The following is a 144,179-nucleotide window of genomic DNA, read 5'->3' as shown; positions in this document are numbered from 1 at the left end:
CCCTGGGACACCACAACATAACAATGCAATGTAAAGAAGAAATCAAAGAATCATAGATTGTTCTAGGGCATTGATAATCTAGAATAATGTTGCACAAATCTACTAGATATAATTGTGAGCATAACTATGTACACTTTGAATAGGGCATAATTAAAGAAGGGAACCAAGAAAACTCCTTACGAGCTATAATTTGAGCATTCACCTTCAGTAAGTTACTTTGAAATGTTTGGAAGAAAGTGTTACATCAAACAAGATGAATATCAAGGGAAGTTTGTGTTAGAATGGGGTTGTCATTGTACCAAAAGATCGATCTGTCAATGCATGATACAACCAATAGTCCTATAGAACTACAAGAGTTGGTTAAAGTCATGCCGTGAATCCTATGAGGGACACTACCCCACTACCAAAAATCCCCTCCAACATCAATCATCATGGCCTATGAGATTAAAACCTATGACCAACCTCTAATACCGATTATTTGAATGAGATTGTCATTGCACTAAAAGATTGGATCTGTCAATGCTTGATATGACCAATAGTCTTATAGAACCATAGGAGGTGGTTAAGCCATGACACAAATCCTATGAGGGACATTGGCCCACTGCCAAGAGTTTGAGCTAAAGAGTAATGAAGCTATCTTTTTAAGATACTCAATGAAGAGAAAAGTGTACTAGTGTTTGAACTTCTAGACAAATAAAATTATGGAATCTACCAATGTTAAGGTATATAAGTTAGAATGATGAAGAAATCCATAAGGAACTGGAAGACTACAAACAATTTGAATACATTCTAATAAATGACAAGTAGTGGAAGTGGTACTGGTGGAAGAAGATGTTGTACTAGCATAGGTAGAAGTATGGGAAGGAGAACCTATGCTATCTAAGTATATAAGAAGATGCCACTCAATTGATCAAATAATTGGCGATAAAGATGTTGAAGTGATGAATAAATTAAAAGTGAGAGAGACAACATATCTTCTCTCACACATGGATCCCAAAGCTACAAGGGAAGCACTCAAGGATGAAGACTAGAGAAAGGCCATGGAAGAAGAAATTGACCAAATAATAAATAATGACACATGAACCTTGGTAACCCAACCAAAAGACAAGAATTTCATTGGCACAAAATGGGTGTTAAGGAACAAAATGAATGAGAATGGAAATGTAGTAAAAAACAAGTCCATACTTATTTGAAAATAATATGCATAAGAAGAAGGCATATACTATGGAGAAACCTTTTCATTGGTAGACAAACTAGAAGGAGTCAAGATACTTCTAGCCTTCACGATGTACACAAACTTCAAGGTATAACAAATGGATGTGAAATTCACATTTGTAAATGGAATTCTAGAGGAAGTTGCACATTGAACAACTAAAAAGATTTGAAAATGAAGAAGGAAATAATCAAGTGTACAAGCTGAAGAAATCCCTGAATGGATTGAAATGGGCACCCAGAGCATGGTATGAGAGACTACATTCATACTTGATATAAATTGGTTTTGCAAGAACAAGGGAAAACAACAACATATATATGAATAAGGAAACATGAGTTGGATTGTTGATTGCTGAGATATTTCTAGATGACATTACCTTTAGAGGAGATGATAAAATGTGTACTGGATTTGCTAAAGCAATGAAGAAAGAATTTGAAATGTCCATTATCATTAAAATAAAGTTTTTTTATTAGACTCAAAGTATCCCAACTAAAAGGAGAAACCTTCATAGGAAAAACCAAGTATGTGAGGGATATTTTGAATACATTTAGTATAGAAGAAGTCAAACTAACAGACACCTCAATGGTGACTGATTATAAGTTGTCAAAAGAAGATCAAAACCCTAAAATGAATGAAACTTTTTACCAATCTATGATTGGTAAGTTACAATATTTTGTGCATAGTAGACTGGATATTATACAACAATGGGTATAGTGGATAGTTTCTCAGCCAACCCAAAGGAATCATGCATGGTAGTTTTGAAAAGGCTCTTTAGATTTCTAAAGGGTACTGAAGAATATGTCTTATGGTATCCATCAAAGGAAACTTTGAGCCTAGTATCTTTACTAATGTTGATTGGGTAGGGAACATAGATGACAGAAAGAGCATGATCGGTGGAACATTCTTTCTTGGAGAAGATTGGTTGCATATGCTAGAAACAAGTAAAATTGCATATCACAATAAATAGTAGAAGTAGAGTATGTATCTATAGCAATGAAGTAAACTCAAGTTTTTTGGATCAAACAAGTTCTTGAAGGAATTCAAGAGAAGATGAAGGAATCTATGGTTATCAACTATGATAACATTAGTGTGATAAACATATTAAAGAACTTGATCATGCACTTGAAGACAAAGCACATATCAATAAAATATTATTTTCTAAGAGAGAAAGTACAATAGGAAGAGGTAAGGTTGGAGTATGTACCAACCAAAGAAAAATTTGCTAACGTATTTACAAAACCTCTTCAGAAGAATACTTTTGAGTATTTGAAACATAAGTTAGGGGTACTACCCCTATCAAGCCTAAAATAAAGCAACAAGGTAGACATCAATCCATGAATCACAAATGACAAAATTACAAGTATAGATTGATGAGCAATGTGGACTACTCCATGGAGAGAACAATCACAGAGACATATAACACATTTGGAAATATTGTCAAAGAGGGAGATGTTGAGATGAAAAAAAATGGGGGAGAAATTGAGAAGTTAAGAAGCTAAAAGGGGAAGATAAACTAAAGGAAGATGATATGAAGTCATGGAGACGTGAAGTCAAAGGGAGAAGTTAACCAAACAAGGAATATGCCTAAAGGAAAGCATAACCCAATGAACCCATAGAGGTGGCCTCATATCAACCAAATCATGGGGATGCATCATCTCAAGAGGAGATGTTGAGTAAAGATGACAAGAAGAAGGTAAAATCATGATACTATCCACTAAAGCATGAAGTAGTGATAAAAGGATGATTGAGTGGGATCAAAGTGTTTGATGTTGCCATCAATGCTAAAGGGGGAGATTGCCGACATAATTGACTAAAATCATTAGGATTGACTAGTGGAGTGACCAATGCACTTCGTTATGACTTAGTTGTCATTGACGTCAAGGTGAAGAAGGAGTGATGACAGATATGAAGCCAGGACCGATGAGGCACATTTAGCACATAAGTGCAACTCTATTTCACAAAGGTGACAAGAGAAAGGAGAAGGACAAGCCCAACATAGGTGATGTTAATGAATGACCACTTAGATGGAGTCGTGCTAAGTGAGTAAGAATATTAAGGAATATGCCAAGCATGTGGGCAAGATTGTGTGACCAATAAACATGCATAATGGTTAGTCCAAGTCAACAAGAGGAAGCACGTAGAAAGATACATGTGACTACCATGTCATGAAGTAGGTAGAATTGCATTTACCATTGAATTTAATGGTGATGGTGTTGTTACATCGAGGGTAGAAAAGATAATTCAAATTTGAATTCTTTCTAGTAGGGAAAGTCATCATGGTCATAGAACATCCACGACTTTTGTATGTATATGCTACATCTGACAAGAACTACACATGCTAGTAACAAGAGGACAAGTTATATGTAGGCTTGAGAATTCAAATTTTGACTTTGAAGCTTAGGGTTTCAAAGTAAAGCATGCAATGACTAGATACAAGAACATTGCTTCAAAGAAAAAATTTAGATTGCTATGAGAATAGAAAAATAGCTACATAGTTGAGCTAAGTGTAATCTCAAAGTGAGAAGTGTGATATTGAGAAGTCATAAAAAAGGTGTGAAGAATAGTATGTTGTGGAGAAACTAGTGTGCTTAATGAACACAAGTGAGGAAGCATGCAAGAGCTAGCACAACTAAGCATGTAAGCAATCATGTATGAGTTGTAGTGCTAAGGGAGAGTAGAGCAAAGGGTTGGACAATATTGTTGGTAAATGTATAATGTAGTCAACGGGTAGAGTAGTATCCGAATGAGCACGTGACACTTTAGTCACCCCTTCAGAAAGGCATATGTACACATACGAGATGGACTTTGGAATCATCCTGGATCATTATAGTCATTGTAATTGGATTGTAATCAGCAAGTGCATACATGAATAAAGTACCTATTCTGCATTGAGTCATATTATACATATGCTAAAATTCTTACCTTGTACGGTAAACATTTGGGGCCATTGCCAGACGTACCTAGAATGAAGGAATGATATGAAGATTAATGCCAAATTTGCCAAAAAAGGATCAGAACAAGGTAAAAGATAAAAATGAACTAAGTACAGCAAAATAAATTTTAATTTTAACACAGCAAGAAGAGCGCAGATAGAGACTTCAGCAGATTACCGAGGGGCACTGAAGGGATGAAGAGGCATAGACGGAGGGAGTGCACTCACCTAGTAGGCTGAGGAGTGTTGAGGAATTGCTGGAAGAAACTCGACAACACTTGAGTTTGGTGGAGGAAATAAGGGAAGAATTCCTTAACCTGTATACACCGAGGGGAGAGTTTTCGAACGAAAGGGAAACAACTCGCACGGCTCAGAGTGTCGAGGGAGCATGAGCGTGGAGTGATCTCTTCATTCTTGATACACCGGATGAATGGATACATGCAAAGAATATAACAACATCACTTGAAGATTTTTCACCAGACAACGTAGTTGTTGGAAACAAGACTGTTATCCAGAACAGTGTGAAAGTCCAGAAAAGCGTGGGAGCATAGAACAACACAGAAGTCCAGAACAACACAAGAATATAGAACAACGCGAGAGTCTAGAATAGTGCATGAGCTTAGAACAACATAGGTACACAAGTACCTTAGAATCAAAGGAAAGTAATGATGGCAAGCCCTAAAGCAAAGTCACCCAAGTTTCACAGTGATGGTTCAGTAGACCTTATCAAACATTGTAAAACATCTGAAACCATATGAATGGAAAATGGTGTGACGGATGAGTATGATTGGGTAAGACAATTTCTAGCAACCCTACAGGGTGTGGCGATAGATTGGTTTTCTGACACCAGTCCTCAGAAACTTAATACATGGGAGAATGTTAAAAAAGAATTTATAGTAGAATTTAGATTGCTCCAAAATGATAATGGAATAATGGTAGAAATATACATCACCAAACAAGGAAAGAATGAGACAGTCTAAACCTATGCCAGGCAACTAAAAAAATTAATTGAAAATATGGAGAGTCAACCAGTGGATGGGTTGAAAAAATGGTGGTTCATGGAGGGGCTATGGTCGGCTCTTAAAAAGAAAATGAAGATTGTACCACCAGCGTCATACACCGATGCATATACTTGTGCCATGGATTTGGAAAGAGAATAGAAGACGAGTAATAAGAAAAAGCATAAATCCTCTGATTTAGATGATTCATCCTCGAAAAGTAGCAGTAGCGATGATGAATCGAACAAGAAGGTGAAGGCACTATAGAAAGACATGCTTCAAATGATGAAAGAATTCAAAAATTTGAAAAAAAAATGGATATAGTAAAAGGAGAGCTGTGGTGCACAGAAGAATCAGTTTTGTGACCTCTGCCAGGTGGCGGGGCATTCCTTAAAAGAGTGCCCATTTAACTTGAAAGTAAAGGGACACTAGTAGGTGTTACTCATGCAGGAAGCATCGAACAATAGCAATAACATGGGTAATGATGCAACTTCAAGTGGATATTGAAATAATAATAGACACGAAAGGGGTGGAAACAATAGCAATAACAATGGAGGTCGGAGTAGAATACAATATGATGTGAGTGGATGGCTAATGATATAGTGCTGGGCATGTAATCTTTGGGGTCACTTTGTGAGGGACTATACTACGAAGGAGATGTCATAGCTACTATGTAGATGGTGTGGTCTAGGGGACCATGAAGATTCAAAATGTCCAAAGAAAGGCATAAATTTATTAAGTATTGAAACATGTGAGGAGAATGTGTTGGCGATTGCATGGGAGCAGGTGAGGAAACCAAAATATTCGAATGCGAAAGAAGAAAAGGAGAGGTTACAAAAAGCCTGAACAGAGATAGAGAAGAAAATGAAAGTGGAGAAGTCACAAGTAAAAGACACTGCTGAAACTCCGAAAAGAAACTTGACAGAACAAAACATGGTGAAACAGATAATGCAAATGGAAGTGCCAATTAAATTAAATGATCTTCTTCTCACCATGCCACAGTTGTGTACAACTATTATAAATATGAAAACATCCCCGAGAGTGATGGAGGAAGCAAAGGATAGTAAGGAAACAACCACGACATCATCAACAGACCTGATGTTACTAGCACTTACGACAGGTAGACACCCAACAGTGGTGGAGATGGGCATTATGGGTACGGTGCTAATAGATACAATAGTAGATGGAGGATCAGGAGTGAACGTGTTGTTGGAAGATATTTGAAAAAAACTTGGAAAACCAACACTATGGCCACCCACCTTTCAGTTACTTACAGCAGATCAAAATGAGATAAAACCCTTGGGAACATTGACGACACAGTCGGTAACAATTGGGACACAACCATTTTTACTGAATTTCGTGGTCATCCCACTAAAGAGAAGAGGGTACGACGGCTTCCTAGGATGGGGGTGGTTGGTGCAAGCTAAGGTAAAGTATGATTGGAAAAGGAACACCCTGTCCATGGAGAAAGGAGGTAGGAGATTTATAATTGATTTGCATACGTAGATGGTAGGAGAAGAAGCAGCATCATCGGACTCAAAAGGTGAAGGTGAGAATGACGACGAAGGGAAAAAAAGGATGGAACCGGATGATGAAGGGGTGCTAAGATTAGAAGGAGGGTCAACCAATGACGATCTAGATTTAGTAAACGGATTGCTACACTGGAAAATGGAAGATTATGAGCTCTTTTTGAGCTGCAACATTTTGAGTGTGGTGGAAGGAAAAGAAGGCCATGAGTTTTCGAAAGAGTACAGTGAATTGAAGGAGGGAGAAGTGTAGGTGGATGAAACACCTACCCATACGTTTAGTAAAGATAAACCAATAAAGTATGAAGAGCCGACAGTGAAAATAATGAACTTGGGTGATGAGGAGAACCCGAAGAACATTCTTGTAGGAGATGGTTGGAACCCAGTATTGAAGGCGGTAGCATTCATAATATTCATGGAGTACAAAGATGTTTTTTCTTGGATGTATAAGGACTTAAAAGGAGTACCACCAGAACTATGTGTCCATTGGATACCATTAATTGAAGGTGCAGTACTAGTGCAGAAGTAACCATACCGAATGAACAAAAACTATGCAGTGTGCGTCACGAAAGAGATTGACAGGATGCTGGAGGCTGGTATCATCTTTAAAGTGCAGAAAAGTGAATGGGTATCACCGATCATGATATCCTTGAAAAAGGATACGAAACAAATAAGAATATGTGTGGATTTTTTATGCCTAAATGTCATAAAAATTAAAGACCTGTTCCCAATACCGTTTACAGATAGCATTTTGGAGGAAGTGATAGGGCATGAAATTTACTCATTCATGGATGGATTCTTAGGGTATAATCAGATATCCATTGCTGAGGAGGATAAATTAAAAATGACATTCATCATCGAGGATGGAGTATATGCATACAACAAGATGTTGTTCGAATTATGTAATGCTCCGGCGACCTTCCAAAGGATTATCTTGTATATATTTGATAAGATGTCTGTTGGAAATTTTAAGGCATTTTTAGATGATTGGTCAATTTTTAGCACAGAAGACAAACACATAACAATGTTAGGAGAGTGTATGGAGAGGTTTAGGCAAGCAAGATTAGCATTGAACCCAAAAAAGTGTAGGTTCATGGTGCCACAGGGGAAGCTGCTTGGGCATGTAGTTTGTAAAGAGGGATTGAAGACAGATCCAGACAAGGTCTGCATAATCTTAGAGATGCCACCCTCAACAGATGTGTCGGAAGTGAAGTCATTTTTGGGGCACATCGGGTATTAACGAAGGTTTATTAAAAACTATGCAAAATTCACTTATCCGCTGGACAAACTCACCTACAAGGGTGAACCTTATAGATGGGAGACTGAGCAAAATGAAGCCTTTGAGGAATTGAAGACAAGGTTGGCTACAGCCCCGATTTTGGCTTATCTGAATTGGGATAAAGAATTTCATGTTCATGTAGATGCCTCAAATTATGCCGTTGGAGCAACACTGGTGCAAACTGGTGACCATGGGTTGGACCATCCAATGTACTTTGCAAGTAGATTATTTTCAAAGGCGGAGAGAAATTATAGCACCATAGAGCGAGAGGTGTTGGGAATGGTATATGTAGTACAGAAGTTTAGACACTACTTGTTGGCTACTCCATTTGTGTTCTACGTATATCATCAGGCATTACTATACTTGGTCAATAAGCCAATTATTCAAGAAAGAATAAGCTGATGGTTGTTATTATTATAGGAGTTCACATTTAAGATTGTGGTATGACCAGGGAAGAGTTATGTGAGTGCAGATCACCTATCGAGAATAAAATCGAGGGAGCCACCTAAAAGAGTTAATGATGATTTTTTAGATGCACAACTTTTTCATGTTACAGTACTACCAGCCTGATACACATGCATTAGAGAATATCTATCGACGGGGCAGTTTCCAAGTGACATACCACTGAATGACAGACAAAAATTGGTGCTAAGGAGCCAGACATTTCAGTTAATTAATGGACTATTGTATAAAATGGGACCGGATCAAATTCTAAGGCGGTGTGTCCTCGAGGGGGAAATTTTGAAAGTATTGAAGGAAGCACATGAAGGCCCAGTGGGAGGACACATGGGGCTGGATAATACTGTGTGAAAGATACTTTTGGCAGGGCTATGGTGGCCGACTATATACAACGACGCCAGGGAGTGGTTCGTTGCATGTGATACATGCCGACAGGCCAGGAAACCATTGAAGAGAGATTTTATGCCTATGAATCCCTCACACGAATAGGAACTTTTTGAGAGGTGGGGACTGGATTTTATTAGACCACTAAAGGTGAGTAAAACAAGGTATCGATACATCATGGTAGCGACATAGTACTTAACTAAATGGGTGGAGGCACGCGCATTACCAGACAATTCTACAGTCAGCACAACAAATTTTTTATATGAACAAACTATTACAAGCCTGTACTACCCAAGGGCTAACAAACAGGTATAAAAAACGAACAAAATTCTAGTGGGAGTGATTTATAAATCTTGTGCAATTGAGGGAGAAGACTAGGAAGAGAAGTTAGCATATGCTCTATGGGCATACCATACCAAGTTTAAGGATAGCGATTGAGAATAAACTAGGCGATATGGAGAGCTTACAGGAGAGATTGTACAATCTGAACAAACTCGATGAGCGATGGTTGCAGGCGTAGTGGGCCATCAAAGTTACACAAGTAAGGAGGAAGGCGTGGCACAACAAGCACCTAAAATTGAACAACTTTCAACCCAGTCAATTGGTACTGAAGTATAATGGACGAAATGAAATAAGGCCTGGAAAATTTAAAGTCAAATGGGTTGGACCATACAAGATACGAGAAGTTGGATATAACAGAGCAATTAAATTGTGGATACTAGACGAAAAAGAAATACCAAAGGCCGTAAATGGATCAAAGTTGAAAATATATAGGGAAAGGAAGGATCCTTCGTGGGCAAATAATTGAACGAAGAAAAGATGTCTGTAAATAATGTATATATGTATAATATTAAAGTCGAATATAGTTTTAAAATGTCAAGTAAAAAGTGGTAGTTGTAAAAGTATGAAGTGATAAAATGAAGCATAAAGTAAATGTATAAGAGGCAAATTTTAAATATTAAAGTAATCGGGAGCAGAAGTCTGTTGTACGACCTTAGTAGAGACTATATAGAAGAGAAGCAAAATTAATAAAGTAAGTCATACAATGAGAAAAAGCTTGGAGAAAAAGGTCGTACGGCCTTGAAAAGAAAAGTGGAAGCAGTTGGATGACTGTACGACTCCCCTAGATAGTCGTACAACCCAAAAAAAAGACTTGTGTTGAAAAGGAATAAAATATTAAATATGAAGAAAAGCATGAGTTTTACATGACCATACGACCCCTAGATGACCATATGACCTTGAGGCTTGGTGTTCTATACAAAAGATAGATACAAGACAATGTCGTATGATAGATAGATGATCATACAGTGGAATAGTGAAGGAGAAAAATTACAAAGGAAGATCGTACAACCCCAAGGAAAGTCGAAACACAGGTGAATCATTAATGATCATACGACCTTTGGGCATAATGAAAATAAAAAGAAACATACGGACATAAGAAAGGAATACCATACGATGATAAAGCAATTGAAGGAGAGATTCTATAGGGTTCATTCATCAATGTTGAGACATCAAACACCATTTGTTTGAGCTAGTATGGGGGTGAACAATCACCAAGCACAGAACCTTCATACTTATTAAGAATGGAAGTAATTGCACAAACCCTTATACTTATACAAAGTGGAGTTAATAATCAAATGCATCAGGAGTTGGACAAAGTGATAAGGAAGACATATTGATAGTCCCAAGTTATTGAGGCCGCATGATAGAGAAACACTCAAGCTCGTATGACTATGAACCATCTCAGACCGTACGGACGGCTGGAGAAAATTAAAATAAATACTGCAAGTAAAAATTGTACATAGGAAAGGATTGAAGTAGATGAAAATGTGAAAGGGCGAACAACATAAGGGTTGGGAAGCATTGAAGCATTATCAAGAGAGGTAAAAAGAAATTCTTAAGAGCCATACTGCGTAACTTTATAGAAGTCGTACCATTAAAAGGAATAAGTTGTACTTTTCAAATTAAGAAAGTTGTATAGTACAAAAACTAGGACAAGAAAGGAAATTGCAAAAAATTGTACGAGAGGTAACTGCCATAACGGTTGTGACTTATTCACAAAACGACAAAAGAATGACAGTTATGCAGTCAGCAGGAAAGAGGGCTTGGAAGAGAAAATTAGACGAAGACACTGCCATGAACAAAAATGCGAAGACACTACCATCTGAAATTCATGTAGCAAGAGGGGCTTATGCAAGGTCTAGTAGCGCAGGTGCAAGTAAGAAGAAAGCAAAGCAAACAAAGCAGCCAAGAGAACTTCCTACAGTACAAAGTATCACATTCGAAGGGTTAAATGGTGTAGAGTGCCAGAAATGGTGGCAGGAGACTCTAGACAACCACTAGGTGAAGGCTAGTATCCGAAGAGCATAGGTTGAATGGATAGTGCAAATGCTAGTATTTTGCATCAAAGACTACGAAGGGTTTTTGTGCATTATGATTGAAACATATGATAGGTTCTCCAGAAGTAGTACATTCAAATATCTTGGTTGTGAATTAACAGTATCATTCAAATTGGCTAATTTTACACGGGTATTTGGCATACCTAGTCATCCTCAGGGTGGGAGAAAAATAGAAAGCAAACCGAAAAAGTTGAGCTGTGAAGTGAAGCTGAAGTTGATACAGCTTGTGTGCGGAGACTTGCCACAGGTAGAACAGGAGACTCTTTCAGACACATCCAAAGGTAGAAGGCTAAAGAAATCTAATATCTAGGAGGGGCATTGGCGTTGTTTGATGGACATAGTTAAAAGTTGTCTCACAGGTTCGAGCCGCACTTCAAATATCTCTTTTCCACACGTAGCCATGATGAATGGAATCTTGCACGACAAAATTTATGATTGGGTAGCATTATTGGCCAAGCGAATGTCAAAATTTATGATATTACAACACAAAATGTTCTATATGCCACATTATGCTATTGGTCTATTTTTGGATGCAACGATGTGGATGATCCCGAATGATGCACTGGAGGAAAAATTGGGACCACTTGCGCCTGGCGAACAACCTATAATGCAGTGGAAGCACTTGGATATTCTCAACACCAAAACTGTAGGACAGAAGTGACCAAGGCTAGATGGTGGTGACAAAGATAGCAGCAGAGAGGAGACATCTTCAGAGGAGAATGGGTCTAAGGGGGAAGAGGAGAATGACGAAGAGGTAGAAGTGATCACAGCTATGCCCTTGAGATTTCCATGGCCTGTGCTTTCGACTACGACACACTTGGTTTCTGTAGGTATATATGGTATCCCAGTATTTGGACAGTTCAGACAGTTAGTGGTGATGACGCTAGTTTTAGCTATGATGCAGCCCACTGTAGAGACACGAGTTGTAGCGGAGTCACATCTAGCACCAACATGTATGCCTAAAATGTGGGCACACTTCTATGAATCATTATATTCAAAATTTCTCAAAAATGAGGTCTCAAATGGTGACTCATAGCTCTCTATTTATGGGGTGCAAGGGTTTGTAATAGAGGCCCTCAGTCTGACCTAGTTTGTGCCCATGCAAGTACACCACAAAACAAGAGATTCAATGATCTAATATGCATGCAAATGGAAATGAAAAACTAATCTAAATGATAACAATGCAAAACAATGCAAGAAATGAAATCTAATCTATGAAAAAAAATAACAATGTAGATCTAATCTATGAAAGCAAGATCTAATCTATCAATGCAAGATCTAAGCTAACATGAAAATCAAAGTATGGATCATGATGATAGAAGCCATGCATGCAACAGAGAATGAGACAAGAAGATAGAAGTTCTCCACAAAAGCTTTAATATTCAAAACTCCTTCTTCAAAAATCACTCTCCAAACCTGCAACATAACAATAGCATAATAATGGGTGTCTCCAAAATGAGGAGAGGACTCTCCCTTATAAAGAAAATTGGACGATCTAGATTGAGAGGAAAAAGATTTAATCAAGGGTGGAGAAATAATGATCCATGTGAACTAAAGATCCCCCAATGAGAAAAGTGGAGTGGTTGAGAAGAAAGTGGAGAAAGGATGAAGATAAGTCTCATATTAAGTGTAGATAAAAGATTTATTTAATTTTTTATTTGTTTTAACTCCTTTTTCATCAAAAAGAGATTTAAGTGGGATATTTTATTTAATTAAAAGGGAGCAAGTTCTTTTAATTAAATAGGAAATATTTAATCAAATTAAAAGAGGAGTTTTTCTTTTAATTAATTAAATGTAGATGAATTATTTAATTAAAAGAGAGGTTTTCTTTTAATTAAATGGAGACTTATTTTATTTAATTAAAAGAGAGCAAGTTCTTTTAATTAAATAGGAAATATTTAATTAAATTAAAAGAGAGGTTTTTCTCTTAATTAATTAAATGTGGATGAACTATTTAATTAAAAGAGAGGTTTTCTTTTAATTAAATGGAGACTTATTTTATTTAATTAAAAGAGAGCAAGTTCTTTTAATTAAATAGAAAATATTTAATTAAATTAAAAGAGAGGTTTTTCTCTTAATTAATTAAATGTGGATGAACTATTTAATTAAAAGAGAGGTTTTCTTTTAATTAAACGGGGACTTATTTTATTTAATTAAAAGAGAGCAAGTTCTTTTAATTAAATAGGAAATATTTAATTAAATTAAAAGAGAGGTTTTTCTATTAATTAATTAAATGTGAATAAACTATTTAATTAAAAGAGAGGTTTTCTTTTAATTAAACGGGGACTTATTTTATTTAATTAAAAGAGAGCAAGTTTTTTTAATTAAATAAGGCTTAGGATAAAATGATCAACCTTAGAAATAAAACAAATTGAATTTGATCAAAGAAATTGATTTGAATTGATTTAATAAAATATTACACACCATTGATTTAGGAAATTTGATAAATTGATAAATTGAATAATGGGGGCCCATAGTCTAGGCAACCATTTCAGGGTGCATAGATTTGCCCCTCTTTGACTAATGTGTGATCGATTTGGGAACACATGTAGTCAAAGAAAGAAATTGAAGTGTGAGGTTGATTTGGGATCACAAAATAACCCAAATGTGTGGTCGAATCAGGAACACAACAGGACAAAGAATACAAATAAATTTTGACTTGAAAAAGTCAAGGATAAAATTGATAAAATTGAATCAAAGATTGAATTTGATAATTACTGCCCCCTCGTGATCGAAATTGAAATGAGATAGAGGAGAAACAACAAATTGCTAAATTTGATCAAATCAAAAAAAAGATAAGGTTCTTGATGTAAGATGAAAGATATAAGATTCATAGAACCAAGGTAGATCATCAAGCATGAAATATTATGCCCCAAAGGTGATTTAGAAGAAAAGAAGTGGCGAAAAAGAAAATGGAAGATAGAAGTTTGGAAAATATGGAAAGAAACAGAAAGTAGAAAAGAAAATGCCCCAAAATCAATCAACTATTTAAGATAGAAATTTTGATTGAGATCACGAAAGAAGATAAGGAAATGAAGATCAAAATGTGACCATAGTTGATTAAAAGTCCACAATAAAGATGAAGGGAGAACCCTCTCAAACTCATAATGCAGCCTAAAAATGCAAACTAACATGAAGTCTAATTATGCAAGCTACATGAAAATGCAAAGGTGTACTTGCAAAAAAGCAACTGTAACATAGGATTTTTGTGTTCATCATTCATTAAAGAATGTAAAAGAATTTATTTTCATCTTTGGGCCATTATTAACGGACATTGAAAATCACACAATCATCACTAGTCACAAGTGCAACTATGAAGATGAAAATGTAATTTATATCGGATTGGAATGTGGAAAGATTCTAACATAAGCATCAAAGACATAAAGGTCAAGATGACTTCGATGTTAGCTTACCCAATTTATTGTAGCAAAACCATGCTCGCATCAAGACATAGATGCCAAGATGGCTGTGCAAAAACAATCAAGGATGATGCCTCAAATCTCCTAAGCATTTCAAGGGGACAACAAGAGACACTCTAGAGTTTCAAGACCACACCCACAAGCAAAAAACAAATAAAAATATGTCCCATGCCCCAAGTCCTCTAGCGATGCATCATGGAGAGACTTATCAAAAAAGGACACTCAACAAAAATCAATAATAGTCAACACACAAAGAAAAAATCATGACATAAGTCAAGCATTAAGTGTTGCGTTTAAAATTTAAGTGTGTTAACTGATACTGAGTTTGGAGGATAGGGATCAAATGCTTGCAGGAAGAGAAGATCACATGATGATATTGGGTAAGACCAAACCAATAAGTGTTGAAAAACACTCGATGTCAAAGGTGGTATTGAAAAATACAATTGGTGTGGTATTGAAAAACACCGTTTGCGAGGTGTCCTAAAGACTAACACATCCAAGAGACCAAAGCTAACATAGTTATGCCCCCTAGACAAAGACCAATTTCAAACCAAGGCAACAAGGACAAAGCATGATGGAGAAAGGCTAAGTGTCGAGGACATGTGCTAAGAAATAGGGGTGCAAAGGCCTCAAGTAGCGCCTGTTTCCAGGTTTTCACCACTTGGGTTCTTTTTTTACTTTTTTTTTTCTTTGTTCTTTTTTTTCCAGGACTTTTTATAATTTTTTTGTATTTTTTGCTACCAAGGCACCTGTTGCCAGGTTTTCACAAAGGCACTTTTTCTTTTTCTTTTTTAATTTTTTGAATTTTTTTTTTTGTATTTTTGGAATATTTAATTTTTTAATTTTTTTTTTAGGACATTTTTCTATTTTTAGAATTTTCACAATATATCATTTTTATGAATTTTTGGAATATATCATTTTTTTGTATTTTTTGAAATATATCATTTTTTTGTATTTTTTCAAGATCAATAAATATGTACAAATAATATACAATGCCCCCAATCAAAAACAAGGACCAATCTCTCAAGCATGATCACATCGTGCAGTCTCAATGTTTAGCAAGGTAGAGGACATGATGGAGCAACAAGCTGATGGATATAATGGATAAGCAAAGAGTGTATGAAGCAAGTGAAAGTGATCTTAAAGGACTGACTCCTCAAGAGTACTCAAGTTAGGGAAAAAATTTCATGTAAAGCACATTTGGACAAGAAATGAAAGACGATCATAGGATAATTCATGAAAGCATAATGTAAAAGTGAGAAAGATGTAATCTAAAGGACTAGATATGTCAAGAGGCTTCATAGCATCATATTTTACTCTTTTTTATTAGATCAAGACCAAAGGGGTAAATGGGAAAAGGGTAGCGAAAGACTAGAATGAATGGAGGGAAATAGATGTGAAGGCTAAAAATGAAAGAAATGAAAACAATATAATCATAAGATAGCTCACAAGATAGCCCAATGCCTGTGTATAGGTCAACATTGTCAAGATCAAAGAGAGAAGGTAGAATGGATGAAGATGTAGAAGAACTACGCATGATGCCTGATTGCCAGATTTTCATCATGGTACTTATCCAAGGTGCCACAAGGAAGTGGTTTTCACCATAGGATGAATTTATTTCTGTTTACTTTTGCTACCAAGGTGCCCGATTACCAGGTTTTCACCAAGGCACATTTTTAATTTTTTTCAATTTTTTTTCTTTCTTTTTTTCTATTTTTTATTTTTATTTTATTTTTATTTTTTTTAAAAAGTTTCAATATTTTGGAAGAAGTCAAGCTTTTGAGATAATGCTCCTTGAATGTTTAAACCATGATATACAAAGGAATTCAAATGATATGCTCAAAGATGCTAATAGGGAAAGGAATATGGAAGACAAAAATGGAGGATATGGCTTTATGCAAAGCGAGTGAGATTGGAAGATGGAAATGAAGACAAGATCAACGTCAACACACACCTTGAAGGATGGCAAGAGGATGGAGAAAAAATGAATGAAGGAATAAGTGAAGGAATATATTGAGTGAATAGAAGAGGTTTTGGTTTAGGCACATGGAATGGAAGAATTCTTTTGGAAGAAATTGAAGTGCAATTCTTTGAAAGCTTGAATGTCAACTTCAATTGTTCAATATTAGACTCTCTCAAGAGAGACTTTGGAATCCATATAGCCATAGGCTTCTTTTCATTTATTTTTGATGATTTAGAGATAATACCTTTAATGATGGATTTTGGAACCCATACTTGTCTTATAATTTTTTTTCTTAGATATCTCTTTTGACTTTATGCCCCCATGTCGATTAGATGAGACATGGTGGTCTACCTTTTTATATGGCTTCTTGAATTGCTTCTTTTTCTTGTATTGAACATTCAAGTTACTACCAAAAGAATTGGAACTTGTGGAAGAAGAAGAATGTATGACTAGTTTAGGTGAGTGGGTGGATGAAAAGGATTCAAAGATATGCATCTACGTTGATCTTGAGGAAAGATAGGAGAGGGAGGGATGTAAAGACCCAAAATGGATAAAGAACTAGGAGAATTGGGAGGAGAAAGTGAAGGGACATAAGGACCCAAGATGGAAGGAAGATATGAAGCATTTAGTATTGGTGGGGGAGGTCCAAGGATGGATGTAGAAGATGCAAAAGGGTAATCAACAAATTTATCAACATCTATATGACAATCAAAGACATCAACATCTTTAGAGTGATCATTAGAATTTTCAATAGGAACATGAACATCATTAATAGGAGCAACTTCTTTGATAGGAGCACTTGAAGCTTGAAAAGACTTAGGAAGAGTAGAAAGTGGAAGGGAACATGGAGTGGTAGAACAAGAAGATGGAACACTTTCATCTTGACAAAGATCTTTGGATAACATAAGTGTAGAGTTTTTCTCTTGATTTTCAATAGGCTCATTATTGGAATTAAAAATACTATTTTTAATAACCTTAATGGAAGTATCATCTTTGGAAGGCGCAACTATATTAAGGTCATTTGGATTGTCAATAAGCTCAACAGTGTAAGTAGTAGCTTGATCTTGCTTAGGAGAAGACTTAAGACATGGTGGAATGAATGAGAAAGGGTGTAAGGGATCAAAAGAACCATGAAATGGACCAGAGACATTGTGAAAATAATTGGATGACATAGGAGGTTCTTCATCTTGATCTTTTTTTATATTCTTTTCTTTATCATTTTTTAGAGTCCTCTTGACATGGAGCCACTCCTAAGGAGAAGGAAGCATGTTGGAATTGTATGGAAGACTTTGGAGGAGATGATGAAGGGCTAGCTGAAGTAGGCATTATAGCACATGAAGGCTTAGGCTCTTTAGGTTTAGCATTATCAAAAGTATTTGCAGCCAAGTAAAGGTTAGCTTGAGTTTCTTTAAGAGGTAGCCCTTGAGGATAACTATAAGGAACTGAATGAAAATCATAAGGATCTTTGTTGGATGAAGGATTGATAGAAGATTTGAGAGACTTAGAATCTTTAAGGGATGTATGGATAGTGGAGGAAGTAGAAGATGGAAGGGGAGCATCAGAAGACAAAGGCTCAACATTAACATGATCTTGCTCAAGAGTGTAATCTTTATTTTTAGCATGAGGTTTCTTAGAAGAGGAACTCTTATCCCATTGATGTTGTATTTCAGCACAAAAAAATGCTTTCTCTTCATCAAAAAATGTAGATTTATCATTTAGGTATTGTTCACAAAATTTATCAATATTGTTTTCAAGATTTGATTCATGTGGATTCCCATTAATATTTCTCTGTGACTCATCCATTTTAAGCACAAGCATAGGACTAGGAGGACTTTTAGGAACTGTAGGAATGTAATAATCATCATCATCATAATCATTGTCACTATAGGCATTGTAGATAGGCATATCACAAGACTTTTCATGTTGTTCATTATCATATGTCTCAATAAGAGGAATAAGACTCTTGGTAGAAGTAGAGGAAGAATGATATCGTGAGGAAGAGGTAGGTGAAGACCTACATGAATGATATTTAGAAGAATCATGGTAATACTTGGAATATGAAGAATGTGAATGATATTTAGAAGAATCATCATAAGATTTAGAAGATGAAGAATGTGAACAATATTTAAAAGAATAATGATAAGACTTAGAAAATGAAGAATGTGAATTATATTTAGAAGAATCCTGATAAGCCTTAGAAGATGAAGAATGTGAAGGATATTTAGAAGAATCAGGATAAGACTTAGAAGATGAAGAATTTGAATGATATTTAGAAGAATCATGATAAGACTTAGAAGATGAAGAATTTGAATGATATTTAGAAGAATCATGATAAGACTTGGAAGATAAGGAATATTTGGAAGAAGGATATTGTGATTTAATCTTGCACATGGTCCTAGCAAAGGTGTCTGATTTATCCATTTTTTAAAGCATTTTTGCCACAATGTTAACATCCATGTCTCTATTGGAGCGAAAGCAATTTTCAAATTCAGCAAGAAGGTCAAGATCATCTTCTCTCAAGTGAGGGTCCATAACAAGATATTCAAGATCCATGGTTCTAGAAGAAGAAGAAGAATAAAGCATGAAAGAAGAGAAATGATGAATAGAAGAAAGTAGAATATATGATAATAGGAGGAAAAGAATCAAGAAGACTTGAAGAAGAGGAAGAATGGAGATGACAGATTAGAAAGACATGGAAGATGAAGAAGAAAGAAGACCAAGAGTCATTTTGAGAAATTTGATACTATTTGAATTCATTTGAATGTTGAGCAACATGTAATAGCACTTGTAACCAATATGAAAGAAAAGCTACTAGTTGATAAGATAACCCTAAGAAACATTGGTACCAAACTAGGATAGAAAAAGCACTAACTTGTCCAAAAGAGATGTGATAAGATAGAATTTTGCAATAGGCATAAACCAACACTACCATAGAGGTGCTCACAACTTTGGGTGAATACCCTAGCACATATGGACCAAGAGGACGATTTACCCAAATTATAAATAATTAAAATTGATTTTTTATGAAAATGAATGGACAAGAGATTACTAAGACTCTCCAAGTGTAATATCAAAGGATCGAAGTGTATATCTTTCTCAACAAGGATGGTTTCTAACTCACCAACTCCAAACAAGGTCTCTTATGAAATCAATGACTACTAATTCAAGAGGTCAAAGCACAATAACCTAAGGTGCAAAAAGGCTTCTAACAATGGGGTAAGTAGTCTAATCCAAATAGGATCAACCTAGGGAGACTAGAAATAATGGGATAACAAAGTTATTCGATCGTAAAGTCTCAGCTCAAGAACTCAGATTTTGTTCATTTTAAATATCCAACTAGATGTATCAATAGATTCTCTATCATGAACCAAGTACACAAGATAGCAATCAATGATTTCAAGCAAACAGTCTTCAAACAATGAGCAAGGGGCAAAGCAGCCTTGCGCATGGACAAGTATAGTGACTTAGTATTTCTACTCCTTAAAGGTTCTACTTGTGTATGTTCTTGACAATGTTTTAGCAAGCACTTAGAACACAACAACACCTTATCAAGTTGTCTACAAGGATATACGTGGCTTTCTAAAAGGAGCCCTCGATATACGCAAGGTATGTGAGGCCCAAATTTGTAGATGAGAAGAATCTGAAATCACACAGCAAGGGGGAGACGGTAACCCAAATCTCCTCCACTTCTCAAAGGTATAAAGTTCTTTGAGGCTTAGCCAAGAGTGATATCAAACTCAATTCCCAAGAGAGGTGTCTTTAGATTCACCTCTCGATATATATACTCCGCCGGAACACAGGAGTTGAGGTCGTCCCAAGAGGTGATGAAATCCCCAAGCAGGCCTCCTAGAAATAAAAACTAAGTAATTCACTATCAAAAGTATTTAGAGCACTAAAGGTGGAACACTTAACTCTTCAAGTAAATGTAAAGTGAGTCCAAAAGTGGAACATTTAACCCTTTAAGATAATGTGAAGCGAGTCCAAAAGTGGAACATTTAACCCTTCAAGAGAATGTGAAGCGAGTCCAAAAGTGGAACATTTAACCCTTCACACAAACTCAAAGTGAGTTCAAAAGTGGAACATTTAACTCTTCACACCAACTCAAAGTGAGTCCAAAAGTGGAACATTTAACTCTTCACACCAATTCAAAGTGAGTCCACACCTTAGAAAACAAGTAAGTTCCAAAAAGCACAAAAGGGTTGCCTAGTGGAGCAATTAATGCTTCTTTCCTATAGACCCCTCCCCCTTAATGTGGCGCTAATCTTGCAACCATGGGGCAGAAATGAGGGGTCGGCGGATTAGCGAGTCCAATAACCCAAAATAAAAATCTAGATCAATCACAAGTAATCTAAGACTACTAATCAATACTACTCACAAATGAAAAAGGGTTGACCAATGGAATATTTAACTTTTCAAGTAAACATAGAGTGAGTCCACAAAGTGGTGCATTCAACTCCCTATGTAAACAAGGAATGAATCCATGCCCTCAATCACTTAATGAGATATTTGATATTGGAACCAAGAATTACTTAAGATTTAAACACAAGCATTCACTTACACAAACTTGTATGAAAGCAAATCTATGTTCATTCGTTTTCCATTAAGATCATCAATTGAAATGTGTTTTATGAAAGCATGTAAAACACTCAAGCCAAACACATGAGAGGTTTAATTTTAATTCAAAATTTAAATATTTTAGAGTTCAAACAAAATACCTGATAATCCTTGCAACACGTCTTTCTTTTGTTGTACCTTTTGTTTACACTTGATCGCTCGCTCGCAACGAACAAAGCAACAAACAACATAAGCAAACACAAGATATGCAATATATGTCCAACTCATGCAAAACTAGGGTTAGATCTAAAAATCTAATTTTTAAGAGTGATAATATTTAGCAAGTAACCCAAATGAAAGCTCACATCATGCATTGATTCATTGTAAAAATTAAATGCAAGCTATTCATTAAATGCCATTTTTTTCAATTGATTTTTGACCTAGTCATAAAGATTGGATCTACATGATATGAATTCGGATCCAAAACTCAAAATAAAAAAAAGTAACCCCTACCAAAAATCAGAGAGCTTTCCAAAAATGCAAAAAATTTGAAAAGATCTTTCAATTTGTGCTCTAGGGAGTCATTTTGTCAAAATAGACCAGTTTTTGCAAATCGAATTATTGACCCCTAATATGACCTCTAAAATCAAAACACAAAGAACCAACTTTGTTTAAAATTTTGAGATCTTTCCAAAATTGTAATTTTTTCTAAAAAATATGTTAATTTACTCCCAAAGATAATTTTTCGTGAAAAATCATAAAATATCGAAAATATTTCAGAAAAATCTAAAAATTGGACTGAAACTTCTTTGATGCATCAAAACCTTACGAAAAAAAAATTCAGATCAAAATACCTAGCCGGTTGAAAGATATGATCAAATCTTTCAAATATAGGGTTTCTTTGAGTCTCGAATTATTGACCCCTGATATGACCTCTAAAATTGAAACACAAAGAACCGACTTTGTTTAAAATTCAGAGAGGTTTCCAAAACAATAAATTTTTTTGAAAAATATGCTAATTTACTCCCAAAAATGATTTTTTATGAAAAATCAAAGAAAAATCATAAAAAATTGAAAATATTTCAGAAAAATCTAAAAATTGGACTGAAGCTTCCCTGATACATTAGAACCCTGCAAAAAAAAGAAGAAGATTAAAATACCTAGCCATTTGAAAGATATGATCAAATCTTTTAAATCTAGAATTTTTTTTTTCTTGAGTCTACAAACAGATTTGCATAAAATCCAGCAAGCAAAGGTGGGTTGCCCTACGGTGGGTGCCAAAAATGTATGCCTAAAATGTGGGCACACTTCTATGAGTCATTATATTCAAGATTTCTCAAAAATGAGGTCTCGAATGGTGACTCATAGCTCCCTATTCATGGGGTGCAGGGGTTTGTAATGGAGGCCCTCCGTCTGACCTAGTTTATGCCCATGCAAGTACACCACAAAACAAGAGATTCAATGATCTAATATGCATGCAAATGGAAATAAAGAACTAATCTAAATGATAAAAATGCAAAACAATGCAAGAAATAAAATCTAATCTATGAAAAGAAATAACAATGTAGATCTAATCTATGAAAGCAAGATCTAATCTATCAATGCAAGATCTAAGCTAACATGAAAATCAAAGTATGGATCATGATGATGGAAGCCGTGCATGCAAGAGAGAATGAGACAAGAAGATAGAAGTTCTCCACAAAAGCTTTAATATTCAAAACTCCTTCTTCAAAAATCACTCTCCAAACCTACAACATAACAATAGCATAATAATGGGTGTCTTCAAAATGAGGAGAGGACTCTCCTTTATAAAGAAAATTGGACGATCTAGATTGAGAGGAAAAAGATTTAATCAAGGGTGGAGAAATAATGATCCATGTGAACTAAAGATCCACCAATGAAAAAAGTGGAGTGGTTGAGAAGAAAGTGGCGAAAGGATGAAGATAAGTCCCATATTAAGTGTAGATAAAAGATTTATTTAATTTTTTATTTGTTTTAACTCATTTTTCATCAAAAAGAGATTTAAGTGGGATATTTTATTTAATTAAAAGGGAGCAAGTTCTTTTAATTAAATAGGAAATATTTAATCAAATTAAAAAATGGGTTTTGCTCTTAATTAATTAAATGTAGATGAATTATTTAATTAAAAGAGAGGTTTTCTTTTAATTAAATGGAGACTTATTTTATTTAATTAAAAGAGAGCAAGTTCTTTTAATTAAATATGAAATATTTAATTAAATTAAAAAAGAGGTTTTTCTCTTAATTAATTAAATGTGGATGAACTATTTAATTAAAAGAGAGGTTTTCTTTTAATTAAACGGGGACTTATTTTATTTAATTAAAAGAGAGCAAGTTCTTTTAATTAAATAGGAAATATTTAATTTAATTAAAAGAGAGGTTTTTCTCTTAATTAATTAAATGTGGATGAACTATTTAATTAAAAGAGAGGTTTTCTTTTAATTAAACGGGGACTTATTTTATTTAATTAAAAGAGAGCAAGTTTTTTTAATTAAATAGGAAATATTTAATTAAATTAAAAGAGAGGTTTTTCTCTTAATTAATTAAATGTGAATAAACTATTTAATTAAAAGAGAGGTTTTCTTTTAATTAAACGAGGACTTATTTTATTTAATTAAAAGAGAGCAAGTTCTTTTAATTAAATAAGGCTTATGATAAAATGATCAACCTTAGAAATAAAACAAATTGAATTTGATCAAGGAAATTGATTTGAATTGATTTAATAAAATATTACACACCATTGATTTAGGAAATTTGATAAATTGATAAATTGAATAATGGGGGCCCATAGTCTAGGTGACCATTTTAGGTTGCATACATGACGAAGATAGTAGCTCCGAAGGCACTGATGGAGCTAGCTCGTGAGACTCTACCAGATACAGGAGAGGTTGTGGTACCTGACATGGAGATGGAGACAGACATAGAGATAGGGGTGTTGGAGGTACTCATAGGCGAGGACTTAGGGGCATCAGGTGTCCGACTGGATGTAGTAGGATCTGATGCGGTGGTCACAGTAGACACGACACCATTGGCATCACCTAAGCAGGATAGCGAGAGAGAGGACCGAACCCAGAGGGTGAGTGCTTTTCTGAGTACAAAGTTCCACTGAACTTTGGCACCTCGAGTGACATACTTGTCGACACCCGCGTGGGAAGCAATTTCGAAGAACCCACTATAGGAGGTTGCATAGGCACAGAATGAGGGAGTACCACATAGCGTTGTTGAGCATATGGCGAATGCAGTGGAGAAGGTTATGGGTACACAATAAGAACACCCACTAGTGCAGGAGACAACGATGACGGAGGTAATTTTTCTTGATGATGTCGTAGCTCTAGCATCTTAGGCTCACCAAGTTTTAGATTCGGTAAAGACGCAGGCATTGGAGTCAGTGGAGAAGGAGCTGAAGGGAGTCATATCCTTCATACAGACGAGATGTCTAGCTGCCTTTACAGTTTTTTTTGAGGAGAAGGGATGGCCTGATGTGGAGACCATGAAGATGCGACAGGACTGGTCCATGACGAGGGAACCTAAAATGGAGAGTCAGATTGAGATATTGATTCAAGAGATAGCAAAGTTACATAAGGAGACATACTATGCTCTTGGGAGGAGTCAGGCAGATCAGGTAGCAGCTGAGAGAGCTCAGGAGGAGTTAGCTAACAGGTTAGCTTCAAAAAGGGCAGCTTGGGAATCTGAGAAGGTGGCCTGGCAATCTGAGAGGACAACCTTGTTAGCGAAAAAATAACAGTTAGCAACAAAAAAAGAAAAGATGGCAGCAGAGAAGGAGAAGGAATCGGGAGAGGTCAGAGAGATGATGCAGTCAACCCTAGAGCTCCAATTGGAAGTGGAAGTAGAGCTGAAGATCAGAAAAGAACAGGTCAGACACAGACAATCACTACGCCAGGGACGCATCACTCTATCTAGTACTTATGCATTGGTGTATTTTGTTAGTGAAATTTTGTTAATGAATTTTCTTGTATTGTCATCCAGAGATGACTTTTCTTTTGGGGGGGATGATGTTGTCGGTAAATGTATAATGTAGCCGACGGGTAGAGTAGTATCCGAATGGGCATGTGACGCTTTAGTCACCCCTTTGAAAAGGTATTTATACATGTCCGAGATGGACTTTAGAATCATCATGGATCATTATAGTCATTGTAATCGAATTGTAATCAACAAGTGCATACATGAATAAAGTACCTATTCTACATTGAGTCGTGTCATACATGTGTTAAACTTCTTACCTTGTACGGTAAATAAACAAATCCAAGGAGCATCAAAGAGATCTATACTCAAGAATTTGAAGCTTAGGGTTTCAAAGTAAAGCATGTAATGACTATAGACAAGAACATTGCTTCAAGGAAAAATTTTAGACTGCAGAGAGAATAGAAAGAGAGCTACATAGTTGAGCTAAGTGTAATCTCAACGTGAGAAGTGTGATATTGAGAGGTCACGAAAAAAGTGTGAAGAACAATATGTCATGGAGAAACTAGTATGCTCAATGAACACAAGTGAGGAAGCATGCAAGAGCTAGCACAACCAAGCATGTAAGTGATCATGTCTGAGTTGTGGAGCCAAGGGATAGTAGAGAAAAGGGTTAGACAAATCCAAGGAGCATCAAAGAAATCTATATTCAAGATAAGTGAAGTAGCTATTTAGATTAGATCATTTTCTCTATTGTTTTCTAATCACTACAATAATAGATCCCCATTGAGGGTGTACCCTAACAGGTTCTTTGTATTAAATCCCCTAATAGGGTGGCACATTAGTTTGTGTTGTGAAGTCCTTTAACCAAGTCTCTCTTAACTAGTCAAGACTTTGACAAATCTTACCTAAATCCCTTAACAAGGTGCTACCTAGAAGTTTCTTTGTAATATCTAAAAGAGATAAGCTCTTGACTAGGTGCACTTTAGGAGAGCGTAAGCTTTGTGATGATTGACTCACACACTGTGGTTTTTACCCTAGCTTAGTTTCCATGAGATAATTTTTGTGTTATGCATTTCTATGAATGTCTTTATTGTTTATTCTTAATCTCAACTAAACTTAAGTTAATAAATAACACTAACTTGTAGACCAACATAAAGTTAGACATGTAAGAAAAGTTAAGGTTATCTAGATTATACCAATTCAGCCCCCCTCTTAGTATACTTACTTGTGTGTGTAGCAAAAGAAATATCACCAAAGGTGGAAGGGGTAATATTATCTAATAATATAGAGGTTTTAAATATTCAATTTGTAGATGATACACTTATAATGTTCAAACTACTTGAAGACGACATGACTAAACTTATGAAGAAATTGGTCTTATTATGCCTAACTTCAAGTAGAAAAGTATCTCTATCTAAGTCCATCATCCTTGGATGGGATGTATCTCCTCCAATATGGTGTAGTAAGTCCTCCATTAAATGAGGGGCCCTAATCATGTGGTTAGAAATCTAGGAATCCCCCTTGATATTAGTCCCAATCTATAAACTATGTAGGACTGGGTAAGAAACAAATTTGAAAAGAAACTCAATAAGTGGAGCAATATATTCTTATCCTTGGTTAGGAGAATTCAGATATGTCAAAAGGCACTATCCTCCTAATCTATATACTACTCCTCACCCTAGTTATTTAACCATAGTCAATTCAACTTCTTGCAAAACATTATTCATGCCTTTTTGTGGTATGATAGAAAGGACAATAAAAAGAGGCATTCTATGTGCTGGGATTGGTGCACATGAAGTAGAGAACTAGGGGGTTTGGGTTTAAACGACTTGAGAACTCAAGGATTTGTTGTAGCAACAAAATGGATTTTGAAAGCAAGTCAAGGGGAGGATTCCTAGAAGATCTTAATCATGGATAATATTTTGAGGTTTTCCCCATTCATGCCAAATCTTGGAAAGGACTAAGGCTGGTTGGTCTAATTTCATTGAAGGTAGACATCAAATTTGAAGCCTCTAGTGTCTTTAAAGTCATTTAGAAGAGTTGAAATGCAATAAAACAAATTGTCAATGACAATAATATTTTGGAGGAAGATGAGAGCATATGTATTTATAGATCCATTTGATGAAATCTATACCATTCTAGAAAAATAATTGGTGTTGTGTTTGCTAAAAACTGGACAGTGATGGGCATCCAAAATTCATAAGATGTCTTCCACAATAATGAACTAATGAGCTGACAAGAGATTGGTTCTAAATTTCAAATGCTTGCCACTCATTGGAGAACTTATTCATTGCTGAAAGAAACATGTCACAAGCTTGCTCTCCCTAAACCATGCTATGAATCATAAGCCTATGTTGTAGTATTAAGGTGGCTCAAACAACTCTCCAAACTCAAATGGTAGCCCCCTATTCTCGTATCAATCTTGATGACATTATGGTAGAAGATGACTTTGATGAAGCCTGGAATGAACCACTTAACTAAATATTATCTCTAATGAGTAATTGTAATGCAAACTATATGTATTTTGGGATAACTTTTATATATATTGTGTGGTCAAAGCTCAATGAGCTAAAACAATGGCAAACTCCTTTTTTTGCTTAATTGATATTTAATACAAAAAAAACTTCAAGGAATTACAAAATACTTCAAGAAAAAGAAGTTTGTGTCTAGAATCTGGACTTGGAGGGTAGCAAATATAGTTTAGAAAAGGAAAATGGTACTAGATTATTTTTGTTAGGAATTCAAACTCACATGTTTTATTTGTTTATATTATTTTGAAAAAAATTGACTTTATTGAATGCAAGTGAGAAATGTAAATAAGCTTTATATTATAATTTTTTTTATTAAACTTATTTAGTTTTTCTTTTTGAAATAGATAAATAAATAATTATGCAGTTATTTTTAGGTTGTTTTGAGTCACTTATCTTAATGCAGTCTATGTATACTAAATGATACTCTTTGTAAAAGATTGTAGAATTTTCGCAAAGGAAGAACATAAATGATTTTGGATTTGTAAAAATCTGCAAAAGAATGATATACAATTTTGGATGTGCATGCATAGTGTCTTTCTCAAAGTCATTGTCATTGATAATGATCTTTGTTTATTGATGTTCTAACTTGTGAAAGCATTAGTCATTTAAGAATTGCAATGCATTCTTTTGGATTTCTTACTATTTTGTGATGAACATTTTTGCATACAAGAAGTTTACTTGTGATTGAGCTTAATTCAAGAAATCAACAATTCTATTATTTCTTTTAGGTTACATCTTTATAAAATTTGAAGTAGAAAATCTATTTACTAGCATTATGTATATACATAATGATAATAATTTTAATCATACATAAATATGTATCTGTACACATATGCCAATACACATATATATAGAATTATATTTAAACATATGTTTTTGTAATATTTTGCTAGCATTTATATATTTATTAATTTCTACTTTCTAGTGGGTTGGTCCATGGTTTTGCTTTTTAACTTTTAATTCTCTCATTTGCTAGATTTGTATTTTAAATTTTTATACATTTGCTTGTTCATTTATGTACTTATTATTGTTGCGCATGTATTCTCATTTATTGTCTTAGTGTTTAGTTTGTGTTTTTGAGTTTTTTTGATCTAGATTTTTTTTTTTTAATTGTCTATCCCTTTGTTTATTTTTATTGTATATTTATTTTGCTATTCATTTGCTTGTCTTATTTATCACACACACACACAAAAATATGTTTTTATATTTTCTAGATTGTATTCATTTTCTTTTCTTTTTGTTCACTCAAAAAAAGAACAACAATCCAAAAGAGGAACTACAGTGAAAAATTAGAAATTGTACATTTGAAGTACAATGACAAGACATGGAAACTATTACAATTTGAAATTATAAATGGGTTTGGGTTTGAGCTTATGTGTGGATGTATACGGATTTGCTTACACATATATAGTTTTTTCTTTGCTTGGTATTGGTTTGGTTTTCTCTTTTTGGACTTTATTCCTTTTTAGGTCTCAATCTACTATCTTCTTTCTTTATAGAGTTGATGTTAAAAAAAATTACTCAATGGAATTCAACAAATAAATTAGTATAAATTGCATAAATCTCATAATGAAATTAGTAATGGATCATTGACTCAAGCACTAGATAGTTAAATAGTGATACAGTAATACATATATGATAGTCTTGAAAGATATAAAGTATCTAATTGACATAAACCTAATCATATAATGCACTAGAATTAAACATCCAAACCTACTAAGCCATAATATTATAGAAGAAAATTAAAAATGTAAAACTTAAAAGTTGGATCAAGGGGACCCATATTTATTCAATTTATTAAACATATAAATCGTATTTGTTCATATTTATTATTTTTGAAAGTATCCTCTGAGAGCCCATATATAAATTATTCCCGTTAATTCCATATCATTGTTGGAGTCTCCAGGTAAGAATGGCTTTGTATAATGCTTTCTGTGTTTTTTCGTTGAACGCTCTGTTGATTTTTAGTGGTTTTTATTATTTTGGGTAGTGTCCGGTGGAGCTTGACATCTTGTGCTGCTGATAAATATAACTAACTCATTAAATGCATCCGTTTTTGTCAAGAAATATGATGAATTGTATTGGTGGGTGTTTTGAATTTTCGGTGCAGGGATTTTTACGTTTATGCACTTATTTTGATTGGTCTTCCAATGGTATATGAGATTTCTCTTTTCTAAAGCTCTGAGGATTCAACTTTAGTTTAAGCTATTCTTTTCCTGGAACACACCTCTCTCTTTTGCATATACTTCATTTTATCTGCTCAACTTAGATTAAACTTGATTTTCTTTTTTTATTGAAAACAAATTAACCAGGGTTGCCCCAAAATTTTATGGAAATTCGATTATCTCATAATAACCTCAATGTATTCTTAGGCTTGTAATTTCAAAACCCACAAACAGAGTAAGGGTACATTGGTATGTGACTGGTTTTTATTATTCTTTTTTGTCAACATTCAAAAATTAAAGGATTGAATTTATTTTAAACACGCATAAATAGTCGGTGAATCTTTTCATTTCAAATACTGCAAAGTATGAATATTTTTGTCCATATTTCTCCTAAATAGATTGGCCACAATCATAAGAACTGCTGATTTAATTTAAGAGAATACTGCATATATGCCTTAGCTCCATATTGATTTGCTTGGAACTTCCATTCAGAGCCTCCCTTGTCCAAAGCAGCCTGCATCACCTTATTAACAAAGAGATCATGACAAGCATATCCTGGACATGAACCATTGTCCAGTGGACATAATTATTGTATTTTAATAGTTGATATAGATAGAATCTTTTGAAAAGGTCAGCCATCAAGTTTTTCCCCTATTTTCAATATCTGTTTGGAACTTTTGTTCAGAGACTCCCTTGTCAAAAACAACCTGCATTACCTCATTAATACAAAGATCATTACCACCATATCCCGGACTGGAACAATGGACTGCTAGACATAACTGTTTTCTTTTTAATATTTAATAGAGATGATAGAATTTTTGGAACTTACATTCAGAGACTTCCTTGTCCAAAGCAGCCTGTAGTGCCTCACTAACACAGAGATCATGAAAAGCATAGTCTGGACTTGAACCTCGGTCCACCAGACATGACTATTGAATTTTGACATTTGACAGAGATGATAGAATTTTTGGAAAAGGATAGCGATCACGTTTTCCTCTATTCTCCATATTACAATTGCCTTTGACAATTTAGTGGGATACTGGTGTCATTAGATGTCAAGAAGAATAGCAGATCTTTCATTGGGATAAGTTTTATGATAGTCGATACAATTCTCAAAATTTTAGTGGAACTCAGGTCAATCTGTTTTCACATATTATTGATCTTTGCATGGACTTGTTATGGCAGCTCTTAGGACAGAAGTTGTTGCATGATCAACAAGAAGAGACTGTCCAATGGAGACTGGAGGCAATTCTCTTTCATCAGGATCAGATGGGACTAAGAGGAGAGTAACATACTTTTATGACCCAGATGTGGGAAACTATTATTATGGACAAGGTCATGCTATGAAGCCTCATCGCATACGATTGACACATACTCTACTTGTTGAATATGGGTTGCACAAGGAAATGGAAGTTGTTAAGCCTTATCCTGCAAGAGATAGAGATCTCTGTCAGTTCCATGCAGATGATTACGTAGAATTTTTGAAAGGGATAACTCCAGAGACAATGCAGGACCAAACCAAAGCATTGCAACGGTTTAATGTTGGAGAGGACTGTCCAGTTTTTAATGGGCTGTATCAATACTGCCAAACATATGCTGGTGGCTCTATTGGGTGTGCCATCAAGCTCAATTACAAACAATGTGACATTGCAATTAATTGGGCTGGAGGTCTTCATCATGCAAAAAAGTGTGAGGCGTCTGGATTTTGCTATGTAAACGACATTGTTCTGTCCATTCTGGAGCTACTGAAATATCACAAGGTGTGTTTCCAAATGTTTTCAGTAACTGCATTGTTTTCTTTTTCTTTATATAGTCAAAGTAGCCCAGAATTTCCTTTTTGTTAATTTTATTTTTCTGTTTTGCAAATGTCTTATTAGTTATTGTGAGGTGATGTTTTTTCTTTGCAAGCATGATTACATCTATTGACCCTGACTAGTTTTTTGTAATTAGGTAGTCATGTCTCGCTACTTCTGCATTCAATTTTTCAATTATTCTAGTGCTGCTAACTTATATAAACTAGTTTTAAAATTGAAATTTATAAAACAGCTGCATGTTATAAATTGGATGAGAGACACTAATGCTGGAATACAGATTTGTACTGAGATTGATTACGAGAGGATAATTACAACTGAAATTCTCCATAAATCATAAATTTCATTCAGTTAGTATATTCAAATTTTGTGCAGCTTGAGATTTGAACACAGTATCTTACATTTTGTTTAGAAGTTATATACCATACAGCAGAAACACATTTCTGGAATGATTATCTTTGTGTTTCCCAGTAGAGTCCACTTTTTTCCAATTAGGACTTCTTTTTCCCCTTATATAAGTTGTTGGATCAAAATCATTCTAGTACTTGAGAGATAACTTGCACCCATTTAAGTGTTTTGAGATGGGCCATGAAATGTCCAGATACAATCAATGAGCCTCTGAAAGTACTTGTTTTTACTTTTAAACCCTATGTTATGCATAAAAAGAATCACTTATATCTGGAAGCTATATTCTGATGATTTCTAAATTTATTTCCTTTCATGCTTATGCTCACATTCCACAGGATCTAAAATGAACCCCAGATTAATAAAGTGCTCTTTTTATTTTTGTAAAATTTTCTTAATGATTATTATTTTGATGCTCCCTACAAAAATAATGTTTTGAATAACATGATAAAAATAAATAAATATGGTGTTTGCAAGAGCAAGTTTAAAATATTTTACAGCATTATTTCAACAATTACAGAAAGTGCTTAATAGGACTGCATAGCTAGAATGTCTAGAAACTTTCAGGGAGCGCTAGGACAATTTCGACATAGAAAGGTAGAAGAGTTTTATTTTAATGTTTAGATTGAAATAAAAAATTTAAATCCTAAATAAATTGAATTTTACTTCTTACTTCTCAACCTTGTCAGTTGATGGTAATTGGTAGATGGAACAAGACCAAAAATACAATGAATCACATTATTGCATATGAACATTCTACTCATGAGTGATGAGACTATAAGTTGAGCCACTAATTTGAAGTAATTAGAATAATACCATATATGTGGGTCAATGTAGAACTATGCTATAGACTATGTGGTAAATAAGAAAAAAGTTAAGAGTTTTTTAAAATTTCCAAAATAGAATGGAGTATACTTAATGAATGGATGAGATATACATGGCTATTGCATGGGACACCTGGCTGATGGCCTATGTTTTTGTGACTGCAAAAAATGCTTCAAGGTTAAAAATGATGAAGGGCAATGTAATTATTACACTCATAATATTCTTATAATGAAATATACCCATGTGCACCCCAACTAATCCTCGGAGATCCACATCTTCCTTTTCAAATTCTATAGCAACCTGACGTTGAACATACCAAGGTATGTTGATTTTCTTTGCTTAAGCTACAAGTGATATGAACTCTGATCAACTTTCTGCCCTATTTGAGTTGATTTTGTTTTTCTTGATGATGAATGAAGATACGTGAGAATCAATTACAGTTAGCTTCAAAGAAACTTGGACTTTGTGAGAAAGAAATGTTATAATAAGCTATCTATGTTCTATGGTTTTTGTTACTATACACCTTTCTCTGTCCAGTGGGTTACTATGTGCTAAACTTGCCATTTTTAGTTGTGTTGGAATTGTAGAAAGGACTATAGGGTTCTGCAAAATGAAGAAACTTTTTCTTTAACTTCATCTTTCCCTCCTCAATGCATATCTGATCAATAGCATCACAAAAAGATCAAATTACATTATTGCCATCAATAGAATCCACTCTTTAAAGCCTTTCAAAAAATCTTTTCGGACTCAATGCTGCCTTGTGCAAGAGAATGCTCATAGGATTGCACATATGTTGAATGATGACATTGAATACACTCCTCATGGGATTGTTGATGAGACATCTCTTACAAATCCTCAGTTATTCTAACTTCTAACATCTTAAAAAATATTTTAAAGATTTCTCAAAGTGTAGAAGCCTTTCTGCTTGCATGATGGATAGTCTAGGCTATACGAGTAAATGTGTGTGATTACACGTCTACAATTTTCTCTCCAATTATCATCAAGAATGAAGCCTTTACCTTACTCCTGTTGTAGGCTCGGATATACATAGCCTGCATACCTTGAATATGCCTTCTTAAGGAGTTCCATTTCTATCACGAAACCTTTTTTTCACTAATATGAATGGTGGTTGCATATAGCGATAAACATCTACACATTCCTCTATACATACAATCTACAAAGCATTGATTTTTGGTTTATAAACTTAAGTTATCATTCTGAACATTGCTGCTTCTAAATTGTGAGCTTCACTCTTAGTCCAGGTGGCATAATATAAACCATGTTAGCACATTAATAAGAAATTTAGGATGAGTGAACAATCCTCTTGGTGTAAGTAGTTATTATGCACAAGCATTGCATTTGTGAAGCTTTATAATTCGGTATAAGCAGTGGTATTGAAGATGAAAATAGTAGAGCTTGTGTTTGCATAAATTTCATTTCATAGAGGTTGTATAAGATAATGTGCTCCTTAAGGATATTGGATTCATATTAATTTATTGGTGTAGTTTGTACACTTTGTGGGCCTGATGGTACTGGCTTTTAGGGTTTTTTATGCTTTGTAGAATTGTTTTTGCTTTGATTTTGAAATAATTTATTGAAATTTTCTCTTTGGTGCAGTTTATTAAACTACGCATCTTGCCGTATTCTAAAATAAGCATCTTCTTGTTGTCTGCTGTGTTTTACCTTCAATTTATTTAGATTCCCAGTTATGATTGGTTGTAATACTAATTTTAAAGTTTCTTCTAATAGTTGACACAGGATAATGATATTTGCCTTCTACCTTTTCAGTGTTGTTAAAAGGGACTGCATCTGAATACTTTTGTTTTGATTCTTTCATTATATTTTCAGACATTTCAAAATCATTCCCTTCATAGATTTACTTGCTTATTACATTATTATAATATTATTTTGTTGTCAGCGTGTTCTGTATGTTGATATTGACATTCACCATGGTGATGGAGTCGAGGAGGCTTTTTACACAACTGATAGGGTCATGACTGTTTCTTTTCACAAATATGGAGACTATTTCCCTGGTTCAGGTGATATTCGAGATGTTGGATATGGGAAAGGAAAGTATTATGCTGTAAATGTCCCCTTGAATGATGGAATTGATGATGAAAGTTTTCAGTCTCTATTTAAACCCATTGTTCAACGAGTGATGACAGTCTATGATCCTGAGGCAGTTGTACTTCAGTGTGGAGCTGATTCCTTGGCTGGGGACAGACTAGGCCGTTTTAATCTTTCTGTAAAAGGCCATGCAGAGTGTGTGCGATATATGAGGTCATTCAATGTGCCACTTTTGCTCTTGGGTGGTGGTGGATACACAATCCGAAATGTTGCTCGATGCTGGTGCTATGAGGTATTTATCTGTAATCTATGGGTTTTTAAGTTTCAAATGCTTGGACTTCAATTCTTTAATTTAATCAGTTTTTTCTCCCAAATGTCCAGACAGGAGTTGCAGTTGGAAAAGAGATTGATGAAAAAATGCCCCAGAATAAATATTATGAGTATTTTGGACCAGATTTTAGTATTAATGTGGCTCCAAGTAATATGGAAAACAAAAACTCAAAACAGACGTTGGATAAAATTAGGTTGATAAGAATTTCTCTCTTTCCAGTGTTGTCATATCTAGCACAAATTCTGTAGAACTTATTGGGCTTTGAAATATGAAATTTTAATTTATTTTATAAGCCCATCCATCAATTAAGGCCAATGTGTTTGATATACCTTAAAGGAAATATCAGTTAATGTTTTTAATTGACAGGTCCAAAGCTCTTGAGAATATTAATAAAATGCCATGTGCCCCAAGTGTACAATTTCAAGAGCGGCCTCCAAATACAGATTTTCCTGAGCAGGTACATCTATATATGCTTCTTTGGAAGTTTCTTCTTATGTGAGCGAGGATATGTTTAATGAAATTTATACATTGTTCGGTTATCGTTTTGAGAAATTGACAGGAAGAAGAAGATTATGATGCAAGCAGTAGAAGTCGTAAGTGGGATGGTTTAAGTTATAATTCCATCTCAGAGAATGGTGAACCAAAGCATCAGAATCATCATGTGGAGTAAACTGCATTCATTTAGTATGTGTAAAATATTCCAAGGTAATCACAGTTTTCTGCTGTTGAAATTGTAAAACAACAGTTGACTTGTGCCTGTATGACATTATATCTCATTTGCATATTTAAGAATTCTTTTAAAATGTTTACTGCTGGAAGCCTCAGCATAGAGACATATTCTTCTCTAGGAATACATATCTAGAGAACGTCCTGTCCCTGTCTTTATATAGGCACTAGAAAACTAAAAAGTGTTTATTGTTTTGCATGCAAGAAAGATGCTGCTTCTATCGATATCAAGAGAATGGCTGAAATTATTGTAGACTTACGTGTAATCATGCTCATCAGTTATCAAATTTGTTTTGTACATGTATTTCAAGTTTTCTTCCTTTTATTTCAAACAAGCTGATGGTTATATTTATCTATTTAATTTCACAAAGTTATTTTTAAGAGAAAATTGCCTCAGCATATGGTTCTTGGATTTGATATTCAGTGCCATATGTAATTAGAATAAAAAACTCATTTCAATGCTACTTGTAATAACCCCAACTGGTTATAACTTCATCAAACATCAAATTCTTCTCTAATTCAGTTGTTTGACATTTCGTCAAACACTTTGCAAGCAAGCTCTAATACCAATGTAATAACTCTAACTAGTTATAACTTTGTCAAACACCAATTTCTTCTCTAATTCAGTTGTTTGACATTTCGTCAAACACTTTGCAAGCAAGCTCTGATACCATTGTAATATCTCTTGGCAATTCGAACCTCAACTTGTTGATTTGTAGGTCAAGGAAAATTGTCAAACACTTCCAATACGATCTCTATGCTTGCTGTTTCTAAGTTTCAGACTGATTATGCTTGCTTGAAATGATATCAAAGGGAATCTAAAATCCTGTAATTGATTACTACCATATCTAAGAAAAGAACTAAATGCATATGCAATTCTCTTTTGGCTTTTCAAATGCATATAGATGAATTCTAAATGAAAAATGTGCACTTAGAGCCAATTGGTATTTTGTCAAATAGTTGGCATGCATACTATTATGTCAATCATGGAAGATATAAATATGCACATTACATCAAATATATTGACCTACAACTTATCACTCCTTTAATGAGATATTTTCTAATTCAATGCTTAACATAATATTCCAAGGCTCTTGGCTTTGCAACCCCCAAAAAAATTGAGTAGAAGTGACATTATAAATCTGATATAAAATGTGCATCTATAGCTACTTATGACAGCCACCTTTACAATGCCAAATGACCAATTTAAATGATGCCAATTGATTGTAGAACTTGATATAGAAATCGCCTAATGAAGGAGATTAAATTACAATCATAATCAAGCCAAGTACTATAGCGCGGGTACTGTTCATGACATTGTAGCAGCCAGCAATAAATGTGTTCTCCAATTTAAGCACATATAGAACTCCAGAATGAAGCTCTCTTGAATGCCAAATTCAGTGGATATTTCACCACTTCAAATGGTTGCAACACTGAAGAATTGACGCTCTCCAATGGCTAATTGAAATCAGAAACCCTTAGTTTCTTCTCCCAAGTTTATATCAAATGTAATTGACAATAATTGGATGGCTAATAATGAAGCTCTCACCTCTATTTATTCTTTTCCTTCACCTTTCTAGAAGGAAATAAAATATTATTTAATTACTCTCTTTAGAAGCTTCCCCCTTTTCAATACAATAATTTAATTGTCCTTCTAGAAAATGCACTCTCTAGAAGCTTCCCCTTATCTAATACAACAATTATTTGTGCTTCTAGATAATTAAATTTATTAAATATAAAGTCACCTTTAGATTTATTTATTTATTAACTTCAATTTAATTTTTTTCTCCTTATTTCTCCACTTAGCCTTTGAAGAATGAAAAGCTAAGAACTCCATTGAGGGCCCAAGAGATGGGGAACGTTATAGTCCGCCCTCCTTGAAATTGCTTGCCCTCAAGTAATTTAGCAACACAATGAACTCCAACCTCCACTTAGATCCCAAATGAAGTAGTATGTGACACCCATGTTAACATTGAACCAACTGCATACCACTAACATCCTCAGGACCAACAACATAAATTGCAGTATATCACTCAAAACCTGTGCTAATGATGTAGGAGTTAGAATATCACTGAAAGAAAATCCCACAAGAAATATCTTCAACCTGGTCCCAACCCATACAATATATATTGGACTGGAATCTTGATCAACAATCCCTTGAAGAGACGTAGCTACAGGAGAATCATATACACTCATGCCAATTGTATCAACAATAGGTGTAGCCACGTCAAAATTTGTGGAAACAGAAACATTACCAACTGCTGCAACACAGAACTGAATCTTTACAGATGGTGAAAGTTGAGCCCTACTCCACTCAAGTGAGTGATCAACATCAACCTCAACCAACGGATTGTCATAAGACAATGTTGCATCCATGTCGAACATAGGACTGTCTATGAAGTGAACATCAACACTTTGTTGATCGATAGTATAACATGATTCTGTCACTATATCACTCACCTCATCAACAATAACAAGTGTACTATCATCAGAGCACACATCTACAACCGCTTGCATACTGCTAAACTCCTTGTTGGATGGCTCAACTGACACCGAAGTGGCTGCTGATATGACAGCATCCTCGCATGCTCCTACTCCCACTATCACTACATCGCCATCAAATACGTGATCCGAGAAACTCATGCCAACAACTACATCATCTGACTTAACCTGACATGAATTATCATCACATTTCACTCTTTGCAAAAATGATATCATGCTCTGCTCAAATATCAGATTTAGAATCAGTTGGGTCATTCGTTTGTGATTTTGATTCATCTCATTCTCTAGCACATTCAATTGTTTCACAATACCCTGTATCACAGAATCTCCATCCCTTAATGGAGAAGTACGCCCTCTGCGGGTATAATGAGTACCAAACCTTCTGTCACCATCCATAATGCTGAAAACCAAGTCCTCTACCTGTGAGTCAAAAGAAAAGTGATGAGCACTCCTCATAGTGTAATGTTGATAAAAACTCCCAATCTCATCTTCATCAAACTGTGAATCAGAAGATGGCTGCACTCTCTTAACTCCAAACTATTGGTTGGGCAGGATCTTGGGCAACCCTCTCAAAAAACTCAACCACCAAATCCCTATTGGGAAGCATTGTAACCATAGTCTCTACAATCTTCCTCACCAATCGTCGTATAGCACGAGAGCCCCGAATTAGAGTACCCTCAGATATACTATATGAAACCTCTCGCAAATCCGAGCTCTCAAGCAAATACTACATGAATGACTCAGTACAGTAGAAATTATATGTGGAAGCATCAATCTGCTCCCTTGCAATCCACAACTGATCCCTCTGAAAATGTGACAATGCCAACTGTTCAATGCTACTGACTGTATGAAAAGAAGAAATAGATTCACTTCCAATAGAAGGAAGCAAATCACCTTGAGAGCCTGTCTCCACTAATGCTCTCACCTCCTTTGTACATACTACACTCATATCCTGGACGAATGTGTTCGCCACATCATCACGTCCCTCATCCTCAACCGTAGAAGAAAACTCACCACCAACCAGAATATGTAACTGAACAGGGTATAGGGTTGGTGTCGACTATACACATTCTAACTCCATGGTGACCTTATCCAACAGTGACTGTGACTCCTGGAGAGCCAATTGAATACACTGAAGAGAGTCTACAGTCACCTCAAGCTCCTCCTCCCCTTTCCCTAGCAACATCTCATAGCAAGTGCTACCCCACTTCAGAAGGTAATCCCTATCAGCAACTAGCTGAGAGTAACTATGCTTCAAGATCCTAACAGCCTCTCGAAGCGCTTGAACCTCTGCTAAAGAAAGAGTACTATCACCATGCTTATCAAACATAGGAGCACCCCAACTAGATGTAGCTAACATCTGACGGATAGTATCATAATGCTCAAGAGCTAAAGAAATGTTACTATCACTCATCTTCAGCTGATAAGTCGCATGATGCCTCCGTAATCCCTAACTCCTATGCAAGCTCTCTATCTCACTGCATTGATATAGGAAACTGAATAAGAACTCTCCACCACAAGGTCGCTCATACAGGTGCTATCTTTCTCGCACAATTCTGCATCTGACATACAATTGCCATGTACCTCAACCAACTCCTTATTCGAAGAAATGGAAGTCCTTGCCGTATCAATCTCCTCGCATGTCTCAACTTCCACCTCAATAGTAAGATCCTGTAAGCATTGATCTTGGGACTCATCCGAAACCTCCTTGGAGTCGTCATCCAATATTTGACAAGGGGTGTCGTACCTAGTACATCGCATAGCATTATCAAATGGATCATCAGATGTTTCGATACTATTTGCATCGACATCTCCTGACAAAGCCTCAATTGTGGACTCCTAACTCTGAACACATGACTCAGCCCCAAGCTGCAAATCAATAATACTAGAGCATAAACCCACATCTACTGACTCTGCTGGAACACCTACATCACAACTGAGTGACTCTATACATGCCTTTGTTCCACCTGAGGAAGCAACTGCCTCTTGCACTGTAGCAATACCATGGGATCTCACATACAAATCTCCAGGAATAATCCTATCCTCGAGAGAGCCGAACGTATTAGTGGTAACAACTGCATCAATTGTCTTTGCACTAATTGTAACAACAACTCTAGGAGCCTTAACTTGCTGAAGCTCGGTGCCGCTAAGTCCATTGTCAACACTACAGATAGGACTAGCAGGTGTTGTACTAAATATAGGTACATCTGCATCAGGGACTCCTGTCAGAGAAAACTCAAGCTTCCTTCCCTACAACCTCGATGTCGGCCTTCTAAAGGTGGAAACCATATACCTCGCCGCCCTTTCAATTGTCTTTGGATCCGACAAGCTCTCCGTCAATCTCTGTTGATGAAGCTTAAGTCTCTCCATACTCTCTTGCAAAGCATTCGTCTTCGCGCTAACTTCATCATTACTCCACTGACTTCTAGAACTGCCAGTCCTCCTATGTCTATCCATGACTAGAAAATGCTAGAGTGCTGGTCACTCCAAATGCAACAACAAATCTGACAATAATATAAATTTCCTACCCCATAGGATGGCAGGAAACTGCTCTGATACCAATGTAATAACCCCAACTGGTTATAACTTCATCAAACATCAAATTCTTCTCTAATTCAGTTGTTTGACATTTCGTCAAACACTTTGCAAGTAAACTCTTATACCAATGTAATAACCCAAACCAGCTATAACTTTGTCAAACATAAATTTCTTCTCTAATTCAGTTGTTTGACATTTCGTCAAACACTTTGCAAGCAAGCTCTGATACCACTGTAATATCCCTTTTCAATTTGAATCTCAAGTTGTTGATTTGTAGGTCAAGGACAATTGTCAAACACTTCCAATATGATCTCTATGCTGCTTGTTTTTTGAGTTCCAAACTGATTATGATTACTTGAAATGATATCAAAGGGAATCTAAAAGCCTGTAATTGATTACTACCATATCTAAGAAAAACACTAAATGCATATGCAACTCTTTTTAGGCTTTTCAAATGCATATAGATGAATTCTAAATTAAAAATGTGCACCTACAACCAATTGGTGTTTTGTCAAACACTTGGCATACGTACTATTATGTCAATCATGGAAGATATAAATATGCACATTACATCAAATATATAGACCTACAACTTATCACTCCTTTAGTGAGATATTTTCTAATTCAATGCTTAACATAATATTCCAAGGCTCTTGGCTTTGCAACCCCCCAAAAAACTGAGTAGAAGTGACATTATAAATCTAATATAAAAAGTGCATCTACAGCTACTTATGACAGCCACTTTTACAATGCCAAATGACCAATTTAAATGATACAAATTGATTGTAGAACATGATATACAAACCACCCAATGAAGGAGATGAAATTGCAATCATAATCAAGCCAAGTATTGTAGTGCGAGTACTGTTCATGACACTGTTCACGTCACTATTCACAGCATTGTAGTAGATAGCAATAAATGTATTCTCCAATTTAAGCACAAATAGAATTCCAGAGTGAAGCTCTCCTAAATGCCAAATTTAGTGGATATTTCACCACCTCAAACAGGGATTTTTTTAGTGGCGATTAGTCGCCAATTGGCGAATGTCTCGATCGGGCTATAGAAATTGGCGAAAAAAAACACCGAATGCTAGTTGACCGGTTTGCCCAGATTTTATAAAATACTCATATAGTGGTCGGAATGTTCGCCACTATTATTACGTAATTTCAGTTTGGTAGTTGGGTTCTTCGCCCATATTTCTCTTTAATGTTTACTCTTATTCACCACAGAATTAATTGAGTGTCTCTTTTGACGATCATCATTCGCCAAATTCCCATTTTCCTATGTGAAATTTTTATTTGTCCTAGGACCCAATTCACCATGCATCACACACAATGGGGTCCCAAATTCCCGCCCTATTCGCCCACTTGATTACTTGAAATTACGCGGGCTTTGCCAAATATTAGTTCTTATCATATGTAACGGTCGGCCCATTCACCAAAATGAAAACGGTTTATTTGTAGTTGTCTATTTAAGACATGAGTTTCATTATTGAAACATGTCGAAAGAAGGAGCCTTCTTCATAGTATTGCGATCAGTAGAGAACCGGAACGACTACGACTACGAGTCCATAGTATTTTATTGCAGCCTTAATTTGATGGAGATGTCACAGTCAAATTTAAATAGGAAGAGGAGTAGGACTAATGAAGGTGGAGATGTCCAAGAGAGGCCAACGAAATGCAAAAATATATCTTCATACTTTGGCGGGGGTAGACGCAACAGTGTTGGTCAAAGTAAGGAAGGTACATCATCAGAGGAGCCTGTACAATCTCAACCTACATAGGAGTCCATTCAACAAATTGGAGAGCCTAATAAATTTGGTGACAGAGTTGCAGATTCTGATATCTCTAATGAAGATGACCTTGAAGAAGAATATCCAGTAAAAATTAGTTATGTAGCATTGCCTATAGTTGTTTAAGATCTATAAATATCAATAATGGAAGTTGTCACTCGTGGAGTTCTAATTCCTTTTTATGTGTATGGGTTACTTGATGCATATGTGTAGCATTACTAATACTCTCAACTATTACATTGTGCGTTACAAAACTCTGCTTTGTGTGCAAGAGGATATCTATTTGGCACAAGTCTTTCTTGTGTGTTATTGCTTTGCATCTTTTTTTTACCTTTCTCTAGAAACACAAATTAGGTATAGGTAGAATAGATACAGGTTTGTCCCACATTTGTGAGGCTTTCCATATTGTTGGTGTTGCATAGAACATTTGCCTTGAATGGATAGTTAAACTTATCAATACTTTCTAGCATGCTTAGTGGGACCTGAATCCACAGTTGATCAAGTCTACTAAGTTCTTGATCTTTCCTAGTTCACATATTTCCTTAAATATTTGATAACTTTGTTTGAGACAACCTAGACAACAATGACCCCTAGAAACCAATGACCCCTAGAACTTTTACAAGATTTGCAACACAATCTAATTCACATATCCTAGTGCATTCCCTTGTCTTGATGCCAAGAAAAATAACATGAACTGTGTTACAAATACATTCTTAAACAATACTATTTTCCTAGGGTTTAATAGTTTGTCTTTACGAGTTTTAGGTCATTGATTTGAGATAATCTTTGCAACACAAGATATTAGCTAATTATCATCACAATTTGTTTTAGAATTTTGTTGGATCAACTTTAACATAAATCTCAAACACAATCAATACACAACAATATATCCAAATTTTAGAAGATCACTAGTTAAATTTTTTGATATAATTATGAGATTTGAACAAGATACAATGTTGCACAATTTCATCGTGGCACAGTCTCTCTTATTAGGGGTTGCCAGAGTGTCTGAAGTGATTGGTGCCAACAACTATGTTATTTTGCACCTTCACCTCTAATGCTCATTAGTCTTGTCCTTGCAACTTGCCTAGTGCTGGCTAGTTGGTTGATCAAGGGGCTCTGATCCGAATTATGATTCTGGATTACAACACCTGGTGTGAAACCTGCGGTATTGTTAATTCTAATGCAAATAGCACAATTTCAGTACAACAGATTATGCAAGCCAAAAGTAGTTCATTTCATTCAAAATTCAATTTTATACAATGTTTGATGAATCTGAAGGGCCACCAACATCCCTTCGAAAAGAAATGAACAAATCACATAATGTTTATTACATAATAAAATATTAAAACTATGAAAACTATTTCAAATTTTATGTCTACTTGTAGAAGTCATAACTTTCAGCACAGCTCAAAAATGTACGCTGCTTACACCGTTGGAAAGATAATCAAATTGTCTATCTCCAAATTTCAAGAGAAATGACTCTTGGGAGCTTTCAGGGCCCAGAAATGCTCCCAAGGCCTCCGAAAATACATAATACTAAAGTATAAAAAATACTGGTAAAATAGATTTCAGTGTTTTCCCATTTTTGCTTTTATCGGCCCCCTCTGGATCATCATAGACCATGTTCTGATCATTCCTCCCCCCTTTAGAGGCAATGGGCCCCATTGCATGCACGCACTGCTGTAGGTGTGGAAAAAGAATCTAATTTTTTTCACGTGTAAGCCACTTCCCTTGATGAGCAAACTGACCTGCTTTCACCACACGATACAAGTAAATAGTCTGGTTCTTCAAGTTCTTCATAGACTTCTCTACAACTTGATCAGTTTGGAGTGGATTAGCCACTTCTAGGTTTAATTCTAGATGGTTGATCTCCTCAGCAACACTTGCAATGTCTAGTAATGGAGGAAAATAAGGCTTCAACAGTTCAACATTGAAAATTGGGTGAATACCCAAGAATGGTGGCAAATTAAGTTCAAATGCATTTTCACCAACTTGTTTGATAAACTTGTATGAACCATAATCAAGGGGACGAAGCTTTCTGTGAGATCCTTGCAATCTCTCCTTCTAAAAATGCAACCATACCTTATCCCTAATCTGTAATTTATAAGGAGTTCGATGCTCATTATGCCTTTGTTTATACTTCTTAGTGGTATGCTCCAAAATCTCATGAACCTGTTGTTGCAAATGGTGAATTCTATCAGTGAACTTCATTGCTCTTTCCTTCTGTTTATCCATGCATGGGGTCAAATCAAGCTGCATAGCTGGGATAGAAATATTTATTGGTGCCAATGGCTGATATCCAAGACAAACTTCAAAGGAGCTATGACCAGTTGAACTGTGAATTGCCCTATTGTAGCTATGTTGTACATCAGGAAGACTTTCATCCCATGTACGAGGATGTTTTGTTGTGATGAACATGGTGGTATGGGAATTATATACCATTCTTTTCTCTTCCCAAGATGAATCATTAATAACACAAATGTGCTAGTTTGGGAAATCAATCTTCTACATTGTTTTGCACTAATCAAAGATGTAGAGTGAGCAGGAGTTACCTCTGGTATTCAAACTTTTGTTCATTCAATTTGATTATCACATTTCTTGGTCTAGATTCATACACCCCATGGCATTGATACATGTATGGTTGTCCCAATAAAATATCACATACATCAAGAGGAGCTACATCACAGATCACCTCATCCTTGAATGGTTTTATGGAATATGAAATACGACATTGCTAATTTACTTGAATGTCTCGCCCTTGGCTTCATCCCATAGAATATGGTTGTGGGTGTCGTGTTGTCTTCAGATTTAGTCTTTTTACAGTCTCAATAGATATCAAATTCTTTTGACTACCACTATCAACAATAAAATATAAAGCTTTTCCTCCTGCCCACATTTGTGAATGAAATAGTCTCTCCTCATCATCCCTAGGAAATACCTTTGCAGTGACCACTGTGGCATATGGGTCAGCCTCAATGATTTGTTCATCTTCCTTATGTTTTCCAAAATCCATCACCTCATGTTCAGTGGTTTCTTCACGGGTTTCCATCATTAGATTCTTTATAGTTTTGCAATCTTTGGTGTTATGGGAGGGACTTTTGTGGACTTCACGCCACATACCTAATTCATGGCCTATTTTCTTCACACCCCATATCTTCTTTGCTGGTGAATTTGGAAATGGCTCCTTTTCTATTTGTTTCCTTGTAGGTTTATTACCTTCACCTTTCCATTTTTTGTTCATTTGGTTTTCCTTTCTCGCTTTTTGTTTGAACTTGTCCTCAATTTTTGATGCATATCTGAAAGCACTAGACAATGTCTCTATATTCAAGAAATCCATTTTAGTCTGGATGTATCTATGAAGACCACTCTTATACTTCAAAACTTGATGATGTTTTTTTGAATCTTTTATACCAAGCTTCATAGAGAGAGAATGAAATATATTAGTGTACTCCTGAACTGATTGGTTCTTCTGCTGTCAGAGTAATTGCCATTGGATATATTTTTGTTCATAGGTATCTTCAGGGTAATATTCTTGTTTTATGTGCTCCACAAAATCTTCCCATGAGGGTGTACTATCCAATAATATAGAAAATCCATGTTCGTCTTGGGCTACTTGGGCTTCTTTAGTTTCCGCATAAACTTCCCATGCTAACTTCACACGATTCTCAGCTTTGAGGAGAGTGAAGGTGATTTTTTCAATATCTGAGAAATTATGAACATAAAAGTACCTCTCCAATTTTGACAACCAATTATCATTGTCAGCATCAATTTTCCCTTGAAAAGTTGGGATATCAAAATCTACTTGTACTTTAAATGGGGTTTGCCTGCCAAATGTTGAATTCCTTGGATTGGCCAGCGAATCATGTTTTCCCAACATCTGTGAAAATTGCTTCATCTTCTATTCTCATTGCTTATTCAATGTATCTTCCACTACTGTTTTGAAGGATTCTTCCATCCCATTAGCTTGTTGTTTTGCCATTTGCGATCGTGCACGTCTCAAAGGAAGATAATCTAAAGGATCTCTCGTACCCAATCCCAAGCTCTGGTAAGCTGACTACGCACTATGGGACATAAAGGAGCGAACAAGCACTGATCCAAATTATGATTCTGGATTACAACACCCGGTGTGAAACCTGCGGTATTGTTAATTCTAATGCAAATAGCACAATTTCAGTACAATAGATTATGCAAGCCAAAAGTAGTTCATTCTCTGATACCACTGATCCAAATTATGATTTTGGATTACAACACTTGGTGTGAAACCTACGGTATTGTTAATTCTAATGCAAATAGCACAATTTCAGTACAATAGATTATGCAAGGCAAAAGTAGTTCATTTCATTCAAAACTCATGTTTATACAACGTTTGATGAATTTGAAGGGCACCCAACATCCCTTCGAAAAGAAATGAAAAATTCACAGAATGTTTATTACATAATAAAATATTAAAACTATGAAAACTATTCCAAATTTTTTGTCTACTTGTAGAAGTCATAACTTTCAGCATATAGCTCAAAAATGTAAGCCACTTACACCGTTGGAAAGGTAATCAAATTGTCTATCTCCAAATTTCAAGAGACATGACTCTTGGGAGCTTTCAGGGCCCAAAAATGCTCCGAAGGCCTCCGAAAATGCATAATACTAAAGTATAGAAAATATAGGAAAAACAAATTTCGGTATTTTCCCATTTATGCTTTTGTCGGCCTCCTCTGGATCATCATAGACCATGTTCGGATCAGGCTCTCACCACCAAATCTGTAAAGTGCCTTTACAAAATTCCTTCTTCCTAGTTTGAGGCATGTAACCCTCAAATTCCATCATTCGAAATGATAGATAACTTTTGGTTTATCTCTTCTTGATACCCTTATCAGTAATGTTGGTACATCCTAGCTAGAATTTAATGATACTCGAAGATGAAGAAATGATAGAAGACATAAAATGTTGAGATAATGGGTGTTGCACACATTGCATAATATTGTTATATTTTATTATATAATTTTATCATGTAATGTTCCACCTAGATGGATGTGCAACATGTAAAGACTCTTATGGAATATTCTTGATGAGTTGTATTGTAACATTGTGACAATATTTCATGTAATTATTTAATATTGGGGAAAAGAATTAAATGCCCAATATTAAATGTGGGGTCAGTGGGTCAGGTAGCACATGGTTTATGTAATACCACTTAGTGGTTTTGTGCGACTTGCCACTATATAAGCAGCCACAAGGGTAGTTGTTGTAGAGGAAGAGTGAGAAAGAGAAGAGTCGAGCGGGACAAGGCTTGACAGGTTAGCCAAGGGAGCATTTGTGAAGGTTGAAAGCATGGCATGGGATGTGTGGATTCATGATTGTTCACATAGTTTGCTCGGTTGTGGCTATGGCCATGAAGGCTTCCATGGTTGTATTGCAATGGTATTTTTTTGCTGAATAATACATGGTGATGGATGCTTTTGGAGGCTGGGTTTTTCCCTCAATGAGGGTTTCCCAGGGTATATCTTGTGTCACAATTTTGTGGGTATGTTGTCTATTCTCTTGCATGTGGATTTTAATTCCGTATTTATTTCAGATCTATTATGGGTTATGTGGAAACGGTTATATTCTTTGTTGCCAAGTTTCCCTAACAAGTGGTATCAGAGCTATGGTTTTATTATTGTAACCCTAGATTGAATTCATGAGAATGCATGAGAGGATAAAAGAAAGGGCAAGATATATGAGTGATTTATTGCAGATCTAAGGGTTTTGGGTTTGCTGTTATGATGAGATGTTAAAAGATTTGAGCATATGAAATTTTTTGGACAAAAGGATTTTTCAGATGTTTCATTCAAATGAGGGTTTTAGGGAGACCTTGTAGAAATGACCTCCTGGGTAAAAACAGACCTCACTATTGGATCCGGGTTGATATTTTCATAAATTTTGATATATAATATGCCCTAGTTTGGCCATGTTTATAAGAAATGAAAGAGTTTTTTAGTTTCAGCCCGTGATGGCCGTCAAATTTAATCCAGTCGGAATTTTCATAACAAAAAAAATAAAAAATGAAAAATTGGACTGAAAATGCTAAAAAGACTGTCTTAGTAAAATGACCATAACTTTATCTCAAAATATCAGATTTCAGAGTTCTTATAGGCATTGGAAAAATAATTCAGAGCTCTACAACTTGGTATAGGTTTGGTTCTATGATTTTGATATTTTGTCAGGTTTTAAGAGCCCTAAAGTCAGATGTTTATTTTGAGCACGGATTAGGGCATAACTTGGGCATACAGAATCGGATTTTGGACTTCGAGTAGTCAACGGAAAGCTCTTGGAGAGCTCTACACATTGGTTCAGATTTGGTGTAGGTTTGGCATGATTTATTTGGTGATATATTGATCTAAACAGTTTATAGATATATTTTGACTATGGTAACATTGTGAGTTTATGGCATTAAAGATTTAAGATTTGATGTCACTGTATACTCAATTCATATTTTAGATTGGTTTCATGATAATATGGTTATCAGTATTTGGTTTGGATATGTATGATGACTTGTTGGATCTACAAGTTGTGCAGTGTTGTAAGCGGTCTATACTTACAGGTTGCATTTATGGCTTGGTTATGGGTTGTCTTTGCCCATTGATCTTTCATTATTGATGCATATTCAGATTGGTGGCTTGGATTTGGGTTGTCTATGCCCTAAGTCACATAATTTGCTGATTTTTTTTTCATGTAGAAGGGATGAGATGTTACCAGGTACAGTCATGGTGGAGGATTGTGGTTGACTATTTTATGCTGACAGGTTGGACACTTTGAGAGCCAGATGCTCGGTTCATGGATGTGATCATGGTGCCATGGATTTTGGCATGACATGATTGGTTATACAGGTACATTCTTTATGTTCATTAGCTTGGATTTCTGATACAATTATGATGGTATATCTTTTTGGTTGAGGATCATGGTTATTAAGTTTCTTTTTGAGGAGCTCATGATGTGCACTTTGAGTTCTTTGATGGTTTGATGCATTGGTTGATTCTCATGGTTAGAGGATGGATTTTTTTATCATAATGTCATGGATAGCTTGGATACATGGTTTAGTGGGAGCTTGTGACAGTGATGGGGTGAGAGTGCAAGATTAGTTCCTGGTTTGGTTTGGATTTTCAAGTAGATAGATTTTGTGATGCCATAGGTGACTTGGTACCACGGTTGAGTGGGAGTTGTTGGCATTGATATATTTATTGAGTGTTTGCAGATGTTGGAGGTTTGTCTTAGATTGTTGCTGCAGAAGCGTCTTTGACATTTGCATGATGCACTTGTTATCTTCATGGTGTGTGAAGATGGTTAGATCTTAAGGACTCATTGGGTTCTTGGTTTTTTTCATGGTGTGTGGAGATGGTTGCATCTTGAGGACTCACAGGGTTCTTGGCAAAAGTGTGGTTTATGCTTTTATTTGGCATGTTATCTTTGGTATGAGGATGGTTTCATTATTATGTCATGGTATACTCTTGATACGCGTTTAGAGTTGTGACATGTTATAGTATGTTCATGTGGAGCATGTTATCTTTTTGGTTGAGATGGTTAGATCATGTTGTCATGTTTATGTTCTTGAGGCCATGTTTGGAACTTTGACATTGATTTTGGTTTAGTTTCTTGGTATTGAGTACACTGATCATAAGCTGGATACTTCATGATATTGCTATGTTGCATTTGGAGTTGGCATGGATTGATTGGTTACAGGTGCTCATGGATACTTAGAGACAGTGGTGATGCTGATTTCTCTTGGATTAGATAAGTATTTGTTGGGATAGTTGATGGTTTTAACAGGAAGTCTGAGGGGCAGTCACCTGATATGGACTTGAGAGGAGATTGTTCTTAGATGAGTCTTGGTTGGAGACTAGGGTATCTTGATGAGCATTTTCATTCCCCACTCTTGGTTTACTTGGCGGTTTGCTACTTGAGAGGTATAGCCCATTGTTTCTCTCAGTTGCATTATATTTATGCTTGTCTTTCATAGATATGGATCTTGAGCTATGGTACATGAGTTAGTTCTGAAGGGTTCATTTGAGAGATGGTTTAGCATTGGTTATCTCTATGTGCATCTGTTGTTATGCTGGTTGAGTTTAGGAGATGGTTTTATATTGGGCATATTCCTTGGATTAGGAATGGTTTATTGAGTTTGATTTTCTTGTGAGAGGCTTACATCCATGATTAGTTATATGGTATGGTTTGGGTGTTGTTGATGCTTTCTTGTTGGGGTTTAATGGAAGAGATCATACTTGCACAATTTACATCTAGAAGTGTGTGTAGAAGGACATGATACAGGTTATGATTTGCATGGTTTTCTTTGGTCTTGATTATCTTCTTGGATGTTCAGTTTCACTTACATTGGATTTGAGATTGGTTGGAGATTGTGATCATTGGTTTGTGCTCATGTATGTCATGTGAGAGATGACATGGTTATTCCTTTATCTCTTTCCTCTGTTGGTTGTGGAGAATTTGGGAGACTATTGGAGACTTGTTACGAGAGTTGTTCTTGCAAGATATCAGTTTATGAGATTCACTTGTTATACCTTCGAGGTATGGATAGTTGGATGGGTTTGGCACTTGCTGTGGGTGCTATTTCAGCTATGAATATTTTGACAACTACGGATACATGTGATTACCTTTGGATCAGGTTTTTTTTTTGTGCTTGGAATTTCAGTTGGTACAAGATTTTATGATCTTCTAATGCGACAGGTTGGGTGGCTTTCTCTTTGGATGGCTTTTATGTATGTCCAGTGGCAGTGGCATAGTAGGAGGTGAGATCATTCATGTTTGAGATGCTAGATACTTTGATTTTGTTGCAGGTACTAGGATGGAGCACTTGGTGTATTTTGATCCATGATGGTGGATGTGCTGGGAGGGATTGTTCCCTTGTTCATTTATGTGGTTACGGATTGACCCTATGCAATGTATACAACAAGTGAGAGATTGTTGAGATAAAGGGTGTTGCACACATTGCATAATATTGTTATATTTTATTATTTTATTTTATCATGTAATGTTCCACCTAGATGGATGTGCAACATGTAAAGACTCCTATGGAATATTCTTGATGAGTTGTATTGTAACATTGTGATAATATTTCATGTAATTATTTAATATTGGGGAAAAGAATCAAATGCCCAATATTAAATGTGGGGTCAGTGGGTTAGGTAGCACATGGTTTATGTAATACCACTTAGTGGTTTTGTGGGACTTGCTACTATATAAACAACCACAAGGGTAGTTGTTGTAGAGGAAGAGTGAGAAAGACAAGAGTCAAGTGGGACAAGGCTTGACAGGTTAGCCAAGGGAGCATTTGTGAATGTTGAAAGCATGGCATGGGATGTGTGGATTCATGCTTGTTTACATAATTTGCTTGGTTTTGGCTATGGCCATGAAGGCTTCCATGGTTGTATTGCAATGGTATTTTTTTGCTGAATAATACATGGTGATGGATGCTTTTGGAGGCTGGGTTTTTCCCTCAATGAGGGTTTCCCAGGGTATATTTTGTGTCACAATTTTGTGGGTATGTTGTCTATTCTCTTGCATGTGGATTTTAATTTTGTATTTATTTTAGATCTATCATGGGTTATGTGGAAACGGTTATATTCTTTGTTGCCAAGTTTCCCTAACATAAAATAGATAAATGAATGAAAGACACAATTAACCTTGCCCTTGACCTTTTCATCTCATGAATTGAGTTGAAGTACATGTACACTTCTCCAGTAGAGTTGCTCCTTTCATGCTGTGCTTGTGGGGAATGTGGTTGCTCATAGCAGCTTGATAATTGATAGCATAAGAGTTGATAGTAAACATTACAACATGTAGTTATGATATTTAGAGGTGATCAAAATGAGAAAAAAACCTTCATTTACATGTTTTCAATGATGAAAATTAATGACCAAGATGTGTGATAAATAGGCGGACACCATTAAATGAGAGAGAGAGCATGCATTGAAGGCTTAGATTTGTGACAAGTGTCACTAGGAAAATGGAGGTGTAAGAGCTAGTTGTGAGCACATGTAGGGAAGTTCATGAAAACGACAAGTGAGGAAAATAGGATGGCTACCTTATGGCATGTGCAAGAGCTAGGTTGCTTATTTTATGACATTTCTAGTAGATAGGATGGCTATGGGTTGATCTGTGCATTCTCACTAATGTAGGGGACTTGTAACATGATGGAAAGTCTAAATCTTGATTTATGTAGATGGATTGTGGATAACGATGGTGGTGAGGTGGAATTAAATATTAGGGAAAGTGGACATGACAGATAATTAGCCTAAATTAATTAAGTAGTTAGGGACTTTGGTGGATGAAGTTAGATTTAATCAAATAAATGCAAATTTATTGAAGTAAAGGATGAGTGATAAAGATGAAATATGAATTAAATTATGGATATATATAATTGGCTAGAATGGGATAAAGTCAAGTGTGGCTGGGTATGGACAAGTTTAGATATCTAGATTCTGCCCCTCTTTGATATGGCATCATGATAATAAGAAGTGACATTATATCAAAGAAGAAAAAATATAGTGGATAGGAATGGATAAAAACTAGTAGCATGATGCCTCAGTTATTGGTATGATGAGGAAGGATAGTGAGGATGGAGTGGTATGCCTATGCCCCGTTGAATGGATAAGCAGGTTCCAAGAGCATAGGTGTGCTCTCAAAATGGATAGGAGGACTATTGAATGAATGATGTGTTAGAAAAGGATAGGGATGATGTAGGATGGATGAGAGGAATGATGAAAGAGAATCATGTTGTAGGGGTATAAGCAACCTAGATTTTAATATCATACTTGACCTTATGCAACAAGTTATAAAGAAGTAGGATGACAATGTGCCAAATACATGATAAAAATAGGTCAAATGGATATGTGCCTTATGATACCATGCTATGGAAAACTATGATGCATTTGTTGCAATAGGATGCAAAGATAATACACACAGGCAACATCTAAGCATGCACAACAAAGCCAAAGCCAAAAACTCTTGGTAGTGGGCCGACGTCCGTCGCTGGATTAGTAACATGGTTTAACAACCTTCTGTGTCTTTATAAGTCTAGTGGTTGTATTGGGAATAAACAAGTTGATATTTTGGTGCAACGACAACTCTAATGGTTAACACGTGGTGTAGAGCTTGGTCACAGGTTCAAACCCTTGCAAGCCGTGGCAAGTAATGCCAGGAGGGGGATTGTTGGCAGTGGGCCAGCATCCCTCGCTGGATTTGCAACATGTTTTAAGAACCTCCCGTGTCTTCTATAAGCCTAGTGGTTGTATCGGGCATTAACATGTCAATCTTTTGGTGCAACAACAACTCTAATGGTTAACAAAAACAATGTGGGTATGATAGTGATGTTGGTTGGATTGCTATTATGGTTTGAGGAATGGTGTAATGCCCTATTTTTACGCAATCATGTTTTACAAGTCTTGGCTGGTTTTCAGGGTTTTTATAGATTGTCTAATAAATTGGGAGGGCTCCAATGTTCTTGGTGAGATCAATTCTAAGTTTCAGTGGGTTTAGGCTGCAATTCAATTTTTGGTATATGTGATTTTCAAGTAAGTGCCATTTTGGGCACTTGGCCTTGGTTCCAATTCCAACTCTGCTTCTGTGTGAAGTGTTATCTTTTTCAGTGGCCTGGCAAAGTTTCTATGGCGATGAAAAATAATATTTAATATTTCTCACAAGTGTTCGAAAAGTAACTTAATGTTACAACTGGAGTGATTAATATTTTATGACTTAGCTGGAGGTTGTTTTCAGTGGTTTCCCTAGAAGTTTGATTTTGCAGGTCTTGATTGAAATTAATATTTTGGAAGCATTTTCATTTGGGTTTTCCTTTTGGGTATGATAAATGGTTTTTCTGATTGCTCATTGAGTTTCAAGAATTTGATTACATAGTCCAATTCTGGCCTTATCTATCTACACGAGAAACCATGGTTTTGAACATCTCTTTTGAAGGATCTGTTTTTATGCTTTTGGGTATCACTTAGAATGATTCCTCTGTGCTAGCCGATCAGTTTTGGACCATCAAACCAAATTTTCTTGCAATTATTGAATTTTCAAATGGGGTCGATCAAACTTGCAAGCCATACAGTTCTGCGAGGTTATGAAAAATAGTTTTAAGGGTTAAATGTCAGTTTGTTCCTCAGAAATCTTCCTCAAACTGTGCACCCTTGTCTATTGAGCACTCACCGAACATTGTGGAGTGAGAGATAGTGTGGAATGGTTACTGTGTTTTAGAGGCAGCTGCCTCTGTCCTCTGTCCTCTAGCACACCATTTCCAGCAGGAATATGCCAGTTTTTCATTTCAAATCTTTAATCTGGGCAGTATGCGAGAATCAAGAATAGTTCGTGCAGCTTGGAGGAAGCTTGAAGGCATCTGTACGTTAGTAAATATAAGCTAGCTCTGATGGTGAATCTACATAACTTATGAACTTGCTCCTATACACTTGCAGTGCACCTGGAGTTTTCTGATTTCAAAATGTTTGAACAGTATGTTGATCATTCTTTAATTGACTAGATTTGTCCTTTGTTGGTTCAATGTTATTCCTAGTTGGGGTTAAAAGATACTATATTGTATGCCATTACATTATGATTTGCATGGACAACAATGTTCCTATCATCTAAGTCACAAGGTTCGAGTTCGAGTTCGACAACTATGAAATTCGGATGAAGTTCGACAAGGTCAAAAAAATCTGAAAAAAATCGGCATTAAATTCACCTTATATAATTTTTAAAAGAAATAAATATATGACAAATAATCCAAATAGTTTAACATGAGAAAAGAGATTTGAAATCATTACAAAAAGATATTACATTTATAAGATGTTAACCATAAGAAACATGTGAAGGGGTGATTACAAAGATGTTTTTGATTACATATTTAGGAACTTTAGAGTTTGATCTTTTGAGAGCCATTCAATTACCACTTGTATGATCCAAAAGAACACTAAATAATTCGATATTTAAAAAAAAAAGAACTTTAAAATAAATATATGATTTCTTTATTTTTAACTCTAAAATACTAAGCACAAAATAAATACTAAATACTATTTTAATTAATATAAAAATAACATAAAATATATTAAAATTCTATTACAAATTTTAAAAATAAATTAAAATAAAACTAGTTTCTATTTTGAAATATCAAACTTCAAATACAAACTAATAAAATATAATAATTAAGCTATATCTTTTAAAACATAAAAATAACAATATATTAATTTTTTAATCTAGCTTTGCAAAACAAACTAAAAGTAATAAAAACTTAAAAATGCTTCAAACTACTTATTTATAGATTAATCAGTAAATTATATTAATAATAAATAAAATACATTAAATATTAAATATTCAAATTAAAAAATATTCGTATAAATTTTTACTTATAAAATAATAAAAAATTTTTATTTATAATACATAAATGAATTATATAAAAGTTTAAACTCACAAGCCTGTTAATGGGCCTACAAGGGTTGATCCTAAACAAAGAAGTGTTGTTGGCAACCACCAAAGGGAGGATGGATAAAATAAATTTTGATGTGGCTGCTTGTGGAAACCTAGGTATATTTGGCTATGGATGTATAGCAAGAGACCACAAAGGAAACTCCTTAGCATATGTGGCAAAATGATTAAGGGATGGAACAAACAATGTGGTTGACTGTGAAGTTGCCAAAGAGGCTTTAGTTTTAGTAGTTAAATTGGGCATCTATCGAGTGCATCTGAAAGGAGATTCAGAGATTATTATTAATGGAATCAAGAAAGGGAAGATGGAGTCTTGGCATCTTGACAAGCACATAAGCTAGGTCAAGTGCCTATTAATGGAGTTTGAGGACTATCCCACATTTACCGGGAGGCAAATAAGGTGGCAGATAAGTTGATCAATTTGGAAGCGAATGCTCATTTTGGGAACGAGAATGAAATTTTTGAAGATTTTAGGCTTCTCAATTTGGAATAAGAATGAAGGGTGATGAAGTAGCTTTTATGTGTTTTTAAGCCTCCCTTTTGGGGGTGTACTTCTCAATCATGAATTTGAAATCCCGGTGTGATGGACACTCATGAAGAAGTAATCCCCCGCGCGTGACAGAGGATTTCTTATTATTAAACAACTCTCGAAGTGTGGGCTTCCAGATTATTCGAGGGTGTGATTTTAAGAAGGGAGGGGATTGTCTTCAACAGGGAAATTTGTAGAGAAATCGGAGATGGAGGCCAATTTTGTGTTGGAATCAGATAATTAGACCCAGGCATATGAAGGGAGGATTATAGCGAGACGATTGAAGAACTTTTTTTTGTTCGATGACCAGGGATTTATGAGTGGCATCCTAGAGATGTTCGGCTCAGAATATTTGGACATCTACTAGAGGAGAAGGTCCAATTTGGACATAGCGCCTCTCTTTGTGGCTTTGGCTCTGTTAGTTGGCGAGACAAAGGAGGAAGTCCGTAGGGCTGTGGCAGCTTGCATGGACCTGTAATGGTTGCTGGGGATAGATGTTGTTATTGGCAGAACCGTACTGGGTGTTGGTTTGGAAATGGGGGAGGAACCGTCGAGGCTAGTTTGGGAAGGGGAATCCTCGGTACAACCTCTGGTTGTTTGGTCTTCTGCATCTCCACAAGGGGTGCATCTGCCAAAAGTTGTAGAGTGTTGGAGGAAGGTGGTCAATTTCTTGCAGGAGATGATCTGGGTCATGGACGATGAGATGATTTGGAGGTAGAGCAATTTTGTAGGCTACAAGATTTATGACTTCCAACACCTCAAAGGATCCCATATATCGCGGGGTTGACTTGGCATTTCTACCAAACTTGATGGTAATTTTCTGGGGTTTTACTTTCAAGAGAACCTTTTCTCCCACTGAAAATTCTCTAGGAGTCCTCTTTGCATCTGCATAACTCTTTTGTCGGTCATTTGCCGCCTTTAGTCTTTGATGGATTAAAACTACTTGTTACTCCATCTCTAAAAGCATCTAAGGCCAAAGAATAATTCGATCCTCAATCCTGTTCCAACGTACAGGGTTTTGCACTTGCATCCATATAGAGCTTCAAAAGGTGTCGTTTTTAATAGCAGATTGATATGAGTTATTGTAAGAAAATTCAACCAGAGGAAGATACATCTCCCATCGATATTGTTGATACATGCAATATACTCTAAAGAAATCATCTAGTACCTGGTTTACTCTTTCTATCTGGTTGTCAATTTCAGGGTGGTAGGTAGAACTGATATTCAAATTCGTCCCCAAGGCATAATACAGAGTTTGCCAAAATCTAGATGTTATCCTTGCATCCCTATCTGATGTAATAGTTCTGGAACTCCATGAAGTCTAAAAATATCACTTACGAACTTATGGGCAGTCTTTGGCACCCCATCAACTAAGTTTCCTGGAATAAAATATGCTACTTTTGTTAATTGATCCACTACCATGAGGATGGTATTATGCCAATTTTTGGTCACAGGTAACCCTTGGATAAAATGATAGATCCATAGTGATTATTTTCTATTTCCATTCTGGAACTTCATTTGGGTGTAACAATGCAATTGGGTATTTGTGCTCAGCCTTGATCCTTTGACACTTAAGGCAACCTGCCACATACTCCATTGTTTCCTTCTTCATGCCTTTCCAAAAAAATAATGGTTTCATGTCTGCCAGCATTTTAGTTACTCCAAGGTGCCCTGAGTAAGGAGCAGTATGGATTTCTCCCAAAATCATTTTCTGAATTTCCAAGTCCTTAGGTGTATACATCCTGCCCTTATATCTTAGGAGTCCATCCTTTTCCAGTTGATATCCTTCATTTCTAATATCTTGAGGATCCCTCTGCAGTGCTCAATGTACTTCATTATAGAACCCATTTCTTGGTAGATACTAAAGTACTTGCTTCCTGAGTCTAGTATTTATTGCTACAATAATTGAAATATGTCTTCGCCTACTCAAGGCGTCAGCTACTTGATTTTCCTTATCCTTGATATAACTGATCTCAAAATCATAATCTGCTAAGAACTCTAACCACCTCCTTTGGCGAGCGTTAAGATTAGGTTGAGTGAATATGTACTTAAATCCATGACAGTTAGATTTGAGTTCAAATGGTTTCACAATTAGGTAGTGTCTCCACATTTGTAGAGCATGGGCGATAGCTGCTAACTCTAGGTCACGTGGTGCATAATTCTGTTTGTAGTTCTTTAACTTCCTAGACTTATAAGCAATGACATGATCTTCTTGCATCAAAACACCTCGAGTCCTTCTCCCGACGCATCAATAATAACTACAAAATGATCCTCATGGTCTGGTACTCTTGTAAAGTTTCTACAAATTCTGATCAACCAATACTAAAATAATGATTTTATTCTTGCTGCAAATCGATCTACTTCAAATCTGGGCTGAATGTTATTGTTTAGGAAGTCTGAAATGAATTCTAGAAAATATATTTTATCTTTGATCTAAATCATTAAGGAGCAGATTGCTAGAAGAGCAGACTTTTATAATTTTTGTGTGTCTTCTATCCACAAACTTGTTCTTATTTTATACATAAACCAAGGGTCTTGTCTTTCCATAAGACACACCCCTTCTAGGTTGGTCCCCATGAAACAATCCTTTTCCATAACAAATCGGTGGCCTTTATCATTTAACTAATAGTTAATTAGAAACCAACTACAATAGTTATTTTAAGAGGCATATAAGTATACCTAGTAAAACGCCAATCATTTATAGTGAGAAGTATTTATCATGAGGCAGTATAAGGGAACTTATATGCATATCAGATCTGTCTGATTGGGAATATCAGAACATTGATATAACCAAGTTATAAGGATTTAAGACTCTTAACTTGATAATATAAATGATAGAAACATATCTAACAACATTGTTTAAGCATAGAATTGTACTCTATATCTATCTGATTCTTTCATGTATGTAGTGTAATGATACACATAATACTTTGTTATATTACTAAACCTGTAATATGGATCGTGTTAATATGGATTATCGCTAACACTTGTGATAATAATATTACATGTAATGCAATACATAGGATAAAATTTGGAGAATGATAAAATTCTTCCTTTATCCAAATTGTGACTCATAGGTAATGACAGGTCTATATCACAATATGATCCTAAGTTAAGATCTACTAGTACACAAGATAAAATCTGGAGAATGATAAATTTTTTCCTTTATCCAAATTGTGACTCATAGACATAGAAATGTCTACATCACAATGTAATCTTGAACTCATCCAGATCTGATAGTGGTTCTTTACTGTTCAGTACAATATCTTAGAGATCGTCATATCTCATAAAGTCTTTTATACAAGTGTTCATTATCTCATAGATTGTCACCGCTTTGATAATGAATACAAATGGTGAAGCCCATAACAGTCAATAGCCTGACAATAATAATTTTAACTCAAAATTATTTCATTAATAATCAAAGAATACAAATGTATTATAATTCAACCATACCAAGTCTTTTCCTGAAGGGATCTATCTTCACTCAAGAGAGAGGTTTGGTAAGAATATCTGCTATCTGATCTGTAGTGCAAATGTATTCTAATTTTATAGTATTCCTGCCTACCATATCTCTTACATAATGGTAAGGAATTTCAATATGCTTGGACCTATCATGAAAAACTAGATTCACAGAAAGCTTGATGAAACTTTGATTATCACAATGAATAATAGGATTCATGGGTTGACCAAATAATCCCACAAGTAACTTTCTAAATCAAATTGCTTCCCAAGAGGCCATTGCTGCGGCAATGTATTCAACTTTTGTGGGACTCTATGCTACTGATGCCTACTTTTTGTATATCCAAGATATCATTGTTGAGCCTAAACTGAAACAACATCCTGAAGTGCTTTTTCTCTTAGTAACACTTCCATCCCAGTCTGAGTCAGGTACATAAGAGACCCAATCATCTATTTGTAAAGAGTATGATCTATGGAGGGTGATTTTGCAGCTGTTTCCTTAAGTTTGTGTAGATTAGTCTCCATTGTAGAAGATATAGGTCTGCAGTTCCACATTCCAAATCTCTTCAAGACTTCTAATGTATACTTTCCTTGATTAAGTGTGATACTGTTAGAGTTCTGCCATACTTCTAGTCCTAGGAAGTAATGAAGGAGTCTTAAATCTTTCATTTCAATTCTCTGATTAGATCTGTCTTGCATTGATGTAATAAACTCTGCTAATTCTGATCAAAGAGTTCAAGTCTGGACTTAATGTATTTTGTCAAACAGTTGGCATGAAAACCTAGAATTAAACTCTGATGTTGCTGTGAAGAATCTGACTCCAAAATATATATAACAATATGACTACAAAATTTGCATACAATGTGACAACCTTAGATAATAACAGTTTGCATTTATATGACTCTTCAAATACAACAAATTCTGAACAATGTTTGTCTATCTTGGATTATAGAGAAATAATTTCTGAATAAATTCATACATATTTATTATGTTTTAAATCACAGACAAGGTGGTAATGAAACATGCATACTGCCGTTGCTAATAGTCTGGCTGATTGTCTATGGCTTATTCTCCAATGGAGTCCGTTCTGAAACTGCTCACGCCTAGTTATCCTGCTGTCCGTATTGGTTACTGGAGTATGTGTTGGTGTGATGGTTTAACCTGTGGTCTCCCTGCTATTCTACGTAGCCTTCCTTAAATCCGATAGGCACCAATCCTTGCCTATAGATGAACAACCAACGCACAGACCCACTGTCAAACTCTTTAATGCAGGGTTCAGAGATCTTAACACTGCTATAATAGACTGCTGGAGTTAGTCTGATTGCTCAAGCCGTCTTCTAGAGAAACCCTTATTCCACCTCTTAATCCGTGCACCTTTGATGACTATCTCAGCAGTATTAATACCTTCTTCCTGTAATTCGAGCCTTCACTTTGCTGCACTGCCGAATGTATGGTAAGGAGAGAAATGTAGAGTCATATCTGTTACCTGGTAACCTTCCTTTGGCTCACTCACGTAATGCTTGATTCTATGATTCCATCTTAGCTCTGGAGTGTCTGATTTCTCTGCCTGCCATCCAACACCAACCTGCTAAATGGTGATCTGTACATGCCAGTGACTTCAAACAATTGTCCTCCTTTTCGCCATTGAAATTCTAGCTCCCTGAAAACAATGTATCAGAATCAAACCTTAGTTTTGAAGTGAAATGAGAGTACTAGGTTTGTGTCTAGCCTCACTATTTTTCCTTAGTGGTTCCGTCCTTAAGAAATATCCAGTCACATTAAAACAACCACTTTTTGTAGCAATAAATTAATATATCTCATAGTCCCAATCCCAATGAATCTCCACGCTTTTATAACCTCGATATGAGATTAAAAGCCAACTTCATCTTTTAGTCACTTGAGTTACTTTATAACTTTATAATAACATTAAAATATTTAAATAAATCATTTAAGTCACTTGAACTTAAGTATCTCTTGAAATACTTGTCTGATTGCCATGCCATTTGAAATAGGAATCTCTTATCATAATTCCCCATCTTACGAAATACATTTTCTGAAAATAGAAAAGGTCCATCTCTATTACTCCTGACTTACTATACACAGTAAGTATGGAAAATGTAGTCCAAATGATATTGAACGAAGACCAAATCCATAAATAGTTGAATGTTGAAGATGAATCAATCCTCAGAAGACCCTCTAACCATTCTCATTAGCCTACGAGGATCCAATATTAGGCTAATCCCTGAAAGTCTGATGCTGGCAACAAATGGGGACATTACAATTGATCTATAAGATGATCACCACCTGTTATTAGTAAATTAACATATAGTATCAAAATTATCATATCATCTTTATCCTTTTTATAATAGAGATTTGGATCAGCTTCATTCTTGGAGAATCCTAAACTGGAGAGATACTTATTAATTCTTTTATACCATGCCCTTGGGGCCTGTTTAAGCCCATAGAGAGCTTTCTTGAGCCTGCAAACAAAAACTTTAAGGTTATGAGTTTCAAATCCTTTAGGTTGTTCCAAATATACCACTTCTGTAATCTTTCCATTCAGAATGTTGTTTTTACATCCATCTGATGTACTTTCCATCCCTTTGATGCTGCAATAGCTAGGATTGCTCTTATAGAGGTGTATCCGTCAACTAGAGAAAATGTTTCTTCATAATCAAGTCCCTCCTTTTGAGAGAATTCTCTCGCTACAAATCTGGCTTTATATTTTTCAATACTACCGTTAGCAGCATGCTTGATTTTAAATATCCATTTAGAAGAAACAATAGATTTTCTTTCAGGCCATGGAACAATTTCCCAAACATCATTCTTAATGATAGATTGGTATTCTTCCGTCATAGCATCCTTCCAAGCTGTATGTTTAATAGCATTTGAAACATTAGTTGATTCTGATTTAGATAAATCACTCATGTTTGCAGCATAGCTAGAAAATCTTTTGGGCCTTTCGGTTTCTCTGAAGGTTCCAGAGGCTGCAACAAAGTTTTGTGCTTCCTCCACAGTCTTAATAGCCCAAAGTGGTTTTTTCTTAAGATTTTGAGTTTCCTCAAGATTAAGATTTTGAATTCACCGTCAATTTCTTCAATGTTCTCCCTCTGAAACTCAGATTCATGATTTTTTTCAGAACTAGGTATATGTGTAGGTTCTTCAGAACTTAGGGCTCTTTTGAATGCTAAATCTTCTTCAAATATTACATCCCTACTAAGTTCAATGTTTTTCTAACTAGGTATGTGAACTCTATATGCTTTAGATGTTTCACTATACCCGACAAAAATACCTTTCCTCTCAAAGGGTTCTAACTTAGTTCTCTTTTCTTTTGGAACATGTATGTATACTGGGCACCCAAATATTCTAAGATGACTTATATTTGGTTTAACATTAAAAAAGACTTCTTCAGGAGTTTTATCTCTAAGGTGGGAGTGAGGACTTATATTTTGAATATAGACAGCAGTACTGGAGCTTTTACCCAAAGATACTATTCTAAATTTTGATCAAATATCATAGCTCTTGCTACTTCTATAATTGTTTCATTCTTCCTTTTTGCTACCCCATTTTGCTGTGGGATATAGGGAACAATATACTCCCTCTTAATTCCTGCTTCTTTATAAAAATCTTTAAAAAAATCTGAAGTATGTTCCCCTCCATTATCAGTCCTAAGAGTTTTAATTTTGAGTCTTGATAAGTTTTCAGTTAATGATTTGAATTCTTTAAATCTCATAAGGATTTCTTCTGATTCTTTACATTTTAAGAAGTAAATCCATGTTTTCCTAGAGAAATTATCTATAAAAAGCATATAGTATGAGAATTCTCCAAGAGAAGGAACAAACATAGGTCCACATAAATTTGAGTGGAACAATTCTAAAACATTGTTAGTTTTTTTAGTGCTATCTTGAAATGGACTTTTGGTATTCTTACCTAGAGCCTATCCTTTGCATATGCTCGAATGCCCTTTATTCAACTTAGGTAAACCACTAATCATCTTCTCCATAGTCGATAAGGCTTTGAAGTTTAGATGTCCTAACTTTCTATGCCACATTTCATTTATATTAGTAGCTTCATGAATTAAGGCTTGAATATGTTCTATGTTTAATTCATACAAGTATCCCTTTCTTTGACCAATCAAGTTTGATTTTTTAAATGAAGAGTTCTTAGACAAGATCATTACTTTACCATCCATGAATGCAACATTATGTCCATCATCTTCAAGTGCTGTAACAGAGATTAGATTCCTCTTTATTCCTTGTACATAGAGTACTCTTTTGAGATGGAGAGAAATACCCAACTTCAGTTTCAAGTTGCAGTTCTCAATACTTTTGATTGAACGAGTGCAATTATCACCTATGGTAACTTCATCATTAACTTCTTCTGATATTGAGTCTAGTACTTCTTTGTATCATGTAATGTGTCGAGATGATCCACTGTCAATTACTCATGCTTTGCTTGATACTTCATTTGAAAGGGTTAAATACAATACATGTTTCTCAGGATCATAGTTTTCCCCTTTTGTAGTAACGTTTGTACAGTTTACTTTCCTGCTTTGTGTTCTCAGGGCAATTAGATTTAGTGTCCAAAATTTTTACATTTTTACATTTTATTTTGGACAAATCTTTCTTAGATTTGTCATTTCTTTGATTACCCTTCTTCTTCAAGTGCTTCTTTTTACCTTTATAGAAATTTGTGTTGAGGACATGAAGTTCTTCATCTTCAGTTTTTAATCTCCCCCCTTTCTCGAGTTCCGTAGATTCTTCTTGAAGGCAATCTCCGTTAAGTCTATTGAAGTTTGGAAGATTGTTTCTAGCACTTACTCCTTGTGAGAATGTTTCCCATGAATCCGGTAACCCATCTATAGCCATGAGTGTTAGCTCTTTGTCGTCAATTATGGTCCCTACACTTGTAAGTTCATCTCTTAGACTAGCCATCCTTAGGAAGTATGAATTCATAGATTCTCCCTTCTTTATCTGTATATGATTTAGCTTTCTTTTTAGCGCAAGGGTTCTAGTTGCATTGTTAACCTCATAAGCATTTAATAATGCATTCATCATATTGAATGTTGTCTGGTGTTTCATTATTATAGTTACTATTTCATTTTTAACTCCATCTAATATGATTTGCATGACTTTCTTGTTTCCTTTACTCCAGATAGTTTTATGAGGATCAACATCAGGTTCCTTGGATTTTTTTATCAACAAACTGTTTCACATCATTGTCTTCAAGAATCATCATAATTTTGAATTTCCAAGTAATGAAATGTTCTTTTCCATCAAACTTGTCTTCAGATCTAATTGTGCTAGCCATTGAAGGTAGAAGGATGTTGCTAGATATTTTACATCTGATTGTCAATTTGTAGAGCCTAGGTTCAACTATCAGAGCTCTCATACCATGTAAAGTTTCTACAAATTTTGATCAACCAATACTGAAATAATAATTTTATTCTTGTTGCAAATCAATCTACTTCAAATCTGGGCTGAATGTTATTGTTTAGGAAGTCTGAAATGAATTCTGGAAATTATATTTTATCGTTGATCTAAATTGTCAAGCAACAGATTGCTAGAAGAGCACACTTTTATAATTTTTGTGTGTCTTCTATCCGCAAACTTGTTCCTATTTTATACATAAACTAAGGGTCTTGTCTTTCCATAGGACACACCCCTTCTAGGTCAGTCCCTATGAAACAATCCTTTTCCATAACAAATCGGCAGCCTTTATCATTTAACTAATAGTTAATTAGAAACCAACTACAATAGTTATTTTGAGAGGCATATAAGTATACCTAGTAAAACGCCGGTCATTTATAGTGAGAAGTATTTATTATGAGGCAGTATAAGGGAACTTATATGCATATCAGATCTGTCTGATCGGGAATATCAGAACATTGATATAATCAAGTTATAAGAATTTAACAACTCTGAGTAGTGGTGTGGTAGTTAGCTTCTCTTTTAAATACTCAAAAAGTTGTTTGACACTTTTTTGACCATATAAAATTCTTTCCCTTCCTTTGCAACATAGTGATGGGGTGTGTTATTTGAGAGAAGTCTCCAACAAATTTCCTATAAAAATCGACTAAACCCATGAAGCTTCTGACCTCTGACACTTTACTAAGTATCAACCACTCTTTGATTGCCTTGATCTTGGTAGGGTCTACTGCAATTCCTTTTGCTGAGATAATATGCCCTAGATATTGAATTTCCTTTTGGTAAAAGGAGCAATTAGATAACTTCCATACAACTTAGGCTCACACAATCTTTATGAAACTATCTCGAGGTGTTTCTGGTACTCATCATTTTGAGAGTAGATAAGAATATTATTGATGAAACCAACACAAACTTGTCTAAACAGTGTTGGAATATACTATTCATGAGATTTATAAAAGATGCAGGATTGTTAGTCAGCCCGAAGGGCATAACTGTGAACTCGTAGTGTCCATAACAGGTTCTAAAAGCAATTTTATGAATGTGGCAACCCTATCTAAGATCAATTTTAAAAAACTCTATTGCTCCTCTCATTTGATCAAATAGATCATCAATCCAGGGAAGTGGATATTTGTTCTTGGTGGTGACCTTGTTAAGCATCATATAGCCTATACATAGCCTCATGGTTCCATCCTTTTTCTTGACAAATAGCATTAGGACTCCCCAAGGTGAAACACTAGGTTGGATAAGCTTCTTATATAATAATTCTTGTAATTGTACTTGCAATTCCATAAGTTTAGTAGTGGTCATCCTATATGATAATCTTGATATAGGTTCCACTCAAGGTACCACGCCTATGGTAAAATCAAATACCCTAGAAGGAGGTAAGCCAGCCAATTCTTCTAGAAATACATCCTGATAATTCCTACGATAAGGGTATCTTTCTTCAATACATTCTTTCATTCTTTCCCTAATCCCTCCATCTTCTAAGATATAATCATCGTGATATGTTGTTTCCAGTGGTTCCCTTAAATCCTCTATTTTTATGACAAAGATTTCACACCCTTTTCTTCTACATCTCTAAACTTGCATAGCTGATATCTAACGTGGTTTCACTTCATGCAATATTTCTTGAATGTTCATAGGATTTCCTAGATCATCGAGACATTTAATTGTCTTTGCAAGACAATCCACCTTTGCCTTATGTTTGCTAAGCCAATTTATTCCCTTGATAAGGTCATAGGACCCTAGAGGTGCTACATATAGGTTAACCTCAACACAGAAATTTGGAAGTCCACCTAAGCCTCAAATAGACATTGATCTACCTGAGCCTTTGATTGCTTTTCTTATTTAACAGTCCAGGGGTTTGCCATAAATCCAATTCTTTTCAGATATCTACTTAACAATTTAGAGGATATAAAACATATGTAACAAGCTATTTTCCTAACCATAAATAATAAGTATATTATTATTGAAAATACATTACTTTCTATATTCACATGCATGAAAGACAATTATAACAGCTATTTTGCATATTCATTTGAAAGAGATTATATGTTCTAATGGATTTACTGAATTCTAGTTAATTGCTTATATCCACAAAATGAAAGGAAGTTTAATTTGATTACTTATTTAACTGTTTGAAAACGTGAAAATGATAATAGCATTAACAACTAACTAAACATGACTTCAGCTGAACTTTGAAAATCAAATATACAACAACAATATAGCCGCTAAGGGGAGAAGACATTAATGCAATTTTTTCTATGTTGAGCAAGTTCTGGCATCAAGTGGAGAGAAGCACTGTTAGAGGCTTAACCTCCCAACCACGGACCCTAAGTATCTCCATACAATCTCAACTGAGAAAGGCCCTCCTTGCATGGGATCAAACATGGAACACCTCTGTCGTGCCACTGAGCATCTTGGTGTAAGAGTATCAACTTCATAGTCGGCTAGGTTGTGAACTCCTTTCTTCAACCTCTCCATCCGACTACAAGATATCCTGACCTCTAGTGATCATAGCAGCATCATGAGCCACTAAACCTCTCTTGGCCAGGGACTTACATGGACACAATGCGCCCGATCACCCACCACTTGACTTGACATCAAGATTTATAGCCTTTGACCACCATGAACTGACTTGGCTTAGTATATTTGCTTTTCATTTATTATTTAGTTCTGTACTTATTTCTCCACCTTTTGTCTTGGAAGTTATTTCCCATAATCAATTGTTATCAGCCTACACCCTTCATCTCAACCTTGCTGGTCATCCTTGATGAATCCCGGTGTGGCTGTCCATGATTCTCGATTAACTCTATTTACTTCAAACAAGATTTATCTACCCAACCTAGGCCTATAACAGATATTGCAGAAAAAGTTCAAGGCATTTCATAAACAATATTGTCATCTCTCTCAGTGATGGTGCCTCTTCTTATCTCAAAGGCATATGGCTAATACCCTTGTATAAGAATGCACAAATTTGGTTTTCTTTTTCAATTACTAAAGTTCTGAAATGAAAACATGAAAATAACAATAGGTATTTCAAACTGATTGCATATAAGCACCCATACTAAATAGCTGTGACATATATAATCAGTTCATTCAAATCATTGATCCTAGTCCGTCCGGCTTTGTCCATAATATTATTAAACAACATTCCTGTTTCTAGCTCGAAACTCAGAGTCTCCATTCTTAATAAATGAGAAAAAGGAAGTTTAGAAAGACACACGACCTAGCTGTACTAATTGAGGTTTGTCACCCTCATCTGCTGGTATAAGCTTGCGATTTGGCTTGACACTGCTCCTTGTACAATCCAATCTCCCGTTATGGCTGAGATAGCTGATTATGGATGGGGTATAATAATGTTGACACTGGCTTGAAGTTGCTAAGGGAATAAATTGCAGGTAGAGAACATAGAGAGTTGGGAAGTATGACTGTTGCTAAGATCTGAATCGCAGGTATTGAAGCTTCTCATAGAGTATAGAAGAATGGTTCTTGTTCCTCATGCATGCTCAGGTTACAAGTTATAGTTCTCTGGAAAGGAGTTACGAGCAAGATAAATTGAAAGGTGGTGAAGCGCAATTTACATTCTTGATTTGACTATCCAAAAGGCCACAATTAAAAGGCCGATAGAAGAGATAATATTAAGGACCAATGAAGATAATATAAAAACATTCACAATAGATGGAAGTAATAATAATTTTACTCATGTTTTATTTATGACACATTTTGTATCTACATATATTTGTATATGTATGTACACATATACATATGTATATGTAGTATTCTAAATATATGTATTTTTTTGTATACGTTGTGTTTTAAGTAACATATACATTCATGTACGCTATATTTGAATATACACATATGTACATATATATGTATGCACATGTAAGTACCATGGTATTATTATACTAGAACATGTCTGCTAATCCATTTTTTAAAGGTAACAATTGTTCTTAGTTCAATTCATGCTCAAATGGATACTTTTATTATTTTATTAGATGTGTTGACCCGGTTAGCTCATGGTGATCACTTGGCATACTCTTGCTTGCTTAGTCCGTTTTCTCTTGGTGGTTTACAACTCATACTTGTTTGCTCAATGGTAGGCTGTGATGGAGTTATTGTCATTGATGACAGAAGTACAAAGAAGAAATTGTGATTGATGGCAAATATAAAACGAGTTATAAAATTGAAGATGTTGATATTATGGATAAATATTTATTATTATTATGAGAGAGTTATTAGCATTACATCTTTGTTATTAATAAATCATTATCTTCAGAAGATTACATATTATAAAGAAGTTAGCATATAGGCAAGACATATACAATACTATTAACCAGTGTAGAAGAGTAAATAGAAGAGAGCAAAGATAGAACTTTATATTGAAGTACTCAATATACAGCGATGTAATAAGAATTAGTTACAAACAGTGTCCTTATGAATGGGAAGCAATGAAGATAAAAAGCAAAAGCTCAGCATGAAACGATTCCCTCAAACAGACATAAAGAGATTTTATAAATGTTAAACTACAGATAAAGGAGATCGAAGATAACACCATTTGGAGGGCACAACACACATATACAGTGATGGAAGGACTGCGGGTGAAAAGTAAACATTCTAGTTAAACAACAATTATAATGACAAGACGATATGAAAGAAACCTGGACAACAACGATAGCTTGAGTCGATGAAGTTTGAAGGCAATAGACATACCTAAGTCAACCACATTACTTGTTCATAAAGCAGCGGTTGTGACTGAAGTTTTAGTTTGTTGTGGTCGATGGTGATAGATACATAATTCGAGAATACCGTCAGGAGTATCAAAGGATTAATCATAACTATGCTTATTTAAATCTAGACCTAGCAGCAATAAATATAATTACACAGCAGGCCATCTGGAAAGTATGAAGAGTTTGCAGTGATATTAAAAAGTGGGAATACCGATTTATTTGAAGTAAACTGTGTAAGATAATAAGGTAGACAGGAAAAACAAAAATGATGCCAATACTGTAGTCAGCAATAAAAACAACAGAGCCCTCCACGGTGGAATTAAGTTTGGTGATATGTAGCATGTAAAAGATGAAATGTTTGAGCAGTTATAAGGTGCCATCAAGATGCATCTGCAATGAACAAATGAAGTTGTGAATGAAGACACAGAAATACGAACTGTAAATAATTTCTTTATACATGTCTTTATATTTAATATTACAATTATCATAAACGTCATTTTCATTTCAAGGTGACTATAACGGAATTAACGCCTAGAGATAAAGATTTCTATCGTAGCTACAAACTCCAACACTCCCTCTTAGCGAGAGATAAATCTTTAGTTGAACAGTTGCACAAGACTCCAACCAAAATGTCAATGATAAAATCTAATCACATAGATCCTATAAAATTTCATGGAATCACTCAACATGAAAACCCTGCAAAAAAAACACAAACAATTTTCATCACAGACTTTGTCAACATGATGTTGTCATGGAATTTCTCAACATGACACTATAAGAACACTTAAATTATAATTGAAAATCATGAATCACTCAACATGATAAATAGAATAATTTATTCCCAATCAATAATCACAAAATCATTCGACATGATTGACTTGTAAGAATCACAACTAAGCCTTTAATCACACTCTCTCAACGTGAATTGTCATGGAATCTCTCAACATGACATCCAATTCCCATCACAAATGTCTCAATGTGATGTCATCATGGACTCTCTCAATGTAACAAACGAATTTTCATAACCAATTTAGAACACCTAATTATCTGATTTAATAAATAACTGATTCCATTTCACATGACAATGATTTCCATTAACTAAATTTAACTAGGATAAAGTAACTGTTTTCTATTCTAACAATAATTCATATTCAGCTAATATAACGAAACAAATAAATGAATACATTGCTAACATTTTAACCATTACTAATTGATAATATGTTCAGCTGAAAATAAAATAACGACTATCTTCTAAATCAACTAATATATTCATTCAATTTATGCTATTAGAAAACTATACTATCTATTTATTCTTCTATGGATTTAAAGGTAAAAGTGTCAAAGAAACATACAGAAATAATGGAGGAATCCCTTTATCATGTTGTTCAAGCCTCGACATTGGTGAGAGGAGAAGCATTGACATAGGCTTAACCTCCCAACCTTGGACCATACTTATCTCCACACATCCTAACTTAATAGAACGACCCTCCCTACCTCGGGATCGAGCTTGGGATGTTCTTAAGTCCAGCCATTCGAGCTACCCAGTGGTTTGAGTGCCCCATCAGTTATGTCTATGGACAAACAAAAAGATCTCAAGATTGGCACATATGCCTATAACTACCTTGGCTAAGGATTTCAATTTGGGTTCATAAACCTGATCTCCACCACTCGACCTGACAATAGATTTCACTATCAGGACATGTATGAGCTATTATGTGTTTTCATTACATAGTTGTTTATATCTGATTTCATTCTTGGTTCTTGCAGGTTATCTCCACCTCTTCACCATTCATGGCTTCTTTGCTGGTGAATCCTAGGTGCTTGAAAGATTATAACCATAGTTCCAAGAATCACGGCGATTCATGCGATTCACGCGATTTGGCGATTCAATTCAAGCCAAACGATTTTTTGTGAATCGGTGAATCGAATCAGCGATAAAGGGTTTATGAAATAAGTTACTCACTAAATTTCAAGGGTTTTTTAAATTTTCCGATTCATGGCCGATTCGATTCCGATTCATGGCCGATTCACGATTTGATTCGGCCTTGCCGATTCCGATCCGATTCCGATTCTTGTTACTTTGATTATAACCATTCTATTTAATTTACAACTCTTCACCCTTCTTGGCTTCTTTGCCAGTGAATTCCTCGGTGCTTGAGCATTATGATATTATTTACACCTCTGAAGAATGTTTGGGAAAATGGTGATAACACATGCATAAATATTGATTCATGCAATTCATTTAAGTTTTCTATCATTTGTATCCATAATTGAAACAATCTCAAGGTTACTCGATAGAAATCAGAAAGCTAGATATCAGTCTGTATGTAATTCCGACTATGGATGGAAGTTATGCATTCAAAATACGCTTTCTATTCAGTCCACTGTTTACATTATACAGCAGCAACAAAATATTTAATGGTAAACGTTCCAAACAAAGCATTGATTTCTTGGTATAATATTAAAAAAAAGAAAGTAATGGAAGCCGACTAAAATCGGTTTGGACTTAGCAAGGAAAACACATGACCTGCAAAGAGATTCAGATTCTTTCTTCCGTGGCCGGAATTCTTGATCACCCGCTATATATCTCTTTTCTCTGAATTCCTATCATTGATAGAAGTAAAGGGAGAAAGGAATGAATCGGAATTTAGAACTTCCGAATGGTTATATTTCTGAGAGCATTCTCACTCGGCTTGATAAGAAGACGTAGTAGATGGAAAGAGAGATAGAGAAAATGTAGAAGGAAAAGAAAATTGTTCCCAAATCGATTCATGGTATTCTTTTAATGGTCGGCCGTGACTTCTTGGCTACCATCGGTTATCAAGAAGGCCATTCGAATACATCATAAATTTGAATTTAAAAAAGAGAGAAATAAAGAGGGAAAAGGAATAAGGAGTTGAAGAGTTTTAAATTTTATTTTATCATTATTAAATGCTCTTATATATGTTCACGTATGTATATTGATGAGGTAACATCATTAGATTATATTATTATAATTTATTGGTGCCATTTCATTTATATATATATATGTGTTCGTATTTCAAGTGTTTATAATAATGATAAAATAAGAAAATTCAATAATAAATCTCTAAAGGTATGAATTATATTTAATTTAGATTATTTTATGTTTTTAATATATTGTTTTCCTAATAGCTCATGCGGTCTCATAATGTAACCTATGGTCAAGTCTTTGTATCCTTTCCAAGGGAGTCTTAGGTCATACCTGCCGATCCTGATGACTAAACCAAACGACCATCCCATTCCGATGATCCCGTTTAGCAATGCTTCCCCTCTCTTTAGTCTTCTCTTGCAATAACCCAACCAAAACATTCTCGCCAACACATTAATTCAAAATATATTGATCATTAATTCAAATCAAACAATTGTTAATCATCTAATGATAGTTATAGGTTACTGGTTATTTCATCAACGTTTATAATAATTAACTCATTTCACATGGTCATGAAAGAAATAATTTGTTATCAATTGGTACAATGTACGTAATTAACTAACTCGTTTCACATGACCAAGAAGAGAAATAATCTGTTAATAGTTGATACAACGTATATAATTAACTAACTTGTTTCATATGATCAGGAAAGGAAATAATTCGTTAAACCAACAATTATGATCAAATTGAAAATTAGGGCAAAATTTGGGATGTAACATTGTTGTGAGGTTTTCACACATCGCCCCAAATCTTGGGGACCCCTTTTTTTTTTAATCACCTCGGCAAATTTTTGGATTGCCCAAAATTTTTGAGTTTTGAAAATGTCACGCCTTGGCACCTTCAGGACAGATATGGGGAGGCTTAGCTTATTTTCACCCGGTTTTCTTAACTTGATTTTCCAGAGCTATCAGTTTTATCCTTAGGTCGAATAATTTTCTAAGTTAATTTCAACTTGGCAGGATAAAGTTGTGAATTTTGTACTTAGACGTTTTCTTTTGAAAATTTGGTTTTAACTCTGTAAATTTGGATAATTCTCAAAAGAGAAATTTTAATTAGACTTAAGTTTTTGGAAAATCTCAAATTTTTCTTTGGTGAATTTTTTTTTAACTTTGTTGAGGAAAAGTGCAAAAAATCGATTTTTGGTTCTAAATGCAATTTTAATTTTTTAATTTTTAGCTTGGCAAAATCGATTTGGTAGAAAATTGCAAAAAATTAGCTTTAATTGGATTAATTGCCTTGAAATTTTTTAAGTTTTTTTAATGAATTTAGTAATTTAATATTGAAAAAAAGGCTTTTGGTTAGTCAAAATCCAAATTTAATGCCGTATTAATTACTAAACCCTCATTAAATGGAAATATTTAACACCCTCAAGGCCATTTAATTTCGTTTTGCAATTGGAGCTAATTGGTAAATTTAAAAGTGCAATTTTCTTTTGGCAAAATTAATTTTTTTGAGCTAAGTATTTAATTGTGGGCCTTAACTTGAATTTAATTTTTGTTTTTTGTTTTCTCCTAGACCATGTAGGCCAGCTTTATGGAGAAAGAAAATTGGCTATAAAGGGAGTCTCCTCTCCATCTCATTTTCACAAATCATTTCTTCCTCTCCATGTGGGCGAATTTTGTGGAGGAGCAGATTTTTTTCAGACTTGGGCGAATTTTGTGGAGGAGCAAATTTTTTCCAGACTTGGGCGAATTTAGTGGAAGGCAGTTTTTTGCATGCTTGGGCAATTTTTGCTTGCATTTCTCCATTTTCAGACCTTGGCGATTTTTCTTGTGGGTAGATTCTTGTATATTTTTGGTGGTTTTTTTCTCCATTTGTGGGCTGCGATTTGTGCCCTAGGTAGCATTTTGGGCAGATTTGAGACAAAGGCAAAATCTTCCATTCTTGGCATTTTATTGAGACAGATCTGATTCTAATTTTTGAGCAATTCATGGTGAAGGTGTAATTTTTTCCTACTTAGGACTGCATTTTTATACCAGATTTTGGCAATTTTGTTGGGAGAAGAGATACATATGAAAGTTTGATTTTTGCATAGAAGGCAAGTGTTGGATAGTTTTAGGAGTGTAAATTTCTATTTGCAAAGGGATTTGAACTACTTGAAAGTCATATCCTAGGTTCCGAAAAGTCGCTGTAAGTTTATTGGTTAAGGTGAATTTTCATCATCTAGAGTTGCAAGGAGTGCTTAAGCTGATATCCATCTTTCGTTCTAGTCTAAGGATTGCTCCGCTTGGTTCTTCTTGCCTTTTGGTCCACCACTCTACCATCCCGTAATAGGGCGACGAGCATGGAGGATGATAGTGCAAGTAAGAATCCCGAGCGGGCGAACACTAAGAAAGACAAAGAGGATATGACGCCCAAAACTTCCTTCTTCTCGAAAATGAAGAGAATAACTGACACCAATATCTGTACAGTGGACATGATACGGATGAGGGACAGATTGAAGGAAGGACAATCCCCCTTGGCAAAAAAGATTTACAAGAGTGGAATTGTACACGCAACGGCTTTTCCTCCCACATTGCCTTGTCCAGAATTGATTATGGAATGTGCATCCAGATTTGATCTAAATAGTAATTCCATCATTTTTGAAGGGAAGAGAGTGTTGGCCAGCATTGGCGAACAAGCGATTGAAGAAACATTTAACATTCCCCAATACAAGGGCATGACGATTGTAATGATGGATCAAGCAACTAAGTCATTTCAAGATAACTAAGGAGCCTATTACACGCATCTAAAGCAGAATTGGATATGCGAGGGAAGAAAAGGAGTTAACAAATCATCGAGGCTTACAATGGCAGATTTCAAACCAGAATATGGTGATCTCGTTGTTTTGCTCAGTCGGATCATGGGCCTAGCTCAAGGGATGAGATTTGAAAACTGGATGTACTTCTTCATTGATGAGATTGAGAAAGGGAAAAGAAGGTTCGATTGGGCCAAGATCATAAGCGAGAACTTAGAATTGCAACGCAGAACCCTGCAAAACCAAAGGCAATTCTACATGAGCTCCTATCTGTTCTACCTAATTGCTAGATTGTACAAAAGTCAGCGAAACTCAAGGCGAAGCACACACCTTGTCCTCCTATGGAAGAAGTTAACGAAAGGCTAGCTAAGTTCATTTCCTTAGCTAAGAAGATGAAAGAAAAAGAAAGAGTTATATTAGAAGATCATTTGATGTAAGCCCAAGAGGCAAATTTCCCTTTCTACTAGAATAGGACACGTGTCTATTTTTGATTGGCCATCATTTTGGTGCCTTCTCATTGGTTGCCACTTTTTGCACTTTTTTCATTGGTCCATTGATGAGGTGGCATCTTCTCATTGGTCGATGGGGTGGCAACCCTAATTAGGGTTTTGGGTATCCAATCTGTATCGTTGATCTTGTTTTGATCTTCATCGTTCGTTGTATTTTTGGCCCCTATAAAAGGCCATTTGTTCTCATTTGTAAAGTGTCGGAGAAATTATTGCAAAAATAATACCAAAATTGCTCTCTTTTTCATTGTTGCGATTGGCATGTTGAGCAAGAACATTGGGTGTTATTGCATGTTTTCTACTTCCACTTAGTTAGATTTCTTTTCAAGTTGTTTTAAGTTGGTTGCATTTTAAGTTGTTTAAGTGAAGTTAAAGTAGATGAATAGTTGTATGGTAGCACTGGTAAATGTTTGATAGGGATCAATACTAGGCCACTAGCATCCTAGCGGCTGGTTGGGAAGCTTTGTGTGGTAAACTAGTTTATTATTCCTTCGAATCATTGCACCTGTCGAAGTGAGGCCGCTGGTCAGCTCTCATTAGGTTCAATCCCCGTCCGTTTGCTAACCTTCCATTCATAGGAGTAGGAGTAGAATAGTGAGTAGCTGGGTAGTTGAAGTTTAGAGAGGATAAAGTTAGAGTAGATCAAGTATTAGAACGCATCCACTCACCTTCCACCACCATCACTTTACCATCAACATCATCATCGGCAGACACACCCTCCATCATCGCGATCATCAACATTATCTGCTTCCGCACATTTCACAAATCGAGCCATCATCACCTTCATCCCGTCAAAGTCCAAGTCATCCTCAACAATTTATGTAAGGCCACCTACGTGATTATCAGCGAATCACATTGATAAAATTGAGCGAGTATCCAACGGTGTAAGGAACATTGGAGTTATACTCATGTCTCATGAACATTAACTTTTCAAGAGAGGAGTTGCATGTTTAATATCTCATATTGAATATTCAAATCCTAATATGTTATGTAAGTGGTACAAAACTCGCATCAACAAACACTCAACATGATGTTTACTTCCTAGAGCGAAAGAGTTATCATAGCTGATTCTTACAATCCTATTTATTCACACAAATAGAAATACACACAAAAAAAATAAGACTTTGTTCCATTTAAGTCTCAAAGTTAAGCATACCTAGCTTGTTTCCAAAATAAGAAAATTTCACATGCATAATAATTCATAAAATCATAGTTAAAACTCTTTTTTTAAACACGATTCTCAAATCTAACAAGGATGGAAATTGCAATTGAAACTCTTTTCCAATAAGTCTCAAAATCACAAATACTAGTAGAATGTATAAGAAAGGCAGGGATGCTATAAAGACCCCCTCTTAACCAAGAACAACTCCCTTTGAAGCTGATCATCTCCCACTAAAGATCATTGTTGTTGCATCCTGCAATTAATAGAGATTAAATCAACTTATCATATAGATCAATCAAGAACTATTTTGATTAATGCAATAAGATTGTGATAGTGTCCTCCCTTTGAATTTGAACATCTCCCTCAAAGCAACATCCTTATCTCATTGGTTTTCTTGTTGCATCCTGCAACGAAGAGAGATCAATCTATCATATAGAAATGAATACTCTAAGAAAACACTATTACTAGTAGTAAAAAGATTATGATCAATGCATAAAATACTTATCTTTATGCTGAAGGCAATCCAATCCATTATACTTAGTTAATAATTAAAAACTTATCTTCATACTTTGCAGAGGAGGCTAACAAGAGATGCACATCGTTTAAATTCGCTCAACCTTTTAGTTCTCAACACAAAAAATTCAATGCCAAGAAATGACAGGTGTCATCTATGACACCAAATTTTCTCATTGGTTAAAAAAAAAGCTTGAAAAGAGATAATATACTAAAAATTAAAGGTGATTACGAATAGAGATAAGTCATAATGGACGGCAGCCAGACTGTAAACTATTGCTGACGTCTGAAGCCATTTCGAATCAACCTCTTTGGCTTATGTTGAGCAGAGAGAACCTCATGCAAATTCCAACATACATGATCGTCCTTCTAGCATACATGCCCACTTGGCAAGCTCACGATGCCAAAATATATCAAACTCATCACAGAAATCCTGTTGACCAAAGCTTAGATCGTTATCCTTGAGCAAGAGGTTGTCCCATTTATTGGAGAGATTACTCCAGAACGAAATCTCATAGTAGAATGAAAGATCAAAGTTAGAGAGGAACTGCAATAGTATCTTCAACACACAATTCATACATGCAAAACAATTGACGCCAATGACTTTAGATTTCTGACATTCAAGATACGAACATTGCCATGTTTCTTTGATACTTGACTACCGTTGGGTTCCAGTGTAATGCTTCTCCTCTGGCGATAATAGTAAGTTCATATTAATAGTTACTCAGTGGTGACTAGAACTGCCATGCTAGCACTCGCACTTGGAGAAACAAACGTTGAGGGACATGCCAACATAGCAGCGCTAGTGTTTATCAGACTTGAGGATATTGACTACATACAAATGCTAATAATTGAAACAAATGTTTTGATCTGAAATTTCCACTGAAGATGGCTGAGATGGGTTATGCCGTCTATTAACGGCCTCTCTTCTAAAACTCAATGGTCGCCCAAATTCCAAATCCTAGAAGCTCGTCTTTCCTCAATCAAATCGCATGAGAGGCATCATGAGGATTTGGGCTCCTTTCTATGACAACTCGATGCAACAAGAATCTCAATAAAAAAATGAAATGGTCACTCTGGTGATACAAGAGACAGATTGCAAGCAGATTAGGACAAAGAAGCACATTTAGGCAACTCATGACTTTTGCGGTCCCATCATCCCCAAATAACAAGCTGACGCTTTCGATATATCAATCTAAGAGAGAAGTATGAAGATCCTTGGATGCGACGATCAAAAGAAAAACCATGATAATTTGCTTTAAGTCATTTTCCACATTTCTCATATTTGCTAGTGACTGTGCACAACAAATTATTGCTAGTTCACTATCCTAGCTTGTACCGAAGCATGAAAAGATTGAATGTTACACCTCATGATATTGATACAAAACAAAAACTCAGATACCCAATATTGAAGACACATGAAATTGATATAAAAGACCGCATAAGAATTAGAGACAAAGATCAAAGAAAACTCCTAATCGATAATCAATTTGAGCATCATTTATACATATCTGCTCATGATAGATTAGACGGAAGGCACTGAACAAATTGACACTGATACCATGTTGGATTTTATCCCGGAAATCAAATTAACAATAATAACAAATAACCAGAAAATATGCAAGAGACACAAAAATATCTTGGGAAAACCCTTCGAGAATGAAGGGAAAAACCTAGCTACACACAACAAAAGATCATTTTATTGATAATGAAATTCAAGTGTACAATGTCTTTCACTAGATGCAATATATATATAATACAAAAGATACTCGTCACTTTACAATAGAAGGTCTCTTGAAATTCCCAACAATATAACTCTTTATTACAAATACAACTCTTCGTATTTCCGTGCATTAATGTAATTCACCCTTGTCACCTCAAGTAAAACAAGCAAGAATTGAGATTCTGAAAATTAATATATTTTAAAATAAATATTAATTCAAATACCATTTATGCTACAAGCATTATAATCAATGAATAAAAGAAAGAACCCTCGAGCTGGAGTAGTACTATGATGGGTGACCTCTCGGGAAGTCCCGATGCTTCACCTGTGTGAGCATCACCTAGATCCAATGAGTGCTAAGTGTTCCATTTATTCTCATGAGAGATGGATTCATGTGTGAATCACTACTCTTGATACATGGGTCAATGAATTAGACTCAAAAACTACACAATTAAATCTTGATAGCAATATCACAATTTGACTTGTTGTGGAAAATACCTCCTACATATCAATTGATGAGCTTAAGGGGCTTTTTAATGAATGGTTCCTAAGGCACAACACTTGGTGAAGGTTTTGCAAATGGGGCTGCAAGCAGAGTAGGTTTAACCATGGAGGCAACTCCATAGTTAAGCGCACTCAAGTTGGTGTAGTATTTGGAGGGGTGACCTCCTGGGAAGTCCTAGTGCTTCACCTCTGTGAGCATCAGCTAGATCCAATGAGTATTGAGTGTTCCATTTATTCTCATGAGAGATGGATTCATGCGTGAATCACCACTCATGATACATGGGTCAATGAGTTTGACTCAAAAACTACACAGTTAAATCCTGATAGCAATATCCCAATATTAATCCAAATCATAAATAACTTAATAACTACAATATTAAAATAGATTTATATGTATTTGTGAATCGCGAAGTTGTTGTTCATTGAAGAATATTGACATGCATAGGATTAATTACAAGTCTTGGCTATTTCGTGTGCAAGAAGCATTTATAGGTTGACAATATTCTTAATTAGAATCCCCACATACCTTCACAATATGAAACACATGCTTCACAACATGAAAATAACACAGCCCTGACTAGGACACTCTCGGGTGTACATTGTACCCCAAGTTGGACACACATGTGCCCCTTCTCCAATGCCCAATGCCCAGCCAGAGAACTTAACTATTTCCTTTCGTAGGCCCTTCGTAATTTCTTGTAATATTCTATAAATTTCTTTCTCTTAAATTTTTCCCTCCTAAAACCTCTACCTTTTCCAATCTCACATATTGAATTATATAACTGTTATGTCCCCATAGTCCACTCTTTGGAAATCAAGAAAAATTCTTATAATTCAATCTGTAAATGAGTTCTTTCTTTCTAATTTTGAAATATCTGTATGCCTATTTTCTTGGATAAGCAATCTCTCATACCATGAAATAGTAAGCATTGTATTCTTCTAAAGAGATCTCATTGAATACTTATTGCTGTTTTTATTGCTCTAAATATTGACCAATCAATATAATATATTATCAAGCTTAAAACTATATTGATCTAAAAGTATATATTGGCCCCTATTTCTGATATCTTATTGCATATGCAACATTATTTGATATGGATTATTCCGATCATTTCTCTGATGAGTGGTTTGTTAAGTGGCAAAGGCTCGACATGATGATCAATCTGAAATTGATTGTCGTTGTTTCAGATATAAGGCTGAATAAGTATATGCTTATGCTCCCCTGTTGTGTCTCATGTATTTTCTGTATGTGTGCACTCTTGCCCAATAGTTTCACTTGATATTGTAATTTATTTGTAAAGATTTGATTGGAATAAACAATTGATTGATTTATATTGTATTTGAGCTCTATTCTATCTAAATCAATGTCTACTCCTTTTTGTGATCGATGACTACTATAAACTATAGTGAAATGGTTGATTGGTTATTTCTTGAATATGTATATGCTTCCTTATGTGCAGATGAGGATAGGAAGTATAATGTTAGATTTATATTTCCCAAAGTAACGAGAATTAGAATCGGCAAGGCCGAATCGAATTGCAAATCAGCCATGAATTGGAATCGAATCGGCCACAAATTGGCAAAAAAAGAAAACCCTTGAAATTTAGAGATTTTAACAATTTAAAACCCTTGTATTCAATAAAGGGTGCATGAAATAAGCTTTAAATTGTTAAAATCTCTAAATTTCAAGGGTTTTCTTTTTTAGCCGATTCGTGGCCGATTCGATTTTGATTCATGGCTGTATTCAATAAAGGGTGCATGAAATAAGCTTTAAATTGTTAAAATCTCTAAATTTCAAGGGTTTTCTTTTTTTGCCGATTCTTGGCCAATTCGATTCCGATTCATGGCTGATTTGCAATTCGATTCGGCCTTGCCGATCCTAATTCTTGTTATCAAATAGAAGCTAACATACATAAACATGGAACATAAATGATAAATCCATCACATCCGTAACTATGTTACACATAAAATGTAAATTTTAGGCTGTAGTTGAAGTAAATAGAAATCAAAGGGTCATAATGATTCAAATCATATAATGTATGTAAGATGAAGATCCATAAGACATCAAATCATAAATGTATGTAAGAATCTAAGATGAAGATCCATGAAATGTATGTCTATCAATATCTATAAACAAAATGAAAAAGCAAGGCTCTAGCTCAAGCCTCATCCTCCTCCTCATCATTATCCTCAAGCTCGGTCTCAGCCTTAGCCTCAGCCTCTGAGTATCCTGCATGCCTTCTAGAAAGACATCTAAGGTAGGTCCTAGAAGACCGCTGAGCCATAGCCCCCGCATGTAAGATGGCCTTACAAACTCTGTTAAGAGATTTCTTTATTGCTACAATGGTTAGAAGGTAACAATAATTTGACCTGATTTATGAAGCAACTTCTTTTGCAGATTCAGATCTCTGTTTTGGCTTGTCCTCTGGATCCTTACTGATCAGAATAATCTTTGCAGCTTATCTTCTACACTTGCCTACTATGCCTTTTCCTTCAATCAAATCTCCATCTTATTTCACATTATTCTTCTTCTTTTCTTACATTACACTTCTCGGCCCTTCTTATATATGATAAATTTGTCAAGTAGGCTTGAATACCTTTTCAAATAATCATTAAACATCCAAATAGTCGGCCTCAATTAGTTAATTAATAGACAAGTGTAATCTGCTGAATCTCGGTCAATACTGGGATTGATCACTCAGTTAACACTGCAGGTCCTTTGATGCCCGATCACTCGGTTAATACTGGAAGTTGGATATTGTTCATTGCCCAACTACTTGGTTGATACTGAACACTAAATGTCCTTCATTGCTCGACTGCTCGATTAATACTTAATACTGAATGTCCTTCATTGCCCGACTGCTCGGTTAATACTGAATACTGAATGTGCTTGGTTAATATTGACATTTGTGTAACATCAATAGCAACATACAAATTGAAGAATTGTTTCCAAGAATTGATTGGTCTTCTAGTCTATGGCTATTGTGTTTTAGAGGGTAATTTTTATGCTACAAATTTGGTGTCATTCATCTCTGCTATTATCATCTTGCTGGGCGACAATTCTGTTAGTATTTTGGCACTTTGATTGGGAGTCTAGAACCCCAATCAGTTTACTGTTTCTTTGACACCAAGAGACGTTTTTTTGTGAGTCTCTTCCTCACGTCTTTGGTGTGAATACTGCTGTGGCCGTGGGTGTTATTATAGCTGTTGTGGCTTTCTTTCAGCAGCCACAATCTGATTGGTGAGAAGTGGCGTTTGGCTTGGTAGCAGTGTCTATGCATTGGGAGCTGCAATTTGATTAGTGCTGGAGTTGTATGTGGTTCTTCCCTATCTATTTGCTGCAATTAACTTCTACAACAACAACTACCAGGTTAATCAGGTGTTCACAATTAAATTAAGTGTTATTTCATGCCAAGTGTTTGTTAAAATGTTCCTTGGCTGTAGGTGAAGATATATTTGTAAAAATTTTGATATATGCACTTGAAATGGTCAAGAGTAGTTGTCTTTGCTTAGTCATTGTTGAGTTATTTTGCAAGCATTTAAACTTCATTTAAAATCATTTCAAGAAATCATTATCAATCTGAAAATAAAGGACAAGGAGATAGAGGATGCATGCAAAGTGTTTGACAAAATGTCAAATACCCAAAAGTGAAGTAATTTGATGTTTGTTGAAGTTAGAACTGGTTGGGGTTCTTACAACTCCAATAAATCACCTTTTAAAACCCCAACAACTTTTTTTTTGGCCCAAACAACAACATACAATTCACAAAATGCATAATGGGCTTTTGCTTTGTTGTTAATGCCAATCGATAAATAAAGTACTAATTGGTGTTTAAGTTTGGCATTTTATTGCCATGTGAAATTTATCATGATAAAATGACTTTATCTTTGATAAATTGACAACAATTGTATCTATGCACAGTATCATGTATGCCTACCTATATTCCAGAGTTCTAGAGATTATCAATTTTGGTTTTGCGCATCATAAAGAGGAGGTAGATAGCCGTTTTCAATGGAGGACTAATGGTAATTTCTACGGTGCCTGCTAGAATGCACCCTTTTGCAATGAAAGTATAAGTTATTTAGATTATTACCACTCTATGCAGGTGCCTATAAATTGCCCTGTAGCCACTGGTTTAGTGAATGGGTTAATGCCTTTGATCCACCTAGTTTGTAGGAGGCTATGAGAAAGGCTAGAAGCGTGAAGCTTGATATCCCAAGAACATTTTTTTTAAGAAACCCTCCAAGATAAAAAGGGTGGAAAACATGATAATAAGGAAAAATTTGGTCCAAAGAGTCCTTGGAAAAGGTGGAAGATGACCTTAGATAAGGAAGAAAAATATTTGTTCACATGCAACGAACCAGAAGCCCTTGATTGTAAGTGTGGAAAAAGAGGAAAAAATGTCAATTGAAGGAATATTCAGCTGATAAATCAGCCAGAGACATCAGAAAAGCAAACTGAAATAAAAGACAGCGAAGAAGAAAAATATATAGAAGGGTTTGGAGAAGCAATCTCTCTAGTTTCAAAAAGAATGACTCTTTAGGGCTAGGGGCATGTTGAAAAGACAACAAGCTTATTGACGCTGGTGCTACACATAATTTCATAATTGAGGACATAGTGGCTCAGAGGGGGTTAAAACCTCGAAATTTAGTGGCTTTGGAGTCATGGCAGTCAATGAATACGATGTCTTGCATGAGGAAGATTCTTCAATTGAGTTCCTTTTCAACCACTATGATGTCAATTGTGATTATTATGTCATGAACACAAGGCAGAAACAGCTGTCCTTGGTAAAGAATGGCTGCAAAATGATGGTGTTGTGAGGAATGTCATGAAAGATCTCATATTGCTGCATGCCAAATGATGTAGGGAATATCCAATCATGTGTCAATTACCAAGTCACAACAAGAAGGTAATGATTAATTTTAGATTTTGGATAGTCTCCTTTTTGACATGGATGTAAGAGTTCGCATTGCATAACATAATCCAATCTTAATAGCAATAGTATAGTTAGGTTGGAAAACTAGAAAGAAACCTGAAATGCAGCTGTGAACTACATCACGAAACTACCAATAAAGTTGAACAAGGTTTCCCTCCAATCTACCAAGAAGCATGAAGTCCTCAGGTTTTCAAAATGAAGCTGAAAGCTTCCCAAGTTTCTGTAAGAGAAAACTGAATCCAAGCATTCTGAAATGAATGAAGTCTTCTTTTTTTAATGCCCAAGTCACGACTCTTCAACTTCCCCCTTTTTGTCTTTCGTCTTGTTCCTCTTTTGTCACCTTTTCTCCATTTAATTTAAAAATGTCCTTTAATAGTTTTCATTCAACTCCAATTAAGTCACTTTTAATATTTTATTAACATGGTTTACAATTTTCTAATGTCCCAAAAAGGGGACATTACACAACATCAGTGTTTTTGCCCTTTACTATAATTTTAGGACTTTTTTGCTTTTTTCTCCCCTTTTTTCTTGTAGCTACTCTTTTGGCTCCTATTTTATCGTAATTGCCGTTTGATTAATATTTCTATGCCGTGTAACATGATTTTCCTTAGCTTAAGTCACCAATAACTTTTATTCATGCTTCCAATGTATTATAGATTCAAGGGGGCTATTTAATTAAATTTTTTCCACAAACTATAGACTATGCATTAGTAAAGTTAAATATTTAATTTAACTTTATAAAACACATAATATATAATTTCAATGATAAATGAATGATCTTGTGATCTTACCCATTTACCTTTAACATGGCACAACAAGTAAAGTTTAAAATGCTTTAATGGTTGTAATATCCCCATTTTTGGCGAACTCCTGTAGTTGATTGAGTCAGTTCATTATAGCGACCCTCATGAGTTGATAAGGTATTTTGGAGGTTTTAGTTGTGGACTTCCTATTTTTAGTAAGTCAAATTCAGGGCGTTGCTATATTTGGCAATGCAGAAGGTGGCGCTGGCAGTTGGTCGTCACCTGCATTGGATGGAACTATTTATCACAGAGTTCATATTTATTATATTATTTATTAAAAACTTGATTATTATAATAATGTTATAAAATGATGTGTTGGTGAACCTTCTTAAGTGAAGTTGCATTTGGAAAACTTTGTCCCAATCGGGGTTATAAATATGAGCTCATTTTGATGGAAAGGCATTCGATTATTTATTTGCCTTGTTGTCTTTGTGATGTTTTCTGAGGTTGGTACCTGTGCCCTTGGTGAACAATAAGGGTTTTGTTGTGAGGTTTTCACACATCGCCCCAAAATCTTGGGGACCCCCTTTTTAATCGCCTTTAGGGCCAGTGGAGAAGGTTAGATGTATTTTTCACCCGGTTTCAACTTGATTTTCCAGAGCTATCAGTTCTATCCTTAGGCCGAATAAGTTCAAAATTGATTTCAACTTGGCAGGATAAGATTGTGAATTTTGTACTTAGACGATTTCTTTTGAAAATTTGGATTTAATTGTAAATTTGAATGATTTTCAAATAAGGAAATTTTTCGTTAGACTTAGGTTCTTGGAAAATCTTATTTTTTTTGGTGAAATAGAATTTAATTTTGTAAGATGAAGTTAAATTGCAAAATCGATTTTTACTCTAGAGGCAATTTTATTTTTTGTCATAAAATTTTAATTATTTAGCAAAATCGATTTAGAGGAAAATTGCAAAAATTGGCTTTAATAGATTAAATTCGCCTTGAAAGCTTTTGGTATTTAATGAAATTGGTAAATTAATATTAAGAAATGGCTTTTGGTTAGCCAAAATTCAACTTCAAGGATGTATTAATTAGCAAACTCTCATTAAATAGAAATTTTTAGCATCCCCAAGGCACCATTCAATTTCGTTTTGCAATTTGTGGTTAATTAGTAAATTAAAAGTGCAGTTTTCATTTTAGAAAATTAAAATTTTGGCAAAGTATTTAAAGTGGGCCACTAACTTAGCTTTAATTTTGGTTTTTTTTTTCCTCTATAGGACCAAGTCGGCCAGCCTGGGAGGAAGGTGAAAGCTGCTATAAAGGGAGTCCCCTCCCATTTCATTTTCATCAATTCATTTGCTCCTCATGCTTGGGCGAATTTGAAGCAAGGGCAAATTTCCAGACTTGGGCGAAATTGGTGGAAGGCAGTTTTTTGGCGATTTTTGGGCAATTTCTCCATTGCCATTGTTGGGCGATTTGTCTAAGGGCCAGATTTTTTACGTTTTTGGGGATTTTTGCTCCACTTTGTGGGCTGCGATTTGTGCCCTAGGTGGCAGATTTTACAGATTTTGCTCCTTATTTGCTTGGGCAAATTTTGTGGAAGGGCAGATTTTTTTTTCATGCTTAGCCGAATTTTGTGGGAGCCGAATTTTGTGAGGGCCGAAATTTGTGGAAGACAAAATTCTGATTTTCTAGAGGGGCTGCAATTTTTATATCAGATTTGGGCAATTTTGTTGGGAGAAGAGATACATATGAAAGTTTGATTTTTGCATAGAAGGCAAGTGTTGGATAAGCTTAGAGGCTTTGTTTTCTAATTTGCAAAGGGATTTGTAATTCTTTGATGTCATATCCCGGATTCCGAAAAGTTGCTGTAAGATTATTAGTTAAGGTGAAAGTCATCATCTAGAGTTGCAAGGAGTGCTTAAGCTGACATCCATTCTTTCGCTCTTTTCTAAGAATTGCACTACTTGGTTCTTCTTGCCTTTTGGTCCACCACTCTACCATCCCGTAATAGGGCGACGAGCATGGAGGATGATAGTGCAAGTAAGAATCCCAAGCGGGCAAACGCTAAGAAAGACAAAGAGGATATGACGCCCAAAACTTCCTTCTTCTCGAAAATGAAGAAAATAACCGATACTAATATCGCTACAGTGGACATGATACGGATGAGGGACAGACTAAAGGAAGGACAATTCCCCTTGGCAAAGAGGATATACAAGAGCGGAATTGTACATGCAGCAGCTTTTCCTCCGACTTTGCCTTGTCCGGAATTGATTATGGAGTGTGCATCCAGATTTGATCTAGACAGTAAATCCATCATTTTTGGCGAAGGGAAGAGAGTGTTGGCCAACATTGGCGAACAAGCAATTGAAGAGACATTTAATATTCCTCAGAGCAAGGGCATGACAGTTGTAATGGTGGATCAGGCGGCCAAATCATTTCAAGGTAACCAAGAGGCCTACTTCTCACATCTAAAGCGGAATTGGATACACGAAGGAAGGAAAGGAGTTAACAAATCAACAAGGCTTACAGTGGCAGATTTCAAGCCGGAATATGGCGATCTCATTGTTCTTCTCAGCCGGATCATGGGCCTAGCTCAAGCTATGCAATTCGAAAACTGGATGTACTTCTTCATTGATGAAATTGAAAAGGGAAAAGAAAAATTTGATTGGGCTAGGATCATAAGTGAAAATTTAGAGTTGCAACTTAGAACAGTTCAAAACCAAAGGCAATTCTACATGGGATCCTATCTGTTTTACTTAATTGCTAGATTGTATGAGAGTCCGGGACTTAGGGCCTTAGGAGAGATTGGTAATGGGCCGGGGCAATATTTGGTGCATGAATGCTATCCGCAGCTTCATTTGCACAATAACAAGGATTACAAGATGTTTTGCGATGCATTCGCCATGAAGACAGTAAAGGTATTACAAGGGGCGCCTGCTAAGAGACTTTCATCGGAAGCAGAAGCAAGGATTAAGAAGTTTGGGAGTTGGTTCATCCAATTCCCGCAATTCACATACATTAGAGTGGCAGGAAGTACAGTTTGTCCCAAGAGGCTTCCAAGATACCCGCCCGACAAGGTAGTTTTGATGGAATTGGCTAGGCAGCTTGAGCACTATGATAGAGTAATGAGGAATGAGGGGAAAACAGACGTTTCCTTCTCAATTATAATTGGCAATGATAGTTGCCCAAATCGGGCCACCTTTGAGGCTGCGGAAAAGGAATTGGAGTGGTATCATCTAGGATGGTACAGAGCAAGACAAGGATTCGACCCTGTTGGTCTTATCAAGGCATCTCATGGAAACGACTTTAAGCATGTTCCCACTATAGAGGACTTTTGGGCCAATGCAAAGGATGATTTTCACGTGAGAAAGCTAGCTTTCTCGAGATTGTCGGTGAACATGATGAGAGATATCAGATGGAGAGGCCTTGATATTCCCGATCAATTGGAGGATGATCGTAGTGTGTTGAGAGAAGACTATGAGACAGTAGTTGGAACAGAGTTGAATCCAGTGGATTGGGACGATCATCAGGATCCTTCCTTGGAGGCAGTCACAAGGACAGTAGATTTGCATACCGAGTCGTGGTATAATGCCAAGTTGAGAAAGCTACAAAGACAAAAGGTTCCCCTTACTTATGAGATGATGAAACCGAAGGAAGGTCTAGTAGAATCAATCGGACAGAAGGGTGAAGGAAGTGGCCGGCAATCGGAGACAGTTAGAAATAGCAAGAAGAGGGCTTTGGAGGTAGAGAAAAGCCAAGAACGTTCGGAACCTCCAGCCAAGAGACAGCGGGCAGCGCCGTCAAGGGAGAGTATAACTAAGGCTAGAAGCCAAGAGGTCAATTCGAGTGATAAAGGGGCCGCAGTGGAGGTGAGCTCTGATTCGGAATCAAGTGGCTACAGTGAAAGTACGGAGTACTCCCCTCTCTCGGAGAACCAGCAAGGAAATATGGCAGAAACTAGTAGAGAAGAAGATGGGCCGATTGATATTGAAGAGATAAGTCAGGCGTCTAAGGCCGTTGGTGATGCTTTGTTGGTCGAACCGAATCCGGATTTGGGGAGATGCACTGCACCACTATGGTTAAGGCAAATGCTTATGCCGAGAGGCGAGGTGGTAATGGCTCACGCAGTTGATGATATCCAAGGACTAATAGAAAAGGATGATAGCGAGAACCAAAAACAGATGGCAAATACGGTGGCAAGGGTAATCAGAAGCGACAGTGATGGTCACCGAAGGGTTCAGATTACTATACCAACAGTCAATAAGGCAGCGGATGAGATTGCAGCCCGGGAGTACGAAATAGTAGAACATAATTTGGGAAGAAATACAGATGATATGGAATGTGAGGAGGTTCAAGAAGGCATAGCATCAATCAGAGAAAGATTCAGGAAGGCAAACGAAAGGATAGTAAAGTTGGAGGCCGAAAACAAATATTGGAGAGATTGCCAGCCAATCCAACAACTGCATCAGGCAGCCCTTCCTCAAGACAGCGGGAGCAATTCAGAAGAGGTATCAGCTCAGTTACATGAAGTAAGGGGTTGGATCTATGATACAATCCAAGATGGGCGAAATTTCTTGCCCTCCTTCATCTCAACATTCCAGTCATTGGTGACTGTTAGAAACAAATTCAGATTATTTGAAGAGGAATGGAAGAATTTTCTTCCCATCAAGGATTTGGTTATTCCTAGGCTGCAGGCTATCATTAGGCTACCCGAGGCATATTTGGAAAGAGCCCGGTTGGTTGATGAGAGAGGATTGAGCATAGTTGAATCTTGGTATGTCGCATTGACTACCAGATTCAGAACACTTGAAGAAATTCATGATAAGATTGCACAACACGGCCCAAGCGTCGACACTTCCATTTCGACCATGATGAGCGACGTTGGGGTGGCGCTTGATTTTGAGGGTATTAGAGAGGAGGATGTCAGTGAGACAGGATTTGGATCGAGATTGGATGAGTTAGGAAAGGCTGCCGTCAAAAGGAAACATCTGAACACCCCTTCCTCACTCAATGCTTTTATTGGGTTTGCAAAGGAATATGAGAAGGATCACGAAAGGATACTACAAGCAGCAAACAGCGTGGCAAAGTCAGCAGAACTCCGAGCGAAGCACACACCTTGTCCTCCTATGGAAGAAGTTAACGAAAGGCTAGCTAAGTTCATTGCCTTAGCTAAAAGAACAAAAGAAAAAGGAAGAATTATATTAGAAGATCATCTTATGTAAGCCCAAGTGGCAACTTTCTCTTTCTTCTAGAATAGGACAAGTGTTTGTTTCTGATTGGCCACCATTTTGGTGCCTTCTCATTGGTTGCCACTTTTGCACTTTTTTCATTGGTCCATTGATGAGGTGGCATCTTCTCATTGGCCGATGGGGTGGCAACCCTAATTAGGGTTTTTGGATCCAATCTGGATCGTCGATCTTGTTTTGATCTCTACCGTCCATTGTATTTTGGACCTCTATATAAGGCCATTGGCTCTCATTTGTAAAGGGGGGGGGGTTGGAGAAATTGTTGCGAAAATAATACCAAAGTGCTCTCTTTTTCATTGCATGTTGACTAAGAACATTGGGTGTTATTGCATGTTTTCTACTTCCACATAGTTAAATTTTCTTTTCAAGTTGAAGCAATTTCATTTCAAGTTGTTAGAGTAAGAGTAAAATAAAATGGATAGTTGCATGGTAGCTTTGGTAGATGTTTGATAGGGGTCAACACTAGGCCACTAGCATCCTAGCGGCTGGTTGGGAGGCTTTGTGTGGTGATCTAGTTTACTTTCCTTTGAAGCGTTGCATCTATGGAGGTAGGGCTGCTGGTTAGCCTTCATTAGATTTGATCCCCGTCCATCTGCTAACCTTCCATTCTTAGGAGTAGGAGTAGTTGAGTAGCCAAATTTCATGCTTAGAAGAGGTTAGTTAGAGAAGTAAACCAAAACATCGGCATTCTCACCTTCCATTGCCATTCACCCTACATTGCCATCATCGCGCCATCAACATCATCTAGCATTCACACCGAACCACCATTTCCATTTTCTCACCAAGATCCAAATTTTTCTCAAACAAGAAAACGTAAGGCCACCTACGTGATTACCAGCAAATCACATTGATAAAACTGAGCGAGTATCCAACGGTGTAAGGAACATTGGAGTTATACTCATGTCCCATGAGAGATAACTTTTCAAGAGAGGAATTGTGTATTTGATATTCTGTATCAAGCATCCAATTACTAATATGTTATGTAGTGACACAAAACTCGCATCAACAGGTTTGAAGTTGATTGTGCTTTTCCACAGTTGAGGTATTGTGGTTAAGTCTAAGAATTATTCCAATTGAATTATCTCCATTTCTGTACTACTGTTGCTTTGGAGAATATCATTGGTGCTGAGCATTGTGCAAGTCTGCCATAACATCTCTATTGTTTAACTGTATTTGAGAAGTTGTTTACAGCTGGAGAAACTCATCTGGTTGCATATTTGGAAGACTAAGACCAATTCAGATTGGATAGACCTGGTTTGCATTTAGAGGCTACTGTTTTCATCTGTGGCAGCATTAGAACATCCTAAGGGCTGCTCTTACAGACTGGAGGCCTGCATTTCATCTATCAAGGGCCTGCATTTCATCTTTCCAGGCCCGCATCACCTTAATTAGGGCCTGCGTTTCCTTATTCAGACACCTGCGATGCAAAATGAGGCTCCTGTGTTCCTTATTGTGACCTGCAATCAACATTCAAGGCCAACATCTAGCCATTAGATGCCTACGATCCATTTCTTGGGGTTGGCCAATTAATTTATAAGTCTGCATGTGGAGAATTGGTAGTTGCATAGGACAATCCAGGGACAATGTTTCATAATTTGAAGAATGGCATTGATCACATTGCTGGCATTAATTATCTAACTTCTACAGGAAGGTACAGGTTCAACTCTGAATTCATTACTACACGATGATGCTCCAAATAATTGTATTTGAAAGTAATTGCCAGTTGTGATCAAGGAAATCCAGTCTACTTTCAATTCTGTCTAAAAGATAAAATCATCAAATGTTTAATTGCAATCTGATTTGTTTAGACATAATTGCTTGATGTTTTAATTGTCCAAGTGAGGTAAGTCAAGAATTGCGGAATTCACATCCATTCTATATCTGAAATTCATTTAGCATAGCATTGTTAAGGTGTAAGCCAGTTGGATCCATTTCCATGGTAATTGAGATTTCTTGCCAAATGTTTGGCAAAATGTTAACCTACAGAATAATTGATGTTTGTTAAGAGTTATAGACAGATCAAGGTTATTATAGTGGTATCAGAGTGGTTTCCTACCATCCCGTGGGTAGGAAATCTCTTTTAATATTAGATCTGCTATGGCATTTGGAGTAACCAGCACTCTAGCATTTTCTAGATATGAATTGACATAGGAGGACTGGTATCTCGGGGAGCTAGTGGAGTAGTGAGGAAGATAGTAGGAAAATAAATGCTTTGAGGTAAAGTATGGAAAGACTTAGGCTTAATCAGAGGAGACTGGAGGCGAGGCTGTCGGATCTAGCGATGGTGGATAAGGCAGTGAGATACATGGTTTCTTCTTTTAGCCTAGCACTGAGGATCCACGGAAGGAGGCTTGAGTTTTCCCCAACAGGTGTTCATGATGAAAATGTACTTATGTTTAGTAAAACATGCACACACACTAGTCCTATCCACAATGTTGATGATGCACTTATTTCATAGGGACATGTGGATGTGTTAGTGGCAATGGACTATAGAAACACTGAGCTTCAGTGAATTGGGGATTCTAGAGTTGTTGCGGATAGTGCACAGGCTATTAAGGAAGTTGTTACCACTGATTGTTCATACTCACTTGAGGAGGGGATTGTTCTTGGAGATTGCGTAGAGAATGTGAGAATTGATGCTTATGATGGTGGTTACAACGTTGATTCATTACAGGAGGCAGTGGCTTCCTTAGGTCGAACCAATGCATGTATGGAGTCACCCAGTTGTGATATTGGTGATCGGGGTGTTACAACAGAGTCGGTGGATGTTGGCTTATGCTCTAGAGTTATTGATTCATAGCCTGACATAGACTCATGTGTGCAGAGTCAGGTGTCAGTAGTTGAGGCTCTATTAGGTGATGTGGATACAGGTAGTATGAACACCTCTAATGATTTGTTTGATGATGCTATGAGTTGTAGCAGGTATGGTGTTCCTTGCTAGCTGTTTGGTGATGTCCTCGAGGAGGTTTTGGATTGGTCTGAGGATCAGGGTTTATAGGGACCTTTTATTGAGGGGGAAGCAAAGTCGTGAGGAGTATGATACTACGAGGGCTTTAGCTTCTTTAGAGGTGAAGTCATGAGGAGTATGATACTATGAGGGCTTTAGCTTCTTCAGAGGTGTTGGTAGAAGTACTAAGTAGTTGCACCTTAGTTTTTGATGTGTGTGAGGATGAGAGTGCAAATGATATCAACGATCTTGTGGTGAGTAGCTTTGATTTAGTTTTCTATCACAATGCAATTAGCAAGACAAAGAGCTTGGATAGGAGTCAGTGGTTACAGAGGCATCATGTGGCCAGTTAGTTGAAGATGGGTGATGGTGACATGTCTTCAGCTCTTGAACATTATGATGCTATTTGTCAGATGTCATCCGCATCTAGGTGGGGCACTCCAATGTTAGATGAGGCATGGTGTCAATAGTCTTTCCCTTGCAAAGGTTTATGTGCTTCGAGAGGCTATTAGAAACTTGAAGCATAGTTATACTTAGTTACTGTGGAGTTAGAGTTGATGTAGTTGACCCTAGCCCCAAACCTAGTTGAGCTACATATAGTAGTGGTTGGCGATGAGTTTACTTCCACAAGTAGTGAGGATGGTTGTGGTGATGAGGCAGGTACATCCATCTAGGGTATGTGTGTAGTGGATGTAGAGTTGCGAGCATTAGAGGAGTGCAGTGTGATTCCTTTTGTGTTGGGTTTTCTAGTAGTTAGCACACTGACGGATAGTGTAGAGCAAGTAATGGATAGTCTTGATGTGGTAGAGAGTCATGTGCTAGTTCTTGATAGTTCTCCTATTTCTCCACAAGACTTGGGCAGGTTACCATCCGGTTTGGGGATGAGTTCTCATGGGCATTTGTTTCCTTCTAACGAAAGAAAATCTATCATTTCATCTCATTTAGCTAACAGAATTAAATAGTTGGGTTTGCCACAGTTTCAGAGGGATTAGTTGTGGATTGCAGGGGAGCAGGTTGCCTCCTCAACATATAGTTTTTACTGCACTGAGTCCTTCATGGAGTATTTACTTTAGAGTGCGGATTTACGAGAGGAATCACATAAAGTGTTTGAGGGTACTCTTATTTGGGGGTGTGGTATTCGGCGTATGGTAGGATAGAGTGTAGAGACCTTGGCTACAATGCTTCTCTACAGGGATTTTGTGGCTGGGTTTACAGAGAGCACTGCTAAATAACCTGCCCAACCAGTTGTGCAGAGTAAGAGATTGGAGCCATCTCTTGATTCTCGGTTTATACCGATGAGCCATTAATAGAGATTGGGGCTTTCTATTGACATTACACAGTGGGGTGTGCTTATCATTTTGCTTTTGACCTATAGGAAGAGAATCTGGTTTCACGTCAGAGTGAGTTGGCTCTAGTTTCATACTATCCATTATGGGATGGGTTAGCATCATCTTTTGCAGATGAGATCAATAGCTACAAGTTAGATCACTTGTAGTATCGACACACTCAGGGCAGCTTGGTAGAGGTTGGAGTTGGTGGTAGTGTTTTAGGTATGTATGGTTGTTACCATCTCCATAGTGTAGATTGGGTGTGTGTGTTAGTTAGATGGGGATTCAGGTGTTGGCAAAGTTGATATTTTTGTGGGGTTGAGTTCCGATGAGTTGTTTTCTTCATCAACGCTTATAGTTAGATTTCAGATTATTCTATTAATGATGTCTGTTATTTGGGTGTTGGTGCTTCAGGAGTCAGTTGTGCGTGATGGAGATATTGTGTAGTTTCACCTTTGGGATCCAAGTGGGCCATGATGTACATTTTTGCTTTGGGATTGCGTTGGGACAAGCAATCTTAGGGAGGGAGGATTGTAATGTCTCCATTTTTTGCGAGCTCCTGCAGTGGATTGACTCAGTTCATTATAGTGACTCTCGTGAGTTGATGAGTGCTTTGGGGGTTTTAGTTTTGGAGTTACTATTTTTAGAAAGTCAAAATCAAGCAATTGCCATATTTGGTGGTGTAGATGGTGGCGTTGGTAGTTGGTTGTCGCCTACATCGGATGGGGCTATTTATTGCATGGGTTCATATTTCTTAGTTATTTAATTAAAAGTTTCATTATTATAATAGCACTTTATTATTATAGTGTTATAAAATAATGTGTTGGTGAAGCTTCTTAACTAAAGTTACATTTGGGAAACTTTGTGCCAATGTGGGTTATAAATATGAGCTCATTTTGATGGAAAGGCATCCAATTATTTATTTTCTTTGTTGTCTTTGTGATGTTTTCTGAGGTTTGTACTTGCGCCCTTGCTGAAGTATAAAGGTTTGAAGCTGATTGTGCTTTTCCATAGTTGAGGTATTGTGGTTAAGTCTAAGAATTATTCCAATTGAATTATCTCCATTTATGTACTACTGTTGCTTTGGAGAATATCATTGGTGCTGAGAATTGTGCAAGTCTGCTATAACTTCTCTACTGTTCACACTGCATTTGAGAAGTTGTTTACTATAGGAGAACTCGTCTGGTTTGGTAAGAGATTTGGTTGCATATTTGGAAGATTAAGACCAACAATTCAGATTGAAGTGTATTGGTTTGCATTTAGAGGCTGCCGTTTTTATCTGTGGCAGCATTAGAACATCCTAAGGGCTGCGGTTACAGCCTGGAGGCCTGCGTTTCATCTATCAAGGCCTGCATTTCATCTTTCCAGGCCTGTGTCACCTTAATTAGGGTCTCTGTTCCCTTATTCAGGCACTTGGGATGCAAATTGAGGCTCCTGCGTTCCTTATTGTGACCTGCGATCAACATTCAAGGGCAACATATAGCCATTAGATACCTACGATCCATTTTTGTGGGTTGGCTAATTAATTTATAAGCCTGTGTGTGGAGAATTGGTAGCTGCGTAGGACAATCCAGGGACAACGCTTCATATTTTGAAGAATGGTATTGATCACATTGCTGGCGTCAATGATCTAACTTCTGCTGGAAGGTACATGTTCAACTCTGATTTTATTTATTACAGCCCAGTTTTGTATTTGTATTTGAAAGTAACTGCCAGTTTTGATCAAGGAAATCCAGTCTATGTTCAATTCTGTCTAAGATATAATTGTCAAATGTTTAATTGCATTTTGATTTGTTTAGAGATAATTGCTTGATCTTTTAATTATCCAAGTGAAACAAGTCAGGAACTGCGAAATTTGCATCCATTAAATATTTGGAATTCATTTAGCATAGCATTGTCAAGGCATGAGCCAGTGGGTTCCATTTCCATGGTAATTAAGATTGCTTTCCAAATGTTTGACGAAATGTCAAAGTATAGAATAATTGATGTTTGTTAGAGTTATAGCCGAATCAAAATTATTACAATGGTCTCCTATAAATAGTAAGTTCCCCCAGAACTGCCTTAGATCACCTCAGAAGGAATTGGAACAAAAAATGCCTAGGCCAAATGGCCTTTAAGTCCCTTCTATGCTTTGGTTAACCTACTGGATGACTAATGACAATAGTTTCCAGTAGCTACTAGAAAGCAGACATAAAAATATTATTGCTCTTAAGAGTAGATTTACATGCATCTAACCCTTTTCCCCTTTAATATTAGTACATTTCAATTGTGTTGTTCAAGGAAGAAGCATCACAAGATTGCAATATCCAATGATGGAGTTCCATCTAGCATGACGGAAGAGGTGAAGAATGATTCAAATGTAAGTCTCTTTGTGTTACCAATATATTTCGACAAGCATTGAGCATATCCACATGTCAAGGCCTGACAAAAAGAACCTTGAAGTCACCTGTATGATCTTTTTCAATCTTAGAATGGATGGGATTTCGCTTAAGAGAGGATACGACACCATGTTTTATTCTATGTTGGCATGGTCACAAATACCCATCGACATGACCTTTGCGAGTAGCCTCTTTCCTATACAACTCATACAACCTCATCTTCAAACTTAATGTTCTTGGATCAATTGAAGTTCAACATTGCAAACATATGCAGTATGATTGACTACTTGTTATCCCACATATGGATAAGAAATATGAGACTAGTTCCTTTTTTCTACTTTCTTTCTAATCAACATTGAGCAAATCCTAGGGCTCTCTAAGTCTCTTATAGCCATCATCAAGTATGTGTACTAGGGTGGTTGACATTATAGCCATGAAAAACATCGTGATTAGGGTATATGGCTATTACTGCAAGGTATATAGGCTTACCATGCATGTTAGCAATAGGGCATTTTCCTTGTAATACGTGGGCTAGGTGTATATAGTGGACAAAGAGTTTGACAATGTGAGAAGCAAAACCACTGTTTATCTCTTTCAGTGCTCATAAAATGGAATAATTGGAAGCAAAAGGATGTTTGTGTTTTAGTGGATTTGTCATATGGTTGGAGTATTCATAGCATGTTTGAAGAAAGCTAAATAAATTTTTTGATGAGCCTCACCCATGGATGGAACTAGAAAATCCCAAAGGAGGAGAATCCAAAAATGCCTGTCTTTCATAAGCATTGGTATTATACAACTTAATAGCCATAACCTATAATCCTCTGATTTCAAGGAATGCATGGTCTTGTGAGCAAGAATTTTAGTTCATAAAAAAATTGTCTTCCATGAGCAAACTTGGTTCATTCCTTTGATATCAAATTTGGTAGGAGGCATTTTAGCTTTTCAAGCACCACTTACTTTTTTGAATATTATTGCATAAAGCAATTTGTTTAAATTCTGCTAGAGGTTTTGGGCACTGCTTCTTTGGGATAAGTGCTAAATGACTGCATATTAATTATTTCAGTACTTTCTTTGAACCATTAACAACCACTAAAACCTCCTCCCTGATGACATCCTAGAAACAATTAGAACACTTCATGAAGCACAGTGAAACTTGGGGGCTGTCTTTTTATAAGACAAAAAATGTGCCTCATTTAAAGAGAGGGTCCAATAAGAAAGTCTGTGCCTCACCTAGTGATTTTGGAATGATTTCTAGAAAGGGATGTGCCTCTCCATAGTCTTTAACACCCTGCTCTATCAGCACGGGATATGATATTTTCTCTCATTCTAAAGAGTGAATATATTAAAAACTCTTCTTGTGACCATAGTTGGCATAATCGCCGATTCACAACGATTTTCAACTAATCGCAGAGTTTTTGAAGGCGGTGAGTTTTTGCCATAAAAGATTGCAACTTGCCTGGAAAAAGAAATCACCAAGTTTTTGTGTTTACCGGCAGATTAATTGCAGCGAGTTTTTAAGCACGACTTGGCGGCGTGAACAGACCAGCGATATAGGCAAAAAAAGTTCATTTTTTCTTTACCAGTTTGTGTATATATCGAAACTGTACTTGTTTCTTTTGTGTTCTCTTTGATTAACTCATTACATGCATCTTCTCATTGAATTTTACCAAAAAAAAATATTTTAAATTAAATTTGAGTTGTTTTTTAGGTTCCAGACGTTTTTTGAAAAACTGGCCGAATTTTTCCCGAACAATTTTTTTGGGACTTGGCGAGTTGTTGCCAAGTGAGAATTTTCCAACTATGCTTGTGACCATTACCCAATGGAAAAATTGTGTTTGTCTCCTGGGTTAGCTTTTCCTGAAAATATTCGAGCAAACATCTCTTTGTTCTATTTTAGACTTGAGATAATTAAATTTCTAGTAAAAAGTAGACATATAAGTCCCTTCAGAGTTGCTATGTATTTTTTTCCATGTCACCACTAATCCTGACAAGATGGATAGAGAATCCAAATTGATTCAAATTTGAAAGGGGAATTGTGAAAAGATAGATAACCTTTAGAATAATTGGAAATTGATTTGAACCCGAGACATTGGATATAACTGCTTATCTCATTGGTTGAGCAATCTATCTTGGGCCACTAAATACATATCCAATCTTGAAGCTAAACTGCAAAAGCTTAGAAGCTAAATTACAAAAATCTTTCTTCTATTATTCAAGTAAAGCTTCCTGATTTGGGGAGTATATCAAGAAGACTAAATTCTACTATACACCTATTTGGAACAGCTTCTGATCTGGATTACCTTAAATAGTGACAGTGCTTATCCTAGGGACCTGTGGTTGCATTTAAAATCCTCTCATTATAGAAAACTTTACCAGTCAAAGAAGAAATTACAACCAAGATCAACACATTTTCCTTCCTTTACACACTATCAGATCTGTGTGTTGATACAGAACTCTCCGACTTCTACCTACAAAGACTCAATGGAACAAACAATCCCTCATTCCAAAAAGAAAAGAGCAACTGTGGGCATCTGTTTAGGGTTCTGTAGATTGCTCTATCGCTTTGGATTTCTCGAGGCATCCACTGCTTGCCCTAATGTCCAGGAGCTTGCTGCATAACCAAGAAGGCATCTTTTAACATTTTTGTCCAGAATAAAAGTGGAGAGAAAGAACAAGTCAATACTTAACCACACTCCTTTTACTTGCAACAACTAAACCCTTAATATTCCAAGAAAAAACCCTAGTAGTCTACCCTTGCTTAGCATACATTGAAGAGTATCTAAGAGCCTTCTTCAGTATCCACTTTGGTCTCTCTTTAAAACCTCCCCTTCTCTCTTCTTTGCTGATTTTTCCTCTCTAATTGACTAAACTTCACGTCCCTTAATACATCCTGTTGGAACCTCTTACTTACTATCCTATAAAGATTTCTTTTCATGCAAGTTGTGGTTCTACTTCAATGAGCTAGTTCTCTTTTTTCTTCTGATTCAAAAGGATATAAGATCTGCAGATTGAAGGGAAGACTGGGAATATCCCTTATTCCTCATTATCTAGAGAGATAAACCTATACAGCTTTCCTTGCTCCAATAAAACAAAAGTATAAATCTCCTTTTGGAACATTTTACTTCATATTTTCTAATCTAAACCTTAGAATTCTTGGCTTTTGTCCATTGCCACCCGATCCTTGAAAACTATCAATGATAGAGGAAAGTTTTCTTTGGAAGAAAAAAAAAATGGTTATGAAGAGGGAAAAATTATTTTCTTATAGAAGATACCTCTTTTATCCTCCATGATTTCTTCAAAGATGAATACTTTAGGAGCACTCTTGAGGGTAGGCACTGAAAATTTCCTAATCAACAATCTGCTACATGCCTATCTTATGCACATACAAAAATGGAAAGGGATTGTTTTATAGTTCAAAACTTGAAAAATGCTTCTCACTTGAGAGGACAATAAAACATTATTTGAAAGTGGGTGATCCATGTAACAATTGGCATATAATGTTCCATAAAGTGCAAGATTTGGCTAAATTGTAGCTACCCAAGATTTAGGAATTATTATGAAAGCACAAGAGGATGGGATATGAGAGAATCATGCTATTCTATCAAAGGATGCAAACATGCAATATTGACTTATTTAAGTCAATTTGATCAAATTAAAAGGTATCCCCTTGGTTATATAGACCAAGGTGAGAAATATGACTGTATAAGATTATGATGCATCTTAATCTTATTACTTGAGGCATAAAGCGATAACCATCCTTTGTCTATCCTAAGAAAACCTATGCAACGAGTGTAAATTTGATCCGGGTGACAAGATAGCTAGGTAATATATACCTTTCACACCAAAAAACCCCCTTTAAGCACAACTTAGGGAGAACATGAAAGAAGTAAATATGGGTCTTGACTACTAGGCCATGTTAAGCATCCATGAAGAAATGTATCCTATCACAAATGGAGAAAAGGAGAAAATCTAGTACGACAAGATTCCTCTATAAAATTGGGAAAACACAATGCTCTCTAAGAAGAACGAGGACAAAACCCCATGTGAGAAAAAAGTCCTTGCGAAACGAGAGAACAAGAGAGATATGTTGTAAGGTTATCACACCATCGCATCAGTGTGAATGGGGACCCCCTCTTTTCACTTAGTGACGAATGTAGTTGACCCAGGTAGTCCTAGTTTCATGGCAATTTTCAAGTCTCCAAGTTTAAGCAATCAGTTTGAGCAACTTTGGCTTGCTTGGGACTCAAGTCAGTCAAGGTTATGTGTGAGAGCTGGGACAGGCTAGTCAAGGATGTGAAGTTAAAATCAAAGGATTTGTGATGAGTTGAGTTAGAATCATTGGAATATCATTGTTGTAATATCAAACTTATTTTGTGAAGTCAAGGAAAGTAGGGGAGATAAGATTGATGGCGGAATGATGTCTCTTGAAATTTGGCTAAGTCTGAAATTTTTTAGAATCTCCCAAAATGTAAAAGATTTATTATAACTCCTATGAACCTGAAATCACTCTCAAACATCCACAATATTTATATAAAATATAACATAAATGTTATATTTTACATAACCACTCAACCCTCCAAGCTGAAGAAACTGAATTGACAATTGGGAGTTGACTTGAAAATTGAAAAAACTTGACGGTAGTTCAGAATCTGACCATGTCTCAAGACTAAAAATCTTGAAGTAGGTCGAGATCTGACCGTGTCTTAGGATTCCCCATCTCAACAGCCCTCAAAATTCTACCCATGTTTCGAAGTGTCTAAAAGGCGAGTTTCAAGTGCAAGTTGATTTAAAAAACCAAGAGAATGAGTGAGAAGATGAATCAAATGAAGTAGTTCTGAGGGTAGGTTGGAATTTGATCACATCTCGGGACTTGTAAGGAAAGACCCCAAATCCTGCCCAAGTTTAGGGGCATTTCAGTGAGAAAATTAGGTCCAAGTTGGTGGAAATTTTTAGATCTGGAGCAAAGTGAGGATAGAAAAATCAGAATTTGGAATGGATCTCAATCAGCAAGGGGTGGAAATCAGACTGAAAACATAAAGATGAGCTTTCAAAATGAGTTAGAAATCACAAAATAAGAGTTGAGATGGCTAAAAAGACAAAATGCAAATCAAAGAAAGTTAGAATTAATCCCGATATAGGGTCGGCTTTTGGTCCCTTGTCAGGATTCTTAATCTTAATATCGCCCAATATTCTGCCCTTGGCATTTGGATAAATTTTGAGTCATTTTGCTTTGGGCGTTGGAAATTCAAGGTGAAAATCATGCCTCTAATAGTCTTGACATAGGGTCGAAGTCCGGCCTCCTGTCGAGATTCCTAATCCTGACACTAGGCCAGAATCTGACCTCATGTCATGATTCTTAATCCTGACAACCTCCATTGTTCAGCCCAGCTATAAGGTCCAATGAATTCAATTTATGGGGATATTTTTTGTGATCACAATTCATTGGAATTGCCTAACCAAGTCAGCCAACTCAAGGAAGCACCCAAATTGAATCGCATTAAAGGTGTAAAACTCAGATTTTCCAAAGCAAAAGAAAGTTTAGAATGATGAAGTTCTTGCAGATCTGAATTTGTAGATTCAGATTTTCATGACTAAACCCTTTGATTATGTTCTTATTTTGTCTTGATGTTAGATTTTAAAGTTCAAAATATTATATTTTTCATGTTAAATCAGGCAAAATACTCAATGAAATTGTATAACTAGAGTGATTTCTTCTTAAATTTCATTTCTTAGCAAGAAGAACTACGAAATCTAAGCTTTTGGTAAGTGTGGTCTTATTTTGGAAGGAGAGGTTGATGGGAGAGTTGTAGGTAAGAGGAAGTGATGGGAAGATTTCACTGAAAGGACAAGAAAGATGATGCTCAAAGTTGAAAGTCCAAACTCAAATAACAAGATCAAGATGGAGTTCAGAGAGAAAAGAACAAGGAGAAATAACAAATTAGCAAGTCTACAAGTGAATGAAATCATCACCAACTTGAATTTCCTCTAGAAGTCCAAGTTCACATTGAAGATCTAGCTACATGAAAGGCTTCATCACTTCTAGAATGTCAAAGTCAAGAGGTGAAAAACAATAAAATTTCCACGAACAAGGATGAAAACTTTGTGAAGATGAAACAATTCACATGCCATCACTATCAAGCTAAGGCTAGAAAATGTTGAGTATTAAGAGATGTTTTCTCATCATCAAGTTATATTAATCATGTTTATAAGATATACATGTTGAGGTGAGGCTCATTCATCTTCAACCAATTAGAAGGTTCCAGTTACACGTGTCCAAGCACAATCAATCAATTATACGAAGTGTATGTCTAGAGTTCACATCATGCCTCTACCTAGCCTATTTTCTCATTGGATCTTAAAAGCATTGTAATTTACTTAATGGCCCACATGGTTGTACTTTGATGTAATTGGGTGATGGTTGTAGAAACCCTAATTAGAGAGCATTGTTGGAAAATTTTTGGCCCTTGATCTCAAATTGATCTTGGTGCTTCATTGTATTTAATAGCTATGGAAGGCCAACACCTTCTCATTTGTAATTAATTAACATTAGAACTAGAGGTAGATTTGAGTAGAAGAGACTTGTTGAAATTGTTGCCATAATGCTATCAAACTAATTGCTAATTCATTAATGGTCCTCATGGTGGATTACTTGTGTTGCTGTTGAGTATTGCATGGTTTCTACATTTCCTCACTTAGAATAGGATTTCATTTGTGAGAAGAACCTCCTTATAGCAATATCGTGAGAATGCTCGAAATAACAGAATACAAAGTGATAGCAGAACTCAGAATAAATCTACTGATCGCAGGCCACTTCGAGGGGGTAACCTCCTTTGAGCAAGCTCAATACAATAAATTCGTCCCTGCCCATCAAGGGCCTCAACCTATTCTTATATACTGGGTACGATCTAGAAAAGTAATACTACCTATGCATGTGGGATAATAAAATAAACTCACGGGACGACTTACAAAGCATATGCGTCCAACAACTCTACTCTAACAAAATAAACAGAAGGAACACACAGGTTCCTAACATCCCCTCTCCCTTAGAAAAAAGCTTTGTCCTCAAAGCTTAAGGTGTGGAAATTGTTGTTGAATCTGAAGAAGGGGTTTCCAGGTAGCATCCTCTGGTTGCATGCCATGCCACTGAATCAAGACCTCAGAGATGGAGCGAGAGCGAAGCTGGCGAGTGCGCTGGTCAATGATTGCCACCGGCTCCAGGATAATGGATCCTTCCGTATCCATTTCAGGGAGAGTAGTTTGTGCTCTGACAGTGGTACCCAGAACTTTCTTTAGACAAGAAACATGAAAAACTGGATGAATGCGGGAAGAAGGAGGAAGTTCCAGTTTATAAGCAACTGAACCAATCTTCTGCAGAACCTGATAAGGCCCATAAAATTTTGGGGCCAGCTTATGACGCCCTTTCAGCTTTAGGGAGGATTGTTTGTATGGCTGTAGACGAAGAAAAACCATATCCCCAACTTGAAATGAGCGCTCAGAACGGTGTTGATCTGCTTGCTGTTTCATCCGATTACGGGCCATGTGAAGATTATCCTGTAAGGTACGAAGAATCTGATCCCTGCTGCGGAGAACTATGTCAACTGCCTGGACTGGTGAGCTGTTGGGAGTGTAGGGAAGGAGCACTGGAGGTGCCTGACCATAGACTGCTTCATATGGAGTCATTTTAGAGGCAGTGTGGTAAGAGGTATTGTACCACCATTCAGCTAAAGGGAGCCACTTGGCCCACTGATGTTGTTGTTCGGAAGTGAAGCAACGAAGATAAGTTTCCAAGCATTTATTGACAATTTCCGTTTGACCATCAGTTTGTGGGTGATAGCCCGAACTCATCTTCAGTTTGGTGCCAGTTTTCTGAAACAGTTCAGTCCAAAAATGACTGGTAAAAGTTGCATCACGATCAGAGACAATGGAAGAAGGGAGTCCATGAAGACGAAATATCTGGTCCATGAAGATTTGTGCAACAGAGGAGGCAGTATAGGGGTGGCTGAGGGCACAAAAGTGACTATATTTCGAGAGACGATCAACCACAACCAAGATCACTGTCTTGCCACCGGATTTAGGAAGCCCTTCAATGAAATCCATAGAAATATCAGTCCAAATCCGTGTAGGGATGGGCAATGGTTCGAGCAAGCCAGGAAGGAGGGTCGTTTCACCCTTGTGGCGTTGGCAAGTATCACATTCAGCCACCATCTGTTGAATCGTCTGTTTCATTCCTTTCCAAAAGAAGTTTCTCCTTGCTCGCTCATAAGTTTTGAGGAAGCCTGAGTGCCCTGCTGAAGGAGAAGCATGGAGTTCATAAAAAATAGCCTGATGTAGAGCTGGGTTCTGAGGAAGCACTAGCCGACCCTTGTATCGAAGAGAAGCACCATCCCAAGAGTAATGTGGTATAGCAGAAGGATTATTGGCTAGCTGGTGAATGATTTGAGATAAAGAAGAGTCACTATCATAGCCCTGCTGAACAGACGCTAACCAATTGGGAATGGGCTTAGAAATAGCGGAAAGGGAAGCTTGATTATCAAATGTGCGAGAAAGAGCATCTGCCACAATATTCTCCTTACCCTTCTTGTAGGTGATCTCATAATCATACCCCATGAGTTTGCTGACCCATTTCTGTTGTGTAGGAGAGGATACCCGTTGTTCCAGGAAGTATTTCAGACTTTGGTGATCGGTTCTGATGCAAAAATGACTCCCTAAGAGGTATGGCCGCCACTTCTGTACAGCATGCAAAATAGCTATCATTTCTTTTTCATAAGTAGAGAGGGCTAGATTCTTACCAGAGAGGGCTTTGCTAGTGAACGCAATAGGATGGTCATCTTGCAGGAGAACAGCACCCAATCCATTGCCGCAAGCATCACTCTCAATAGTGAAGGGTTTGGAAAAATCTGGCATCGCGAGAACAGGTGTACTGCACATAGCCTGTTTCAGTTCTTCAAATGCAGTCTCAGCAACAGGGGTCCAGGAGAAGGCATCCTTTTTTAACAGAGCTGTCAATGGTGCTGCAATTTTCCCGTAATCTTTGACAAACTTGCGGTAGTAGCCAGTCAACCCCAAAAAACCCCGAAGGCTCTTGAGAGTTTTAGGATGCGGCCAAGTTTTCATGGCATCTATTTTTGTAGGATCCACCCGCACTCCATGGTGTGCAACAATATGCCCGAGATACTCCACTTCCTCCTGGCCAAACACACATTTAGATAGTTTTGCACAGAGTTGATGATCAGAGAGAAGTTGCAAGACAAGCTCCAGATGATGGAGATGCTCAGCCCAAGTTTTGCTATATATGAGGATATCATCAAAGAAGACCAGAATGAATTTCCGGAGGTATGGTCGAAATATGTTATTCATCACTGCCTGAAATGTTGAAGGAGCATTCGTGAGGCCAAAGGGCATGACTAAAAATTCATAGTGACCATCATGTGTGCGGAAGGCAGTTTTAGGTATATCCTCCTCATTAACCCGAATTTGATGATACCCAGAACGAAGATCTAACTTGGAGAAAAAATGAGCCCCATGAAGTTCATCAAGAAGTTCATCAACAACTGGAATGGGAAACTTGTCCTTTATAGTGAGATGATTAAGTGCTCGGAAATCAATGCAGAGTCGCCATGACCCATCTTTTTTGCGAACAAGCAGAACTGGAGAAGAAAAGGAACTGGTACTAGGGCGAATAATACCTTGCTTCAGTAAGTCACGGACAAGTATCTCGATTTCGGTCTTCTGATGAAATGGGTAGCGGTAGGGCCTGATGTTGGGCGGAACACTGCCAGGAAGGAGCTGAATACGGTGGTCCTCTGGACGAGAAGGAGGTAATCCCACAGGTTCAGCAAATATACCAGAATACTTGTCCAAAATGTGTTGGAGATCGGCAGGAGTGCTAGAGACTGCTGATGGCTGCATCTGAATGGAATGGAGCTGAGCGATGACACCATGTGAATTCTTCTTAAGAAGTTTTTCCATACGGTGTGAACTGACGATGCTGAGAGACCCTGGTTGTAAGCCTTTCAAAGTGTGTTGGTGCCCCTCGGCTGAAAACTGCATCCAAAGTTCAGCAAAATCCCAGAGAATGGGGCCAAGAGTGCGTAACCATTGGGCACCCAAAACCACATCACAGCCACCTAAGGGTAAGGCAAACATGTCAGAGCGCATGTTATAATCTCCAATAGAGAGACGCACATTGCGACATTTCCCTTTACAAGGTAAAGTGCCCCCATTGGCAATCATGACTTCAAAGCTAGAGCAGGGATGGATAAAGCAATCAGCCTGTTTGGCTATTCGTGGATCAATGAAGTTATGAGTGCTACCAGAATCAATGAGTATAGTAAGAGGGATCTTCTTGAAGAAACCCTGGACCCGCATGGTTTGTGGAGTAGTGACTCCTGCCAAAGCATGGACAGATATCTCTGGTGGAGCTTCTGGGGAAGGAGGTTCAGGCTGGTGAGGCTCAACCTCAGCATCCACTGTTTCCTGAGCATCTACATATTCTTCCAGTTCTGGTGGAGAATCCACATCCAAGAGATAGAGCTTTTGCTGAACACATCTATGGCCCCGAGACCATTTCTCATCACAATTATAACAAAGCCCTTTGTCTCGCCTAACTCGCATCTCTGTTTCAGACAAGTGCTTGATCGGAGTAGTTCTGGGAGCTGGTATGACTGGAGGGTTGTGAGAACCTGTATTTCTGAATGGCACAAAATTAGATCTGGAGCGTTGTAGAGCACTAATCTTGTCTTCCGCTAACTTAGCCAACCCAAGGGCTTCCATCATTGTAGTAGGTCGAAACATTTTGACTTCTGAGCGAAGTGCATCCTTCAGACCACTGACAAAACAACTACGGAAGAATTCATCAGACAAGCCCTCTGTGTGATTAGCTAATTTTTCAAACTCTGTCTGGTATTCTCTTACAGTGCCTGTTTGACGCAGTTTAGTGAGTGCTCCTGTGAAATCATCAAAGGAACTAGGGCCAAAGCGCTCCAAAATGAGGGTGCACAATTCGCTCCACGTTGGGCCTACATTAGCCTTGATGTACCAACGGAACCATTGAAGAGCTTCATGTTCCAAATGAAAAGATGCAAGGGAGACTTTGTGGTTATCCAAAGTATTATGCAAGCTGAAATACTGCTCTGCCCTATAGATCCATCCAGTCGGATCAGAACCATCGAAGCGTGGAAAATCAAGCTTTGGTCCACGGAAATTGCCAGAAGAGGACCCAGTATCTCCTGAATGGTTTCGGCTCATGGCTGACTGCTGAAAGTTAAGACCCAGAATTTTGTCATCCAGATCTTGAAGTCTGGTTTTGAGGGATGCAATTTCCTCTTCCATGATTTTTGCTCCTGTACGCGTAACAACCATAAAACAAGGTTTTTTTTTTTTTTTTTTTTTTTTTTTTTTTTTTTTTTCTGAACAGTCGACTTAGAAAAATTCACTCACAGACAGAACAACTGAAAAGAGTTATTGCAATAACAAGAGATATTAGAAGTGAGAGGAACCTGAAGGCCACGACAGAAAAAATTTGATGTAATTTCCACCCAGCGAGCCCAAGAGAGTGCTCTGATACCAGATGAGAAGAACCTCCTTATAGCAATATCGTGAGAATGCTCGAAATAACAGAATACAAAGTGATAGCAGAACTCAGAATAAATCTACTGATCGCAGGCCACTTCGAGGGGGTAACCTCCTTTGAGCAAGCTCAATACAATAAATTCGTCCCTGCCCATCAAGGGCCTCAACCTATTCTTATATACTGGGTACGATCTAGAAAAGTAATACTACCTATGCATGTGGGATAATAAAATAAACTCACGGGACGACTTACAAAGCATATGCGTCCAACAACTCTACTCTAACAAAATAAACAGAAGGAACACACAGGTTCCTAACAATTTGCTATTGATTAGAAATAGTGTTTAGTTGAATGGAAGATACTTTGGATGCGTCTTTGGTGAATTTGCTTAGACCAAACCCCTAGCTGCTCGTTGATTGTAAGTTTTCTTTGTGTGGTCATATGACATATCTATGCACTTAACTTCGATTGTTGCTTGCAGATTGATATGAATCGATGGATGGCGTCAATGGAATGGTGGTAGTTTAAACATCTTACATTAACCTTAGGAGATTGTATTGACTTGGTCGATGTCGATGGCTAAACTGAGTCTAACAGTCACAAAGATATACCCGGTTTCTTAGATTCTTAGAGTTAGATAGAATTTCTAGACCATTTAGCCCTTTTAAGTCTATTTGATTGGAGGAATTTAAAGCCAAGTTGATGTCCATTAAATGACCAGTATAAGTCCCTTTTTGATACTCAACATATCATATCATTATAATTAAGTCTGTAACAAGAAGGAACCTTGGGGTTGTCTCATTTGATCACACAATCCATATACATTCTTCAGCATATGAGCATTCTTATTCAAGAGAGTTAGAGATTTGGTATTCCATTTGGAATATTAAATCTTTGATTTTTCATGTTGTAGTGGCATAAAACTCACATCAACAAGACCATGCAACCTATTTCAATGGATGGTCTCATGCAATTGTCATGCCCAAAAAGTAAGGGCAAAAACACACACACAACAATTTAAAAAAAAAAATCTAAATTAACAATTACATCCATAACATCTAAAATTGAATGAATCGACATCAAAACTGACTTTCATTATTTAAACTTTTCTAACCTAAACTAAATCTACGAATTACATTTCAAAATTGGAACCCTTCCAAAACAATTTTAGTAATACTAACTTATATCCATACTTTTAAATTAAGACTAACTGATTTCTTATTATAACCATTAACTTAACAAACACTACATTTACTACTACTCTTAAATTATTAAAAGAACTAACTTAAATACTTAATAAATGCGAACATACTAACCTATTAACTAACATTGATAATAAAGCTTGAAGGCAAGACTTTTTTTAAATCAATAGTTAAGTAAACCTAATGCTTTATTCTGATCTATTATGAAATTTACATTCAATCAATAAAGATACCAGTATCAAGATAACTCCAATTAGCTCACCATTATAAAGAGTAATTAGTAAGACACTAAAATCGTTTTTAATTGAAGCATACAAATTTCAAATCTAAACTTTGAAAATTAGAACTATAATAATTTAACTAAGGCACTATCTTCTATTAACATCCATGCTACCATACAATTAATGTATTACCTTTTAATATTAACAAGGACTCCTAATCTAATTATGGATTAATGCCATTCTTAATTTAAAATACAAACAATCTAAAGCTTAACTAACATCCTTACCTAACTAGATTGCATACTAATAAACTACACTTTTTATCATATAATACTAAACTAAATTTAAAAAGAGCTTTATTAGAATGTACTTACTAATCTAATTAACAAATTATAACCACTCTTATTTAAGGTTAATTCATAGATCTAACTCTATCTAACTTTTAGTAAACTATTCTAATATCTTCATATTAACAAATACTAACTATATTACACCCAAGAAACAATAATAATATCCCTAAATATTACCCACCCCACACCCTAAACCTAAGACCTACCCCTCACAAAGGCGAAGTGGCCTGTCCACTGGCGTGGTCGAAATCCCCAAGGGAAAACGCACTGCCTGAGGTCTGCGCACGCAAGCCTCTGCCCACGTCTTCCCTTCAATGCGTGACCCTCCCGCGCTTGGGAAAAAGGGCTTGGGCAACTAAAATTTTGTTTAATGAAAACACTTCCTCCGTTTCCCTAAGGCTTAATGGCCCTTGCTCTGCCACGCGGGGCCCACCCAAGATCTGTGCGCTGTTCAAAGGCTGCGCAATGCAGACTTTGTCCCCCCTTCCTGCACATTTCGTGATCCAAGATCCAGCGAGGATGAGCGCATGAGAGGAAGAGGTATGGTGGGGTAAGTAAGATTTGTTTGATACTTTAAATTGCCTTAACAAGACTCTCTCACTGCTCCCCCAAATGACGTGACGTGCCATAGTAAGATGTGTGCGCATTGCTGGTGGGTTGGTGGGATGTCACGCCTAGCCAAAAGGTGGGGTGAAATAAAATGATGAGAGGATGGGGTAAGGAGATTAAGTGGGTGTGGCCTAGATTTAGCTTGAGTAAAAAAATTAAAATGGACATAATGTCCTATGCTAGCACCATGCTTTCAGTTTCTAGGTAATTAATACAAAAGTAATGTTGTTGAGGACTGCCATCGCAATGTTTTCTTTAATATTATACTTTTAAATGCATTCAACTCATATTCAATTTAAAGATTTAATATTAATTCTAGTTGCAGTCTATAAGAATAATACAAAGAATATTCTCTGTGACCTTGGGGAAGACTAAAGTGTTTTCCATACATTTTCCAGAGAGGGTTTTTAGATCTGGAGATGCACATTTTTAATTGAAAGCCAATTTTGGCTAACTGTTGGCAGAATTTTCCTTGCTATATATATCTTTATCTAAGAGTGCATTTTAGTCTAATGACAATATAGATTCCCATTAACAGCATTCTAATACAAGGAAGTGCATAATGTTGTATCTTCTTTTGTCCTTCATCCTACAATTCATGTCCTATCAATTGTCATAGTAAGGTGTATGTTTCATTTATCTAGGGTTCAAGTGATGCATAACTTTTAGTCAAATTTGATTGTGTCAATGATGAAACTTATCAATGAGAGAATGATAAATTGGATCACCATGTAGGATTTCAAATTCATTTAAACACTTAAACCATAAAATTTGGAACTTCAACATATCTAATTGCATTTCATTAACATAATTGGAAACTTGTAGTTTATAATTCCATGACATTATCTATCAATTTATTTCTCACAACATATGCAAAATTTGAAATCACATGAGAGCAACACAAGGGAGGTTTCATAATCTCTTTTCTTTTCTCTATTATTCATCCTGGTTCAAGGCTCCATCGGGAAAGAACTAGTAAGAAAACCCGATGTCTTTGCCACTACATCAAATTCCAATTACAACTTACATAATATTACAACTCATTGAGTTTTCTTCAAGGCTTTCACAAGAGAACTTTTATCAAATGTCTTCATTGCATCAAGGGAAAACATGGAAGAGACAAGAACCAACATGGAGATAAACAACACAAGGAGATAAGCAAAATTAAACATGCATTCCCACCCGGTTGCACAATAGGTCCAACAATGAACCAATATAGGGGAAAGGTGGATTTTCTCAATAGGAGAAGTCAATCACCATACCATCACATAGCCCTTTCGGGGCTAAAACTTCAAGAACTTCCATTCTTTCACAAGGCCCTTTCGAGGCTATATCCACAAGGAATTTTCATTCTTTTCCACATTCAAAAATTCTCAATAACAACAAGGTATGGGATGACAAGTAGGGGCCCATACACCCTACCCTTTCTCCCTCCTCTCACCATGAGAGGAGACTCTACACTATTGAGGTCCAACTAAGGCCCTTTCCCCAAACATGGCCACTTCTTCCTTATCCAAGGGTGAGTGTTGCCAAAAACATCCCCATGAAAACCTCTCAAAACAATCAAAACATCAAGAAGGCATAAGAATAACATCAAAAGGGAACACGATAAAATCCCTCCCAAATCCACCCCCAACACACAAGCAAGAAATGCATAACTACACAATGTCTCCAACATGATTCAAGCAAGATTCAAAACATGAACACACATAAAGAACCATTCAAGGAGTGAAGAACTCCTACCTTCATAGAAGAGTTATGGCAATGGTGGTTTGAGAAGAGCTTCCCTTTCTTCCTTCAATCTTCAAGACTTCCTCCAAAACTAGAGGATTGGGTGACAAAAAACCAAAACTCCTCCCAAAATGCCTCTAAGTATGGTCCTTAACTCCACTAGGCTTCAAGTAACTCAAGATGGAGGTTTGGTTTCACCAACCCAAGTAAAGAACAACCCATTTTCGAAGTCAACCTAAAATAGGGTTTTTGAGTGACCCTAAAAGTCAACCTAGCAGGCTAAAGGGTTGGAAAGTACCCCCACCCATACCCTTACCCATAGGGGTACTTAAATTTAATGTTTCTAAGCCTTTAAAGACTTATTAGGAACAATTAAAAGTTAGGGGAGAAGTAAGATCAAATTACAACCTTTTAAAGAATTATAATACTAGGTTAGCATAAAATTAACAAGTAATTTAGCTTCGTTTTTCCATTGAGTTGTCTCGGCTAATTTTCCTGCACACTCATTGCACACATCAGTAGGTCCAAAAATCACATGCATAATGTGAATTACATATTAGAGGAATTATATAAATTAAAGCATCCATTTCTTAATTAAATAGTTGTTTATCTAATTCTACTCATATTTCTAACCTTTCGACTTGCATAACCAAATGTGTTAGTGTTGCATACATTTTCTTCATCATTATACATATTTATAAGCATTAAATGACAAAATCAAATAACTGAAGTAAGCATCACACATCGTAAAATAGCATAACAATGTTCAGTGTATCCAATAATGTTCTGACATAACAAAGCATGAGTATCAAAATAATAATGTATCCTCGGTGCTAGGATGGGTCGGGGCGAGGCCTCACAACAATGATGTAGATGCTCAACAATAAATATTGAAGACGATCCAATCTCATTGGACAACATTCCTCTCCTTAGAAGAAACAAAACCAAGAATGTGTGCATGATGTATTCACAACCCTAAAAAGAATATGAGGGAAGAAAAATGAAGATATGTGAAATCTTTGAACTTTGCTCAACCATGTCTTTGATGGCACTGAAAGCTGCCATAATCAAGTCTGGTGTTTTGGGCCACACAAATGTAAATGACAATTCAAAACCTAATGGAGATGAATATAATGTGAAGCATGATCCAAAGACAAAGATATCATCTTTGAAGCTACAGGTGCCTCCTCCAAATGCTGCGCAAAAGTATCAACACTCATGTCAAATTGTAATGAACAATCATTTGGAGAATAAACAAGAGGGTTTGAATGTTCCCTCACAACAACTAAAGAAGAATCGTCTCCTTCAAAGAGAAGATGGATACAGTCAATGGTCTCTCTCAAATCTAAAATATGTGACTATAAAAAACTTGTAATGTTTTCCAAGTATTCATTCCAAGTAGCCATATCTTGAAAACAATATGTCTCGTTGAATTGAATCACAAGAAGGCAGGAATGTAGCAACACTAGTTTATTAGTAATAATACTAGATGAATGAGATGGATATCATCACATCTCTAGAAGCTTAGCAGATGAAATAACCCCAAGATTCAAATGCCCATATTGAATCTCCATAAAGCTATTGACACTAGATGCCATAGTGTGTACCTCAACCATAGTATGTATCGTTGCATTGAATCACAAGAAGGAATGAATGTAGCAACACTAGTTTCATTAGTAGCAATAATATATGAATGAGATGGAATATCATCACTTCTCTAGAATCTTAGTAGATGAAATAACTCCAAGATTCAAATGCCCATATCGAATCTCCTCAAAGCTATCAACACTAGAAGCCATAGTGTGTACCTCAACTAAAGGAATAATAGGAGCAAAAGCTGAAAAGGTGTCGACTCAAGATTGGTGATCACCCAACTACATGTTTTCTACGTGAATCCCAAATAAAAGATTGAATATGGTGTGTACTCAACAATCTATCTTGCTTCACAATGTGCAATTTGATAGATAGAAATGATATTGGTTGATACTGGAGGCATACAAAGAACATCGTTAAATGATCTATCATCCATGGTGATAAATCCCTTCACGCAAACACACAGAGGTGTTGTCAGCTATCAAGATGTATGGCGATGAACAAGGCTCAAATGAAGAGAACGTACTTTATGATGAAGCCATATGATGAGAAGCTTTAGAATATAATATCCACCTCTCTAACTCCAAACTTGTAACTGCAACAAGTGCTTGCACCTTATGTTTCTCTGAGACGAAGAAGTTGAAACCCCTAATGTTGTTGAACGTGAATTGATCTGACTCTCGTTAAAGTGATGCTTCAACATATCAAGCTGTTTTGAATAACATTGATGTTGATCATGCTTTATTTCCTTGTAATATGCAGACTCAAGATTCTCCTTCAATTAGCTTTATGTACTTTGGGCTTGCTAGTTACCTATGCTTGTGGTTTAGAAGACTTGATACCTATTTTAAATGATCATGTGGTTTGTTATGTACCTTGGGTTCACTAGCTAACAAGGATTAATATATTACGTTTCCAATACTCGAGACCAAGCTAGCTAACACATTAAGAATCAATTGCAATCCTTCTTAATAATGCTGCAATCTTTTAGTTGTGCTTTAAGCTAATTAATCTTGGAGATGTAATCTTCGTTGTTGTCAAAACCTTTAGGATCAAGATCACCAAATTACATCAATATGATATCCCTAAACTTATTAGTTTTAACTTTTACCATACAATATTTCAAGTCCATTGTCCTGCATTTTGTCATCACAAAATGTAGGTAATAGTATGAAACTTTTTCAAGCTAGTTTCGCGTATCTCTAAGCTTGAATTTGATATTCAATTGCTTAATGTTGATTAATCGATCAATTTCAATTCGTATATCAAATCATTTTACTGAAGGCTTTCGTCAAGTCTTTTTCGTTTTGCTTTTCGTCAAGTCTTTGCTTAATTTTTGAAGCCTTCATCGCCCTTTCTTTACTTTTGAGTTTGTGTTTGTTGGTTTTTAGTCTTTTGATTTTGCTCATGTCATGCCTTTCATTTTTCCTTTTGATTTGGTCTAACCTAGAGCTCAATCGGAGTTGTTAGTCAAAAGATATGCTCGTTTTAGTGCCTCAAAAGTGGACCTTTTTGGTGCAACATCACGAATTAAAAATATGATGTTATATTTTTTATTTGACTTTCACTTTTTGATAAATATAACTTAAGTTCATTTTTTGTTATTTTTTAAGTTACTTTAACTTTAAATTTTTCACTTAAAGTGACTATAGTGCACTTTATGTTATACTTTTAAGTTGAGTTACTTTTTAATTTTTCACTTAAAGTGACTATATAACTACATAGTTCTAGTTTAATTTTTGATATTTAAATCAAATGCTTGTTTAAATGTTACTTTTTAAATGATGTTTATATGTTATATTTTTAAATATGATAGATAAATATTGTTCATGACCCATTTAGTAACATTTTTATAAATTTAAGTGGATTAAATGACTAAAAGTTATCAAAAGCAGACATTTTATATGCAATTACATGTAAAATCCATCAAAAGTGGACATTTTACATGTCATTGCATATAAAGTTCAACTTGGTGGACCTTTTTGATGTCATTACATTAAAAGGTTATCAAAAGTGGACCTTTTTGATGTCATTGCATCAAAAGGTAAGTTTTTATATCTTTGCATCCAAAATGGGAGATGTAACTTAAAACGTGCATTCCCTTTCAAAAGGTCCGATTTTGATTGCTTGCATATTTTAAAACATGTCATTGACCCAAAAAGGTTTGATTTGCCTTGTTTGCACATTTTAAAATATGCTATTGACTCTAAAAAGTCCGATTTTAAACCAAAGCATGTTTGAATATGTGTAGTGGCCTCCAAAAAGTTCGATTTTGAAGAAATGTATGTCGTTGCCCTCCAAAAACTTGATTTTGATCATAAATGAAGATTTTCTTGATGGATTTGCATGAGATTTTTTGTATTGGAATTTTTACTTGGCAATGATTTTCATTGCATCAAAAATGGAGTCAACATGCCCAAAAACGTTATGGGGAGCTCAAATATAGGGCACATTTTTGAAGAAATCAGCAAATAAATCCATTTTTGATCAATGTTTTTGCTCCAATACAAATCAATTTGGCTTTATTTGGAGATTGCATTGCATGTTGATGCATAGTTTGGTGTTTAAACACCAAATCGATTTGGTCTTGCATCTTGGTGAAAAACATTTTTCACCAAAAACATCCCAAGCATATGCATCTTAAAAACGTTGAATCTTGGAGCAATTTTATTGCACGTTTTGACATCTTTTAACAACCATTCCTTGTTTGCTGTCCTTTCCCATTTGAATTTGTAAAAGGTTGAAAGATTCAAATGTTTTTGGACAATTTTTCAACATTGGAGCATCTTTCTCCTTTATTTTTGGCACAATCTTCATGTAAGTAGACTTCTTCTTTCTTGCTATTTAATTTGTGCTTATCTTGCTGATTTTATGCACATAATTGCTTGATAGTTGCCATTTGTTGAAATCTATGCCATAGAAAGTGAATTTTTCCTTAAAAAATGAAGATTTTGTTCATTTTCATGTTTTTGGTTCTTTCCCAAGTTCCAATTTTAAATACATGTTTCCGCATCTTTCCATTCTTTTCATCTCCCATTGCATGTTGCATTTATATGTAATCCATTTTCTGTGCAATGACATCTTGAAAGCCCAAGTCACTTTTTAAAAATCAGCAATCTACATTTGCATGCATTCCCTTGCACCAAGCACTTCACTTAAAAAAAAAAAAAGAAGAGTTAAAGGTGCTGATGGAAAGTTGTTCTGAGTTTACATCCAGACACCATCAAGAATGTTTTCAAAGTGTTAGAGAATCCAAAATGTACCAATCTACAAAAGAGAATTCATGACAATTTGAGTGAGAAAAGCTAGATCCCATCAAGTTTCCACATGACAGCAGACAATTCATTAAAGTCAGAGGTTATCAAAAGATGCAACACCATGGTTATCAAGGTGAATGTAGCGGTACAAAGTACAGGAACTTCTGATCCGGTGATCATTTAGGATTGCATCATCAAGTGCAAGGCCTTTCAGAACAATCCCTAGGATTGTTTCCTTCTCTTCCGTCTTCTTTCTTCTTCTTTCATGTTTGTAGTTGAAGAGGATGCATTACATGAAAAAGTGTAATTACATGTAATGCGAGTTGCATGTACGTAAGGTGGTGTAATGCAAGTTGCATGTAACCCTATAATTTCTCTTTTAGTTAGACTAGGTCAAAGTTGGTTGAGTTGCTCTCACTTTTTCCTCCATCTTTTTCTCAACTCCTGTGCCTATATAAAGGAGTGCCCCCTCATTGTAAAATCATCATTATCTTTATGCAAGAGAGCTTTGGAGAAATTGTGCCAACAGAACTTTGTTTGTGTAAGCACTATTTTAAGAGAAAGTGAATACAAAAGAGCATTTGAGACTTAACTTTGATTAAGTGAGGTTGTTGCTTGCATGAGTTATAAGCTTTGTCTATAATTCATCTAAGTTATCTTTGATTCATGTTATCTTGTGTTCTTGATAATTGTATCTCATGAATTGAATAGAAAAAATTAAGAAGCAATTGGAGTCAGAGCTTTGACTAGGAGCAATTGTGAGAGTGTATAGCTAGAAGCTTTGTCTGTAGCTTATAGTTTCTTCTTAATTCGCAAAATAGTTAAGTTATTCTTACTTTTAGGAGTCTTTGTGCCCTAATTGTAAAGTACTTTATAGAAATGCAACCGGATTTAGAGCCAAACTGGTACATTTTCAGTTAGCCTTTCAGTTAGTGAAGGTTTATCGGTATCACTATTTCCAGCTCTTGATAGAAGTGTAGTGAGAGATTTACCCTGCGCATTACTCACTCTACGAGTAAGTGGATTCTTTCTTGAAAGATAAGAAGAAAGGATATTGGTAACACCCATTTTACAAAATCTCTTGACTTCTTGCTTACCTTGAGTTGATCCAAGGAATGGTGAGAAGGGGGAGCCTTCCCTTTAAGGTAGGAGAGACTTTGTCTCACACACTGTGGCTGGTTATCCTATTTTGCGACTGAATTTTTACTCAAAACTGTCGGTTGCAAAATATCCACCCAACAAAGTCCAAGCCTCCTTAGGTGTTCTGCATGATTCAATATGAAATTGTAAATTGGAAGAGACTTATGAAAGCATGCTTCCAATTGTTTTGTCATGATTGATCTTGTTGGTATTTTTCATTGTTTCTGGTGGCAGCTATTTTTGTGTTGACTTGCTAATTCAGACTAATGGATCCTTGATTCCTTACCAACACTTCGATGTATGCAGCAGTTACAAAGTGAATATGGACAGGTGTATGCAGTTATAGACTGTGTTGTCCATATACACAAGTATGCTGGTTGGATGTCTGTGTGGTTTGTGTGTCGGCAAGTGAGACAAATTCATGGCATCCTATTTGGAAGGTGGCTGAGAATCTCAGTGCATAGACTCAGATCCAGACTGTATGGTAGGTGGCGGCCAGTTTGCAAAGAGTTCCATTGGTACCATAATATTATCTATTCCTACCTTCTTCGCCTGTAGAAGAAGACAAAAATAGAATTGTTTCTTGTGTGAATGACAGCGGGGCAGTTTGTGATAGAATCTTTGTCAGAGTATAAAAAAGAAGAAAATGTCCATAGTACTGAGTCTCTATCAGTGTATTGGCAGAATTTATGATTAATATTTGCAGCCATTTCAGTAACTGAAAGAGCATCGAATGAGGGTGTTGATTTGGCCTGCATATAAGATCTGGAGAATAATAAAAGGCAACTGATAGAAATTGCAGCAGGAATGACGGGGTAGCTGAAAAAAGTGAGGAATAGAATCATTTCAGTCCTGGTATAACCATAACTGCTGTAACGTAATACTGGGATCTCGAATGTATTTCTGGTGGGTTGGCCAATGATGAGAAGTCAATAGTGAAGGCACAGGGTGATGAAAACTGCGGAATGATGTTTCTCCTGAAGATAACACTCCTTAATAGAGATAAAAGACACTTATAGGAAACTGACACTAATATCTTGATTTAGAGGAATATATCAGAGGTGTTTGAAAGTTCATTTGTTTAAATTTTCTAAGTTGGAGGGCAACTTGCAGAACCCAACAAGTGTTAGTGTGTGAAAAAGGTTCAAAAACAGGTTCATATGCGGTGAAAAGTGATGTTTGAACAGCTTGCTGTAGAGTGCCATCTGAAAGTAGTGGAATATTTGAAGAATGCTTGGATAAAAAATCTGGCTGTGCAGAATGCAAAAGTTTGTTTTTTCATATAGTTGTTGCTGAAGTTACACATATGCTTTTGTATTTAAGTAAATGTGTGCAAGTTTGTGAAGTGTTGCTGTGACATGAAATGCCAAGAGACCTGAGAGTGCATTTGCAGAAGTTTAAATTTGAAGACATCCTGAGTTAGATCAAAAGGAGAGATTGTGTATAGGACAGTTGAGAAGTGTTGAAGTGTGAATTCCTGTGCTTAGTAGAAGCTGTCTTGAGTTCATGTATTCTTGTGCCTTGATTGAAATGGTTGACGCTATTTGAGTGAATGAGTTGTTTCTCTAGTTGTAAAGATGGAAATCTAAGCTTGATTGCAGATGTGACAAGACTTGTAGCTCTTTTATGCTGGGTTACAGCCCATTCTGATTTTAGTGAACTGTGGTTTTTACCCAAAAGGGTTTCCACGTGATAGATCACCGTACCATTGTCTTCATTTTCTTTGTGTTTGAATTTTTCCCAATCAGCATTAATGTTTTAAAATACTGATTCACCCCCTCCCCTCTCAGTATTTTCGTTGTTTATCAATTCTCTGATACTGCATTGATAGGTATAGAAATGGTTTCTCTCAGAAAACCCAAATTTGTTTCCATGAGATAAATTCCATATTGATTGTCTCGATGAAACATGATTATATGGAGTTAGGAATTCAATTTGAGATTTCCCCATTGAAAGAATGCACAACAAAGAAAATAAAGGAATCAATCACTGCAAGATTATCCCCTTGAATTTATGCAATAAAAAATCCCCTCTACAATGTATGGTATCAATACTTTATGGTGCATGCAGTTACAAGTGCAGCTTGCCAAGAACAACAAACTAAACTAAATTTTAGTGCATGCAGATGTCAAATTTTGACATTGAGTCAACAATTTTTAGATAGAGAACTGCACCAAAAAATGTTATTGTATACTGATTCACCCCCTCCCCCTCTCAGTATTTTCCTTGTTTTTCAGATCTCTGATACTGCATTGATAGGTATAGAAATGGTTTCTCTCAGAAAACCCAAATTTGTTTCCGTGAGATAAATTCCATATTGACTGTCTCGATGAAACATGATTATATGGAGTTAGGAATTCAATTTGAGATTTCCCCATTGAAAGAATGCACAACAAAGAAAATAAAGGAATCAATCACTGCAAGATTATCCCCTTGAATTTATGCAATAAAAAATCCCCTCTACAATATATGGTATCAATACTTTATGGTGCATGCAGTTACAAGTGCAGCTTGCCAAGAACAAGCAGCTAAACTAAGTTTTAGTGCATGCAGATGTCAAATTTTGACATCGAGTCAACAATTTTTAGATAGAGAACTGCACCAAAAAATGTTATTGTAGGAACCAAAAGACAGCCTCCAAAGTTCCCAATACAACAATGCCTATGAGAATTTGAAATTAAAAAACAAAGACACCAAAATAAAATAACCTACTATAACAGTGTAAAAAGCACCAAATTGTGTCTAAGAAAAAATTCCTTGCAACAATGAGGTTAGACAATTGAGTTAAGGGCTTTTGAGATCCACTTCCAAAAAGAAAAGTCCAATGGGAGGGAGGAGACAAATTTGAGGGGGGGCACTGACATCAACTAATGGAATATTCTCTCACCAAACAGTATATGTTCTCAAAATATTCTTCTACTAGAATATTCTTTTGATTGGACAAAATACTTTTCAAAGCCAAAATATTCCTTTGGATGTGGTCAAAATCATAGTGGAATCTTTTAAAACTATTCTTTGACGGGTTTTTCTGTTGTTGGGAGCCGGGAAGTTTTGGCAGCATGAATTTCGTATATTCCAATGGAGATTTTTGACTGATGTCTAGGTTCATGATTGCAAGGTTGGATGATGGGTGGTGAGCCACATCTGCACTTGTTATTATTTCTGGTACCTCTGTTTGTAGGCCTTGCATAGACAAGGTATGATCCTTAAACTATGGTTTTCTTATCTTAATTTAAACTTTGAAAAGGCTTTATGAAAAGAAAAAGGGTTAAATCTATTTTTTGTGGAATGTTACTTGTACTGATGCCAGTGCTTGCACAAGTGCAGTCAGTAGTTATGACAATTGTACAGTCATACAATAGTGGGAAGTCCTTTTTTCGAAGGGCTTGGAAAAAGTGCTCCAAACTCCATGAATCAACAATCAGTCTTAGTTTCCTGGCCTTCTAGATGTGATGGCAGGCTCTAGTTTGACCCAAAATGCTAAAAAATTGTGGCCACCTTTTCGATTTGGTAATGATCTTTCAACTTTCAACCCTTGTAGATTTGGCCTCACATGTCAATTTCGACAAAACAAACAATAAACAAGACTTTCTTGAACATCCTGAAATCAAGGGCGAGCTCAAATTTGCACTGATGAGCTTTAAAATGATCTTGCAATATAAAGCCAGAAAGAGAAACTCCCAAAATCAGATGCTTTTATTATTTTTACCCAATCCTTTAGATCATTATTTGATGCAAGCTAAGTTACTAGTTCGGCTTCGAGGATGGGTTTGGATATGAGAACTGGGTACGTGGGTTCGTGATTTTTTTTCATTATGGTTTGTATGGGTTTGTTGTTTACGATACAGGGTAAATGAATGTTTCTCGCATTAAGAGACTAGAATGTAACACAGAACAAGATACTTTATTCATATAAGTAGATATGCAATCACAATTCCAATGATACTTCATAATTCCATTCAGACGATGCACATATACTTCCTGATGGGGTGACTCAACCATCACGCAACCTTTTAGACACTAACTAATCCCGTCGGCTATAATATAGTTTTTACTGACATCATCCCCCCAAAAGAAAGTTGTCTCCGGACGACAAAACAGAGAAACTAACTACTAAGTACATCAAGACTCAAACAAACTAAGAAGAAGAGGGGTGCGTGTAGGGCTGGTGTAGCAGATGTCCTCTGTGCTCGTAACTCATTCAGTTGTGTCCGCAACTCGTGTACCTATTCCGTTTGGGCACCCAAATTCACCTTAGCTTGCATTTGAAGTTCTAATGCTCTCTTTATCATGTCAGCCATGTTTCAGAGCTTCACCTCCTTTGCGTCTGACTCTCTCTTCGCATCCCCCAACTGAGATACCAATGCTGCCTTCTCTAATTCCCTCTCAGCCATGATTGTTGCTCGCTCCTTCTCCCAAGCTGCCTGCTATGTGGCCAAACTGGCTTCTACTATGGCTAATTTGGTAGTTGTCTCCTTCCGAGCCCTCGCTGTTGCTACCAATTGGCCTCACTCCTATGTAGATCATAGTACACCTCCCGATACACTTGTACTATCTCTTGCGTCAAGTGCTCAACTCTGCTCTCCACCACAGGCTCCTTAGTAGTCCACTCCTGCCCCATCTTTGGGGTCTTTACGTTTGGCCATCCTCTTGCCTCGAAACCTATTGAGAAGGCCTCTGGACAACCAACTCACATGAATGAGAAAACTTGCTCTAACTCTCGCACCACTGCCTCTAGAGCACGTCTTTGTGCTGAAACTACTGCTTGGCGACCTCGAGTCACCACGTTGCTAAATACATCTCGACATGCGTGCGTGTTATATATACAAAAAATAAGATAAATATTCATAATTGTAAAACTAAATCATTTCATAGTATGTTGCTTCGATCATTGATCAATGCCAAATGCAAAAGATAAACATTAAGAGAGAGTCTGATTGTAATTTTTTAATAGACTGTAATTTAATTGTGAATAGATTGGGATTTGAGAATAATCATTCCTTGAAAATGGGCCTGACATTCTTTTCTAGAACTGTGATCCAATTCAGACCAAAGTGTCATCTATCTGATTCATGAACAATCACGAAAATGGCATTTTCAGCTTCTTCGATTGAGACAAACAAAGACCTACCTATGTCCTCTGTATGCAGCATCCTAGTATGCAGCATCCTACTTTTAATATGATGCTAAGACTTATAGAAATTTACAGTTGATAGTTATTACTTGTAAATAAATATTACAAACTATACATCACTTACCAACTAAACAAATTGATTGGAAAATTCACATGTTAATAGAGATGAAGAAAAAATCCATATCATTTCTATAATATCAGAGTAGTGAACTACATACGACCAATTGAAAGAAGTTATGCATAGCTAATGCTTTAGAATGCCCATTTAGATGTCTGCCCACTCGATTTTGAAAAACCCTGGTGCTCTCTTCCAGCACACCATTGTGTTCCTCTCCTATGTATCCTTGATTGCCCATAAGGTTAGTATTGCAACCCAACTATTTGAAGAATACTGAAATGAAACCACAAAGGACTACATGGAGATTCATGTGTGTACTTGAAATTCTGCCCTTGGAATGCTGTATGAATTGCCATTTGTTAAGCTTCATAGCACAAAGATTCTACAGTCATTAGGACTGGCTTAAGCTTCTCTTGTTTTTTCTTTTTTCTCATTAACTTTGTCACACATTTAAGTTCCTGTAAATATTTTGTCACTCTATTTCATTAAGAGGCCTTGACAAATCTCATGTTAAAATAAATTTGTCCTTTCTCTAGTCAAACTTCCATTAAACAGTAGTCATTGTGCAAGGCAGTTATTGGAAAGCATTGCTGCTGTTTTACTTTCTATAGCAATTTATGTTTCTTCTTTGTCGTGTTATGTAATCCCATTCACACACTGATCTCTGTCATAACCATAAATGTTTTCTTAAGCAAATATTTTATGCATTTTCATTTGTTCATCGTTATTTTTATTTTCCTACCCATCCTTGCTGAGTACAATATTTAGTTTCTTCTTTAACTTCCTTTAGCACTGCACGCTTCTCCTTTGTCATGGTAAGCATACACATCTAAAATCAAATTCTTGCCAATGCCTATAGATCATTTTTCATGCCACTGAGTGCTGCATAGTTTATATATATATATTTGTTACTGACCATAGATTGTATTTTCATGCCGATGAAGAATGTAGGGTCTATTTAATTATGGAGTGTGTTTTGAATACATTCCTTCCCTCTTATCAGTTGCCAACCTCTTAAATTCAATTGTTTCTCATACTCAGTCACAGAGGACATAATTGGTGGTAGCATTCATGTTTATGTTTTTAATTTTTCTTTGGTGCTATTTTTGTACTTGTCAAGAAATTTTCAAGGAGATGAACCAGGTATCCAATGGACTTGGGCTGGCTTGTGGTAACCATTGAGCTAGCAGAATATGCAGTGTACCAAAACTGAAAGCAGGAGAATTCAATTGTTCATCACAAAGTATGATGGATGAACTTTCACTACAATCTATTCTGACAAAATTAATTTGAGATAAATGTAAAATTCCAACCCATGTATATTGGTCTGGGATGAGTACTGTTTCAATACCTGATAGAAAACGACCCATGCCCCTGATAAAAGAAATGTGAGTTGTACTGAGATTCCATTTTTAAATTGCACTTATGGGGTATCACAACGCAATAAAATGTACTTTCCTTTCTCTCATAATCTTTCAGTTGTGTTGTTATGAATGTAGCTGAAAGTAACCATGAAATGTTATTGTTATGAAGCACAAGATTTGTATTCCAGGAAAGACACGAGGTTTAGGTTTGCTATCATTTGCATGAATGGATGACTGTAAACTTCTTCAAGTCATATAGCATGGGGGAAGTTGTCCACAACTTCGTGGCAGGTTGTCTAAGTTTGTTGCTCGACTGCCTTGTTGCTGGAGAACTTGTCAGTCAACTAATGTGCCTTCTAGCATTATATCATTCATAAAAATACATAAAAATTTATTGATGGATACATATGGTTATGCCTCTGATAGGAGGGCTCCATTCATGATTTTAATGAATACATGTGGTTATGCCTCTAATAGGAGGATGGCTCCATGTATGATTTTAGTGCTATTATAGATAAAATGAAAATTTAGAATACTAAAGAGACAGTGGTCTTTACTATATGGTTAGATATTGTATGAAAATGAGATGCTCAGCAAGGAATGTCACATTGTTCACAATTTTTCAAAGTAGCATTTTTAATAGCTATAAAATAAAAGGCATCTACAAATTGTACAAGGACTTGCAATTCGGGGAGTTGTGCCAAGTATTACATGTGGCTTGCCCTTGATGAAATAATTGTTGTTCAAAGTAGGTTTTGAACTATTGCTTACCAAGAGATACAAGTGGACAAATTGGCATGGGAAATTGCTAAATAATGCATTTGAAAGCTTCTTAAATGTGTACAACTCATATATGAGCATTGCTAGCTAACATCTCAATATTCAATTAGCGTTCTCGAAATTGCTAAATACTGCATTCAAAAGATTTTTAAATGTGTACAACTCATATAAGAGCATTGCTAGCATAACATCCAACTATTCAATTAGTTTTCTTGATAAGCAAAAATTTGTTAGGCTTAGACTCAAATTTGATAACCCGCTATGTATACAGTTTCTTATAGTTGTTCCTCAACCATAAATCTTAATCATTTACCTAGAATTTCATTATACGTTAATTTGCAATTAAAGGAAAAGCCTTTGTTGGAGAGCACTATAAAAGAGTGCCGCAATCACAATTTTAATTGTTCTTCCTAAAATGCCTCACATATCTATAAATTACATACCCCCTAGCAAACTTCCATCTCCATTTCACTATAAAAGTGTCTTTTTCAGCTTGAGTGGAGTGGCAACTAACTCTGCTTTCTATTATGCGTAGGAAAACTTTCATAATGTGTCAAGTTTTAAACTTAAAATTCTCATTTATCAACCCTTAACATGCTTCATAACCCTCCCTAGTTTGCATCGTCTTGTTCTTTGGTTCTCTTCTAGCCCTTGGGAGATCATAAAATTTAATCATTTGGATAATTAAACACCTCAATATATGATATACAATTTCTAATCGAGTTATAGGAAAAAGGCACAAAGATGGTTGCACATTGAAGATAAAAAAAGGTTTGTGTATCTTTGCCTAGAGTTTGAGGGGTATAGCACAACAGGAAAAAGCGAATCAGAAAAATTCAGAAGTCCATCAAAATAAAGTATACTATTGAAAAATTAGAAAGCAATGTTTAGGTGCACAGTTATATGTAGAGGATCAACTTATGAAATTGTTTTGTGAATGCCAATGTTTTGATGTGCGTCAATACAAAAAATTGGTATTCACCCCAAGGCTACATGTGGACGAACATTTGTATATGTTCAAAATATTTTTAGTTTTAGGCGTGTCAAGTGGAGAATATATACTAACAATCACATTCAGGTGTACTAGGCATGATAAAGAGGCATGGAAGGTCAATTGAGAGAAAAATAAGTCAATTCTTAACATACATTTGTGTGTATTAGGCCAATTGGTGGGCCATTTAGAAAATAATGATGCTTCTCTAGAAAAGTTTGAGAAAATTCTTCAAATCAACCTACGCATCTACTTTGAAGAATGCAAACATGACTATATAAAACTTGCAAATTATGAAGAAAATGTGTGTGTGTGTGTGTGTGTGTGTGAGAGAGAGAGAGAGAGAGAGAGAGAGAGAGAGAGAGAGAGAGAGAGAGAGATGCACTAATTTGTACTTAGGTTCCAACAATTAAAACAATGATGCACAAAAGAAGAAAAATATACACAATAACATAATTGTTTGCTAACTAGGAAAACCATTGATAAGAGGGAAAATCTCGATGGGAATGGTACCTACAATATAATGCACTAATAAATAAGTTCCTTGTGAAAGGATGTGACCTTCTTAGGAGTCAAATACAACTCATTTAGTACAATAGTCCTCGTTAGAGAACAAATATGTGTTAGGAGATCTTGAACCATTGTTAGAAGGTTCTAACCCCATCAAAGGTTGAAAAGAACAAATATACCCACTGTCTAAGTGCTCCAATAAAAGTGGAAGACAATACTTTTAAGATGACATATCCAACAAACATACACTAATTGATCTGTAACTTACTTGCCAAAATAGTTTCTTTGGAGTTCACTTAACCAACCAACATCAACACCACTCTTACCTAATAATCCAACATCAAAGCTTGCATCATATAACTCTCATACATTCCATACCGAACAAAATACACCTCTAAAAAAAGGAACTCCTTTATACTCTTTACAAATAATTAATTAGGCTAGACTTTCATAGCTTCCCCAATATACAATTAATTACAAACAACCATGCCAACACGTACAGGCCTTCATAAGCATCAATACAACCATTACATTAAGTTTCCCACATGCTACAATAATAATATCACATTTTCCAATGATAAACCACACACTAGAATATTACTATTGGCTACTGGTAACATACACTACATGTTACACACTGGCAACCTTTCTAGAACACTGCAAATGTTTCTCACTTTTGAACATATGCATAATTATATAGTGTAGTGAGTGGAAGCGAGAGTGGGAGAGCTAGGGTTTCCAAATAACAAAGAGTAAGTGGAATTTTTGGAGGAGGATGGCAATGCAGATGGACATGTAGGGCATGTTGTATTGGCTTTGTTGGGTTGTGGGGGAGTGTCTTTTGGCTTACCCTTATGGTGATGTGATATTTTTTTCTTCTATTGTCCAAGGGTGCCTTGTGACTATTGGTTGGGAGCTTGGGGTCTCTTCCCCATTTCCTTGCGGTTTTCCTTTTTGGATGTTGTTGGTGCCCTTGTTTGAGAGCTTTGGCTAGCCATCGAGAATGATGCTTTGGGCATTTTTTTTCCAGGATGGAGTTGTTTTGGGTGTTGAGGTTTTCTGTTGACCTACCTCTTTACAGGTTTTCTATCCTTATCTTCCTCAATGAGTCCTCTACCCTTGGGGATTCGTTGGTTCATATATGGTTGTTGATATCTTGTGGTGCTTGTCATTTTGGTGACAGTCTGACCTTTGTTCTCATACATTGTCTTGCTTCAGGCTACTTCTGGGTTATCCTGTTGGTGACTGAGGAGGCCTTCAATTCTTTTTTGCTAGTGGTGTTACTTGTAGTGCCTTCCTAGATCTATTTCTTCCCCTCTACTTTTCATTCGTTCCCTGTCTTCTTTTCTCGGTTTGGTGGGTTTGAGGCGGATTTGATCTCCTCCTTGTTTTTTGGTGCCTTCTGCCTTTGGAGGCTCGATTTGGTTGAAGGTCTTTCCCTTTCCCTTTGTTTTTGTTTCTTCTTTCTAATGGTTTGCCTTGACTCGTTGTCTCCCTACAAGACTCTTATTAAAGAAAAATCTTTCTCTTTGGAGGTGAAATTTCACCTAGTTTCTTGGAGGTGGATGTTGTATTCATTCATTTTTTCTCTTCTTTCAAGTTTCCTTTTGAGGTGGGAGCACCTATTGAGGTGGATGCACATCATTTGGAGGTGGGTTTTTGTTGGTAAGAAGAGTTCAATGGTTGTGGGTGCTATTCCTCTTTTGATTTCTTAGTGGCGGGTTTGTTTCTAGTTGGAGACATTCTATTGGTTGTCTATTTCCTCTCACTCATGTTCAGAGAGACTTTCCCTTCTTTTCAGTTATTGGGTCTTACAGGTTTCCTTCTAGCCAATCTCTATCTTTTCCATTCAGTTTTAGAGGGATTTTGTTGCATTATGGAGTTATTGTTTCCTTTGTTACCATTTGATTTTGGCTCCCTTCAAAAGCCTTCTGAATTTACTTCTTGTGATTTCCTTTCTTTCTATTGTTTTTTACTTGATCTTTGACAATCTTGGTTTTTGTTTCATTGTATGGGTTCGGGTCATATCCCACTTTATCTAGTCAGATCATATGTGCACAAAAATTTCTTCTACCATCTTTCAAACTTGCTAGCATTAATTCTTGTTTGCAAATAAGGTATAGGAATAATGCCTACACCTATCATTTTATTATTTCCTATTCACTGGTCTACTATAAGTCATCACTAAATAATTGCTAATTTAACCAAATCATAACATAAAGTATAACGAGCATAGACATGATGTCTACACTCATTCTATTGCACACATGTAAGCTCACATATCTAATAATGTCAATTACTGGCCTCACTAATTTGATAAATAATCAACGGTATATAAAATTCGAGTTTGTCATGAACATAAGAACATATGCTCCCATCAATGATAAAGCATCCCATTAATACAACATCTTTGCAACTCATCCACTTTTCAACAATAACCTCAATTTCTAACAATCTTCCTCGACCCTTTGATATTGATGGCTACATATGGTGAAAACTATCAATCCAAAAGTGTAAAACATAATATAATTTTCTAAATATCCTCACCATATACAATCTTCAAATTTTGAAACTTCCTATGCATATACCTTCTCTAACTATTTGACTTTTTTCTTGCATAAACCTTCTTTGACAAAATGTTTTTCATCGATCTTCTCCCCCTTTGTCATCAATGAAAGAGGTTCCAATATGCCAAATATTAAGATTCTCTTGCAAGTTCTTTCTACAATGAAGTTCTCTCTCCCTTTGATGATGATCTCTTCAAAGTAAATGTATTCGATCATGCCAATTTATAGCAAAAAATAATGTCAAGTGTGAACAAATTCGGTTATGCTAGAAATCATTCCATAAAAGCTCTAGAACTAGTTCTTTGCCATGCAACCAACCCCCCCTAAGCAATATTACCAAACATCATGTCTAGATGGAGGAATGCGCTTTGGATATACTAGATTCACACATATCTACATCAATTTCTCTTCACAAGGTGAGACTGTTAATCCAAGCATACCTCTGAGGTACTCAAAGGTGCCCTTAGCCAAATGTTTAGTGAATATGTCTACTACTTGTTCTTTTGTTCTCTCATATTCCAATTCGATTATCATCTTAGTGAATTTCTCTTTCAGAAAATGACACTTAATTTCAATGTGCTTAGTCTTTGAATTTAAAACTAGACTCTTAGACATGTTAATTGTACTTGCATTATCACAATGCATGATCATAGGTTCTGAAAATGTTATGCTTGTTGTTTTGTGCTCACATATTCAGATAGGATTTCTTTCTTAGTAATTTTCTCTCTTAGAAAATGATACTTACATGCAATGTGCTTAATCTTTGAATGTAAAACTAGATTCTTAGACATGTTAATTGTACTTGTATTATCATGATGCATGATAATAGGTTCATAAAATCTTATACTTTCTATTTTGTGCTCACATATTCCAATCTAATTTTATTCTTAGTGACTTACTCTCTTAGAAAATGATACTTATTTGTAATGTTCCGAGTCTTTGAATATACAAAAGGATTCTTAGACATTTTTAATTATACTTGTGTTATCACAATGCATGATAATAGGTTCAGAAAACGTTATACCAATATCCTTTAATGCTTATTTCATTCACATGAATTGATTATAATTGTTAGCTTCTGCTACATATTTTGTTTCTACTATAGATTGTGATATGCAATCTCATTTCTTTCTTAACTATGAAACCAATCTTCCTCCAAGGAAAATTGTTCCTCCACTAGTACTTTCTCTTTCATCAACGTTTCCTACCCATGTGAAATCATTTGATCTATCATACCATAAATCAAGCTCCAAAGTCCCCTTCAAGTATTTTAATATTATTTTTACTATTGTTAGATGTGATTCCATAGGATCTATCCGATACCTCGTCATAATACCAAGTACTCTAGCTATGCCAGACCTAACATGAGTCAAATATTGGAAACAACAAACAAAAAATCATAGATCTATATCTTGTCTAAAAAATTATAGTGGAAACATCATTCTTATTCAATTTACCACCTGTAACCATAGGTGTTCCAACCAGTTTGAAACTCTCCATACCAAATCTTACTAACGACTCTTTTAGGTGCTTGGTTTGAGATATAAAGATACCATCTTTAGTTTGAGTTATTTACTATCTCATAAAGCACTTCATCTCACCTGTCATAAGCATCTCAAATTCTCCTTTCATTTCATGAAAAAAATCATTTCTTACCTCATCACTTCCTCCAAAAATGATGTCATTTGCAAAATCATCTATAATCAGTAGTCCATATTAATTGACTCTTGGGTATAGATTGTTGTCTGCACTTCTCTTTTTGAATACCAAGTTTATCAAGTGTTTGTCTAACCTCACATATCAAGCTCTAGGTTCTTGCTTCAATTCATAATGTGATTTCTTCAATTGGTAAATGGATTTCTTCAATTTGCATACCATATCTTCTTGTTCTAATAAATGAGATTCCATCAGGATGCTCAATTACACTTCTTCTAATTCTCCATTCAAGAAAGCTCATTTGACATCCATATGATAAACTTTGATATTTTTGAAGCTACATATGCCACAAACAATCTAACTTCTTCTAATCTTTCTACAAGAGAAAAGGCTTCTTCAAAAGCTATACCTTCTTGTGACTAATCTTTATATACTAGTCTTGCTTTGTTTCTTACCAATTCTCCTTGCTCATTCATTTTATTTCTGAATACCCACTTAGTTCCAATAACAATCTTATCTTTAGGTCTAGTGACTAGTTCCCATGTATTGTTCCTTTCAATCTATTCAACCTCTAACTTCATAGCATTAATCATGATTCATCAATATTCTTAAGCTCAAGTTGTGAAATTAAACAAATCTCATTTCTCATTTTTCCTCTTGTCATTACTTCATTACTCGCATTACTAATAATTTGATTATCAAGATGATTTAAAGAAATAGACCTTAGTGTTATTTGTTCTTCTCTAAAAATGTTGATCAAGTTGAACATGAATCCCATTATCAATCTCAAAGAATAGATACTATTTTGTATTTTAATTTTTTGTTGATCTTTGACTTGTACTTGCTTGGTTTGCATCATCATCTGAATCATACTCAAAAGTCCTTTCTTGTGCTTGAAATCTTTCATCAATCCTTACATTTGCACTTTCAACACTCTTCTGTAGTCATAATTTATAACATCTATAAGACTTACTCTTAGTAGAATATCCAAGAAATATATCCTCATCACTTCTAGGATCAAACTTTTCTATTTGATCATCTCTTTCAACATAGAATTTTCTTCCAAACACTTTGAAATATTTAACAATAGGTGTAGGACCAAACCAAAGTTCGTAAGGTGTTTTACCTATTCCTTTTCTAATTTGACCTTTGTCCATGGGATATACTATAGTATTTACTACTTCTCTCCAATGTAAATGTATGCCACTTTACTTTCAAGTAACATCTCTCTTGCTGTCTCAAAAACTGTTCCATTTCTTCTCTTTGCTACTCCTTTCTACTCTGGTGTTCTAGTGGCTAAAGTTTTTTTGTGGATTCCATTATCTTCACAACATGCATTGAATTGGTTAGATGTCAATTCTCCACCATTGTTAGACCTTAACCATTTTATCTTTAATCCCAATTCATTCTCAACTTTTTCCTTAAAGATCTTAATCTTATCAAATGCCTCTTATTTCCCTCTTAGAAAAGAAATCCACACCATTCTAGTAAAATCATCAATGAAAAGAATAAAATATTTCTCACCATAGAATGTTCTTGTCTTGGTAGGTTCACATAAATTTGTGTACAGTCTCCAACTTCTTTGAAGTAGTAAATTATTTTCTTTAAAATGTACTCCTTTTCTACTTTTCCATTACACATTCCTTACACATCATGTTAGAAGGTTTCAAAATCTTTAGTAGATCTTTGAACGCATTGAAATTACTAACCTTTACTATGTTATCAAAGTTTATATGACCATAACTAGGTGTCATTAAGTTTTGCAAAAAAACAAGTTATCTCAAAGGGATTCAACTAAAATGCATTACCTATGGTTCTAGTACCAATTGCAATCTCATTTTCTTCCTTATCCTTGATTTAATATTTCTTATTAGTGAATTGTAAATGATAACCCTTTTCTATAATCTAGCCAAATCTTAGAAATTATATTTTAGTCTATCAACAAATAAGACATTTTTCTTTTATCAAGCATGGTGCATTGTTACCAACTCTGACAACACCTCCATCATAGATTTTGAACTCTACAAGCCCATCTTTATCACCTGTCATGTGATGCCAACATCAACTTTCTATAATCCAATCTATTCTCTTTTCCTCAACATGTGAACACATGCTTTTTCTTCTTTAATATAAATAAATCCTTATTTATCCTCATTAAGTCTGTCCTCAAATTTAACATCCCTAATCTCAATGTCATCATCACTAACATATAAATATTCTTTAGGAAAATTTGACTTGTAAGGTCTAGGTTCAACCTCAGGTTCTTTTGTAGGATATCTTGATACAAAATGACCAATTTTATTGCATTTATAATAGTGTATAGGTAACTTACCTTTAAATACTCCCCTAACTCTTAGTTCTCTCATTTCAATCAAGGGTTCAAGCTCATACATATTAATTTATTTTTCTTGAATTTATGCCCATTCACTTGCATATCCTCCAAGATTTCTTCTATTGGTGCTCACACTCTTGGTTAGTACTATTGTCCTTATGTACTCTAACTATAAATGCAATATTAATTCTAGGTAAAGAATCTTTCAATCTTCCAATTTCAAAAGCTTGTAACTTACCAATAAATATTTCCCTGTTGAAATCTTTGATGAGAGGAATGAATTCCTCAATTGCTTTTAGCTTGTTATCATAAGATCATGTTAAAGGTTTGATAATTTTTTGGACAACATTATCTTCTATTATAGTTCCTCCTATGCTCTTTATCCCTGTTGCAATTTCTGCTATCCTTTGCACATTTGCTCTAATAGTTTCACCTTCCTACATTCTAGTAATCTCTAATCTAGTTTTCTAGTTTTCAAACTTTTCTCTCTTTGTATATACATCACCTTCATATAACATTTCTAATTCAGCCCAAATATCACATGCTAGGTCAAGTTCCTTTACCTCAATGAATTTTGATTCTGATAGAGCACTTATGAACATTTCCCTTGCAATCACGTTAAACTGAAATACCTTCTAATTCTCCTCATGAGTGCATTAAGATAGACCAATTTCTACTTTGACATCAACTTTATCCCTTGTAATAATTCCTACACAAATCAAACGTGTTTACATTTTCTTCTTCTAAGTGTTATAGTTATCACCATCAAATTTAAGACTCTCCTTCATGTAAGCTATCATAGATCTCCTCAATATGCTAAGTTTTCTTCTCTTAGAGGACTTGATGCTTTGGTACCAATTTTTAAGAAGTAAATTCCACACACAACTAAGAGGGGAGTGGGGTGAATCAACTTTTAAGAAATTGGGGTGAATCAATTTTTAAGAAATTTAATTAGTTCCAAAATTATAAATTTATCTCCAATATTAAAAAATGATGCGCAATAGAATAAAACCATACACTATAACACAATGATTTGTTGACTAGGAAAACCCCTGATCATAGGGAAAACACCATTGAGGATGATATCCACAAGATAATGCACTAATGTATAAGTTCGTTGTGAAAGGATGTGAACTTGTAAGGAGTTAAATACAATTCATTTAGTGTAATAGTCCTTGTTAGATGAAAAATCCCAATTATGGGACCTTGAACCCTTGTTATAAGGTTCTAACACTATTAAAGAATGAAAAGAACAAGTAGATCCCCTATCAAAGTGCTCCAAAAAAAGTGAAAGACAATATTTTCAAGATGACATATCCCATGAGCATCAACTGACTGATATGTAACTTTCCAAAATAATTCCTTTGAAGCTCACTTAACCAACCAACATCATCACTGCTCTTCCATGACAATCCAACATCAAGATACACATCCAACATCAAGACTTGTATCATAGAACTCTCACACCTTTGATACATACCAAGCATGCCTCTCAAATAATGAAAACAAATTTCCTTTATACCCTTTACAAATAATTAATTAGGTCAACCTTTTAGAGCTTCCCCAATGTACAATTAATTACATAAGACCATGCCAAGGAATACATGCCTTGATAATCGTCAATATAGTAATATTACATTCTCCAATGAGAAATCATATGCCACAATATCAGAGTCAGTTTTTGGTAAAATACACCACACGTTACACACTAGCGACCATTCTATAATAATATAGATGTTTTTCACTTTCAAACATACATGCAAAAACAAGTCATATACCATCTTTCATGCTTGCTACCCATTAATTCTTGTTTTCCAATAAGATATAGACAAAATGTTTGTAGCCATCATTGTTATTATTTCTCATTCACTAGTCTGGTACTAGTCATCACTAAACAATCTATAACTTACCCAAATCTTAACATAGAGTATAGCTAACATAATCATGATATCTACACCCATTCTACTACACACATGTAGGCTCACACATCGAACTTTGTCAATTAGTAGCCTCATTGATCTGATAAATAATCCGCAATATACACAATCTAAGTTTGTCATGACCATAAGAACATATGTCGTCATTAATGACAAAATCCACCATCAATACAACATCTCTACAACTCATCCAATTTCTAACAATAACCTAAATTCCTAACACTTTATTTCACCATTTTATCATCTTCATATAATCACATAAGATAACTAGTCTTCCTTACTCTAACCTACTTAATCATTCCCATAGAATTAGCATCAACTTACCACAAATACATAACTCTAACCACCATCTATAAATTTTCTTATTATATAATCCCTCATAAATACAAGTAACAATATCATTAATTGTTTTCTAAAAGTACCATTTTCACGAGTTCATATATATCATTACAACTACATAAGGTAAAAAATCTCCAAATAATTATCTATCTAATTCTAACTTAACATTTCATTATTCTCTTTACATAATCAAATTCTTCACCAAATAAATTTACATCAACATCCCTTCTATAATGCAAATACAATGTACAATATTACATTTACATAATTCTCCTTATAGGACTATACACGCTACAAAACTATTTACATAACCATATAACAAGAGATAGAAATATTTATAGAATAATGATCTCAAATTGAACATGAATAAAGACACTAGATCAAGGATCCATTTTCACAAACATTGACATACTAAACCTCAATATAGATAGATCACTACCACTCAACCATGTGGACCCTATGGGTACATGCACACTATGATAAAGAAATAGACACCAAGGCCCATCACATAACAAAAAATACACACTAGAAGCCAAGGGGGTGACCGAATCTCCAAAAACATAAAGGAAATGCAAGATACCATAAAAAAAGGAAAATGCTACTAGAGCCAAAGTACAAATTCAATGAAAGGGACTCTAAGATGCATATAGGATGAGTGTCATAACATGACCTCCCTCTTGGGTTATCTTAGAATAATTAGTTTACAACCTTGACTCCCAAGTGAGACTCATGTAGGAATAAACAACCTTTCATTAGGACAATGAATGTTCCATCATGTTAGTCTCCATACAAATCTTATCCCACGCCCATATTTGTCTTGTACTAATTCTCAAGGAATAGACGAGGTAAACAATTATCTTTATAATATGTATTAATCCCAATTTAGTTACTAGGTTATTACTTGATTTTAAAACTTGTCAATAAGTTACCCTGGACTAATCACCTTAGGGCTCTGACCCTTGTTGAGAACCCCACAACCTACCATGTATATATGTTCCCTATTCCTTATGTTCAACACCATCTAATAGATACATAAAAGAATCATATACACATGAAATACATCATATGAAATTCCATACAAAATTTAGAATCAAATTAATATAGTTTAGGGACACATACATTTCCCTTCTCTCATGAACAAGTCCCAAACCATAATCAAGAATCCAAATTGAACAACATCAATACAGTGGAATCCAAACTCATTAAATTCTTATGAATCCGGTAGCATGATACCACACACATCACATATGACTGAAAAAACATAGTGTAAATCAACACTAATGCCTTTAGTATACACCCAAACCTTAATTTTGATAAAAATTAAGGTATTTTTTAGTGCTAATATTCGTAAATTGGCTAATTTTAGAATTTTTTTTGCTAGTAATTTGGCTAATAATTTAAGATTTAATGAAACCTAAATGATTGCATTTTTATTAAATTTGGTTCTAAAATATTTAAAATCGTTCAATAATTTTTTTTATTAAAAAATTTAAACTCAAAGATTTGCCACAATATTTGATACATGATTAGATTTGATTCACCTAAATATTATATATTATCAAAGAAATTAAAATTAATTCACCAATAATTATCATAATTATTAGTTACTTTAGGGATATATCACCAATATTTAGTTTTCACTATTGATTTAAAATATAATCTAATTATCCTCATAATTTTCATGAGATAAAACATGTTCAATTTTGATTTGTAATATTCCATGATGATTAGTGAACTTCTTATTATTATTGAGATTCAGAAATATTTTCTCCTCAAAAATTATGATTCCAAAATAATCGCCAATGTAAATAATATTTAAAATAAAAAACTGAGAGATTTACTAATAAAAATAATTTGGTTTTTCAAAATAATGAAAGATTTGCCAACATTTTATATCTTTTTCTAGAGGGGGGTTTCTTAAAGTTTATCCTAATAAAAATCAAGCAAAGTAGGCATTTCGATGCATCTATTTTCAAAAACTACATAGTTGTAGGATTCCCCAATGCTATTTCACAGTATTCTATGAAATTTCATTATTGTGAGATGTAATTATTAGTTCTATAATGCACTTTAAAGGTAAAATAAGGTACAAGGATGCATAAGACAACCTAGGAAAGATGGATGAAATTGGGCATTAATTGACCCTAAAAAGACAAAATTAGAGCAAGACCTAGTGGAGATCTCTTAAAAATTCCATTTGAAAAATTCGAGAGATAAAATGATAGAGTTAAAGGTAATGATTGAAATTTAAAAAAATCCAAAATAGGTTGCATTAAAGACTAAGGAAACCCAACATAGCTTTGCATCAAATTTACCAAATAAGTATCAACCTACCATGAAATGAACATAACTAATTGCATGCATCATTAAAAATTCAAAGGGTATATCAAACATCATAGAAAAATCAAATGGAGTTGGGGATTCAAACCCTACCTTGGGTCATGAAGAGATCCAACCAAAGGAAGAAGGAGAAAAATACCAAAATGGGAAGGCAATCCATTCTCAATTAACAATAATAACTCCACCACCACTTTCAACAACCTACAAGCAAGGAAATACAATCAATAAAAAAAATCCTCATCCAACAAAGAACAAAGATCTTAATCAATCTCCTCCCCAAAAGTATATTTTCTTTTTGTCTTCTTCACTTTCCAAATTGCATCTTCTCTTTACACTTGCTAAATCTCCTAATTCTTCTACACCTCTAACAAATTTATTAATTGTGGTTTCTTTGCTGTGCACTCCTCTATTCTCCAATTCAGTGTCTTTTTTATCTGACTCAATAATTTATACTTCTTCTTGAACTTCTTATTTTTCCTTATCAAGTTTCTTCTTCCTAGAAGCTTCGTCAGCTCGTTTCCTTTTCTTTCTTTCCGATTCCACCTTTTCTTCCTTTGTAGCTTACCAAGTAGCTTTTTTCTTCACTCTTTAATAGGTAGAGGAGATGTTTTTAGATGGATCCTCTATCACCATTTCACTTTACTAGATATTCCTACTCCTTAATTGGGTGTCTTCTGGGCTTGACCGATAGACCTTCTTTGTGTTTTTCTTGGAGGCTTCATCTCCTTTGTAGTACCTATAACAATTTATTCAAAGGTACTAAATCTCTTCTCAATATTCTCTATAGGTTTTGTTAATAATAAGGCAACATGAAGACTAACCTCTTCTTTATTACCTCATAGCCCAGAGGTGGAAGCCAATGGGTTCTAGGTTCAACAACATACAAAATACAAGAATCTACAGTCACTAGAAAATATATACCATTTTAAATATATTTTTACATTACTAGAAGGAATTATTTCATGAATATGCATGTTAGCTTGAAAATTTCCAAAGAATTCATTCATTACTTTATTGGAATTTTCACCTTTTTCCTTTATAAGTTCATCTATTTGTGTAATTAATGGTGTGTTCTTTGACCATTCAAATTTTCTTTTTCCTAGGAAGTAGATATTTCTATAAAAGAAAATACATACTAGTAGAGATCCATGCTCAACTGATTATTTGTTATCTTTATTTATTCTCTTCATGTTCTCCATGATTTTCATCCTTACCATTTCACATAGCCCATAAACTTCATTCTTCTTTACAATATCATAAGAGATGTGTACAACACCTATTGCTACACTATTAGTTCTTCTAGATCAATACACTTTATATCCCTAAGGTATAAAGTGTATATTAATAGATAATACTTAGCCTAATCATTAACCCTCTTAACCTATTAGTATCAAGGAAAGAGTGGGAAAGGGAGAAAGAAATAGGGAAAAGGTATCTTAGATAAAAGAGAGGGAGTATGATAGGATGTGATGCAGGAGCATCCTGGTGTAAGAGCAATCTTGCATCACCCAAAAATATTTTATTTTTGGTCTTTTCTAATTTAATAAGGACTAGTAGAGTGGGTGGTTACTATTTATGGGAACTTACTATGTTTAGTAAGTTTGTCATACGAGTTGAGAATGTTCTCATTTTCTATAGGAAGGTTAATTTTGGAGTTGTAAGCCTACCATAAAAATCTCATTGCTAAAGCATTAGTATTAGAGAAGTTATTGCAGATTTTTAGTGAAAAAATTTGCAAAAAAATCTCTAGGCTCACCGTTGGAGTCCTTAGAGTGCTCGGATGAGGTTCGATAACTTGATCAAAGGGCACTAGCACCATTTAAAGCATGTAGATCAGGAGCTAGCATTTCCAAAAAGTGGTTATAATAGCCAAATAGAGCAACAGTTTGTGAGTTATGGCCTTCAAAAGTTGGACTACTAAAATTTCTAAAATAATTTATCAAAGATGTATTTGGCCAACTCTATGTGTATTGTTAGGGTCTGTGAGGCCTAAGTATTAAGTTTAAGCATCTAGAACCTTCTTAGGTGGCATAAAAACTATCTATTTAAGAAAGGCCTAAACATTGTCCAGGACAACTTTGGGTGATAGGTTGTAGCACTGTCTTGCAGATTACTATAAGGAAGGCACCATTTGGGTTAGCATATTTTAATTGAGAATTCTATAATTTTGCATTTGCGGTGATAATAAGAAGTCCATATTTTGTTCTCACATTTACTGTTGTTTCTTTGTTTTTGTTATGAGTTTATGGTAATAAGGGGAGTCCCCAGCATCAAGTGGTATCAGAGCTAGAGTTCTTGAGTGTGTGGACAAATCATTGATTGTGAGGTAGTTTGCACCAGGATTGTGGTTTGGGTTGAGCGTGTAGATAGATCACCAATTTTGAGGCAGTTTGCACTAGGGTTTCAATGAAAGTGCAAAAATGCCTCCATGAAGAGAGCGTGGCGGAAGAGCTATAGGTGTTATACTTGAGGGTTTTCGAGCCCTCCAAAGGAAAATGAAAGAATTGGAAGAACAAATGTGATGAGGAATAAATCTTCTTGTAAGAGATGAAAGCAAGGACAAGGATGAAGTAGAAGAAAATTTCAAAGCAGAGGTAGTTCTAAATCCAGAGGAAGAGAGGCTTTTTAGGGCCATCTCCAAGATTGGAAAAAGACCTAAGTTTGAGGTTCCCACATTTTCAAGAAATCTTAACCTAGAAGAGCCGATCAATTGGATCAATGAACTAGAGAAGTACTTAGAGTATGAAGATATTGAGGATCTAGATAGGGTCAAGTTTGCAAAGGAAAAAATGAAGGGACATGCAAAGATCTGGTGGCAAGAGGTTCAGTTGGAGTGAAATAGAAAGGGAAAGGACAAAATCATTAGATGGGATCAGATGATAGCTAAAATGAAGCGATAATTCATTCCTATGGATTATGAGCTTGATATGTTAAAGAAGATGCATGGACTGAAGCAAGTGGGAAAATCTGTTCAAGAGTATATCAAAGAGTTCTACTGAGTTGTCATTAGAACCGGCCATGCAAAAGATGATAAGGAGAAAGTTGCCCATTATCTTAATGGGTTAAGGCCGAGCTTTTAGGATGAGCTAAGTCTAGTTCCAATGAGTAGTATTGAGGAGGCATACTAGTTTTCCCTAAGATTTGAGGAGAAGTTGAGCAAGAAGTTTGACAATAAGAATAGTGGAAGAGGTCGTGGTGGAAGATCTGGTAGACGATCTTATGGAGGCTGTAATAATGATCAGAAGAAAAAGGATGAGGTTGGAAGAAGCAACTAGAACCAAAGAGGAAACAATTCCAATTGTTTCCATGAGCAAAATAATAGAGATTAGAGAGGAAGAGGCAGAGGACAAGGATCTGGAAGAGGAGGCTTCCATGGAAAATGTTTTCACTGTGGAGAAGAAGGGCATAGAGCATTTGAATGTACGCAGTGCCAAGGAAGGATAGATTGAAGAATATAATAAGGTTAGGCAAGAGTTGCACATGTTGATGAAGATGTCAGATCCTCACATTCTGAAGATGTTGAAAGAGGAGAAGTCCTAGTTAATAGAAGAGTCCTATTGAGTGGTGAGAATGAACTTGATCAAAGAAGGAGTTTGTTTCAAAGAAGGTGTAGATGCAAAGATAAGTGTTGTGATGTGATCATTGATGGTGGAAGTACTGACAATCTGGTGTCATAAATGATGGCCACCAAGTTGAAGCTGAATAGACAACAACACCCACATCCATACTGTATTGCTTGGGTGCAAGATGACCATAAGGTTATGGTCAATGAGTAGTGCTTAGTGAAGTTCAAGATCAGAAGCTACCAAGATGAGGTACTATGTGATATCATACCTATGGACATATGCCATATTTTGTTGGGTAGGCCGTGGCAGTTTGACAGGCATGTTGTACATGATGGATGAGAAAATACCTACACCCTAACTAAGGATGTAGTGAAACATAAGTTCAAGCCATTGAAGGATAAAGAAGAAAAGGTATGTAGTGCTGCCATAATATGTTTTGTTGATGGAAAAGAGTTTTTTAAAGGTACGAAGCATGAGCATATGCATTTTTCTATAATTCCTAAAGATAGTAAAGAAGAATTAGAGGAGGTACTTTCAGAAGTTGTAGATATATTGGAAGAGTTTTTTGATATTATATTAGATAATATACCTAATGGATTGCCCCCAATGATGAAGATTAGTCACCAGATGGATTTGGTTCCAAGAGGTAGTTTGCCAAACAAGGTAGTGCATAGAATGACACCAGTAGAAAGTGAAGAGTTGAATAGGAAAGTTCAAGAGTTGTTGCAGAAGGGTTTGATTCGAGAGAGTCTAAGTCCATGTGTTATACCGGTAGTACAAATTCTTGTGCTATCAACAAGATCACAATAAAGTATAGATTTG

At 35.8% G+C, this 144,179-nt stretch overlaps 1 protein-coding gene across 1 annotated transcript; it reads left to right on the top strand.

Moving 5' to 3' along the window:
- Nucleotides 1-29,397: 29,397 nt before the first annotated feature.
- On the top strand, nt 29,398-126,446 carry LOC149544384 (histone deacetylase 19-like). The gene is made up of 7 exons (XM_089798826.1): nt 29,398-29,505; nt 30,950-31,524; nt 34,724-35,164; nt 35,254-35,396; nt 35,570-35,660; nt 35,763-35,908; nt 126,096-126,446. Exons 2-6 carry the CDS (start codon nt 30,997-30,999, stop codon nt 35,871-35,873), a joined length of 1,314 nt encoding a protein of 437 aa, XP_089654952.1. The 5' UTR covers nt 29,398-29,505; nt 30,950-30,996; the 3' UTR covers nt 35,874-35,908; nt 126,096-126,446.
- Nucleotides 126,447-144,179: the final 17,733 nt, after the last annotated feature.

The sequence above is a fragment of the Cupressus sempervirens genome, chromosome 8, assembly GCF_028749045.1.
Source record: "Cupressus sempervirens isolate cs-2001-9-10 chromosome 8, ASM2874904v1, whole genome shotgun sequence".
Lineage (NCBI taxonomy): Eukaryota > Viridiplantae > Streptophyta > Pinopsida > Cupressales > Cupressaceae > Cupressus > Cupressus sempervirens.
This window is presented reverse-complemented; position numbering and strand designations above follow the sequence as displayed.

Bases quoted from the DNA above. Each gene is read 5' to 3' on its own strand.
- LOC149544384 (XM_089798826.1), top strand. From the start codon at position 30,997: ATGGAGACTGGAGGCAATTCTCTTTCATCAGGATCAGATGGGACTAAG. The intron at 31,525-34,723 runs GTGTGTTTCCAA...TTTTGTTGTCAG, and splicing joins AGCTACTGAAATATCACAAG to CGTGTTCTGTATGTTGATAT. The intron at 35,165-35,253 runs GTATTTATCTGT...CCAAATGTCCAG, and splicing joins CTCGATGCTGGTGCTATGAG to ACAGGAGTTGCAGTTGGAAA.